The 144,179-nt window shown below is 39.8% G+C and overlaps 1 non-coding gene across 1 annotated transcript; it reads left to right on the top strand.

The window, feature by feature from the left end:
* The first annotated feature begins 123,444 nt into the window (after window positions 1-123,444).
* Window positions 123,445-123,551, top strand: LOC127133507 (small nucleolar RNA R71). Its single transcript, XR_007807475.1, has one exon. It is a non-coding gene; the product is annotated as a small nucleolar RNA R71 (small nucleolar RNA).
* The last annotated feature ends 20,628 nt before the right edge of the window (window positions 123,552-144,179 follow it).

Here is a 144,179-nt window from a genome sequence, read left to right as displayed (position 1 = left end):
TAGACTTTAAAGCTCTACCCACACCTGTCGTCGGAGTAACTCTCAAGAACACATGATCTCCCTCTTGGAACTCAAGTGCCTTTCTCCTGTTATCATGATAACTCTTCTGACGACTCTGAGAAATCTTCATTTTCTCCTGAATCATCTTAACCCTTTCAGTCGTCTGCTGCACAATCTCAGGTCCGAGTACAACACTCTCACCTGATTCATACCAACACAATGGAGTTCTACACCTCCTACCATACAATGCTTCATATGGAGCCATACCGATACTAGCATGAAAACTATTATTATAAGTAAACTCCACCAACGGCAAATAACTATCCCAAGAACCACTCTGCTCCAACACACAAGCTCTCAACAAATCCTCCAAGGATTGGATAGTTCTTTCAGTCTGACCATCAGTCTGAGGATGATAAGCTGAACTCAACCTCAACTTAGTCCCCAACGCTTTCTGCAAACTTTCCCAAAATCGAGAAGTAAATCTGGGATCTCTATCAGACACAATACTGGCTGGAATACCATGCAGCCTCACTATCTCCTCAATATACAACTCTGCCAACTTCTCTAAAGAGTGATTAATCTTCATCGGCAAGAAATGCGCCGACTTAGTCAATCGATCCACAATCACCCAAATAGAATCATTACCTTTCACCGTCCTCGGCAATCCCGTCACAAAATCCATGGAAATGCTATCCCACTTCCATTCAGGAATCTTCAAAGGTTGCATCATACCTGCCGGTTTCTGATGTTCAATCTTTGACTTCTGACAAGTCAAACAGGCATACACAAACTTAGCAACATCTCTTTTCATACCAGCCCACCAAAACAACTTCTTCAAATCTTGATACATTTTAGTTGCACCTGGGTGGATACTCAATCCACTCCTATGGCCCTCTTCAAGAATACTCTTTTTCAATTCGGACACCTCAGGAACACAAACTCTACCTTTAAATCGCAGGACGCCATTCTCATCAATCTCAAAATTACCACCATTACCCTGGTTAACCATAGTAATATGATCAACTAGAGCGACATCAACTTGCTGACCATTCCGAATATCTTCTAGAATTCCACTAGTCAACTTCAGCATACCCAACTTTACACTATCAGCGGAAACTTCACAACCCAAACTCATATCACGGAACTGTTCAATTAACTCAAGCTCCCGAACCATCATCATAGACATATGTAGAGACTTTCTACTCAGCGCATCTGCAACTACATTAGCCTCACCGGGATGATAACTCAATTCAAAGTCAAAATCCTTCAGTAATTCTAACCACCTTCTCTGCCTCATATTTAACTCTTTCTGATCAAACAGATACTTCAGACTCTTGTGATCACTGAACACTTCGAATCTGGAACCATACAGATAATGCCTCCACATTTTCAACACAAATACAACAGCTGCAAGTTCTAGATCATGCGTAGGATAATTCCTCTCATGAACTTTCAACTGTCTAGAAGCATAAGCTACAACTTTACCATTCTGCATCAAAACACCACCAAGACCCATCAAAGAAGCATCACAATAAACAACGAAGGACTCACCAGGATTAGGCAAGATCAACACTGGAGCACTGGTCAACCGCCTCTTCAACTCCACAAAACTCGCTTCACAAGCTGCATCCCACACATACACTTGACCCTTCTTAGTCAACTGCGTCAACGACAATGCCAACCTAGAGAAGCCCTCAATAAATCTGCGATAATAACCAGCTAACCCCAGAAAACTGCGTATCTCAGTAGCAGACTTCGGAGTCTCCCACTGTAATACGGCAACAACTTTAGCAGGATCAACAGAAATCCCACCACTCGAAATCACATGGCCAAGGAAACTCACTTCCTTCAACCAGAACTCACATTTAGATAACTTTGCATATAATTTCTTTTCTCTTAACACCTGCAAAACAATTCTCAGATGTCCTGCATGCTCTTCTTCCGTCTTAGAATATATCAATATATCATCTATGAACACCACAACAAAATTATCAAGGTACGGATGAAATATACGATTCATATATTCCATAAACACACCTGGAGCATTAGACACACCGAACGGCATCACAGTGTATTCATAATGACCATACCTCATACGGAAAGCAGTCTTCGCAATATCATCTGACTTCACTCGGATCTGATGATAACCCGACCGCAAATCAATCTTACTGAAAACATGAGCTCCAACCAACTGGTCCATCAAATCATCAATCCTCGGCAATGGATACCGATTCTTGATAGTCACCTTATTCAACTGCCGGTAATCGACACACAACCTCATCGTACCTTCCTTCTTCTTCACTAACAATACTGGTGCACCCCAAGGAGAAACACTTGGACGCACAAACTTCTTCTCAAGCAATTCTTCAAGTTGCTTCTTCAATTCAACTAATTCAGTTGCCGACATTCTATAAGGAGACATCGACACTGGACTCGTACCTGGTACTAAGTCAATGGCAAATTCGACTTCACGTTCTGGAGGTAATTCACTTACATCCTCCGGAAACACATCCTGAAATTCACAGACAACAGGCAAATCTACACTCACCACTTTCTTATCCGCTGGCAGAGACGCAAATAAAGCGAATATCTGAGCTTCATCTTTCACAAAATCCCCCACCTGCTTAGCAGATAGAAATCTTGCCTCATCATTCTCACCAACTTCAGAAAATCGCACCGTCTTCCTATAGTAGTTGATAAACACGCCATAGAATTCTAGCCAATTCATTCCCAGAATAATATCAATTTGGTGCAAGGGTAAGCACACCAAATCAACCACGAACTCTCTCTCAAAGATCGTCAACTGACAACCTCGACAGACAACAGAAGTCTTCACAGAACCATTAGCAGGAGTATCTATCACCATACTTCCGCCTAGGGACGACATAATCACACCAATCCTGGTCGCACACTCATACGAAATAAACGAATGAGTAGCACCAGTGTCAACAATAGCAAGCAATTCAACATTATTAATCAAGCAAGTACCTTTAATCAGATTATCTTCTGTAGGAGCTTCAGCCCCACTCAGAGCAAACACCCTACCAGTAGTATGAGCTGCAGTAGCCGCCTTCTTCGGTTTCGAGCACTGCGAACTGATATGGCCTTTCTCGCCACAATTAAAACATGTCGGACCAGCATCCTTACATTCCGTAACTCTATGACCAGCCTGACCGCATCGGAAACATCTCAGCACTTTCTTGGCACAGCTATCAGCACGGTGGCCTGGCTCGCCACACTTGAAACATTTACCAGCTATGGGAGATCCTCCTCCACTTGGCTTCTTCTCATCTACCACTTTCTGCTTACCTTTACCATTCGGAGATGCATAAGGACTACCACGATCCTTATTCTTCTTCTCACTAAGACTCTTGTAGTGAGCAGTCCTAGCCTTGCTATCTTCATCAAATATCCTGCACTTGTTAACCAGTGTAGGAAACCTACGAATCTCCTGGTAACCAATGCCTTGTTTGATCTCGGGACGCAACCCGTTCTCAAACTTGACACACTTGGATTCCTCAGCATCAGCATTATTATAATGAGGACAATACTGCACCAGCTCCTCAAACTTCGAAGCGTAATCAGCAACAGACATGTTACCCTGCTGCAGTCCCAGAAATTCCATCTCCTTCTTACATCGCACATCAGCAGGAAAATATTTCTCCAGAAAGGCCGTCTTGAACCTTTCCCAAGTCATCTCAGCACCTGGTACTTCAATCCTCTGTCGAGTGTTATCCCACCAGTTTTCAGCCTCTTCAGATAACATATGCGTACCAAACTGCACCTTCTGTGCTTCAGTACACGTCATCACCCGGAAAATCTTCTCAATTTCCTTCAGCCAAATCTGAGCACCATCTGGATCACAGCGCCCCTTGAATGTAGGAGGGTTATTCTTCAGAAACCTTCCCAAATTCCTAAACTCGTCGACCGGCGGATTCTGCTGCGCCTGCATAGCCTGCGCCATAGCAGCCAAAGCCTCAGCAATCGCACGGTCATTTTCTCCAGCCATACTCTGCACGACACAACTACAACCGTTAAATATCGACAGTGTCATTTACACTAATCGACCAACAGGGAAAACATCACATTATGACTCGACTGGACTGACCATGCTCTGATACCACTAATGTAACACCCTTCTACCCAAATGACATATTTAAATAGATTATCAGAGTACAACATGTAGAAGAGTTTACATTTCTTACAACATAACAATTATCGCATCGCAACATAAAACGTATTATTTATTTTATTAAAACTTCGCAGCGGACAACAACATTAATATTATCATTCATCATATAACAATTCATAATAATGGTTCAACATTATCTCAACAAAACATCTCAACATGTTAGTCATCATAAACAACGTAAATAATAATCAATTATCTATCGAATCCCATAACCCCGGTGTCACATGACCAGAGCATTTGACTCGACTCTGTAGAATAACTCTACACTTATTCTTCAAACCTCAACAATAGCTACTCCTCTTTATCTGCACATTGCTCATCATAGATGAACATAAACACATGCAGAAGGGGTGAGAATTACATTATTAAATAATAATATAACGACAGAAATATAAACATAAATATATTTCACATATGCCAACACAACTCATCATAATCATCATAATCAACATATTCATGAACATCAACAAAACAACATATCAAATGCAATGCACACACCCATGCATGACTCAACACGACTCGGTATACCCATTTTGTGACCAACTACAGGATCACCACTCCCAGATTCATCACCATAGAATCCGAGTTCCCCGCAAGGAACCAAGCCTCTCAACAAGCCCGGAGTCAACAACATCATTGGAACTCAGTCCGTTCATCACTAGGCATCGGCCTTTCATGAATGCATGCACACCAAGCATGCATCATAATCAACATAGCAACAACAGCATCATATATTCATGTTATCATCATCATTAACACATTCTATCACAAAAGCATATCACATCATGCCACATAATCAAACACAGTATTATCACACTCTACTAATATCTATACCACTCAAAGCAACGGGAAATGATCCCTCGTATACCATGCATCAGCTAAGTTACCTCGCTCAGCCTAACCAACCAAAACTGCACAACAACAGCCCAGGAAAGACCACAAGTCTGCCCATACGCGTATTGCCTATGCCCATACGCGTATTGCCCACGCCTGACCAAATCCATACGCGTATTGCCATGTCCATACGCGTATGCTACGCGTATCACATTCCCATACGCGTACCAACAGAGACCAAAACACGTTCAAAACATCATCTCCCTCATCCATACGCGTATTGCCTAGTGCCATACGCGTACCAGCAATCTCATACGCGTATTGCCTAGTGCCATACGCGTATGACCAGAAACCAGATTTCCAGATCTGCAATGGCTTTTTCTGCTACGAGATCTATCCAAATTCATCCTTCCACAGTCCAAATTTCACACAAAATCACTCATATCATCTAATACAAATAATCCCCTATTCGATTTCACAAATCCTAACATCATTGCATATAATTTCTACGAATTCCTTCGATTAAAATCCCAATTTCGTTCATCCAATATTTCACCATTTTCAGCATATTATTGTTTAATAAGGTTCAGACCCCTTACCTCTTTGGATTGAAGGAAGCTCTGAGCAATCTTTGGCCTTTTCCTCTTCCTTCTCTTTCTCTTCAGCGTTCCTCCCCCCTTTCTCTGACTCTGAGGCAAAACACGTGAAAACAACCTGAGTCCTCACTTTGGCCTCTTTTATCCAATTTCCACTTTTACCCTTCCACTCTTCATATTCCATTTATTTTATTTATTTAATTATTATTAAAATAAATAACATCTATAGTAATAATAAAAATAATCCAATAACTCAACTTTATTTAATTAAATTAATAAAATAATATTAACTCAATTAAATAATTCTCTTATTTTAATCGGGGTGTTACAGTCCCCATGTACTCAAGATGCTTGGGTATATGGAGAACCTTGAGAGGTTGGGATTTCGCTTGGAAAAGAGCTTGCTATTGATTTGAGCCTACAATTGTTGCCAGAGAGCTTAAACCAGTTTGTCCTTAATTTTAATATGAATGATATGAAAAAGAAAGTCTTCCAGAGCTATTAGGAATGTTGAAAATTGTTGAGCAGAATTTGAAGTCAAAAGGGAAGGCCATTTTGTTGGTCAATAATTGAAAGAAGCAGAACAAAAGGCCCACCAAGCAGGATAGTAAAGGGAAAGTCAAAGAAGTTGCCAGACCTAAACCTACTACTCATGCTTTGAAGCTTAGCGGAAATATAACTGTTGGAACAAATTGGTTGATACCATATCCCTTAGGTTTTGATGATAACAAAGTATTTAAAGAACAATTGAGTATTCTAATATATGTTCAAGTATGCAGGATTATATCATTAAGAACATATGAAGAAATGCTTGAGGAATCTGAATCTGAAGATCAGACTCTGGCTCTGAAGATCACTTATGAAGACTCTGACTCTGACGAAGATCCAAACTCTAAAGAAAGTCAGCCTCTGGTGACCCAGAATCTGAAGCTTCAGAAGCCAAGAAGTGGACTCTAATGTGATCATCCTCTAAAGAGTGAAGTTTGAAGGAAGATAACATATGATGAATGAAGTATGAAAGAAACTTAGCCTATGAAACATAAGCTCTTCTACCAAGCAACTCTGACAGACTCATAACCTTTTTGATCACGTGAAGACTTAAGGAAATATCTCTCTCTTGGTTGTCTGAGTTTCAATGAATCATTCCTCTTGTAGAAAGGTGTTTGCTTGATCTGTCTAATCAAATACAAAGCTTAACCAACCTTTTGGTGAAAATTTCCAAGTCTTTTTTTTCTCTTCTCTATATAAGGAGTTTTAGATTTGAAGAAGAAGATACCACACTGCAATACACCACAAGACTCTGAACTTGACATTCAAAGAGAAACCACTCTGTCAAGTCTATTAGACTTATAACATCTTAACATTGTGTATATTTTAGAAGTTCTTAAGGCTTAAAGTCTTTATAAGCTGTATTTTGTTTACACCTTTGATTGTATATCAAGTGTAGTATTTACCCAAATCTCTTAACAATTTGTTAGAGTAAGAAGTCTCTTACTTGTATGCTTGAGAAAGGAAGTATTATACTTGTGTGTATGGGAAAGGAAGTCTTATACTTGTGTGTATAAGCAAAGTAAGTCTCTTACTCGTGTGCTTAAACATTTGTAATCAGGTTTGGTTATAGTGGAAATCCCTTGGAAGTGCAAGGGGACTGGACTACTCTCAAGTTGTGAGAGGAATTAGGATAAACTTCTTTGGTTCTAACTTTTACTTTCTTTATTCCGTACTTACATATTCCGCTGCTGTCAACTTTGATCATCCAAATCAGATTCTGGTTCAGAATCTGATAAGGTCCTTCAGAAGTCAAACTAACATTCTGAGTCAGAATCTGAACCTTGTGTTTAGACTCTAACAAAGAAACATTAGAAGAAAAAGCTTTAAAGTCTTAAAATAAGAAAAATCCAACACAATTTAACCCCCTTTCTTGTGTTCTCACCTTCAATAATAAAGAAGGGAATTTGCTTCTATTGAGGTAAGACCGGACACTGAAAGATAAACTTTCCAAAATACCTAGAAGATAAGAAGAATATAATGGAGATGCCGGCTTCTGGTATTTTTGTTATAGAAATAAATTTGTCTACTTCTGCATCATTGGTATTGGGTACTGGATGTGGTTCTCACATTTGTACTAATGTGTAGGGGATAAAAAGGAGTAGAGAATTTGCAAAAGGTAAAGTTAATCTACGAGTTGGAAATGGAGAAAATATTGTTGCTTTAGCCATATAAACTTGTGTATTAACTTTACCTAGTGGTTTAATAATTCAGTTAGAGAACTGCTATTATGTACCTACAACTAGAAAGAATATTATTTTTGTTTCCTGTTTGGACAACTTTGGGTTTTCCTTCATAATAAAGAATAATTGTTGCTCTATTTATTTGAATGATTATTCTATGCTACTACACAAATGATCAATGGATTGTATGTACTTGATATTGCATTCCGATTTATAAATTAATACTAAAAAGATGAAATTTGACGAGTTAATTCAAATTAAGTTTGACATTGTCGCTTAGGCTACATAAATGAGAAACACAATTGATTATGAATCATATGAGACATGAAAATCTTATTTAATTAGAAAGATGACAAAGTCCTCATTCACAGAAAAAGGTTAAAGGGCTAATGATATTTTGGCCCTCATGTATACTGATGTATGTGGACCATTGAACATAATATCCAAAGGAGGTTTTCAATACTTCATCACATTTACTAATGATTATAATAGATATGGTTATGTGTATTTAATGAATCATAAATCTGAATCATTTGAAAAGGTCAAGGAGTTAAAAATTGAAGTACAAAACCAAATAGGCAAGAATATTAAAACCTTTCGATCAAATCGAGGTGGTGAATATTTAAGCTTAGAGTTGGTTATAGTGCTTGAGACTTTGTAATTAGATTTAGTTATAGTGGAAATCCCTTGGAAGTGCAAGGGGACTGGACTACTCTCAAGTTGTGAGAGGAACCAGGATAAAATGCTTGAGTTCTTACTTTTACTTTCTTGCTTTTGTACTTACATATTCCGCTGGTGTCAACTCTGATCATCCAAATCAGATTTAGGTTCAGAATTTGATAAGGTCCTTCAGAAGTCAAACTAACATTCTAAGTTGACTCTAAACCTTGTGTTAAGATCCTTATAAAGAAACATCATAAGTAGAAGCTTTAAAGTCTTAAAAGAAGAAAAATCCAACACAAATCAACCCCCCATTCTTGTGTTTTTCTCACCTTCAATTGGCATCAGAGGAAGGTTTATGCTAAACACTTAATAGTGGAGCAGAAAAGATCCTGAGAAAAACAAATTATTTATTATGGCTGCTGGAGGTCCCACTAATCCTTTTGGTAGGGTTAATTATGATTATAGTATCTCTTAGAAAAATGATTATACAACTAGACTGCCTATTTTTAGTGGAGATTCCACTGAGTTTGAATGGTGGAAAAGCAAAATCTACACTCACAACATGTGTCTTGATGATGAGTTATTGGAAATTTTGGAAGATGGCATTAATATCCAAGTCAATAGTGTTGGAATGGCGTCTGACAGTAAATATCTCACACCTGAGTAGAAAAATATTTACATAAAATACCATAGAGTTAGAGGTATCTTGGTTGATTCTCTACCTCATTCCGAGTATATCAAAATCATTGATAAATCTACTACTCATACCATCTTATAATATTTATGTGCTACATATGAAGGAAACCAGCAAGTCTAGGAAGCTAAAGAAAATCTTATGGTTCATCAATATTAGTTGTTCATAATGAAAGAGGATGAGAACATTGAAACAATTTTCTCAAGGTTTCAAGTACTTGTGTCTGGAGTTTAGGTCTTGAAAAAGATCTACACTACCTATAATCATTTCAAGAAGATTCTTAGGAGTCTTCCTGTCAGATACAGACCCAAGGTAACAACAATCCAAGAGGCTAAAGACTTAAACAGATTAAGTCTTGAGAGTATTATTAGCAATCTCTAAAGCCATGAGATAGAGATGAATGAAGATGAGCCTGTAAAGAAATTTAAATTACTGGCTTGAAGTTAGTGGTAGAGAGATCTGGTGATAAAGTTGTCAGATTCTCAAAAGTCTGGAAACCACAAGAAGCTTTTGATGAAGAAGATTCTGATGGTGACACTGATGATGAGGAAATGGCCTTTATCATCAAAAGGTTCCAGCATCTGGCTAACAAGAACATGAGGTTATCTGGAAGGGGATTTGACCTTAGAGGAACAAGCTCTAGAGTTAACAAGATTGATCAGAAAGGGTGCTTCAACTATCAAAAGCCCGATCATTTCATAACTGACTGTCCAGAGCTTCAAAAGGAAAAAGTTAAAAAGGGAAACTTCCAAAATAAAAATTTCAGAAGTAAGTTCAAGAGAAGTTTCATGGAAATATGGGATGAACTTGATAATGAAGAAGAAGTTGATGAGAATAAATAAGAAGCTAGTCTTGGTTTGATGGCTTCAACAGTCTCATACTCAAAATCAGAAGTTGATCCTGACTTAAACTCAGAGGATACTGATGAGGTATTCTCTACTTACTAGATCTGATTTAATTACTTTGTGTTAAGATCATATGGACAAATGTCAGCAAAAAATCTAGACACATGAGAATATTGAAAAAGAAATATGATCTTTTGAAAGATGAACTAAAAGCTTCTCAAAAGAAAATTGAATCTCTTGAAAGAGATTATATTGCTCAAGTAAATAAAGTGTATGATAAACCCTTGAGTGAGCATGAAATGACTATTCAAGATTTTATCATAACTAGTTTTGAAAAAACCAAACTTGCTTCCATGATCTATGGAGTAAGTAAGAGAAAAGTAGAAGGTCTTGGTTATCATCAATTTTTTTTTAATCCAAGGACTGAAACATTGACTAAACCATCAGACCCTTCTTCTTCAAGCTCTACTTAAAAAGGGTTGTACTCTCCATTTGTGCCTGCTGCTAATGCTAAGGTTCTAAACCAATCTGAGTCTATAATTGTAGAATTAGAAGTTCTAAAAAAATTCAAAACCTGAGACCTCAAGGTCAAAAGGTTTGAAGAGATCAAAACCAATGATTCTCAAGTAAAAGGTTCTTAAATAATCAAAACCTAAGACCTTAAAGTCAAAGGTTTTGAAGAAGATAGAACCTAAGACATCCAGTTACAAGGTTCTGAAAGGTCCATAACCTAAGAATAAAGCTCATTCAAGACAACAAACTTTTAAATCTAAAGTCTTGAATAATCCAAAACCTTATTGTAAAGCAAATACTATAAAGAAGAGGAAGCCCTGTAAAACTAACCTTATAGGACCCATAAGAGTATGGGTACCAAAGAGTGAAATTATTTGTGCTGCAGATATGCTAAAAGGGAAAAACAAAGCAACAATCTCAGCTTCAAAACAATGGCTGCTTACAACTTATAACAAATAAAAATCCTATGTTCCAAATACCAAATCAGAATGAGGAAGAAAATGCAGAGTCTGGAAGAAAATAGTAAGAAAAGATCATTGGTATCGAGAGGATAGAAACTGATAAATCAAAAGCTGGTACTTTAGATGTTTAATTAATCTCTAAAGTTTATCTATTGATATGGGGTCTGAAAAGACTCTTATGGTTATCATAAGTGTTCTCGCTTGTATCAGACTTTCTTGTGTTTTATGGTTATGTTGACAGTGTATTTAAATACTTTCATAATATTTAAATCTTTAGCATTTTCCGAGTTTTCAACCAAGCCCAATGAACCTATGTTGATTAACTTGATCAATCATTTTCAGCAGCTTCTTCATATCCTTGAACTTCCTTTTATAGGACTAGAAAAATAGTCGTTGGATGATTATAACATATCGAGCAGGCTTATAAAAGAAGTATGCCAAGAGAGTCGTTGGAGATTAGCATTTGGTATGAAGCTTTATCCATTTAATAATAACAATGCTCTAAGTACCTTTCAAGGTACTAGATATCTACCAACAGGTAGAGAAAACTGAAGATATCACATATTCATTTCTTGAGCCTTGCAAAACGAAACCCTAGTAGACTTTGTTCATAACTCTAGGTATTTGATAAGACTAAACTTCTTTGGTGCAATGTACAGATCAGATGATTTTCAATTTCTTAGAAGTTGAGTTGTCATCAGACCCTAGATCGAGACCAGAGTTTGAAGCTTTCAGATGCTGATGAACAACTTACAGATTCTAATCAATCAGAATCAGAATCACTTCTTTGTGGAACTGAGTCTTTTGATAGGCTTTGAAACCTTTATATAATTCTGACTTCAGATCTTGCAGGCTCAGTTATGATCCTTTTGATTCATACCAACTTTGCTTCTCTTTAATGATTATTCTAAATGATTAACTTAATTTATATCAAGGTTAATGTCTTTTGATCTTCATACTAGAACAACCATTACTAAACTCTATTGTTCTTTAAATACTAAGTTATCATTAAAACATTTTAAAGGCATGAACAAATATTGTTCCAACAATCTCCGCCTTTTTGATAATGACAAACAAAAGTATTTAAGAACAATGGTTGATGATTTAATTAACACAGTCTAACATCAGAGTCTGTGTTTTGAAAGCTCCCCCTAAGTTAGACAATCCATTAAGGTGAGGTTTGTAATCTCCCCCCAAGTCTGATAGTTCATTGAAACGAGGTTTGTAAGCTCCCCTTAAATCCTTATATATGTTAATTGAATCCTATAATTTTAGTCAACAAATTCTAACATCAGGGTCTGGGGTTTGTAAGCTCCCCCTGAGTTTGACAGGCCTTAGATTGAGGTTTGTAAGCTCTTCCTTTAGTCTGTCAGTTCATTAAGGTAAGTTTTGTAAGCTTTTCTCAAATCCTTGTCTTTGTTTAATTAAAACTAGTCATTTAAGCTCAAAAAGATAAATTACTCAAAAATATAAATGACATAAAACTTATAAATCAGAAGTTGTTTTGGCAGAAACTGCTTTGTTCAAGTTCTGATACTTCAGTCTCTTCTTAAATAATCTATGCATTTTCTCCCCCTTTGTCATTATCAATTTTTTTTGAAAAGAAAGAGAAGAACAATAAAACCGAAAAAAATTAAAACAATTTAAATGCCCATAATTTTTGAAGGATTTGAAAACACTGAATTTTGACACAATTTAATAGTTTTGGCACCAACTGAAAATTTTGAAACTATGAATTTTTTTTCAAAAGAAGAAGACAATTTAAAGTTTTTAAGAAAAATATAATGAACCAAAGAAATTCTTCAACTCTTATGATAAATCACTACCGTTTCAGTTTCCAAGGAGTAATTATGATCCAATATGGCATACTTAATTAGTGATTGATCTTTAAAGTTTCAAAAATCAGAAATTTAAACTCACAAAGTGTTTGATCTTATAAAAGTTTCATAATAAAAGTACATGTTCAGGTCAAAAACACAAATCCATATTCACTTAACATCAAACAAAGGCAGCTTAGAAAGACTACTGAAGTCCGATGGTAGAAGAAGAAAGGGATGAAGTTGGACTTTCCTTAAGTCCAACATGATTTTCACCAACGACTTTCATTGATACTCTCTAGTTGGTTTCTCACACCAAGGTTTAAGATAGAGGTCATCTCAGGTTAGGGCATAAGCGAGAGATAAGATCTTTTGAAAACTAGGGCAAGATTGCACAACAATGTCAACCAGGTTTGAGAGATAGGTTATAAAAATAGAATAAAAAACTTATACTGGGAGAGGTCAGCTTAAATATGGAATGAAATGGAAAACTCGAGAGAGAAAAATATTTAAGACAACTAGATTTTGAAAATAAAATTCACAGAAAATCTTTTGGAAAACCAACAAGTAAGATAAAAAAGTACAAAGAGAAAATAAGAAATGACAAGAGAGAGAGAGGCCATGGAGAATTCAAGGAGTAAAGCATTACTACTCTATAGACTCTACCCAAATAGCTTCACAACTAGTATATCAATTTTTCAGATACATGGATTTTTATAAAAATTTACAAGTAAACCTTATTCTTTTTCTGAGTTTCAGAGATCGATGCTTTTCAGAGGCCACATGTTACCAGAGTCTGTTCAAGACTTTGATGAAGCTACTTTTGATTGACATTAGTCTTTGACACTACATATTCAGAATCAAGCTTTTAAATAAGATCATAAACCCTTTCTTATAGAAGAATTAAGTCTTTAAAAGACAAAGGGTAAGACAAGCAAAACAACTCATTAAATAATTAATTTGAGCAACATCACTTTTATGATCAAAACTTTTTAAGCTAAAAGATGATTGGTTCTGAATGAAGAATGGGAACAAGGCCATAGTTAAAAGGTTTTCCACTTGTTCTGAAAAATTCTTATACATACATATTATCTAAGATAGGTACATAGACTAAAGTAAATAATATCTCATATACAAAAGTTGTCTAGATAAAGAGAAGAAGTTTAAACATACCTTTGTGCGGCTTCTGAACATCTTTTGGTTCCAACAATGTTCCTACTTATGAGAATCAGTCTTTTAAACACTCTTGTTGTTGAACCTGGTCATCGTTCAACATAGTCTTGGAGTAGCACTAGCAACCATAATACTCTTATTATACCTATCTCCAGACTTCAACTTTCATTCCTCTTTCAGAGTTGGGATTTGGGGCATATGCTTTCCTCTTATTGAAGGAAGTAGTCATCCATTGTCCAATCATTAGGAAAAATGCACTATCTTTTCCTTTAAGTATATCAACAAACACAATTTTTGATTTTGGTACCCACAATCTTATGAGTCCTTTTTATGTTTTTTACTCTAGGCATTTTCTTAATATGTACCCTTGCCATAGAGTAATGTCTAGCCTTATTCCAGACTTTCTTTTTGTAGAAATATTGTCTTGAATAAGCTTTGACAATAGTTTTTGAATTTTTCAGAAAACTTAAATCCATAAGTCTCAGGTACATTTTTTCTCACAACCTTTGACTTGAAGGTCTTAGGCTCTGAATTCCTTTGATATGTTGACCTTTGGATCATACTTTCTGATTTATTCAAGATCACAAAGTTTGAGATCTCAGATTCTGACTTCTGCATAACTTTTGACTTCTCTGTTATTGACTCTGAAGGGTTCAAAACTTTAATCCCTTCAACATCAGACATAAATTAGTCATAAAGCCTTTTATCATCATATCTTGAAGAAGATGGTTCTTAGAGTTTCTTATATGACAAGGTTCTGGAAAGCATACTGTCGTACCCCAAATTTTGACCACTTTTTCCTTCTATTCTTTTAGCTAACACTGACATATCCAAAAAAGATAGAGAAAATAATCTAGTCAACCCCAATGACTTAAAAAGTCAAAGGGAGACCTTTTTGAATTTCCCCCTAACCCCATTATGATTAAATTACTAATTCAAGTAGATTAATCTTATCGGGAGAATTAGATTGATCTCTGATAACTTGAATGGTATAATGGTCATTTAAGTACTAGTAATAGGGTTAATTAGATTAATTATATGTGGATTAATATTAGAGATAAGATTAATTAGGTTTTATTAACTTATAAAAAATGTTGATTAATTTAAGTTATTAAATTAATTAATTTTAATTAGTTTTAATTAATTTTAATTAATTTCTAATTATTTATGATTAGAATTAAAAATTTAATTAGATTTTTTTTATCTTTGGATATGAGTAAAGTTAGGTGTTTAAGAAAATAATTGATTTGTTTAGGATTAATTTATTATTTAATTATATTTTATTTTTGGTACTTTGTTTTATTGGGTATTTTTGTTTAAGTTTGGAACTAGAGCTAGCCCAATTCGGGCCTCAGCACATTTGGGTCAAGCAGATGACCCAAAATCCAACTGGGTCAGATGAGACCCGTCTTCATCATTCAAACTGGGGTCAAACCCGTGATCCATGTTGTCGCAACGCGAAAAACAACCGGCGGAAAAAAACATGTTTACAGAGCCGCCACCGACGCTATTCATCCTATGACGGAAAGGAAGCGCAGAACTAACCTAAGAAAGGGAAAAGGAACGGTCTTACGACCAGAGATTACAAGGTACGGGAGTCGGTTACGCAAGGGGAAGGGATTAGCACCCCTCACGTCCGTCGTACTCGACGGGATCCACGCTCAAAAGAATAGGAAAAGGTTGCTAAATAACTGCTCAAAGAATGCACACACACTGGAATAACAAAACAGGTGAAAGAAGACGGAGGAAGGGGACTCGGCAGGATGTCGCATCCTGGGCCTACGTAGTTTGTCAGAAACAAACATCAGAGTCAACGTAGTTCGGGGAAATGGGAAGCATGCTCGCTAGGATATCGCATCCTATGCCTACGTATCTTCTCTATCCAGAGTAAGAATCAGAGCACTCGTAGCTCGGCTAACGCACGCCGAAACAAAAACACAAAACAGAGACGCTGAGACGTCCAAAGAAAAACTCAACAAGGAAACAGAATGCCAATAGCTGGACTTATATCCGACTCCAAACACACACACAAGGAAACAGAATGCCAAACCTGGACTTACATCCGACTCCAAACACAAGCAAACCAGGAAACAGAATGCCAATAGATGGGCTTACATCCGACTCCAAACAAGCACACGCTAACCAGCGAACACCAAAGCAAAAGGTCATCAGATCAACAAGCTAATAGGGAGTCTGGAACTCGAGCCTAATAGTCGTCACACAAAACACACACAAAAAGAAAAAAGGTTGCCCGGAGAGATCTCGCACGATCTCCTGCCTACGTATCTCATCTGGTATGAGAATCAGGGCGACGTAGTTCCCCTTAACAGGGGAGAAACTCTCCTAACCAGAGACCAAGGGAATAACGAACTAAAAGGGAGACTGACTCGAGCCTAATAGTCGTCATGCAAATTATAACCCTAGGTTGAGGTATCTAATCAAGAGTTTGACTCACACAGGAAGCGAGTCAACTCAAGTCCTAACTCTACATACGTTCAACTTCCTCGAAAGTTAAACGTACGACTCCTACAGAAAAAGAGATGAGAAGTGGAAAGCAGATAAACATCAAAAGCAATCATCACACTATATATGCAAACAAGAGGCTCATACAAAACGGTTGGGCTTTAGTCAAGGGGTCATATCAACCTCGACAAACAAGCCAAAACTGTAGGGGTGTCCTGAAGCTCTTAACCACTGACATTGACCGTCAGGATGAGTAGATGAAAGGTAATGAGGATGAGACCTCATGGCTCTTAACCCTGGCCTGGGTGAGCTTGAATCAATGAAAGCGTGGGGGTCCAGAATGAGGGACCCTATTCCACTTGACCGACTCTATACAAGGATCTTGGGTTAGGTTCAAGAGCGTCGGCACGTAGTGCAAGCATAATGAACGACTCAACGATTAACAGGGGATTGATTGCTAATCCCTTCTATCTGTCAATTGCCTCTTCACTTAGGAGGACTTAACAAGTAACATGCCTCGACAAGGAGGTCTTTAGCACAAAAGTAAACAAACACAGTCATTACCTCTTAAGGAGGACTTCAGCCAAACGCCTGCCAAAAAAGCGACAGGGCTTCCAGACTACATGGAGTTAGAAGGCTAAACTACCTCAGTGGTGTACCAACCACACTCCAAATAAAAGCAAAGCAAGCTAATAGCGACTAATGTACCTGTACAAAAGCCAAACAATCAGTATTGTATTCAGAGAAACAAACAGACAACAACAGGACTTTCCAATATGTACACAATGCAAGTCATGAATGCAATCACTCAAGTGAGTTCACCACATCAAAGGACCTACAACACAATAAGAGTTAGTTAATCAAAGCAACTTGCATCTCAAGTAATGAGATCACATCAACCATTAGAGCTAGATGCTTGAACCTGAAATACAAAGCTCAATTGGTGAGTACAAACCACTAGTGCAAAGACTAGGGTCAAAGGCAAGGTAAATGACCAAAACAGAAGTCAATATTTCATATGAAGCACATTCAATCAAACAAGAAGAAGGCCTCAAAAGGACCAAAGCCAAATCATTAAGCAAAGCCATCAATTAATCAAGATAAGGCAAAGGCAAACAATGTGATCATATTTGGACATCAAACATAGAAAATCCACATTAAAACAGAAATGAATCCAATGATCATGAAAATTTTCATACAAGCTTGTCATGTTAATAATGAACATCATACAAAAATTCAACTCCATAAGAGATCAAATGGCATGTGAATGAAAATGTACAAATGCACCATACAAATTGTGACACAAATTGTCACACAAAATGTCCATGTATCCAAAACAGTGGTAGAACAAGATAAAAATGCCAAACCAATTCTCAAAAATCCAGTCACATGTTAGGAACAAGCATGTCAAATTTCAAGCCAATTGGACAAACTATGAGCATTTCACAAGCAATTGATCTCAACATGTCAACATAACACAATGTCCAATCAACAATCAACAAATAAAATTCCAGAAGTGCAAAAATCATGAAATAAACCTCACAAAATAATAGACATTGTAACAAGAATGTGAAAAAAAAGTTGCACTCAATTTGGATTAATCTACTATTATTTATGATTTTTGGAAATTGATGAAAAATATTGGAATAAAATGAAAATAATGTGGAATAACAATTCAAAAAATGAAGTTGAAATAAAAATTGGTAAATGCAACATCCAGGAATTGAACTCATGTGCCTGAGGTTCAAAATGTGCGCTCAAAATAAATTCACAAACATACATCCAACCAGAATCGAACTCAGGAACGTGAGGTCAAGAATGAGCGCTAAAAATAAAATCTAAAAACGCAATTGGTAGGAATCGAACAGGTGCACGCATGGACTAAATGGAAATTCAACTAAAATGCACAAAATGCGCAAGCCAGGATTCGAACCCGCTCGGCCAAGGTCCAGATACAACAGGAAACGCAGCGTTTAGGTGAAACCCTAAGCCACCACACCAGACGCCGGAACAGTAGTTTCGGTCGTCTTCTCCGACCGTGTACACGGCGGAGCTGCAACTTTTTTTGTTCCAGAATTTTACAAACTATATACCGTTGGAAAGATCTTTCAGTGTAAATCACGAATATCACAATTTCTAAGCCTAATTCTCCATATATTTTACAAATCGATCAAAAGAAATTTCACCACTCAAACTTTAATTCATCATAACTTGATCAAAACTTAACCAAAATTAAATCTAAGCATATCAGAATGATCAGTGAAGCAAGCTCTACAAGATCATGGCAATAAAATGAAGAAACAAGAGATTCGAATTCCAACCTCTTTGAAGAGCAGTGAGTTGAAATCGTTGATTCAAGCTCCAAAAATGTCCAGATCTTCTCCTCCAACCTTGATATGAAGTTCGATGCACAAATTGGCAATGGAAATCCACCAGATCTAGCTTAATTTGAAGCTTCCATGTTCATCTTCAAGCTTGGTGTACGCACGATTCTTGACCAATTTCTCCAATCCAATGTTTGATTTGTACTCAATGATGCTCAATGAACACGATTATGCAAGAAAATTGATGTGTTATGTGAAGAATTTTAAAGTTTGAATTGAGGGAAAATTTGGAGGGAAGTGAAATTTCTAGATCTAGAATGGTTCTCCCCTTGAAATTCTGTTATGATTAGGCTTATATACCATGTGCTAATCACCCTGAAATTGTCATTAGGCAATGGTTAATTGAGATTAAAAAGAAATAAGGTGAATGCCCAATTTGGCAAGTGTGTGGTGCATGGAGATTCTACACGTGAACAGTGCACATGCATGGTTCAAAGTCACTTAAAATCATCCAAAGATCACAATGGCATTGGTATTTTTCATGTATGATCAATAGAATTTGAATTCTCCATTTTCTCTTCAAAATATACATGCATGGACAAATGATCATGTGTGATAATTTCATGCAATGCAATGTTTGATTTGGAAAATATTGGTCCTGATAAGCATAATGCAAAAAGAGTGGCTCAATTTGGAGTTTTGGATCAAAAGTTATGCCACTTTGAAATTCCATGTATACTTTGTGATCATTTGGCCATAACTCCTCAACCAATCATCAGATGATCATGATCTTGGACTTTTTTGAAAAGAGGAGAGAAAGATCTTCAACTTTCATGTTCACCAAAAATCCATTTGAAGCTTCTTTGATGTTGGAAAGTCAAGTTGAATGTGGACCAAAAACTTGCCATTTTTGGAAACTTTCAATTACAGGTCACTTTCCATTTTTGGAAACTTTTGCCATGACTTTAAAATCTTCAAGATAGATGTTTGAAATGAAAAATGAGCCTCTTTTGAACATGATTGAAGTGTTGAAACTCATTTCCCCACCTTAAAGCCCTCAGCTCTTGCACAGTTGACTGCATAGGTCCTCAGATGACCTTGACATGCTCTGATCAGCTTGAACCTCCACCATTTGATAAAATGGCTCAGAGATGAAACCCTAGCTCATGTAAGCTCCTTAGAATGATCATGTGATCTTCATCTCAATAAAATACCTCATCTCCTTGATAAACTCTGGCTGAAAGAATGACACTGATTTGGGTTGACCAGAGGTCAAAACCCTAATCCAGAGGAACCTGAGCATGAACAATGAAGCCCTGTATGATGACATAACCATGATGATGGTGACATATCCTTGCACACAAGATAATACTCCACCTTTGAAGGATTAGGAAACCCTTATTGAAGTGCACACCCTCAGATGGTTGATCACCAATTCATTAAGACCCTCAGGCTTGAACCATGTACCTTCTCCATCTCTGAAAAGACTTTGGAGGATGATCTTTTAATTCTGATTTTTTTTGAACCCTATAACAAATATTTTCTTTCGCGCGGATGATCCCTCATCGCCGCATTTGAACCCCGACAACTTCATATCACTCTTGTTTGCCAAACAATGAACCCCGTTCTCCATTTGAACCCCAGTCGCCTGATGATAACTCGCGATCGCCGTTGTGAACCCCGTTCTCCAGAAAACACCCCGTGTCTCCCTTTCTCCATTTGGACCCCGTTCTCCATTCTCTTGTGATAATTCCGCCGGCAACGCCGGAAATAACACCAAACACCACTCTGATGGCGACATATCAGAGGGTACACCTTCACAAAAGGAAGGTAACATGTGCATTTCTTCCTCCGAAGACACCCATAACGACTTCTCCTGGCCTCGCCAAAGTCTAAGGTGACACATGTTCAGAAGACAATCCTGAGGACCTCATCCTGGATACCATCTTCAACTCCAATCTCCATTTGAACCCCGTTCTCCAGAAAATGCCCAGCACTTTCTTTTCTCCATTTGAACCTCAATCTTCGCGCTGATTGCGTAACATTCTCTGATCTTCATTTCCATCTCCGCCCGATGGAAAATTTTCCTCCAATATCGCACTACTGGGGAACATTGTTGCTCCAACGTCATGATGCCAAACTCCTTAGAGTAACTTCTTCTAACTGGCAGAACCAATCCTCAAACGGTAACCACGGCTTGAGTAACATCTCCACCAACCAGCTAAACTAATTCTCAAACGGTAACCACGGCTGGAGTCGCGCTGATCACGTAACGTCATGATGCTAAACTCCTCGGAATAACATCTTCACCATCCGGCGAAACCAACTCTCAAACGGTAACCACGGCTTGAGTCGCGCTGATCACGTAACATTCTCTGATCTTCATTTCCATCTCCGCCCGACGGAAATTTTCCTCCAATATCGCACTACTGGGGAATATTGTTGATTCAGAATCCCGATGCCGAACTCCTCAGAGTAACATCTTCCAACTTCCAGCTAGACCAATTCTCAAACGGTAACCACGACTTGAGACTAGTTTATGCTTGCAATGCTGATGCATGAGTTTGAATTTTTTCAGCGTAATGCTCCATAACCATGGAAATGCTACGCAATGAGCTATGCAATGCACTATGCTTCTCTAAATGATGAATGCATAAAAAGTATCCCCCTCAGGGGACTCTACTAGGGAGCTCGAGGCACTCTGCTGAGGAACTCGATATTTCTCCGATCTCCACCCTGTTGGGGAATAGCACTGCCGCTGGGGAAAGAATAACCCTTCACTGGGGATAACCTCCACTGAACTCGATCCGCTCGGGGACTTCGCTGGGGAACAGCTACCGACGCACACCTCCGTTAGGGAAACAACAATCTTCAGACTTGCTGGGGAAATAACAATCCCAACCCTGCTAGGGGAAACAACAACCTTCAGGCCTGGCTGCCGAGGAAACACCGATCTCGAACCCGCTGGGGATATACGGAATATCTGGCACGGAACACCTGTCGACTCATTGAACGCTGGTATCCACCATCTAACCAAAGTGTTAACTTTCCACTTCTTCAGGCTTTGAAGAGTCTTCTTGATTCATCACCATGTATTCTCGACCTCTCTCTACTCCGAGACAAACGATCTCCTCAGATTCGGGCCAACTCTCCAGTCCTCAGACTTTGAAGAGTCTTCTTGATTAAACCTCCAGGATCGTCGCAATCCTTTCGCCGTCTTTTCACCATTCTCCAATCCCTTGTCCCTGATTGGACTTCACGGGGATCTTTTGTCAAAAAGCTTCACATCACAACCTGCAAGTGAGTGAAAATATCTAACAGCACCTGCAAAAGAGATCGTTAGATAAAAACGTGCCCCAGGCGTGCCAAAATTTCAACACCTGGGTCACTCAACCTTCCGAATAAGACTTCAAGTTCTCAATCCTATAAACATGCATTGGAAGGGACCCATATGTCTTAAAATGAAAAGATACTCATCAAAATGAACGGATGTTTTTGCAATCAAAGCGGTAATGAAAACAAAAACAAAATTATTTGACTGAATATGCATTTTATTGACTGAAAAAAAAGGTGGCTCGTAACTGAGCAGTACACAGGAAGCAATTCCTGAAAAGAGGTAATTGCACACAAAAGGAAAATCTATCCTAATGGCAATGTGAACCCGTGATCTCATCGAGTTCCAACTCGGTTACACCCCATATGTCCTCAAGACTCTCCGCGCTTTCTGCCTTCTGAACAAGACGCTTCCGACCGATCTCTGTCGAGGATTATCCATGTGTCTTAACCAAAACACAAACAATCATGCTAGACGCAGTTGTTCGTTTCAATCCCTCTTTTGCCTGGACCGCCCTTTCGGGTTTTCAGTCCACCGGGTTACCATTTTTTGCCCAAGCCGCCCTTGTGGGGTTTTCGACTTGCCGGGTGTACAGTTTTTTCTTTCTATCCCTAATTTTTGCCCGAACCTTTTTCATTTTTTCTGGTTCGTCGGGATGCCCATTTTTGCCTGGACTATTTTATTCTTTTCATCCAGCGGGTCTCTTATACGAAGTATTTTTTAACTGCGTCCGCATTCACAGGGGATGGAAAATCCTCACCATCCATGGTCGTCAACAACAAGGCTCCGCCAGAGAAAACCTTCTTGACCACGAATGGACCTTTATAATTGGGTGTCCACTTGCCCCTACGATCGCTCTGAGGAGGAAGGATCCTTTTCAACACCATATCTCCCACATGATATACACGAGGTCGCACCTTTCGGTCAAAAGCACGCTTCATCCGCTGCTGATACAACTGACCATGACAAATGGCCGCCAACCTCTTTTCCTCAATCAGGCTCAACTCTTCATACCGAGTCCTTACCCATTCAGCCTCTTCCAATTTCACGTCCATAAGGACTCTCAACGAAGGAATCTGGACCTCAACCGGTAACACGACTTCCATTCCATACACAAGCGAGAAAGGCGTTGCCCCAGTAGATGTACGCACCGAAGTTCGATACCCATGCAATCCAAACGACAACATCTCGTGCCAATCCTTATAGGTTACGACCATCTTCTGCACAATCTTCTTTATATTCTTATTGGCCGCCTCGACCGCCCCATTCATCTTCGGACGATAAGGAGAAGAATTGTGATGCTCGATCTTGAACTCCCGGCACAGTTCTGCCATCATCTTGTTATTGAGATTAGAACCATTATCAGTAATGATTCTTTCGGGAACCCCATATCTGCAAATGATATCTCTTTTCAGGAACCTGGCAACGACCTGTTTCGTCACATTTGCATAAGACGCCGCCTCCACCCACTTGGTGAAGTAGTCGATAGCCACTAATATGAACCGGTGCCCATTCGAAGCCGTAGGCTCAATCTTCCCACTCATACCAATGCCCCACATAACAAACGGCCACGGAGACGACATCAAACTCAATGGGTTTGGAGGCACGTGCACCTTGTCAGCATAAATCTGGCATTTATGACATTTCCACACGAAGTTGAAACACTGGGCCTCCATTGTCATCCAATAATATCCAACCCTTAACAACTTTTTCACCATCGCATTCCCATTGGCATGGGTACCAAACGACCCCTCGTGTACCTCTTTCATCAATTGGCTTGCTTCTTTGTCATCGACGCATCTAAGCAAAACCCAATCAAAATTCCGCTTGTACAAAACCCCATCCTTGTTCAGATAGAACACCATGGCCAACCTCCTCAGGGTCTTTCAGTCCTTCTTCGACGCTCCCTCGGGATACTCTTGGGTTTCCAGATAGCGCTTGATATCATAATACCATGGCTTTTCATCATCTGGCGCTGTATCGACAACAAACACATAAGCTGGCCTATCCAGACGTCCCACCTCAACACTGGGGAACTGATTCCACCACTGCACCTTAATCAAGGCGGCCAGAGTAGCCAAAGCATCTGCTAAAGGATTCTCTTCTCTCGGCACATGGTGCAATTCCACCTTGGTGAATAACGTCAACAACCTCCTCGTATAATCCCGGTATGGAATTAAATGAGATTGATGCGTATACCATTTCCCGTTAACCTGGTTCACGACCAAAGCTGAATCTCCATAGATAACAAGGTTCTTGATCCGCAAATCAATCGCCTCTTCGATACCCAAGATACAAGCTTCGTATTCAGCCACATTGTTGGTTCACTCAAATGTTAGCCGGGCAGCAAAAGGATTGTGGGATCCTTTCGGCGTAACCAAAACAGCACCAACTCCACTACCATTCACGTTAACGGCCCCATCAAACATCAGAATCCATTCGGACTCAGGGTCAGGCCCCTCCTCCGGGATCGGTTCCTCACAATCTTTCAATTTGAGAAACATGATGTCCTCATCAGGGAACTCAAACTTCATCGGTTGATAATCCTCAATGGGTTGCTGGGCGAGGTAATCAGACAATACACTCCCCTTGATCGCCTTCTGAGAAGTATACTGTATATCATATTCTGTCAAAATCATTTGCCATCTCGCAACCCGTCCGGTCAATGATGGCTTCTCAAATATATACTTGATCAGATCCATCTTGGAAATCAACAAAGTGGTATGAACCAGCATATACTATCTCAGTCGGCGAGCAGCCTATACCAAAGCGCAACAAGTTTTCTCGAGCAGTGAATATCTTGTTTCGCAGTCGGTAAAATTTTTACTAAGGTAGTAAATTGCATGCTCTTTTCGACCAGACTCGTCATGCTGCCCCAGTACACACCCCATAGACCCCTCGAGGACTGTCAAGTACAGAATTAACGGTCGTCCCTCCACAGGAGGCTCCTGCAAATATTCTTTTATCTTTTCAAATGCCGCTTGGCAATCATCATTCCACCTGACCGTTTGATCTTTTCTTAACAATTTGAATATGGGTTCATACGTGGCTGTTAGATGAGATATGAACCGTGAAATGCAGTTCAATCTACCTAAGAAACCACGAACCTCCTTTTCTGTTCTCGGTTCAGGCCTTTCTTGTATTGCTTTTATTTTTAGCAGGATCAACCTCGATTCCTCTTTCGCTTACAATAAACCCCAGCAATTTACCGGACCGCACTCCAAAAGTGCACTTACTCGGATTCAACCTCAGCTTGAGTTGTCTCAATCGGTCAAACAACTTGGCCAGACCTACCAGATGCCCCTCTTCTGTTTGGGACTTTGCTATCATGTCATTAACATAGCATTCGATTTCATGATGAATCATATCATGAAACAAAGTCACCATAGCCCTTTGATACGTGGCACCGGCGTTCTTGAGACCGAATGGCATCACCTTATAGCAGAAAGTGCCTCATGGTGTGATGAACGTTGTTTTCTCCATATCATCTGGCGACATTTTGATTTGATTATAGCCAAAAAGCCATCCATGAAGGAAAACACCGAGAATTGAGTTGTATTATCTACCAACACATCGATGTGAGGTAATGGGAAATCATCTTTCGGGCTAGCTCTGTTTAAATCCCGGTAGTCCACATACATTCTCACCTTTCCATCCTTCTTTGGCACCGGCGTAATATTTGCGACCCAAGGCGGATAATTAGTGACAGCTAGGAAACCAGCATCCAACTGCTTCTGTACTTCCTCTTTAATTTTCATGGCCATCTCAGGTCAAGTTCTGCGCAACTTCTGCTTCACTGGAGGACAGTCTGCTCTCAATGGCAACTTGTGCACAACAATATCGGTATCCAATCCTGGCATATCCTGATACGACCAGGCGAAGATATCAACATACTCTTTCAACAAGGCTACCATTCTGCTTTTGACATTCACCTCCAAAGCGGCCCCAATCTTCACTTCTTTCCTAACCTCCTCGGTACCCAGATTAACAAGCTCAACTCGCTCCTCGTGCGGTTGAATCACCTTCTCCTCTTGTTTCAACAACCTGGCTAATTCCTCCGGCAGTTCACAATCTTCTTCGCCTTCTTCTTCGGTATGATAGATCGGATTGTCGAAGTCATACAGGGGTGTAACAGAATTGTTATTAATGAGATCCGGAGAATGACCGCATCTGCATGAATGTTGATTCATGCATTGCTTTTGAGGTCGGAACGAGACAAATCAAAAGGAAGGAAAATGAAAACAAGCATTGCCATTTTTTTATTTTTTAAACTGCAAAAATAAATGAAAAACAGGGAACACCACTTTTAATGTGAAAAACATCCATTTATTAATGATGCAAAATGTTGCAAAATGAAACACATGAGGTGGCCCTTACAATGGACCATTACGTTTCGGGCAAAACGCATGGCTTTCATGCAAACAGAATTGAAAAAATAGAAATATTACTCTTCATGCAGAGTGACAGTGATGATCTTTTCGGCCTTCCAGTTTTGGATCTCCATCCCTGGTACGCACGGTTTTATCCACGATTCGAGCTCGCAGTCACTGTCAATCTCTTCACCCACCGCACAAACGCGATCTGGATCCAGCATTCCAGCACTGGTGAACGTGAACGGTTGACGATGTCCTTTATTCTGCCCAGACGAGCCTTGGCCCGACTGATAACCAATCCCAAACCTATCCTCTTTCACCGCCTGTTTTCCTTTTGCCCTGGCTAAAGCCTCGGCCTTATCCACCTTTTCGGCGATCGCTTGCTGCCCCAGGGTGAACCCTTGCATGATGTTGATCAACTCACTCATCTTCTCTTTCAACTCGAGAATGTCAGCGTTGGGTGGATCTATCATTCTGGGTTTGTTGAGTCTGGCAGGATATCTGAGCGGACGAGCTATGTGCAGAGGAATGACTCGGCGTGCGCGAGCACTGATTCCTAAGTCAATCAAACAGGTTAGATACTGACACCTGCAAAACAAAAGACAGGTTATTATGACTCATGCATGAATGCAATGTCTTTCCATATGAGGAACACTCTGTCCTTCGATCCTGGCTTCATCGAGACGGATAATAATTCGACAACAACATTCTGACATCAGGATGTCTCTCAACCGGAATCTCAATCGAGAATGTACCCTGAGTATGGATAGACACGAGTTAGATGCGAATGAATGCAAAATGGGAATGATGCAGATGCATGAATGCAAGTCACAGTGCCATCCTCCAAGTCATCTGAACATCCACTGTACGGAAGCCCCGGTCTCTGAACTGATCACAACCATCTGAGGGACTGAATAACCACAAATCCCACTTAGGATTCCGAAATAAACGGAACGGAGGATACATCACCACCATCACAAGAAAGTCACTGATCATCTGGACAAGCAACCCCAAATTCAACCCGGGGATCCTGAAATAAACGGAACCCGCTGATAAATACCACGGACAGAGTTCCGGCGTGTCAGAAATAAATATCCATAAATCCGACTGAACCAATGTCACCATCCGAGAGTCACCAACAGAACCTGTACTGTAGGAATCAACCCTCCCCTCACAGGTGAATTCTAATAAGGTCATCCTAAGACGGATAATGGTCTCGGCAATTGGACAAGATACTCAACGGGTTTGCCCTTTCGGGTGTGCCGTTGCAGCTCTCATAAGATCGTCTAAACCAAAGATCCGGGAAAGAGCGGTCACCGAAGTCAACAGCTCAAAAGAGATAACCCAACCAAAGTGGATACTCCACCCGAAAGAGCTTTCTCAGATGAACCTCGTCCGGTTGTGGTATGTCACGTTGCTAAAAACATGTTGACCTAACATGAGAGGCAACATGAGACCACGCTAATCCTAGGTGTATACTCGGGCCTGGGTTTTAGCCCCACTCAGAACACCCACCCCAAATCAAAGGAACCAAACCTGTCCAGAATCCAGCACAGTGATAATATGATGCATGCAAACATATATGCAAATATATACACAGTATAATAATCATAAATGCGATAAATAAAGCAGTAAAAGCAACCCAAACTATCCTAGAGAGCGCTAGGATTGACTCGCTTAGGGAAGATGGACCAGCAAGAGGTCAACTTCCGTTCCCCAGCAGAGTCGCCAGCTGTCGCAACGCGAAAAAAAACCGGCGGAAAAAAACATGTTTACAGAGCCGCCACCGACGCTATTCATCCTATGACGGAAAGGAAGCGCAGGACTAACCTAAGAAAGGGAAAAGGAACGGTCTTACGACTAGAGATTACAAGGTACGGGAGTCGGTTACGCAACGGGAAGGTATTAGCACCCCTCACGTCCGTCGTACTCGACGGGATCCACGCTCAAAAGAATAGGAAAAGGTTGCTAAATAACTGCTCAAAGAATGCACACACACTGGAATAATAAAACAGGTGAAAGAAGACGGAGGAAGGGGACTCGGCAGGATGTCGCATCCTGGGCCTACGTAGTTTGTCAGAAACAAACATCAGAGTCAACGTAGTTCGGGGAAATGGGAAGCATGCTCGCTAGGATATCGCATCCTATGCCTACGTATCTTCTCTATCCAGAGTAAGAATCAGAGCACTCGTAGCTCGGCTAACGCACGCCGAAACAAAAACACAAAACAGAGACGCTGAGACGTCCAAAGAAAAACTCAACAAGGAAACAGAATGCCAATAGCTGGACTTATATCCGACTCCAAACACACACACAAGGAAACAAAATGCCAAACCTGGACTTACATCCGACTCCAAACACAAGCAAACCAGGAAACAGAATGCCAATAGATGGGCTTACATCCGACTCCAAACAAGCACACGCTAACCAGCGAACACCAAAGCAAAAGGTCATCAGATCAACAAGCTAATAGGGAGTCTGGAACTCGAGCCTAATAGTCGTCACACAAAACACACACAAAAAGAAAAAAGGTTGCCCGGAGAGATCTCGCACGATCTCCTGCCTACGTATCTCATCTGGTATGAGAATCAGGGCGACGTAGTTCCCCTTAACAGGGGAGAAACTCTCCTAACCAGAGACCAAGGGAATAACGAACTAAAAGGGAGACTGACTCGAGCCTAATAGTCGTCATGCAAATTATAACCCTAGGTTGAGGTATCTAATCAAGAGTTTGACTCACACAGGAAGCGAGTCAACTCAAGTCCTAACTCTACATACGTTCAACTTCCTCGAAAGTTAAACGTACGACTCCTACAGAAAAAGAGATGAGAAGTGGAAAGCAGATAAACATCAAAAGCAATCATCACACTCTATATGCAAACAAGAGGCTCAGACAAAACGGTTGGGCTTTAGTCAAGGGGTCATATCAACCTCGACAAACAAGCCAAAACTGTAGGGGTGTCCTGGGCTTCTGTTGGATATATTTTGTCCTATGGGTGTTCCATAACGACAGATATTCCTTTAGAAATCGTCGACTATGGTGACCATTTCCCGAGAACTCAGTCGAGGCCTCTCCTCCGAGACGCGTTTATGTTAGCTCTGGTGGGCGCATTCTCGCTGCTCAATCCGAGGACCCCGAGACTGGGAACTTGCTTTAGGATGTCCTGTTGAGGGGAGTCAGCAGAGGTCTTTTATCCCGTAATAATGCCAAACCTTCAGTGGTAAACGTATTATTCTCGACTGAAGGGCTGAAGCTGACAAACTTCTGTTCTTAGAACCTACCAGTGAGGGGCAGGCTAAATTCAGGAAAACCTTAACCTCCAACCAACCCGGTTTTCTGGAGCAGAGTTTTGATCTTATATTATATTCTTCAGTGGGTTTTCTCTTCAGACAGTGCAACCCGACAGATGTTCAAGCAGATACAGCAGTCCTGATTTCCATGTCACTGCATTGCATCACATCATTCTGCATTCATATCATTTAACACATATTTATCTATTCTCAGGGGTTCATATCTTCTTCTTGATTCTAGTCGGGGTTTTCTTCTTACACTGTTTATCAAATGTGAGACTGGAATCAAGGGGGTAGAATGCCTTTTGGAATTGATAAACATGTCAGTGCATTTGCATATCCCATAACATGTCACAATGCTGGGGCAGTCTCTTCAACTTTACATCAGAAGATCAAGTTCCCAGTCAATGGAAGAATTATCACCGTCTGTGGTGAGGAGGACATCCTGGTCAGTAACCTGTCTACATTCAAGTATGTAGAAGTAGAGGGTGAAATTCATGAGACTCTGTGTCAGGCTTTGAGTCAGTTCAGATCAAGGACGCAGCTCCGGTGGAAGGGGTTAAAGCAGGAGCCCCTATCTCATCTTTCAAGCAGGCGCAAGCCTTGGTGGATTCAGGTGTTGCTCCCGGTTGGGGACGTCTGTTGGAGTTACCAATGAAGGACGACAAGTTCGGGATTGGGTATCAACCAGCGCTGACTTCTACAACTTCAGCATTTCAGACTCGTCAGGGGCCGATTACTTTCTCCAGTGCTGGCGTCATCCAATATGGCCAAATCTCTGCGATCAACGATGAAAATGGAGATAGTGATTGCGACGTCGACAACTGGGTGCGTCCGAGGATCCCGGGTGAAGTCATCAACAATTGGTCTTCCGAGGAAATTTTCCAAGTCACTCTTCTAGAGGAGTAATTTTTCTTTGTTTATTCATGCATGTCCAAGTCTTACGTTCCGCCTAGGGCGTAATGACTCATTGTAGGGCTCATCTATGTGAATACCTGCATTGTTTATCATAAATGAAGGACGTCTTTTGCATTCAAATGTTTTGTTCACTGTCTTTCCATTTTTTGCAGTTTTCAAAATTTCAAAAGAATAAAAATATTTGGCAATGTTTTGTTTAGTTTTCACTCACTGTTCACACTCATAAGCACATACCATCACTCATGCAGATGCACATCACCGGATCCTATTGATAACGATTCTGCTATGGCTCGCTTCGACTTCGAAAACCCAATCTTCCAAGCTGAAGAAGAGGGTGATGAAGACTGTGAACTCCCTGAAGAACTTGCCAGGCTGTTAAAATAGGAGGAAAGGGTCATTCAACCACATCAAGAGGCTACTGAAGTGATTAATCTTGGCACCGAGGAAGTCAAGAAAGAAATCAAGATAGGGGCTGCTTTGGAAGATGATGTGAAGAAGGGGTTGATTGAACTGTTGCAAGAGTATGTTGACGTCTTCGCTTGGTCTTATCAGGATATGCCAGGGCTTGACACAGACATCGTGGTACACCGCTTGCCTCTCAAAGAGGGTTGTCCTTCGGTCAAGCAGAAGCTCAGAAGAACAAGACCAGAGATGGCTGTCAAGATAAAGGAAGAAGTGCAAAAACAGTTGGATGCAGGGTTTCTAGCGGTTACTAATTATCCGCCATGGGTTGCAAACATCGTTCCAGTGCCTAAGAAGGATGGAAAGGTACGGATGTGTGTCGACTACCGGGATCTGAACAGAGCTAGCCCTAAAGATGATTTCCCATTACCTCACATCGACGTTTTGGTGGATAACACAGCTCAGTTCTCGGTATTCTCCTTCATGGATGGCTTTTCTGGCTATAACCAAATCAAGATGGCACCAGAAGACATGGAGAAGACAACTTTCATAACCCCGTGGGGCACCTTCTGCTATAAGGTGATGCCGTTTGGTCTGAAAAACGCTGGGGCAACATATCAACGAGCTATGGTGACTCTATTCCATGATATGATTCATCATGAAATCGAGGTTTATGTGGATGATATGATTGCCAAATCTCAGACAGAAGAAGAACATCTGGTAAATCTGCAGAAGCTGTTTGAGCGGTTAAGGAAATTCAAGCTGAGGCTTAATCCGAACAAGTGCACTTTCGGGGTGAGATCTGGAAAATTGTTGGGTTTTATTGTTAGCGGAAAAGGGATTGAGGTGGATCCTGACAAAGTGAAAGCAATACAGGAAATGCCTGAGCCAAGAACGGAGAAGCAAGTCCGTGGTTTCTTAGGGAGGTTGAACTACATTGCAAGGTTCATCTCTCACCTAACAGCCACGTGTGAGCCAATTTTCAAATTGCTGAGGAAAGATCAGGCTATCAGGTGGAACGATGATTGTCAAAGGGCTTTTGAAAAGATAAAAGAGTATTTGCAGAATCCCCCTATCCTCATGCCTCCAGTCCCAGGGAGACCGCTGATTATGTACTTGACAGTACTTGACAATTCTATGGGTTGTGTTCTCGGTCAACACGACGAGACAGGTAGAAAAGAGCATGCCATCTACTACTTGAGTAAGAAATTCACAGACTGCGAGTCGAGATACTCAATGCTTGAGAAGACATGTTGTGCACTTGCATGGGCTGCTAAGCGATTGAGACAATACATGCTGACTCACACAACCTTACTGATCTCCAAGATGGATCCAGTCAAGTACATATTCGAGAAGCCAGCTCTCACCGGAAGGGTTGCTCGTTGGCAAATGGTACTGACAGAGTATGATATCCAGTATACATCCCAGAAAGCCATCAAAGGGAGTATTCTGTCAGACTATCTTGCTCAGCAGCCGATTGATGATTACGAGCCGATGAAGTTTGATTTTCCAGATGAAGACATCATGTTCCTCAAGATGAAAGACTGTGAAGAGCCAGTTGTTGGGGAGGGACCTGATCCAGATGAAAAGTGGATTTTAACGTTTGATGGGGCCGTCAACGCCAAAGGAAGTGGAATTGGCGCTGTCATTACTACTCCGAAAGGTGCCCACATGCCTTTCACCGCTCGTCTGACTTTCGAGTGCACCAATAATGAAGCTGAGTACGAGGCATGTATCCTGGGTATTGAGCAAGCCATTGATTTGAGAATCAAGACTCTGGACATATTCGGAGATTCAGCTCTAGTGATCAATCAAGTGAATGGTGATTGGAACACTCTCCAGCCCACTCTGGTCCCCTACAGAGATTACACGAGAAGACTGTTGACCTTCTTCACAACAGTAAAGCTGTATCATATACCTCGTGATGAGAACCAGATGACAGATGCTCTTGCTACTCTATCCTCCATGATCAAGGTGGTTCGGTGGAATCATGCTCCCAGGATCGATGTGATGCGCCTTGACAGGGCCGCGTATGTGTTTGCTGCTGAACTGGTAGTCGATGACAAGCCCTGGTATCACGACATCAAGTGCTTTCTGAAGAATCAAGAGTACCCTGTAGGGGCATCCAACAATGACAAAAAAACTTTGAGAAGATTGGCAGGCAGTTTCTTCTTGAACAAAGACGATGTGCTGTATAAGAGGAACTTCGACATGGTTTTGCTCAGATGCATGGATAGACACGAAGCAGACATGTTAATGCAAGAAGTTCATGAAGGCTCCTTCGGTACTCACGCCGACGGACATGCGATGGCTAAGAAATTGTTGAGGGCGGGTTATTACTGGATGACCATGGAATCAGATTGTTTCAAGTATGCCCGGAAGTGTCATAAATGCTAGATTTATGCTGATAAGGTGCATGTACCGCCGAATCCTCTGAATGTGATGTCTTCGCCGTGGCCGTTTGCTATGTGGGGCATTGACATGATTGGAAAGATTGAGCCGACTGCTTCCAATGGTCATCACTTCATCCTTGTTGCCATCGACTATTTCACCAAGTGGATCGAAGCAGCGTCGTTTGCGAATGTCACCAGACATGTGGTTGCCCGTTTCATTAAGAAAGAAATCATTTGTCGCTATGGGATTCCCGAAAGAATCATTACTGATAATGGTTCTAATCTCAACAACAAAATGATGAAGGAGTTGTGTCAGAACTTCAACATTCAGCATCACAATTCTTCCCCTTACCGCCCTAAGATGAACGGCGCTGTTGAGGCGGCAAATAAGAACATAAAGAAGATTGTGCAGAAGATGGTCGTCACGTACAGAGATTGGCACGAGATGTTACCCTTCGCCTTGCATGGGTACCGCACTTCAGTACGTACATCGACCGGGGCGACCCCTTACTCCCTGGTGTATGGTATGGAAGCAGTCCTACCTGTTAAAGTGGAGATTCCTTCTCTAAGAGTCCTGTTGGATGTCAAGTTAGACGAAGCTGAATGGATTCGGGCAAGGTTCAATGAGTTGAGTCTTATCGAAGAGAAGCGAATGGCAGCCATTTGTCATGGGCAGTTGTATCAGAGTCGGATGAAGAGAGCCTTTAACCAGAAAGTGCGCCCTCGATGTTTCCAAGTCGGAGATTTGGTGTTGAAAAGGATCCTTCCTCCTCAGACGGATCACAGGGGCAAGTGGACTCCTAACTATGAGGGGCCGTATATCGTCACCAAGGTTTTTGATGGTGGGGCCTTAATGCTTGCAACGATGGATGGTGAAGACTTCACTTCCCCGGTAAACTCAGACGCAGTTAAAAAATACTTCGCATAAGATAGACCCGCTGGACGGTAAAAAGAACAGTCCAGGCTAAAATGGGCATCCTGACGAACCAAGAAAATGAAAAGGTTCGGGCAAAAATTAGGGATTTAAAAATGAAAAGATCGTACACCCGGTAAGTTGAAAACCTGAAAAGGCAACTTAGGCAAAAATGGGTATCCCGGTGGATTGAAAACCCGAAAAGGGAAATCCAGGCAAAAGTTAGGGATTAAGCGAATGACTGCGTTCTGAGGAAGTTCTGAATCTCATCTTGTGTCGATGACTGGAAACTTTCAAAAGGAAGAAAACAATCTAATCACCTTTTCAGAAGGCTGATCATCTGGAAGATCTTGAAGACGAGCGGGTCATAGCAGAATTGGAACCCAATAGAAATCCATTTCACATTGCCATTATTAGATTAATTTATATTTTATCTTTTGTGCAATTACCTCTTTCCAGGGATTGCTTCTTGATGTAAATGCCTATTCAGAGGCCATTCAATCAATAAAATCATGTGATTCAGTACATCTCTGTGTTCATTTTCATTTTACTGTTTTGTTTGCAAAAATGACGTCCGAATTTTTGATAAACATTGCATCATGAAACATAAGAGCTTTACAGGTACATGCTCGATGAACATTTAAAATTGCTGTAAATTTTAAGTACTTTGAATCATCTATTCAGAACAGGTACACTCGGGGCATTTCCTTAAGATTCCCAGCAGGTTCTCACTACGGTGCCTCCCAAGCATGTGTTTCAGACTATACACTCCCCAGCGGAGTTAACAGTGCCAGACTGTATATCCCCAGCGGAGTTAACAGTGCCAGACAGTATATCCCCAGCGGAGTTAACATATGCTTCAGACTATACACTCCCCAGTAGAGTTGACAGTGTCAGACTGTATATTCCCAGCGGAGTTGACAGTACCAGACTGTGTCTTCCCAGCAGAAGCAGCCGCTCCTCAGAGTTCGATGCCAGATCGATGATCCCGATGCCAGATCGATGATCTCTTGCCTTGAAACATAACCTCGGTACCGTATCGGTGTTTGTCCGCCCTGCTGAGTCATCTCTCGTAGATTATGGTTGCCAAAACCATTATCGCTTTCCCCAACAACAGGTTTCCAGCGCCGTTCTCTCCCCAGTCAGAGTCTCGGTATCTCGCCATTGCAAGAACACCGTGCGGCCGGTCATTTCCCCACATAGTTCATTATGCTGTGCATTTCCAACAGTAGTGCCAGGGTCCGGAAGATTATAATCATTTCCCCAACGGGATTCCTTGCTTCAGCTTGGCATTTTCCCCAGCATTTCGCATCCCTGCATGTAGAATCATATTGCATTGCATCCTCCCAAATCGCGTAGAATTTCCATTCTCATGGAGCATTACGCCATTGAAAAATTCAAACATACGCATGTAAGCATAAAACATTCCCGGCATCCCAAGTGACAAGCCAGAAGTTTGTTTCCAGTGCTCAGACTGAAGGTTGTTCATGACTTATTATCCCCAGCATGGGTCGTTGGCCCACGTGCCGCCTCAATTATCATTTTCCCTATTTCTGCCGATGCTGACAGGCATGAAGTTTTCCGGTATCCAGACCGAAGTGGCATTCAGGCCAGTTTTTCCGGTATCCAGACCGAAGTGGCATTCAGGCCAATTTTTCCGGTATTCAGACCGAAGTGGCATTCAGGCCAATTTTCCGGTATTCAGACCGAAGTGGCATTCAGGCCAGTTCCCGGTATTCAGACCGAAGTGGCATTCATGCCAATTTTCCGGTATCCAGACCGAAGCGACATTCAGGCCAGTTTCCGATATTCAGATCGAAGAAGTTTCCGACATTCAGGTCGATGCAACTTGTGGCATTCAGGCCAGTTTCCGGTATTCAGACCGAAGTGGCATTCATGCCAATTTTCCGGTATCCAGACCGAAGCGGCATTCAGGCCAGTTTCCGATTTTCAGATCGAAGAAGTTTCCGACATTCAGGTCGATGCAACTTGTGGCATTCAGGCCAGTTTCCGGTATCCAGACCGAAGTGGCATTCAGGCCAGTTTTTTCCGATATTCAGATCGAAGAAGTTTCCGACATTCAGGTCGAGGCAACTTGTGGCATTCAGGCCAGTTTCCGGTATCCAGACCGAAGTGGCATTCAGGCCAGATTTCCGGTGATCAGACCAACATTTGATACTCTCATATTCCGATGCCTAGTGTTCAGAATAATGTGCGGCGTTCAGGCCATGGGTATTCCTGTGTTACCATTTATTTTGGTATCCAGGTCAACTTTCTGTTTCGGTACTCGGGCCGATTTTCACCGTACCAGACGGATTCTTCTTTTGAGATTGCTTCTTTGCCGATTCTGACAGGCATTGTTAATCATTTCATAGGGATTCAGGATCAAAATCCGGGTCTTCTTAGTATTTAATCATCTCCCACTATGATCATATGAAGAACGTCCTGCTTCATATTCTCTAGTTGAAGACGCTTAAATAGGGGCAACTGTCATACCCCGATTTTGGTCCTGAATTTTTTATGTTTTCACTTTTGTTTAGCACGTTTGGCCTAACCTTACTCTGGTCTTATATGAGGATTGGTCTTGGTCCAAAGTCATGGTGTGGTTCATGTGATTGTTAATACTCATATGGTCTTGGTCATCCAAACAACCAAGCTTCTTGTGTTTCAAGCCACTTGCTAGTCATGTTATTGGTTCATGGATACTATGTCAAAACCCTAACCTTATGGTCTCATTTCATGGCCTTGTTCATGTACATTATCAGTCAAATTATTTTTCAAAAGTCAAACATTCAAGTCATAAGACAAAACAATTTGGAAGCCAACTTCAAACCATTTGTTAATCCATTTCAATTCATTTCACATCATTTTAAACCATTACATTTGATTCTACGTAAGAAAATACCAAATTTTGACATTTTTGACCAATTGTTGACTTTGGTCAACAATTGACCTTTTGGTCAACTTTGACTAAAGTCAACCCAAGACCTTAATACCCTAAAATTTTCCCATGATCATCAATCCATTGTCCATTTACAAAGAAAATACCAAAAAAAATAAAGTTTTGACCTATTATTGACTTTGGTCAACAATTGTCTTTTTGGTCAACTTTGACCAAAGTCAACCTCTCCATTTATTGACCATCAAAAATCTAATCTAACCCATTTGGCCTTGATGCTTCATCCAAAGGTTTTGATTTGATATACTTTTGTTTGGTTTCTTCATTTTTAAGTAATTTGGCTCATGTTCAATTTCATGTCCACCATGTTATATGTGTTGCTGCACTTCCAATCCTAACTCCATCTGGCCAAACATGTCCTGCAACCATATAAACATGGCCTGAGATACCTTGAAGTGCACAATGAAGCCTGGCTAAATCCAAAACTCAGCAAGATGGCAAAGCTCACCATGGCTGCAGGCACATGAACCTTGTCTTTCCTTGCTTGCTGTTGTTGCCAATGCAAAATCCACACATCATATTTATGCCCACAAACCAATGCCTAACCTCTTGTACAGAATCACAACACCCTGCAACCTATACAGCAGACCATAACCCCGCAGTGAATATGCACCAACACACAACGTTCTTATCGGCATCATTTCTGCCATAAATATTGTGGTTCAAAGCAAGGACCAATTGTAGAGTCCTCCTGCAGCAGTTGGAAAACCACAACATTGCATCATCAAGTAATGACCTTTTAATCATAAGCATAGCAGTCCAATTCAGCTAACATTTGCAACAGCCATCCAATGCTAATTGACCAACCACAACCTAGTAACATACCTGTGGGAACACTGCTGTGTAAAACCAGACCAAGGTTGAACTTAGGCGAGTGGAAATACATGGATAAGGTGTGCTGCAGAATTGAGCAACATTAAACCTACAATCATCAACCCCATTCCTCATTGGAAGCATATGCTGCTAACTCAAGCCATCGACCCAGCTTGCCTTGCCATACTATGACTATACCCACCTGCATCAAGCCAAATTACCATGACCATAGCTTGCTGCAATAATCCAGGTGAAACCATGTCAAACCAGTGAAGATGAAAAGAAGAACCTGCTACCAGCTGCAATCATACAGTCATCCGAGCTTACATAACTATTTAGACATGCTAGCACCTGCATTTGGCCTTAAAATTGTAATGATGAAGGGCTCATGAAAGCTGCAGCAAAAGAATCATCTCTGCATGAACTCGACCATCCAGAAACCTCAATGCATAATCCATGAATATGTGTGTCAATGACCAACTTGTTTTAAGCCTACAAACTAGTTCAGACCTGCAGCAATACCATAATCTCATGTCAGACCCAATTCTAGCCTAGTAGGGAGCTCCAACACAACCTGCACTGCAAAATCACGCAACAACTTGAGCCAACAACATCTTTCTCATCATTAAGCCAAGGCATAGCAGCTGCATTTAAGTTCTTGTTGAAAACAGTCAGCTGAAGCAAATTTCCAAACCTCCAAAGCCATTAATTCAGGCATGTGCTACAGCAAAAGAAGGCAAGTGGGACCTATGGAACATCAACCACAACCTGCATTAACAGGATATGAGCATACCAAATGAACAACAAATCAATGCAATGTAACAGGGCATGGTTTACAAGACCTACCAACTCAGTGTGCACAAGTGCTAGCCATTGAATTTCCTAACCAAGCGCATCACAGGCCATGAACAATTTGTCCCATGAAGTGGATTCAGCGGACATCAAAGTCTGCAGTGGAAAAAGAGCATGAATAATTAGTGGAGTCATGAGAATTAATCAAAGGAAAGGACGTACATGTTAAGCTTGTAATGGCTATGACCAATTCAATAGGTTGCATCTAATTCAATTGGTTTAATCCTAGCTCTAAGGTTACCTGCTACAAAACATGACAACCATGGTCCTCAATACCTACTGCAAGTCCACAAGTGCCTACTTCTATAACAGACCATTGAACCTCAACCGAAACTGCTCTTGAGTTTTCACAAAAAAAGTCACTGCAGTAAAAAGAATAAGGTAATTAGCAAAAGCAGTAATTCAAGAAAATATCCCAATTTGGCATAGAGACAAAAATGAAGAAGAAAGAGTGGGTTCAGAATACCGTTTTCGGTTTTAGCATTAAACAAGCCAATCCGATACTGAGCACAAAGAAAGTGCTTTGCAGGAACACCTCTTTTGAATCCAAGATACCAAATTGAAACCCTAAATCAGGAGGCATAAATAGAAAAAAGGTGAATCAGTGAGGGGGGATTTTTGAACAACGAAAAATTGGAGAAAACCATAAACAAAAGGAGGCGGAATCGAAACCTAAAAAAGCAAAGCAAAACCCCAAATCCCAAATCAAAAAACCGGTATTGGAAAGGAGGAGGAAGATTTAAGCTCACCTGATTCATTGTCATCGCCAAAGGTGAGATTCCTACTTGATGTTTCTTTGAAACCATGGATTTATGCTTGTCTTTTGTTTAGCATTGTTAAGCATCTGAGTTTGATTGGGAACAAGTTTGAGAGAGCGATGAGGGAGAGATTTCTTTGAGCTTGAGAGAGTTTATGAGATTGTGAGAGACGCAGTGGGAGAGACGCAGTGTGAGGTGTCTTCTGTTTTGGTTTTCTTTTTTTTCTTTTCTTTAATTTCTTTTTATGTACAGAATAAGTTTTTTGAGAAAAAAGAACATTAAAGATTTTGTTAAATTTCCTAAGTAGTTAACAAGTATTTACACATTTTCAATGCATATTCTGTCAAAGAACCCAACAGCCAGGCGGCTGGGTTTGACTACTGGTAGTCCAACAGACCCTTTTTTTTAATTTTATTTTAGTTTTTATTCTAATGTTTAATCTGGCTTAGTTTATACATTTAAAGTAGCATCAAAATAATAAATAACCATGAGTGGCCTGGTGGAGAAGGGTAGTATCATAGTCTTGAGTGGGGTGGGTTCAATACTCATGTGTAGCATTTTTTTGGCATTTTATTTCTTTTAGCTATTTTATTTTCTTTTAGCATTTTCATTTTCTTTTTATGTTTATGCCTTTATTATACTCATAGTTTCATTTGTTAATAATGCAAATTTGTTTTCTTGTAATTTCATCATTCATTCAAAACCATTTTAAAACTATAAAAGTCATATTTTTCTCGATTTAATATCGAGCCCATTTTCCACACCTTTGTAAGTCGATTGCTTTTTAAGCATCGCCATCAACCTCACATAGCTTACTCTTGGGCTTTCTTACAATGAGCCGGTTCTCTTGCACTTACACTCATATTTCGCATCATTTATTGTTTGGGTCCGATTTAATTATTTAGTGATTTTTAATCCCCATTTGACAAAATGTACCCCACTTCGCCAATGTGTATATAATGTTGTATTGTTTTATTTCTCTATTTTGTTTTAGACACTAACCAAAGAGTTAAAATCCACCATTTCTGAAAAAATACAAAAATATGACTCGATCCAACGTCGAGTATTTTCTCAATAAACAAATCAATTCATTTCGCCCTCCTATTCTATTCCTTCTCTTTCAAACTTTCATCAAATGCTTGATTCAACGTCAAGCCATTTTCTCTAATAAAAACTCAAAAAATATTAATTCATAGTCAAGACATTTTCAATAAAGATGGAAGTGGAACGTGGTGTATACCACGCACTCCTGAGACTAGGATTCGAGATGTATATCTCGCCAATCCTAGCTTTCGCCATCATCCAATTTACCCACCTTGTTTTCTCAAACACTCATTCAAATCTTTCTCAAACGCCCATCAATACTTGATCTAGGTCAAGTCATTTTCACAACAAAACTCAAAATACCTAATTCTTATTTAACACTTTTTCAATAAAGATGGAAATGGAACATGGTGTATACCATGCACTCCTGAGGTTAAGATTCGAGACGTATGCCTCGCCAATCTTAGCTCTCGCCATCGTCTAAAATTGTCAATGCGGTTTCTCCAAACCCTTTCTCAATCAAATTCAAAACACTTAATTCTCTACTAGACACTTTTTGCAAATAAAGATGGAAATGGAACATGGTGTATACCATGCACTCCTGAGGCTAGGATTCGAGATGTATATCTCGCCAATCCTAGTTCTCGCCATCACTCAAAACACATCCAACCAATCAAACTCTTTTTCTCGCCGTCGTGCGACCAATCAAAAACTTTTAAAAATGAAAGATGTATTGTCATAAGAGATACAAAACAATGTTTCGGCCACGATTGTTGAGTAGAGATAGTTGATGCTTTTCCGAGTGTAGATTTGTAAATCCAAACACCTAAATACATATTGCATGACAATTCTAGGCCAGAACTTCCCCCTTTATTTTAGACCTTTCCGAGCATCTCCGACCTTGTGGCATGTAGTCCGTTCTATTGCAAAGAGGTAACTGCCTAAGACTCGATTCAGCGAGCTGCGACACCTACTGCTAGGACGTGAATACATCGCCCACTCTCCTTTGACACAACTGGTGTCCTCCTTTGTAAGTCCATGTTCAGATGGCAAGCCCTATGTAGCCGAACTACGGCAACTCTGATTCTCATGTTCAGATGAGATACGTAGGCACAAGATGCGATGTCTTGCCGAGTTTGACTAACGACTAACAACTAATCCTTGTTTGCTTTCGTCCTTGTTGCGATCCTTTCTCTCGCCCTCGTTGCGATCGAGACCTTCCCTTTCTCTTGCCCTAGTTGCAATCGAGACCTTTGTTCCCGTAGTTAGTCGAACTACATTATGCTCTGATTCTCATTCCAGATGAGATATGTAGGCATAAGACGCGATGTCTTAGCGAGCACACATCTCTTTCACCCATAGGTACCCGAGCTACAAAGACTCTGATTCTCATATTCAGATGAGATACGTATGCAATGGATGCGATATCTGTGCGAGTCATTTTTCTCTTGACCCTTTTAGTAAATAGTACATTAGATAAACACACACCCTTTAGACAAGAAACAAACAAGAGTGGATCCCGTAGAGTACTACGGATGCGTAGGGGTGCTAATACCTTCCCTTCGCATAATCGACTCCCGAACCCAAGATTTGGTTGCGAGACCTTGTCTTTTCCTTTCCTCTCTTCAGGTTTACTTCGAGCGTTTCCTTTCCCTCCTTTGGGATAAATAACGCACGGTGGCGACTCTTCTGTCATTCTTTTCTCGCCGGTTGTTTTTTCGCACACTGTATTTTTCAGGCTGCGACAGCTGGCGACTCTGCTGGGGACCCGGTTTCCCTAAGCGAGTCCCTCCTAGCTTTTGTAGGTTTCTTGTTTGTTGGGTGTTTATTCTTTTGTACAGTTATTTATTTTCAGCATTTACCTGCTTTACCTTATTGCATTTATGTACATATGTTTTCTGTATCTGTGGGTTCTGTGGGTTGTCTATTTGTTGGGATGGGATATTTTATGAGAGATAAGCCCACTACCCAGGTTTGAGTGTGCACATAGGTGTTAGAGTGGATAGTCATGAGGCTTGCATGGCATGTTGCTACGTTAAGTCGTTCATGAGACCCACATTCCAGACGAGGTTTCTGTTGGATATATTTTGTCCTATGGGTGTTCCATAACGACAGATATTCCTTTAGAAATCGTCGACTATGGTGACCATTTCCCGAGAACTCAGTCGAGGCCTCTCCTCCGAGACGCGTTTATGTTAGCTCTGGTGGGCGCATTCTCGCTGCTCAATCCGAGGACCCCGAGACTGGGAACTTGCTTTAGGATGTCCTGTTGAGGGGAGTCAGCAGAGGTCTTTTATCCCGTAATAATGCCAAACCTTCAGTGGTAAACGTATTATTCTCGACTGAAGGGCTGAAGCTGACAAACTTCTGTTCTTAGAACCTACCAGTGAGGGGCGGGCTAAATTCAGGAAAACCTTAACCTCCAACCAACCCGGTTTTCTGGAGCAGAGTTTTGATCTTATATTATATTCTTCAGTGGGTTTTCTCTTCAGACAGTGCAACCCGACAGATGTTCAAGCAGATACAGCAGTCCTGATTTCCATGTCACTGCATTGCATCACATCATTCTGCATTCATATCATTTAACACATATTTATCTATTCTCAGGGGTTCATATCTTCTTCTTGATTCTAGTCGGGGTTTTCTTCTTACACTGTTTATCAAATGTGAGACTGGAATCAAGGGGGTAGAATGCCTTTTGGAATTGATAAACATGTCAGTGCATTTGCATATCCCATAACATGTCACAATGCTGGGGCAGTCTCTTCAACTTTACATCAGAAGATCAAGTTCCCAGTCAATGGAAGAATTATCACCGTCTGTGGTGAGGAGGACATCCTGGTCAGTAACTTATCTACATTCAAGTATGTAGAAGTAGAGGGTGAAATTCATGAGACTCTGTGTCAGGCTTTGAGTCAGTTCAGATCAAGGACGCAGCTCCGGTGGAAGGGGTTAAAGCAGGAGCCCCTATCTCATCTTTCAAGCAGGCGCAAGCCTTGGTGGATTCAGGTGTTGCTCCCGGTTGGGGACGTCTGTTGGAGTTACCAATGAAGGACGACAAGTTCGGGATTGGGTATCAACCAGCGCTGACTTCTACAACTTCAGCATTTCAGACTCGTCAGGGGCCGATTACTTTCTCCAGTGCTGGCGTCATCCAATATGGCCAAATCTCTGCGATCAACGATGAAAATGGAGATAGTGATTGCGACGTCGACAACTGGGTGCGTCCGAGGATCCCGGGTGAAGTCATCAATAATTGGTCTTCCGAGGAAATTGTCCAAGTCACTCTTCTAGAGGAGTAATTTTTCTTTGTTTATTCATGCATGTCCAAGTCTTACGTTCCGCCTAGGGCGTAATGACTCATTGTAGGGCTCATCTATGTGAATACCTGCATTGTTTATCATAAATGAAGGACGTCTTTTGCATTCAAATGTTTTGTTCACTGTCTTTCCATTTTTTGCAGTTTTCAAAATTTCAAAAGAATAAAAATATTTGGCAATGTTTTGTTTAGTTTTCACTCACTGTTCACACTCATAAGCACATACCATCACTCATGCAGATGCACATCACCGGATCCTATTGATAACGATTCTGCTATGGCTCGCTTCGACTTCGAAAACCCAATCTTCCAAGCTGAAGAAGAGGGTGATGAAGACTGTGAACTCCCTGAAGAACTTGCCAGGCTGTTAAAATAGGAGGAAAGGGTCATTCAACCACATCAAGAGGCTACTGAAGTGATTAATCTTGGCACCGAGGAAGTCAAGAAAGAAATCAAGATAGGGGCTGCTTTGGAAGATGATGTGAAGAAGGGGTTGATTGAACTGTTGCAAGAGTATGTTGACGTCTTCGCTTGGTCTTATCAGGATATGCCAGGGCTTGACACAGACGTCGTGGTACACCGCTTGCTTCTCAAAGAGGGTTGTCCTCCGGTCAAGCAGAAGCTCAGAAGAACAAGACCAGAGATGGCTGTCAAGATAAAGGAAGAAGTGCAAAAACAGTTGGATGCAGGGTTTCTAGCGGTTACTAATTATCCTCCATGGGTTGCAAACATCGTTCCAGTGCCTAAGAAGGATGGAAAGGTACGGATGTGTGTCGACTACCGGGATCTGAACAGAGCTAGCCCTAAAGATGATTTCCCATTACCTCACATCGACGTTTTGGTGGATAACACAGCTCAGTTCTCGGTATTCTCCTTCATGGATGGCTTTTCTGGCTATAACCAAATCAAGATGGCACCAGAAGACATGGAGAAGACAACTTTCATAACCCCGTGGGGCACCTTCTGCTATAAGGTGATGCCGTTTGGTCTGAAAAACGCTGGGGCAACATATCAACGAGCTATGGTGACTCTATTCCATGATATGATTCATCATGAAATCGAGGTTTATGTGGATGATATGATTGCCAAATCTCAGACAGAAGAAGAACATCTGGTAAATCTGCAGAAGCTGTTTGAGCGGTTAAGGAAATTCAAGCTGAGGCTTAATCCGAACAAGTGCACTTTCGGGGTGAGATCTGGAAAATTGTTGGGTTTTATTGTTAGCGGAAAAGGGATTGAGGTGGATCCTGACAAAGTGAAAGCAATACAGGAAATGCCTGAGCCAAGAACGGAGAAGCAAGTCCGTGGTTTCTTAGGGAGGTTGAACTACATTGCAAGGTTCATCTCTCACCTAACAGCCACGTGTGAGCCAATTTTCAAATTGCTGAGGAAAGATCAGGCTATCAGGTGGAACGATGATTGTCAAAGGGCTTTTGAAAAGATAAAAGAGTATTTGCAGAATCCCCCTATCCTCATGCCTCCAGTCCCAGGGAGACCGCTGATTATGTACTTGACAGTACTTGACAATTCTATGGGTTGTGTTCTCGGTCAACACGACGAGACAGGTAGAAAAGAGCATGCCATCTACTACTTGAGTAAGAAATTCACAGACTGCGAGTCGAGATACTCAATGCTTGAGAAGACATGTTGTGCACTTGCATGGGCTGCTAAGCGATTGAGACAATACATGCTGACTCACACAACCTTACTGATCTCCAAGATGGATCCAGTCAAGTACATATTCGAGAAGCCAGCTCTCACCGGAAGGGTTGCTCGTTGGCAAATGGTACTGACAGAGTATGATATCCAGTATACATCCCAGAAAGCCATCAAAGGGAGTATTCTGTCAGACTATCTTGCTCAGCAGCCGATTGATGATTACGAGCCGATGAAGTTTGATTTTCCAGATGAAGACATCATGTTCCTCAAGATGAAAGACTGTGAAGAGCCAGTTGTTGGGGAGGGACCTGATCCAGATGAAAAGTGGATTTTAACGTTTGATGGGGCCGTCAACGCCAAAGGAAGTGGAATTGGCGCTGTCATTACTACTCCGAAAGGTGCCCACATGCCTTTCACCGCTCGTCTGACTTTCGAGTGCACCAATAATGAAGCTGAGTACGAGGCATGTATCTTGGGTATTGAGAAAGCCATTGATTTGAGAATCAAGACTCTGGACATATTCGGAGATTCAGCTCTAGTGATCAATCAAGTGAATGGTGATTGGAACATTCTCCAGCCCACTCTGGTCCCCTACAGAGATTACACGAGAAGACTGTTGACCTTCTTCACAACAGTAAAGCTGTATCATATACCTCGTGATGAGAACCAGATGGCAGATGCTCTTGCTACTCTATCCTCCATGATCAAGGTGGTTCGGTGGAATCATGCTCCCAGGATCGATGTGATGCGCCTTGACAGGGCCACGTATGTGTTTGCTGCTGAACTGGTAGTCGATGACAAGCCCTGGTATCACGACATCAAGTGCTTTCTGAAGAATCAAGAGTACCCTGTAGGGGCATCCAACAATGACAAAAAAACTTTGAGAAGATTGGCAGGCAGTTTCTTCTTGAACAAAGACGATGTGCTGTATAAGAGGAACTTCGACATGGTTTTGCTCAGATGCGTGGATAGACACGAAGCAGACATGTTAATGCAAGAAGTTCATGAAGGCTCCTTCGGTACTCACGCCGACGGACATGCGATGGCTAAGAAATTGTTGAGGGCGGGTTATTACTGGATGACCATGGAATCAGATTGTTTCAAGTATGCCCGGAAGTGTCATAAATGCCAGATTTATGCTGATAAGGTGCATGTACCGCCGAATCCTCTGAATGTGATGTCTTCGCCGTGGCCGTTTGCTATGTGGGGCATTGACATGATTGGAAAGATTGAGCCGACTGCTTCCAATGGGCATCACTTCATCCTTGTTGCCATCGACTATTTCACCAAGTGGATCGAAGCAGCGTCGTTTGCGAATGTCACCAGACATGTGGTTGCCCATTTCATTAAGAAAGAAATCATTTGTCGCTATGGGATTCCCGAAAGAATCATTACTGATAATGGTTCTAATCTCAACAACAAAATGATGAAGGAGTTGTGTCAGAACTTCAACATTCAGCATCACAATTCTTCCCCTTACCGCCCTAAGATGAACGACGCTGTTGAGGCGGCAAATAAGAACATAAAGAAGATTGTGCAGAAGATGGTCGTCACGTACAGAGATTGGCACGAGATGTTACCCTTCGCCTTGCATGGGTACCGCACTTCAGTACGTACATCGACCGGGGCGACCCCTTACTCCCTGGTGTATGGTATGGAAGCAGTCCTACCTGTTAAAGTGGAGATTCCTTCTCTAAGAGTCCTGTTGGATGTCAAGTTAGACGAAGCTGAATGGATTCGGGCAAGGTTCAATGAGTTGAGTCTTATCGAAGAGAAGCGAATGGCAGCCATTTGTCATGGGCAGTTGTATCAGAGTCGGATGAAGAGAGCCTTTAACCAGAAAGTGCGCCCTCGATGTTTCCAAGTCGGAGATTTGGTGTTGAAAAGGATCCTTCCTCCTCAGACGGATCACAGGGGCAAGTGGACTCCTAACTATGAGGGGCCGTATATCGTCACCAAGGTTTTTGATGGTGGGGCCTTAATGCTTGCAACGATGGATGGTGAAGACTTCACTTCCCCGGTAAACTCAGACGCAGTTAAAAAATACTTCGCATAAGATAGACCCGCTGGACGGTAAAAAGAACAGTCCAGGCAAAAATGGGCATCCTGACGAACCAAGAAAATGAAAAGGTTCGGGCAAAAATTAGGGATTTAAAAATGAAAAGATCGTACACCCGGTAAGTTGAAAACCTGAAAAGGCAACTTAGGCAAAAATGGGTATCCCGGTGGATTGAAAACCCGAAAAGGGAAATCCAGGCAAAAGTTAGGGATTAAGCGAATGACTGCGTTCTGAGGAAGTTCTGAATCTCATCTTGTGTCGATGACTGGAAACTTTCAAAAGGAAGAAAACAATCTAATCACCTTTTCAGAAGGCTGATCATCTGGAAGATCTTGAAGACGAGCGGGTCATAGCAGAATTGGAACCCAATAGAAATCCATTTCACATTGCCATTATTAGATTAATTTATATTTTATCTTTTGTGCAATTACCTCTTTCCAGGGATTGCTTCCTGATGTAAATGCCTATTCAGAGGCCATTCAATCAATAAAATCATGTGATTCAGTACATCTCTGTGTTCATTTTCATTTTACTGTTTTGTTTGCAAAAATGACGTCCGAATTTTTGATAAACATTGCATCATGAAACATAAGAGCTTTACAGATACATGCTCGATGAACATTTAAAATTGCTGTAAATTTTAAGTACTTTGAATCATCTATTCAGAACAGGTACACTCGGGGCATTTCCTTAAGATTCCCAGCAGGTTCTCACTACGGTGCCTCCCAAGCATGTGTTTCAGACTATACACTCCCCAACGGAGTTAACAGTGCCAGACTGTATATCCCCAGCGGAGTTAACAGTGCCAGACTGTATATCCCCAGCGGAGTTAACATGTGCTTCAGACTATACACTCCCCAGTAGAGTTGACAGTGTCAGACTGTATATTCCCAGCGGAGTTGACAGTACCAGACTGTATCTTCCCAGCAGAAGCAGCCGCTCCTCAGAGTTCGATGCCAGATCGATGATCCCGATGCCAGATCGATGATCTCTTGCCTTGAAACATAACCTCGGTACCGTATCGGTGTTTGTCCGCCCTGCTGAGTCATCTCTCGTAGATTATGGTTGCCAAAACCATTATCGCTTTCCCCAACAACAGGTTTCCAGCGCCGTTCTCTCCCCAGTCAGAGTCTCGGTATCTCGCCATTGCCAGAACACCGCACGGCCGATCATTTCCCCACATAGTTCATTATGCTGTGCATTTCCAACAGTAGTGCCAGGGTCCGAAAGATTATAATCATTTCCCCAACGGGATTCCTTGCTTCAGCTTGGCATTTTCCCCAGCATTTCACATCCCTGCATGTAGAATCATATTGCATTGCATCCTCCCAAATCGCGTAGCATTTCCATTCTCATGGAGCATTACGCCATTGAAAAATTCAAACATACGCATGTAAGCATAAAAAATTCCCGGCATCCCAAGTGACAAGCCAGAAGTTTGTTTCCAGTGCTCAGACTGAAGGTTGTTCATGACTTATTATCCCCAGCATGGGTCGTTGGCCCACGTGCCGCCTCAATTATCATTTTCCCTATTTCTGCCGATGCTGACAGGCATGAAGTTTTCCGGTATCCAGACCGAAGTGGCATTCAGGCCAGTTTTTCCGGTATCCAGATCGAAGTGGCATTCAGGCCAATTTTTCCGGTATTCAGACCGAAGTGGCATTCAGGCCAATTTTCCGGTATTCAGACCGAAGTGGCATTCAGGCCAGTTCCCGGTATTCAGACCGAAGTGGCATTCAGGCCAATTTTCCGGTATCCAGACCGAAGCGACATTCAGGCCAGTTTCCGATATTCAGATCGAAGAAGTTTCCGACATTCAGGTCGATGCAACTTGTGGCATTCAGGCCAGTTTCCGGTATTCAGACCGAAGTGGCATTCAGGCCAATTTTCCGGTATCCAGACCGAAGCGGCATTCAGGCCAGTTTCCGATTTTCAGATCGAAGAAGTTTCCGACATTCAGGTCGATGCAACTTGTGGCATTCAGGCCAGTTTCCGGTATCCAGACCGAAGTGGCATTCAGGCCAGTTTTTTCCGATATTCAGATCGAAGAAGTTTCCGACATTCAGGTCGAGGCAACTTGTGGCATTCAGGCCAGTTTCCGGTATCCAGACCGAAGTGGCATTCAGGCCAGATTTCCGGTGATCAGACCAACATTTGATACTCTCATATTCCGATGCCTAGTGTTCAGAATAATGTGCGGCGTTCAGGCCATGGGTATTCCTGTGTTACCATTTATTTTGGTATCCAGGTCAACTTTCTGTTTCGGTACTCGGGCCGATTTTCACCGTACCAGACGGATTCTTCTTTTGAGATTGCTTCTTTGCCGATTCTGACAGGCATTGTTAATCATTTCATAGGGATTCAGGATCAAAATCTGGGTCTTCTTAGTATTTAATCATCTCCCACTATGATCATATGAAGAACGTCCTGCTTCATATTCTCTAGTTGAAGACGCTTAAATAGGGGCAACTGTCATACCCCGATTTTGGTCCTGAATTTTTTATGTTTTCACTTTTGTTTAGCACGTTTGGCCTAACCTTACTCTGGTCTTATATGAGGATTGGTCTTGGTCCAAAGTCATGGTGTGGTTCATGTGATTGTTAATACTCATATGGTCTTGGTCATCCAAACAACCAAGCTTCTTGTGTTTCAAGCCACTTGCTAGTCATGTTATTGGTTCATGGATACTATGTCAAAACCCTAACCTTATGGTCTCATTTCATGGCCTTGTTCATGTACATTATCAGTCAAATTATTTTTCAAAAGTCAAACATTCAAGTCATAAGACAAAACAATTTGGAAGCCAACTTCAAACCATTTGTTAATCCATTTCAATTCATTTCACATCATTTTAAACCATTACATTTGATTCTACGTAAGAAAATACCAAATTTTGACATTTTTGACCAATTGTTGACTTTGGTCAACAATTGACCTTTTGGTCAACTTTGACTAAAGTCAACCCAAGACCTTAATACCCTAAAATTTTCCCATGATCATCAATCCATTGTCCATTTACAAAGAAAATACCAAAAAAAATAAAGTTTTGACCTATTATTGACTTTGGTCAACAATTGTCTTTTTGGTCAACTTTGACCAAAGTCAACCTCTCCATTTGTTGACCATCAAAAATCTAATCTAACCCATTTGGCCTTGATGCTTCATCCAAAGGTTTTGATTTGATATACTTTTGTTTGGTTTCTTCATTTTTAAGTAATTTGGCTCATGTTCAATTTCATGTCCACCATGTTATATGTGTTGCTGCACTTCCAATCCTAACTCCATCTGGCCAAACATGTCCTGCAACCATATAAACATGGCCTGAGATACCTTGAAGTGCACAATGAAGCCTGGCTAAATCCAAAACTCAGCAAGATGGCAAAGCTCACCATGGCTGCAGGCACATGAACCTTGTCTTTCCTTGCTTGCTGTTGTTGCCAATGCAAAATCCACACATCATATTTATGCCCACAAACCAATGCCTAACCTCTTGTACAGAATCACAACACCCTGCAACCTATACAGCAGACCATAACCCCGCAGTGAATATGCACCAACACACAACGTTCTTATCGGCATCATTTCTGCCATAAATATTGTGGTTCAAAGCAAGGACCAATTGTAGAGTCCTCCTGCAGCAGTTGGAAAACCACAACATTGCATCATCAAGTAATGACCTTTTAATCATAAGCATAGCAGTCCAATTCAGCTAACATTTGCAACAGCCATCCAATGCTAATTGACCAACCACAACCTAGTAACATACCTGTGGGAACACTGCTGTGTAAAACCAGACCAAGGTTGAACTTAGGCGAGTGGAAATACATGGATAAGGTGTGCTGCAGAATTGAGCAACATTAAACCTACAATCATCAACCCCATTCCTCATTGGAAGCATATGCTGCTAACTCAAGCCATCGACCCAGCTTGCCTTGCCATACTATGACTATACCCACCTGCATCAAGCCAAATTACCATGACCATAGCTTGCTGCAATAATCCAGGTGAAACCATGTCAAACCAGTGAAGATGAAAAGAAGAACCTGCTACCAGCTGCAATCATACAGTCATCCGAGCTTACATAACTATTTAGACATGCTAGCACCTGCATTTGGCCTTAAAATTGTAATGATGAAGGGCTCATGAAAGCTGCAGCAAAAGAATCATCTCTGCATGAACTCGACCATCCAGAAACCTCAATGCATAATCCATGAATATGTGTGTCAATGACCAACTTGTTTTAAGCCTACAAACTAGTTCAGACCTGCAGCAATACCATAATCTCATGTCAGACCCAATTCTAGCCTAGTAGGGAGCTCCAACACAACCTGCACTGCAAAATCACGCAACAACTTGAGCCAACAACATCTTTCTCATCATTAAGCCAAGGCATAGCAGCTGCATTTAAGTTCTTGTTGAAAACAGTCAGCTGAAGCAAATTTCCAAACCTCCAAAGCCATTAATTCAGGCATGTGCTACAGCAAAAGAAGGCAAGTGGGACCTATGGAACATCAACCACAACCTGCATTAACAGGATATGAGCATACCAAATGAACAACAAATCAATGCAATGTAACAGGGCATGGTTTACAAGACCTACCAACTCAGTGTGCACAAGTGCTAGCCATTGAATTTCCTAACCAAGCGCATCACAGGCCATGAACAATTTGTCCCATGAAGTGGATTCAGCGGACATCAAAGTCTGCAGTGGAAAAAGAGCATGAATAATTAGTGGAGTCATGAGAATTAATCAAAGGAAAGGACGTACATGTTAAGCTTGTAATGGCTATGACCAATTCAATAGGTTGCATCTAATTCAATTGGTTTAATCCTAGCTCTAAGGTTACCTGCTACAAAACATGACAACCATGGTCCTCAATACCTACTGCAAGTCCACAAGTGCCTACTTCTATAACAGACCATTGAACCTCAACCGAAACTGCTCTTGAGTTTTCACAAAAAAAGTCACTGCAGTAAAAAGAATAAGGTAATTAGCAAAAGCAGTAATTCAAGAAAATATCCCAATTTGGCATAGAGACAAAAATGAAGAAGAAAGAGTGGGTTCAGAATACCGTTTTCGGTTTTAGCATTAAACAAGCCAATCCGATACTGAGCACAAAGAAAGTGCTTTGCAGGAACACCTCTTTTGAATCCAAGATACCAAATTGAAACCCTAAATCAGGAGGCATAAATAGAAAAAAGGTGAATCAGTGAGGGGGGATTTTTGAACAACGAAAAATTGGAGAAAACCATAAACAAAAGGAGGCGGAATCGAAACCTAAAAAAGCAAAGCAAAACCCCAAATCCCAAATCAAAAAACCGGTATTGGAAAGAAGGAGGAAGATTTAAGCTCACCTGATTCATTGTCATCGCCAAAGGTGAGATTCCTACTTGATGTTTCTTTGAAACCGTGGATTTATGCTTGTCTTTTGTTTAGCATTGTTAAGCATCTGAGTTTGATTGGGAACAAGTTTGAGAGAGCGATGAGGGAGAGATTTCTTTGAGCTTGAGAGAGTTTATGAGATTGTGAGAGACGCAGTGGGAGAGACGCAGTGTGAGGTGTCTTCTGTTTTGGTTTTCTTTTTTTTCTTTTCTTTAATTTCTTTTTATGTACAGAATAAGTTTTTTGAGAAAAAAGAACATTAAAGATTTTGTTAAATTTCCTAAGTAGTTAACAAGTATTTACACATTTTCAATGCATATTCTGTCAAAGAACCCAACAGCCAGGCGGCTGGGTTTGACTACTGGTAGTCCAACAGACCCTTTTTTTTAATTTTATTTTAGTTTTTATTCTAATGTTTAATCTGGCTTAGTTTATACATTTAAAGTAGCATCAAAATAATAAATAACCATGAGTGGCCTGGTGGAGAAGGGTAGTATCATAGTCTTGAGTGGGGTGGGTTCAATACTCATGTGTAGCATTTTTTTTGGCATTTTATTTCTTTTAGCTATTTTATTTTCTTTTAGCATTTTCATTTTCTTTTTATGTTTATGCCTTTATTATACTCATAGTTTCATTTGTTAATAATGCAAATTTGTTTTCTTGTAATTTCATCATTCATTCAAAACCATTTTAAAACTATAAAAGTCATATTTTTCTCGATTTAATATCGAGCCCATTTTCCACACCTTTGTAAGTCGATTGCTTTTTAAGCATCGCCATCAACCTCACATAGCTTACTCTTGGGCTTTCTTACAATGAGCCGGTTCTCTTGCACTTACACTCATATTTCGCATCATTTATTGTTTGGGTCCGATTTAATTATTTAGTGATTTTTAATCCCCATTTGACAAAATGTACCCCACTTCGCCAATGTGTATATAATGTTGTATTGTTTTATTTCTCTATTTTGTTTTAGACACTAACCAAAGAGTTAAAATCCACCATTTCTGAAAAAATACAAAAATATGACTCGATCCAACGTCGAGTATTTTCTCAATAAACAAATCAATTCATTTCGCCCTCCTATTCTATTCCTTCTCTTTCAAACTTTCATCAAATGCTTGATTCAACGTCAAGCCATTTTCTCTAATAAAAACTCAAAAAATATTAATTCATAGTCAAGACATTTTCAATAAAGATGGAAGTGGAACGTGGTGTATACCACGCACTCCTGAGACTAGGATTCGAGATGTATATCTCGCCAATCCTAGCTTTCGCCATCATCCAATTTACCCACCTTGTTTTCTCAAACACTCATTCAAATCTTTCTCAAACGCCCATCAATACTTGATCTAGGTCAAGTCATTTTCACAACAAAACTCAAAATACCTAATTCTTATTTAACACTTTTTCAATAAAGATGGAAATGGAACATGGTGTATACCATGCACTCCTGAGGTTAAGATTCGAGACGTATGCCTCGCCAATCTTAGCTCTCGCCATCGTCTAAAATTGTCAATGCGGTTTCTCCAAACCCTTTCTCAATCAAATTCAAAACACTTAATTCTCTACTAGACACTTTTTGCAAATAAAGATGGAAATGGAACATGGTGTATACCATGCACTCCTGAGGCTAGGATTCGAGATGTATATCTCGCCAATCCTAGTTCTCGCCATCACTCAAAACACATCCAACCAATCAAACTCTTTTTCTCGCCGTCGTGCGACCAATCAAAAACTTTTAAAAATGAAAGATGTATTGTCATAAGAGATACAAAACAATGTTTCGGCCACGATTGTTGAGTAGAGATAGTTGATGCTTTTCCGAGTGTAGATTTGTAAATCCAAACACCTAAATACATATTGCATGACAATTCTAGGCCAGAACTTCCCCCTTTCTTTTAGACCTTTCCGAGCATCTCCGACCTTGTGGCATGTAGTCCGTTCTATTGCAAAGAGGTAACTGCCTAAGACTCGATTCAGCGAGCTGCGACACCTACTGCTAGGACGTGAATACATCGCCCACTCTCCTTTGACACAACTGGTGTCCTCCTTTGTAAGTCCATGTTCAGATGGCAAGCCCTATGTAGCCGAACTACGGCAACTCTGATTCTCATGTTCAGATGAGATACGTAGGCACAAGATGCGATGTCTTGCCGAGTTTGACTAACGACTAACAACTAATCCTTGTTTGCTTTCGTCCTTGTTGCGATCCTTTCTCTCGCCCTCGTTGCGATCGAGACCTTCTCTTTCTCTTGCCCTAGTTGCAATCGAGACCTTTGTTCCCGTAGTTAGTCGAACTACATTATGCTCTGATTCTCATTCCAGATGAGATATGTAGGCATAAGACGCGATGTCTTAGCGAGCACACATCTCTTTCACCCATAGGTACCCGAGCTACAAAGACTCTGATTCTCATATTCAGATGAGATACGTATGCAATGGATGCGATATCTGTGCGAGTCATTTTTCTCTTGACCCTTTTAGTAAATAGTACATTAGATAAACACACACCCTTTAGACAAGAAACAAACAAGAGTGGATCCCGTAGAGTACTACGGATGCGTAGGGGTGCTAATACCTTCCCTTCGCATAATCGACTCCCGAACCCAAGATTTGGTTGCGAGACCTTGTCTTTTCCTTTCCTCTCTTCAGGTTTACTTCGAGCGTTTCCTTTCCCTCCTTTGGGATAAATAACGCACGGTGGCGACTCTTCTGTCATTCTTTTCTCGCCGGTTGTTTTTTCGCACACTGTATTTTTCAGGCTGCGACAGCTGGCGACTCTGCTGGGGACCCGGTTTCCCTAAGCGAGTCCCTCCTAGCTTTTGTAGGTTTCTTGTTTGTTGGGTGTTTATTCTTTTGTACAGTTATTTATTTTCAGCATTTACCTGCTTTACCTTATTGCATTTATGTACATATGTTTTCTGTATCTGTGGGTTCTGTGGGTTGTCTATTTGTTGGGATGGGATATTTTATGAGAGATAAGCCCACTACCCAGGTTTGAGTGTGCACATAGGTGTTAGAGTGGATAGTCATGAGGCTTGCGTGGCATGTTGCTACGTTAAGTCGTTCATGAGACCCACATTCCAGACGAGGTTTCTGTTGGATATATTTTGTCCTATGGGTGTTCCATAACGACAGATATTCCTTTAGAAATCGTCGACTATGGTGACCATTTCCCGAGAACTCAGTCGAGGCCTCTCCTCCGAGACGCGTTTATGTTAGCTCTGGTGGGCGCATTCTCGCTGCTCAATCCGAGGACCCCGAGACTGGGAACTTGCTTTAGGATGTCCTGTTGAGGGGAGTCAGCAGAGGTCTTTTATCCCGTAATAATGCCAAACCTTCAGTGGTAAACGTATTATTCTCGACTGAAGGGTTGAAGCTGACAAACTTCTGTTCTTAGAACCTACCAGTGAGGGGCGGGCTAAATTCAGGAAAACCTTAACCTCCAACCAACCCGGTTTTCTGGAGCAGAGTTTTGATCTTATATTATATTCTTCAGTGGGTTTTCTCTTCAGACAGTGCAACCCGACAGATGTTCAAGCAGATACAGCAGTCCTGATTTCCATGTCACTGCATTGCATCACATCATTCTGCATTCATATCATTTAACACATATTTATCTATTCTCAGGGGTTCATATCTTCTTCTTGATTCTAGTCGGGGTTTTCTTCTTACACTGTTTATCAAATGTGAGACTGGAATCAAGGGGGTAGAATGCCTTTTGGAATTGATAAACATGTCAGTGCATTTGCATATCCCATAACATGTCACAATGCTGGGGCAGTCTCTTCAACTTTACATCAGAAGATCAAGTTCCCAGTCAATGGAAGAATTATCACCGTCTGTGGTGAGGAGGACATCCTGGTCAGTAACTTATCTACATTCAAGTATGTAGAAGTAGAGGGTGAAATTCATGAGACTCTGTGTCAGGCTTTGAGTCAGTTCAGATCAAGGACGCAGCTCCGGTGGAAGGGGTTAAAGCAGGAGCCCCTATCTCATCTTTCAAGCAGGCGCAAGCCTTGGTGGATTCAGGTGTTGCTCCCGGTTGGGGACGTCTGTTGGAGTTACCAATGAAGGACGACAAGTTCGGGATTGGGTATCAACCAGCGCTGACTTCTACAACTTCAGCATTTCAGACTCGTCAGGGGCCGATTACTTTCTCCAGTGCTGGCGTCATCCAATATGGCCAAATCTCTGCGATCAACGATGAAAATGGAGATAGTGATTGCGACGTCGACAACTGGGTGCGTCCGAGGATCCCGGGTGAAGTCATCAATAATTGGTCTTCCGAGGAAATTGTCCAAGTCACTCTTCTAGAGGAGTAATTTTTCTTTGTTTATTCATGCATGTCCAAGTCTTACGTTCCGCCTAGGGCGTAATGACTCATTGTAGGGCTCATCTATGTGAATACCTGCATTGTTTATCATAAATGAAGGACGTCTTTTGCATTCAAATGTTTTGTTCACTGTCTTTCCATTTTTTGCAGTTTTCAAAATTTCAAAAGAATAAAAATATTTGGCAATGTTTTGTTTAGTTTTCACTCACTGTTCACACTCATAAGCACATACCATCACTCATGCAGATGCACATCACCGGATCCTATTGATAACGATTCTGCTATGCACACCATCACTGTTCACACTCATAAGCACATACCATCACTCATGAAATAAACCTCACAAAATAATAGACATTGTAACAAGAATGTGAAAAAAAAGTTGCACTCAATTTGGATTAATCTACTATTATTTATGATTTTTGGAAGTTGATGAAAAATATTGGAATAAAATGAAAATAATGTGGAATAACAATTCAAAAAATGAAGTTGAAATAAAAATTGGTAAATGCAACATCCAGGAATTGAACTCATGTGCCTGAGGTTCAAAATGTGCGCTCAAAATAAATTCACAAACATACATCCAACCAGAATCGAACTCAGGAACGTGAGGTCAAGAATGAGCGCTAAAAATAAAATCTAAAAACGCAATTGGTAGGAATCGAACAGGTGCACGCATGGACTAAATGGAAATTCAACTAAAATGCACAAAATGCGCAAGCCAGGATTCGAACCCGCTCGGCCAAGGTCCAGATACAACAGGAAACACAGCGTTTAGGTGAAACCCTAAGCCACCACACCAGACGCCGGAACAGTAGTTTCGGTTGTCTTCTCCGACCGTGTACACGACGGAGCTGCAACTTTTTTTGTTCCAGAATTTTACAAACTATATACCGTTGGAAAGGTCTTTCAGTGTAAATCACGAATATCACAATTTCTAAGCCTAATTCTCCATATATTTAACAAATCGATCAAAAGAAGTTTCACCACTCAAACTTTAATTCATCATAACTTGATCAAAACTTAACCAAAATTAAATCTAAGCATATCAGAATGATCAGTGAAGCAAGCTCTACAAGATCATGGCAATAAAATGAAGAAACAAGAGATTCGAATTCCAACCTCTTTGAAGAGCAGTGAGTTGAAATCGTTGATTCAAGCTCCAAAAATGTCCAGATCTTCTCCTCCAACCTTGATATGAAGTTTGATGCACAAATTGGCAATGGAAATCCACCAGATCTAGCTTAATTTGAAGCTTCCATGTTCATCTTCAAGCTTGGTGTATGCACGATTCTTGACCAATTTCTCCAATCCAATGTTTGATTTGTACTCAATATGCTCAATGAACACGATTATGCAAGAAAATTGACGTGTTATGTGAAGAATTTTAAAGTTTGAATTGAGAGAAAATTTGGAGGGAAGTGAAATTTCTAGATCTAGAATGGTTCTCCCCTTGAAATTCTGTTATGATTAGGCTTATATACCATGTGCTAATCACCCTGAAATTGTCATTAGGCAATGGTTAATTGAGATTAAAAAGAAATAAGGTGAATGCCCAATTTGGCAAGTGTGTGGTGCATGGAGATTTTACACGTGAACAGTGCACATGCATGGTTCAAAGTCACTTAAAATCATCCAAAGATCACAATGGCATTGGTATTTTTCATGTATGATCAATAGAATTTGAATTCTCCATTTTCCCTCCAAACTATGATCATGTGAGTTAATTTCATGCAATGCAATGTTTGATTTGGAAAATATTGGTCCTGATAAGCATAATGCAAAAAGAGTGGCTCAATTTGGAGTTTTGGATCAAAAGTTATGCCACTTTGAAATTCCATGTATACTTTGTGATCATTTGGCCATAACTCCTCAACCAATCATCATATGATCATGATCTTGGAATTTTTTGAAAAGAGGAGAGAAAGATCTTCAACTTTCATGTTCACCAAAAATCCATTTGAAGCTTCTTTGATGTTCAAAAACTTGCCATTTTTGGAAACTTTCAATTACATGTCACTTTCCATTTTTGGAAACTTTTGCCATGACTTTAAAATCTTCAAGATAGATGTTTGAAATGACAAATGAGCCTCTTTTGAACATGATTAAAGTGTTAAAACTCATTTCCCCACCTCAAAGCCCTCAGCTCTTGCACAGTTGACTGCATAGGTCCTCAGACGACCTTGACATGCTCTGATCAGCTTGAACCTCCACCATTTGATAAAATGGCTCAGAGATGAAACCCTAGCTCATGTAAGCTCCTTAGAATGATCATGTGATCTTCATCCCAATAAAATACCTCATCTCCTTGATAAACTCTGGCTGAAAGAATGGCACTGATTTGGGTTGACCAGAGGTCAAAACCCTAATCCAGAGGAACCTGAGCATGAACAATGAAGCCCTGTATGATGACATAACCATGATGATGGTGACATATCCTTGCACACAAGATAATACTCCACCTTTGAAGGATCAGGAAACCCTTATTGAAGTGCACACCCTCAGATGGTTGATCACCAATTCATTAAGACCCTCAGGCTTGAACCATGTACCTTCTCCATCTCTGAAAAGACTTTGGAGGATGATCTTTTATTTCCATATGACATGCAATATGCAAATGCCTAATGTCCTAAAACATGACATGCAATATGCTAAACTAGTCCCAAGAAGAGGAGGGCAAATTTTGAGGTTCTTCCCCAGGAAAAAACCCTAACTTTGCACAAAGACAATTCAAGTGGATCAAAAGTTGCAGACTTTAAATTTAATCAAACATTGCCATTTATGGATTCAGATACATTATCATTACAAATTACAACTAAAAATGGACCAAATACATCATTAAATTTGAAAACCCTAAAATCTACTTTCAGATAGAATCAAAAACTGATCAATTTACAATCAATCTAATTACAATCAAATCCTAAAATTCCTTAAACTAATCAATCTGACTAAAGACCTAAAACCTAAAATGATATATAAAAGGGCCTAATTCTAAAATTAAAGGGGAACCCGAATTCACTATTACTGCATCCATAACCCTTATCAAAGCTCCCATTGAAATAAAGGTTAAGGTTTCACATCTCCGATGGTTGTGTAATATTAACCTACGATACTTTAGACTTGTGGGGGTTAATACGAAAGCTCCAATCAGATGAGGTTCCTTGGACGTATTATTACCTTACAATAATATTTCCAACCTCGATCTATGACTCTGAGAACCTTGTTAGAATCTTGGACTCGACGGTTGTGTAGTAGAGGTCCACAAGGAGTCTTCTCTGTTGGGACGGTACAAAGACCTTACCTAGACGAGATCATCTTAAGGGTATTACTGTCCGATGAGCCTTCGTCATGACAGTGACATTCTCAAGAAGGATCCATGACTATGGGAACTTACCAACTGTAGAGCCTACATGTGGGGTTCCATTAATCAGAGATACTAGTTATTTATCCGTTGTTCTGACCAACCTGTGAACTTACTTATTCCCATGATCTTGAACATTGCATTACATTTCATGCATTCACATTCCATCAACATGCATGCATATCACTTTCCAATACCAAAAAAACTCATCCTATCGTTTTGCCCATTACCAACAGGCTGATTTCCTGACACTCATATTGAATCCTTGAGAGCTACTAAAAGACAAGGGAGCGCTTGGAACATAATCAAGTTGAGCTGAGAAAGGATATGAACAACATGAAAGGCAAGATAAACCATATGTTAGAAGTTATGCTCCAGTATGTCGTCATAGAGAATGTTGGTTCCTCATTAGGCTTTACTATAATACCAACCCAATGTATGAGCCTCTACCTGACTATGATCCTCCACAAGTGAACATCCCTACTCAACCCCAGTTGATGCCATTGACCAATCCCGATGACGAAAGGCTTCGTGCTCTTGAGGAGAGCGCCTGAGCAATGTGTGTGAATGACAATTTTAGACTCGATATATGCTTAGTGCCAGGCCTAGTGATCCCTCTGAAATTCAAATTACCCAACTTCGAGAAGTACAAAGGGGATATCTATCCAAGTCACCATTTGATGATGTTCTTCCGAAAAATGGCATCACATACTCACGATGACAAGCTAATAATTCACTGTTTTCAAAATAGTTTTATTGGAGCATCGTTGAGCTGGTATATGAAGTTGAAAAGAAGCCATATCCAGTCATGGGAAGACTTAGCCAATGCCTTTTTGAAGCAGTACAACTACAACTTGGACATGGCTCCAGACCAAGGGCAGCTGCAAAGCTTATCTCAAAAGAGCAATGAATCTTTCGAATGATATGCATAACGATGGAGAGAATTGGAAGGCCAAGTGCAATCGCCACTCTTGGACAAGGATTTTGTTGACTTGTTTATGGATACCCTGCAGAACCCGTACTTCGAAAGGTTGGTAGGTAGTGCGTTATCAGACTTTGCCCGCTTAGTAATAATTGGAGAAGGCATCGAGAGTGCCTTCAAAAGCGGAAGAATCTAAGGCACCTCAAGCAGCCAAGCTAGTGAGACAGATTCCCTTAGCAATTCCCAAAAGGAAGAGGAAGATAGAACCAATGCAGTCATGGAAAATGTTGGGTATTCTCATGGTGCACCAGTAAGACCTTATGATCCCTCATATTTTTAGAAGTCACCATTTCCAGCACCACATTATCCTTATGGACAGTCACCAACGCGTAGAGTGCCATACCAACAACCATGGACTGCTCCTCATACAAATCAAAGGTCTCGTGGTCAAGGATACCAAAATCAACATCTGAATCAGCATAGGCCTCGAAACAATCTGGAAAGAAGGAATGCTCCCCTCGATCCAATTCCTATGTCATACAGTCAACTTCTGGCATATTTGATTCAAAGCTCACCGGTGGAGCCTAAGTCTCTCAGGCCGTTGCCAGAACCATACCCACCTGGGTATGATCCCGATGTGCAATATGGATATCATGCTGAATTAATAGGACACTCAACCAAGGATTGCAACGCTTTCAAAGCCAAGGTTCAATAGTTAATCGATAAGAAGTACATATCATTTTCAGAAGGAAGCCTCTTGGTGCACGTCAACCTCTCGTCTGAATGAGTTCGAAGACTTCAATAGAGCATCTCCTAATGCCAATGGTTCAGACATGAAGACATCCTTGACATTGGCAATCATTGGACTGATTTTTTTTCATTTGATTTGTAATTTTTTTGTTGATTAAATGCTACTTGTTTTTAAAGATTGTTGTTTTTAATGGTAATATTAATGAAGTAATAATGCATGTTTTGAATCAGTTATCTCACATTCGCTCATTTTTCTTCTCTTATATAAAAAAAATATATCCTTGTTTCTCCCATTCACTTTTCTTTATCAAAATTTTATTTGATCAAAGATTGAAGGGAGGATGACAAAAACAAAATACCCATAACTGCTACGGTGTACTTTCAGATAAAATCCTACTGATTATGTATAAGCATTGTTTCAAATCCCCAAACACTAGAGAGATAAGAAGTTAATCCCTAGTCAACCACTTTGAGCCTAGAAATAGGTGTTTATTTCGGATCTACAAACCCTTATGTTTAACCTGGGGCAGGGTAGTCTTCAGTTAATCTGACAACACATTCAAATTACAAGAGAATACATCCCATCTGGGGATCAACCACATGCCAGTCTTTGCACACATCCTAAAGTGTTAAAGGAGCCATGCAAAAATCCTAATTTATATAAGTTGTTCTTCAATGACCAATGACTTGGCAGTCACATCATAAAAAAAGCCCGCTAAGTCGAACACTCAAAGAGGTGACTTAGGAAAAAATTAGGGCAATCCCACTGGACTAAAAGCTTCAAAAAGTGGTCCAGGAAAAAGTTAGGGATCAAAACAAAAATCAAAATAGGCCATGAAAATCCTCAGCAAAAAACCCAACAAGATTCGATGACCACCATACCAAAATCAAGGGGTCACCAACATCCAAAAAAACAAAATAAGGTGACTACCATTTCCGGATACCTTGAATCATCATCTTTACCTTTACACTATATGACTCTCTTGAAAGACGAATGTGTATGTTGAATTAACTGAGTGTAGGATTGAAGTTCTTCTCGAAGTAAGGGTGGGTTGGAAACAAACTTGAGCCTTATATCTTTTGTTTCAATAACCATGAATCAGACCATGTTATAACCCTTAAAAGACCTAATTGAAGTAGGGTTTATTCTGAAAGCATACTACAACAAGGTTGCGTAAACTGACTCCTAAAGATTTGCTAATCTTCTACATCGATGTCATTATTCTCGATGTATCTTTCTCACTTTGAATTCCTAAATCAACACTACATTTGGACTAATGGTCCATTCGCCACATACTATCACATCATTCCAATAATTTTTGATAATCTTCTACATCGATGCCATTTTTGCCTTGTGTAATCGGTTAGCCAAATCATGCTAACCTACTACACCTGCGCAGAAAGCAATAATAATTTTATTTTTTTACACAAAGTGATTATTTTTCACTCACCTACCAACTTGTTTCCCCTATAAATAGGACACTATTTCTCCCTCATAAACACCATGCTTGCAGACCCAAAAGTTTTGTCCACACATCAATCAAATCCTCTTCCTTAAACCTAAGTCAAAATAAAAAAATCATCACCTCCCACCAACTTTTTTTCTACTCCACTTTTTTTTCTTTCTCAAAACCTTCCATTCTCTAACACTCACAACTTCGTTCCTTCACTAAGTTTCCACCATAAACACCTCCATCCAAAACCTCTTGCTTCATATTCAAGCTCAACATCAACCTAGCCTTTTTTTCACATATTTGGATAATGATTGCAGCTTAAACTTTTTAATATTTTTGGTTCTGTTTTTGTGTTGGAAATGTTTGGTTTTTCTTGAGTTGTTTTTTGAGAGAGTTTAGAGTCAAGTTTGTAAAAATGATTAAGCTTGGTTTACACATTTTTTCTTGAGATTTTTTGCTCTTACTAGCCTTTTGTTCACCATTTTTAGTCTAACTTTGTTATTGTTATCATTTACTTTTCACTGTTGACTCATTGTTATACTTATTTGGTTCATGAAATCTATTAGGTCATGACTATGATTGTTCAGAGTTGATAAAATCTTCAATGTTTCAAACCTATTAATGACTGATCAATGGATCATTCATGATACTTTGAGGTATTGATAGGTTGCCTCTATTTCAACCATACTTGGGCCATTTGATGCATAGATGAAACCATATTTTTTATACTAACTTGCTAATCCATTTGCTTATTGTTATTCCACTAACCACTAACTACTAACTTCTAACATTTATATTATTGCACTTTATTTTCTTTGCTATTTATTCGCTCACATTTTATTTTTATTGTTCATTTTATTTCAAGCACTTTATACTTATGTCCATTATTGTCTAACCATATATCATTTATATTATGCTAATTCATCTATTCTCTTACTATCTTACTAAATAAAAGGAGTAAAAATAAAAGAAAGAAAATAAATCATAATTATTTGAGTGGTATAATCTTCTATTTGTCAAAAGATTGATAGGTGGATTTGGGATTGTATAACTTTCTTTATTACAAATCTATTATTAGATGATGATTAATCATCTTCAATACTTTACATCAATGATAAGTTATCCCTTGATGGACCATATTTTGAGTTTTTTGACCTATGGATAGATAATCCTCAAAATGTTCATTTTGCACATAATACTAACCACTAACTATATCTCACTAACTTAGCTTACTATTAACCTTTGTTATTGTGATTTTGTTACTATTGACTTGTGGTTTATTTTATGTCATTCATATTTACTAACCATTGTTAATGTGATATTATTATTATTATCTTGTGATTTACTTGTATGTCATTACCTTGTAATTCACATTCAAGTACTCATTATCATCATCATTGTATAAAGCTCATCATGTATGTTTATTTATTGTCATTAATTTTATTGTCATTATACATTAAGAACAACAAAAACATGATAAAATTATAAGACAAAAAAACAAATTTTTCCTCTTTATCAATTTAGACTTAGAGGATCTCATCCTAGGACCTTTTGCTTGGAGGCATTTTTCCATTATCTTTTTGATACTTTGTGAACATTGAATTTTCATCCGCAACTTACATTCATGTAGTAAGAATGGCATCATGTCACCACCTTAGAGAGACGTGTTTGTAAGATCATTATCCTTTGTTTAGCTTAGGTCACTTTTGCACACACAAGACTTTCTCTTCGGCTACCTTACAATGAGACCCTTTTATTTCCTTGTTGGCTACTTTGCATGCATGTTGCATTACCCAAATTTCATAATCGAATAAATAAACCCTTGATTCAATGTCAAGTGGAATTTTCATAATCAAATTCAAAAATACAATAAAATTACAATTATTATTATGCACCACGAGCCTTAAGTGGTGGAGAATGAGTAAGAATGGAGCATTCCTATCCTTACTCTGATTATTTTGGATGCAAGACGCTTGGCTTATTGTCTAGAATAATCACCTCTTCCCATAGACTTTAGTGCAATATTGTGAGCAAATTCTTTACTTTGAATAAATTTTGAATGATAGCAAATTGTGTGATCATCATCCAAATGTTGGCTGTGCATTACCTTACATGATTCATTTGTGTTTTTATCCCATTCTATTGTTGCATGACTGTACATAAAGACCCACATTGATACATCTCTTAAAAGAACTCATAAAATCTATTTTGTATCAGTATGTATCAACACATAATCCCATGCATCGATCCATACAGTATGTTGTAAACCACAAAATTGTTTTGTTCAGTATGTATCGATCCATACGAGTCATGTATCGATACATGGACAAGCAAAATGCTCTATGGATCGATCCATACGAGCCTTGCATCGATCCATGTTAGTTGAAATGTCCTATGTATCAATACATACGAATTATGCATCGATCCATGTTAGTTGAAATGTCATATGTATCAATACATACGAATTATGCATCGATTCATGCTTACTTAAATTCCCCAAAAACTAATTAATCTTACAGCATGTATCGATGCATACCCTCATGTATCAATACATAAGTCTGTTTTATGTTCTAACAGCTTTTGTTTTGCATATATAAGAAATGTTGTGACAACAGTGAAAATGAACGAATTCTGAGAGGGAAAAACAGTTGAGACACCAATCAAAGGAGTGTGTAGCAACAATTGTTTTGAGCAGTTAGAAACCTGAAAGAGACTTCATCTTCTTCATCTTCTCAATCACTTTTCTTCAAGAACATCAACACATAATCATTCTTGTTCTTTGGATTAAAGGATCAACGAGATAACGTTCAGTGGTACGATCAAGGATCTAGCTGAGGTGTTCAGTGGAACGATCGAGGATCTAGCTGAGTTGAAGATTGAAGGGGGTTTCGAGGAAAAACCAATTGGTTTGTCCTTCAAGAACTGGAGTATTCTTGCGGGTTTGTCAGTCACGTTTGCAGAACAGATTCAGCCGCAGCGTTGCGTTTGGAGATCGGGGGATTTCGCAAACAGGTCGTGGAACCGGTGAATTGTTTGCAATTTCGTGCAGGAAATTCTTGATCGTGCTCAGATCAAGTGGAGGTTTCATACAAGAAGAAGTTCTTGGGATTTAGAATTCTGTCTTTGTATCGTAACCTTGTATCAACGAATTCGGCATTATTGATAATCAAAGTTCTCAATTTCATTTGAATTTGAGAGGGAGACGTACCCACACGTGAGGACGACGTGGGGAACTTCCTTACCAAATCTCTGCGTATCGTATTCTTTCCTTACTTCTCTTTACGTTTCCAACAGTTTCGCAATTTCAGTTAGTGTGTTGTGGTTGTACCTTTTGCGATACAGCAGTGGCAAGAAAACTTCTTTAACTAAACTCCATTGTTGTTCATCATTGATCACATACACACCAACTGTTTGACAAAACTGTTAGCTGAGTTTTATTCATTGGAATTAGGATTTAGTGATAAGTGCATTCAATTTGATAAGATTCTAGTGTTAATAATTTCTGTCACTCTAATTCAAATCCACCAATAAATTCGCGTGTCCGGTTTTCTAGTAGCGGTTCAGAATAGACGGAAGTCGATTCGGGACTGAAATTTTCCGCCAAGTTTAAAAACTCTGATAAAATTTTAAATCCGTTTATTTTTAAAAGAGGTGATCTATTCACCCCCCCTCTCGATCACTAGCCACACCGTCTAACAAGTGGTATCAGAGCGCCGGTTCGCTGGTGCTCTGTGGCTGCCTGTAACAGTATGGATTCTGAACCAAAGGGGGCGTATAATAGAGCGCCTATTTTCAACGGTGAAAATTACAGCTACTGGAAAGACTGCATGCGAGTTCATATAAATTCTGTGGATAGGCTAGTATGGGTTGCCATTGAAAATGGTCCGTTTCAAATTACTATGACAAATGCGGCTGGCGCCATAGTTCCTAAACCAGAAGCTGATTGGAATGAGAAAGATGAGAAAAAGTGGTCGTGTGATTGGAAAGCTCGAAATATGCTAATTTCAGCACTTGGTGTTGATGAGTATTATCGAGTATCCCATTGCACGACAGCTAAAGAAATGTGGGATGCTTTAGAAGTTGCCCATGAGGGTACTACTGAAGTAAAACAGTCCCGCATTAACACACTAAATCAAGAGTTTGAGCTCTTTCGCATGAAACAAGGAGAATCTATCTCCGACATGCAAAAGAGATTCACTCATCTCACAAATAGGTTGAATGCACTTGGAAAACCTGTTTCCAATGAAATTGCTACTAATAAAATTCTCAGGTGTCTTAGCAGGGAATGGCAACCTAAAGTAACAGCAATTAAGGAAGCCAACGATCTAACGAGACTTACGATTACAACTCTGTTTGGAAAGCTGGAAGAACATCAGCAAGCATTGGAAAGTCTTGAAAAATATGAGAACAAAAGTAAGAAGGAAAAGGAGAAGAAAAGAGACAAAGAGGGAGAGAAGAAGCCAATAGCTCTTGTGGCCTCTAGCTCTAAGTCCTCATGAAAAGAGCAAAGTGACAATGATTCTAGTAGTGACAAAGATTCGGATGATGAGGAAATGGGACTGTTTGTAAGGAGATATAATAGATTCATTCGAAAGAATGGAGTCAAGCATTCCGACAAAAACCTCATGAAGTTTCGAAGACAATCTACAGATGCGAAACAGGAAGAGAATAAGAAGAGTAGAGGAAGAGGATCTTGTTTTAATTGTGGTAAATCTGGACATTATAAAACAAACTGTCCTATGAAATATAAGGATCAAAGAAAAGCTTCACCAAAAGGGTACAGCAAACAAAGAAGAGCTTACATTGCATGGGAAAGTGATAGTGACTCATCAAGCACACAAAGCTCAGGTGATAGTGATGAAACCGCAAATCTGTGCCTTATGGCTCACACCAAAAATCTGTCCTACCACAAGAAGAAAATCAATGACAAAAAGGTAAAACAAGCCTATTATAATAATTTCTCTTCTATGTCTTTTTCTGAACTGAAAATAGCTTTTGAAAAACTGCATAACGAAGCTGTAGATGCTTTTAAAAGATTATCTTCCGATAAACAAATTTTTTCATTTCTGGAAGGTAAAGTATACAAAGCTGAAAATGCTTTAGAATCATTAAAAGCTAGTATTGCAGAAAATTCAAAATATATTGAAATTGATGGATGTAGTAAAGTTAGGTATTGTGACGCTTGTCATATTTGGCAAAAAGAGGTAAACACTCTCAAGGTCAAATTAGAAAAAGCGTTACAACCTAAGGTTACTTATGCCGTTGACTCTAGGTTGTTTAAGAAGTCATTAAATCCTCCATATGCAAAATACTCTTTTATTCCAAAGGATTTAATGAACAAGAATAAACAAACGCATCATCATGGTTTATGTCATTATTGTTGTCGTGCTGGCCATACCATTGAGAAATGCAAGTTTAGGATATTTCTTGTTCCTAAAGGTATTTATCAATGGAAGCCAAAAGGCAACCATGTTAGCACTTACCCACTTGGACCCAATGAAAATTGGGTACCAACTTCTCTCTTTTGATATTGTAGGATGAGTGCCTTGCTTCCGTATATAGAAGATGGTTTCTTGACATTGGCTGCTCAAGGCACATGACCGGTGACATATCGCTTTTCATAGACTTCAAAGCAAAGAAGAAGGGATATGTTACTTATGGAGACAATAACAAAGGAGCTATACTCGGCAAAGGTAGTGTAGGTAATCCCTCTACCACTACTATTTCTAATGTCCATTTAGTAGAGGGGCTTAAACACAATTTGTTAAGCATAAGTCAATTGTGTGACAAGGGGTATAAAGTTTCTTTCACAAAAACTTGCTGCATAATTGAACATGCTGAACAGAACGTTGTGTTTAAGGGAGTAAGAGTAAACAATATCTATATGCTTGACCTTTTTGATGTATCTTTAACAAGCACTAAATGTCTAGTTACCTTGAATGATGATTCTTGGCTTTGGCATAGACGTTTAGCGCATGTTAATTTTGATTTGCTTAATAAGGTTGTATCTAAGGATCTAGTAGTCGGTCTTCCAAAAATAAAATTTTCAAAAGACCACTTATGTGACGCGTGCCAAATGGGAAAACAAACAAGGGTCTCTTTCAAATCTAAAAATGCAATTTCAACTTCACGACCCCTTGAGCTTCTCCATATGGATCTCTTTGGACCTTCTAGGACAAAGAGCTTAGGTGGAAATTATTATGGTTTTGTAATTGTTGACGACTATTCTAGATTTACTTGGACTATATTCCTTCATAGCAAAGATGAAACTTTTTCTGCTTTTAAGAATTTTGCAAATCTGTCCCAAAACAAAATGAATTCTAAAATAGTTACAATCCGTAGCGATCATGGTGGTGAATTTCAAAACTATCACTTTGATAAGTACTGTGACAAGTATGGTATTGAGCATAACTTTTCAGCTCCTCGAACTCCACAACAAAATGGCGTTGTGGAGCGTAAAAATCGTGTTTTAGAGGAGTTGGCAAGAACAATGCTAAATGAGGGTGGATTACGAAAATACTTTTGGGCTGATGCAGTTAGCACAACTTGTTATGTTTTAAACTGGATCTTAATCCGTCCTATTTTAAATAAAACCCCTTATGAGCTTTTAAAAGGAAGAAAGCCAAACTTGTCACATCTTCACGTGTTCGGATGTAAATGTTTTGTTTTGAATAACGGTAAGGAAAACATTGGGAAGTTTGATGCAAAAGCGGATGAAGGTATCTTTCTTGGATACGCACAATCAAGTAAAGCATATAGAGTGTACAATAAGCGTTTACTTACTGTTGAAGAATCTGTCCATGTTTCTTTTGATGAGTCTTATCCGAAAAGCGTCGGAAAAGGTATTTCTTTTGATGACGCATATGTATCTACAGAAGACATACTCAAGGAAGCTGTTTCGGAAACTGATCAGTCCAGAACAGCTGCCCATGAGAAGGAGGAAGATACTAGTCATGAAGAAGATGAGGAAGAAAGGACAGCTGAAGTGAATGACCTTCCACCAGCTTGGAAATCTTCAAAAGACCATCCTATCGACAACATCTTGGGAGATATTTCAAAGGGAGTAATGACTCGTTCTAAGATAAGTAATTTTTGTTCTCACTTCGCGTTTGTTTCACAAGTAGAACCTAAAAATGCCAAAGAGGCCTTGATTGATGAATTTTGGCTAATGGCCATGCAAGAAGAGCTTAATCAATTTAAAAGAAATGACGTTTGGGAACTTGTCCCTCGTCCGCGAGATCATCATATCATAGGTACTAAATGGGTTTTTAGAAATAAACTTGATGAAAACGGAGTGATAACTAGGAACAAGGCACGTCTAGTAGCACAAGGGTATAACCAAGAGGAGGGCATAGACTATGAGGAAACTTATGCTCCAGTTGCTCGCCTTGAAGCTATACGTCTCTTGCTTGCCTATGCGTGTTCTAACGATTTTAAGCTTTACCAAATGGACGTAAAGAGTGCTTTTCTTAATGGTGTCATAAATGAAGAAGTATATGTCTCACAACCTCCTGGTTTTGAGAATGCTGAAAATCCAGATTATGTTTACAAATTAAAACGAGCTTTGTATGGTCTTAAACAAGCCCCTCGGGTTTGGTATGAAAGACTTAGCAAATTTCTAATTGATCATGGATATTCAAGAGGTAAAGTGGATAATACTCTCTTTATTAAACACAAGGGAAATCACATCCTTTTAGTTCAAGTTTATGTAGACGATATAATTTTTGGTTCAACTAACATACACTTGGTCGAAGAATTTTCTAAGGTTATGCAGGGTGAATTTGAGATGAGTCTCATGGGGGAGCTGAATTACTTCCTAGGACTGCAAATAAAGCAACTTGATGAGGGTACAACAGTATGTCAAACAAAATACTGCAGAGAACTACTCAAGCGCTTTGGAATGAATGACTCAAAATCAATTGACACCCCTATGCCTACCAACGGAAATCTAGATAAGGATGAGCATGGTAAGTGTGTAGATGTCAAAAAGTTCAGAGGTATGATTGGATCTCTTCTGTATCTTTCTGCTTCTAGACCTGACATCATGTTTAGTGTTTGTATGTGTGCATGATATCAATCAAATCCTAAGGAATCACATCTAAAAGTTGTTAAGCGCATATTTAGATATCTTCATGGAACACCTAAATATGGGCTTTGGTATTCCAAAGGAAGTGATTGTAGTTTAGAAGGTTACTCCGATTCTGATTTTGCTGGCTGCAAATCAGATAGGAAAAGCACGAGTGGTACATGTCACTTGTTTTCTAACTCCTTGGTAAGTTGGCATAGCAAAAAGCAGGTATCTGTGGCTTTGTCAACTGCAGAGGCTGAATACGTTGCAGCCGGTAGTTGTTGCGCTCAGATTTTGTGGCTAAAGCAACAACTACAAGACTTTAACATTCAACTCAAACGTATTCCAATAAAATGTGACAACACAAGTGCCATAAACCTTACTAAAAATCCTGTTTTACACTCACGCACTAAACACATAGAGATTAGACATCACTTTCTTCGCGACCATGTTGAAAAAGAAGACGTTGTATTTGAGCATGTTGACTCCAAAAATCAGCTTGCTGATATATTCACTAAACCTTTGGCAACGGAACCGTTCTTCAACATTCGTCGTGAATTAGGGATCTTAGATCTTTCTCAATTGATGTCTTAAGCATGTTGGTTCTCATTTATATTATGCCTCACCTTGGTTGATGAGATTTGTTTTAGCTATCATGTATACGTCACAAGATTACACTAACAGAGGTAATATCACTCCTTTCTATAATTCTTTTACAACTAAGTGATTGTGTATGTTAGAACAAAAATTCCTTACTCTCGTTTATGTAAATTTCTTTGCATATATTGTTTGAACATTAAGAATCTGATTTATGAATCATACTTGGGCATAACTATCATGACATACTTCATAATGCATATCCATACTGCATAAAAATTCATTAAAATCTGATTTGGCATCAGTATGTATCGATCCAAACATGTATGCATCGATTCATATCTTCTGCATTTCAAAATTTTCAAAACTGGTTCAGGATACATCGATCCATCCGTCGCATGTATCGATACATAGACCTGTTAAAAACAAAAATGAATGATATGGATCGATCCATGGCCATATGCATCGACACATACTGATGCTATTTGAATTAAATGCATTTTTTTTCTCTCTCATGGATCGACACATCAGCCACTCTTATCACATCCTATCTCAAGACTTCATATCAGCATTACCCATACCTCCCAAAACCAGCGGCTAACCCTAATCTCCCTCATCATCACTCAATCTAAAACCCTAAACTCATTCCACTTTTCCTCAACCATTCATCACAATGCCTCCACGAACCATTCCAGCTAGAGCAAAGGGAAAAGGCAAAGGAAAGGAACCAGTTGGTACTTCTCAGCAGCCACCAGACATTCCTCCAAATGCCTTAGACTTGCTTCATCCTGCAATTGCAAATGATTTTGAGGACTCCTTCAAGACAAGGTTAGTTATGAAACCCCATGTCTTTGATAAAACTGATGCTATTCATCTGCATCTAAATGATGTGGTTGAACTCCTACATGCATAAAGACTTGGGTCATTTTTGTCTACAAAGGATGATTACCATGAGGATTTCATCCGGGCTTTTTATGCTGGCCTACAATCTGGTAGAGGCTATATGTTTAGGTGTTCTATCGGTGTCAGAACATATACTTTTGAAGCTACTGATTGGGAAACAGTGTTTCAAATTCCGTCTCCGTCGCTTAATTTCAAGTCCTGGCATGACCTGCATTTTGATACTGAATTTAACATGAAGGAGTTTACTCCATCTATCTTAAAACTAGACAGACCGCTGAGTGAGGATGAACACGTCACGTCGGGTATGATTAAGAAAACTCCGCGTCTTCTTCATTGGATAATCTCACACATTCTGCGTCCGGCAAACAGTGGACATTCTCGGTTGGACAGGGCAAGCATACATCTCCTCTACATTCTGCAAAATAAGGTTCCCTTGAATTGGGAAAATTACTTTGTAAAACATCTATTTTTCGTGCGCAACAGCTCCAAGAATGTTGCTCTAGGTTATGCTTCTCAAATAATGAAAATTCTAAAGTTTTGGAATGTTGCAATCCCTCTAGTTCCTCTCCTATCTCCATCTGCTGCTCAAGAGTTTGACTCTTCCACTTTATCGCATATGGGATATCGGTGGGACAAGGACCATAAATGCTTCTACTTATTTGAAAGAAAATCCAAAACAAGGATCTATAATTTTGATGTGCCTTCTGAACGAATCCATGTTGTTGAAGACCAGCCTGATGAAGAAATGCAGGATGCGTATGAAGCAGATGTGCCTCTAGCTGAGGACAATGCTGGTTGGGGTGATTGGGTGCCACGAAGGTGGTCTCCAACCAACTATGTGCCTGAACCTACGACTCCTCCGTTCTCCGGTGGTACTTCATCTTCAACACCTACTGCGGACATCACTCATATGCTTCAACAAATGGAACTTGCCAACAAAGAACGTGATGAAGAGGCACGGCATTGGCATGTACAACAGAATGAGTGGCATAAGGAGCATCGTGACTGGCATGATGAGCATACACGGATGTATCAGAATCAACAGTCTTGGCACCTAGACTTGGTTAAGTGGCACTAAGTTTTCTACAATGAAATGTCTGGCTTTATGGACGACTGCCGTGAAAATCCTGGTATTATGGACAGATTTAGAAGTATTGAAGTTCAGGACCGGTTTAGGCACTACTCCTTCATGGGCCAAAATCCAGACACAATGCCTCCTCCTCCGCCTCCGCCAAGCTTCAGAAATCCTGATAGAGATGATGAGGAGTCCTGTGGTGGCCACAATCCCCATTAACCCATCATCATTTCATTTCACTGCATTTCATCTCATATTGCTCAAGCTTTATTTGAATTGTTGCACAATATATGGTTTAGCTTATGTAATTCTTAAAACTCGTTCTAATCCTTAAATGCTTTTCACTTTCTGTTTACCTCTATTGTTATTGCCCTTATTTGTCATTCTTTGTGAGTGATTCTTTACTTTGAAGCTTCCTTCTTTGTGATTGCTAGCTTTTTTATCAATTTTTTTGCCATGTCCTGCTACAACATGTTGCCTTGATAAACCTGTTTCTTCCTCTTTTTGATGTTGACAAAGGGGGAGAAATGCAGATATGCACAAACTCAGGGGGAGTATCACACATCTTGCCAAAAATTTGCCATCATCACAAAGGGGGAGTTTGTGAGCAAATTCTTTACTTTGAATAAATTTTGAATGATAGCAAATTGTGTGGTCATCATCCAAATGTTGGCTGTGCATTACCTTACATGATTCATTTGTGTTTTTATCCCATTCTATTGTTGCATGACTGTACATAAAGACCCACATTGATACATCTCTTAAAAGAACTCATGAAATCTATTTTGTGTCAGTATGTATCAACACATAATCCCATGCATCGATCCATACAGTATGTTGTAAACCACAAAATTGTTTTGTTCAGTATGTATCGATCCATACGAGTCATGTATCGATACATGGACAGGCAAAATGCTCTATGGATCGATCCATACGAGCCTTGCATCGATCCATGTTAGTGGAAATGTCCTATGTATCAATACATACGAATTATGCATCGATCCATGTTAGTTGAAATGTCATATGTATCAATACATACGAATTATGCATCGATTCATGCTTACTTAAATTCCACAAAAACTCATTAATCTTACAGCATGTATCGATGCATACCCTCATGTATCAATACATAAGTCTGTTTTATGTTCTAACAGCTTCTGTTTTGCATATATAAGAAATGTTGTGACAGCAGTGAAAATGAACGAATTCTGAGAGGGAAAAACAGTTGAGACACCAATCAAAGGAGTGTGTAGCAGCAATTGTTTTGAGCAGTTAGAAACCTGAAAGAGACTTCATCTTCTTCATCTTCTCAATCACTTTTCTTCAAGAACATCAACACATAATCATTCTTGTTCTTTGGATTAAAGGATCAACGAGATAACGTTCAGTGGTACGATCAAGGATCTAGCTGAGGTGTTCAGTGGAACGATCGAGGATCTAGCTGAGTTGAAGATTGAAGGGGGTTTTGAGGAAAAACCAATTGGTTTGTCCTTCAAGAACTGAAGTGTTCTTGCGGGTTTGTCAGTCACGTTTGCAGAACAGATTCAGCCGCAGCGTTGCGTTTGGAGATCGGGGGATTTCGCAAACAGGTCGTGGAACCGGTGAATTGTTTGCAATTTCGTGCAGGAAATTCTTGATCGTGCTCAGATCAAGTGGAGGTTTCATACAAGAAGAAGTTCTTGGGATTTAGAATTCTGTCTTTGTATCGTAACCTTGTATCAACGAATTCGGCATTATTGATAATCAAAGTTCTCAATTTCATTTGAATTTGAGAGGGAGACGTACCCACACGTGAGGACGACGTGGGGAACTTCCTTACCAAATCTCTGCGTATCGTATTCTTTCCTTACTTCTCTTTATGTTTCCAACAGTTTCGCAATTTCAGTTAGTGTGTTGTGGCTGTACCTTTTGCGATACAGCAGTGGCAAGAAAACTTCTTTAACTAAACTCCACTGTTGTTCATCATTGATCACATACACACCAACTGTTTGACAAAACTGTTAGCTGAGTTTTATTCATTGGAATTAGGATTTAGTGATAAGTGCATTCAAATTGATAAGATTCTAGTGTTAATAATTTCTGTCACTCTAATTCAAATCCAGCAATAAATTCGCGTGTCCGGTTTTCTAGTAGCGGTTCAGATTAGATGGAAGTCGATTCGGGACTGAAATTTTCCGCCAAGTTTAAAAACTCTGATAAAATTTTAAATCCGTTTATTTTTAAAAGAGGTGATCTATTCACCCCCCTCTCGATCACTAGCCACACCGTCTAACAAATATAATCACAAACATTCTTTTCATAAAATCCTTATCCAAGATAAAAATAATACACCTCATCAAACTAATTTTTTTCCGCCTTAGGCATCATCCTGAAAACCCTTTCCTCAAAGGTAAAATCAACCAACACACAAATATTTTCTACTCCGAACTACGGAGCTCTGATTACTCATCCCCGAATGAGTGATACGTAGGCACAAGGGCCCCAATCCTTGACGATCACTATAATAACAAGAAAACCCCCTCTTTCAAACATTCTTCTTTTGAAAAATAAAACTTAATGATAGATAAATTCCAAGGTATGTAAAAAACAACCCAAATGGTTCATATGGAGTGTCGCATTACGCGAAAAACCGGCGGGAAACCGAAACAACAGAGCCGCCACCGTGCGTTATTTATCCCAAAGAGGGAAAGGAAACGCTCGAAGTAAACCTGGAAAAGACATGGTCTCGCGACCAAAGAGATGGGATCGGGAGTCGGTTATGCGAAGGGAAGGTATTAGCACCCCTACGCATCCGTCGTACTCGACGGGATCCACGCACAAAAGGAAGGATAAAGGTTGCTAAACACTGCTCAAACATCAAACACTGGCTGAAAAGAGACACAAGAAAGACAAAAGAAACTAACTCGGCAGGATATCGCATCCTGGGCCTACGTAGTCTGTCAGGCACAGACATCAGAGTCGACGTAGTTCGGGACAGGGGAAAACGTGCTCACTAGGATGTCGCATCCTATGCATACGTATCTTCTCGGACTAAAGAAGAATCAGAGCACTCGTAGCTCGGCTGACGCACGCCAAACAAAACCACACAGGAAACCGACTGCCAATCGCTGGACTTATGTCAGACTCCACACAAACAGGCAAACATGGAAACCGAATGCCAATCGATGGACTTACATCGGACTCCAAGCACACAACAAAAGGATAAGGAATGCCAATCGCTGGTCTTACATCCATCTCCTAACACACACAAGAGACAAAACAAAAAGGGCGCCCGGAGAGATCAACTCATCTCCTGCCTACGTACCTCATCTGGTATGAGGATCAGGGCGACGTAGTTCCCCTACGCAGGGAAAGAACTTCTAACCTAACCAGAGACTGGGAAATGACAAACTAGAAGGGAGACTAACTCGAGCCTAATAGTTATCATGTAAATTCACCATGGTCCTAGGTTAAAGTTCTATCTAACTTGCACAGGGAGCAAGCTATCCTAAACAGCACAGGCAAATCAAGCATTCACACAATTAGCACACACTATATACAAACAAAGTGGGCTCACACAAGGTTAGGCTTTAGTCAAGGGGTCATGTCAACCTCGACAAACAAGCCACTGTAACAGGGTGATGTTAGCTCTTAACCCTAACATTGAGAGTTAGGGTGAAGCAGATGAAATGGGAAGTGAGGGTAAGACCTCACAGCTTTTATCCCTGGCCTGGGAGAGCTTCAGACAAATGAAAGTGTGGGAGTTCAGAAAGTTGGAACTCTTCTCCACAGATGACTGACACAACAAAGATCTTGGGTTAATATTCACAATGCATCAACACAAGGTGTGTGAGCAAAGTGAATGACACACTGAATAGCAGGAGATGGATTACACATCTCTTTTATCTGCCAATTGCCTCATAGAGGTCTTTTCCTGCTTGGCACAAAAGTAAACAAACACAAGCATTGCCTCTTAAGGAGGGCTTCAGACAGGTGCCTGCCCAAGTAACAGGACAGGTCTTCCAGACTACATGAAGTCAGTGAATTATACCTCTAATGGTTAGGCAACCAAGCAAAGCAAAATCAAGTTCACAATGAACTTAAGCAACTAATGTACCTAAAAACAATCCAACTCAATCAGTACACAAGTCAAATGAACTAAACAGACAGTTAATAGTCCACAGTCAACAGTACACAGTCAAACAAGCAATGCAACAATGTGCAATGCACAAGCTCAAATCAAATGAGCTACACATCAACCTACAAAACAAGTCAAGATTAGTCAATATCAACCAAATAATCCAACTCAAGAAAATGAATCAATCCTCTTATGGCCATGTGCTTCTCATCCTGAAAACAAAGCTCAAACATAAGCACAAACCACTAGGACAAGGCCTAGGGTCAAAGATGGAGAAATAATTCAAAACAGAACATGAAAATTTACATGAATCAAGTTAAACCAATTAAGAATATAATCCAAAAGGTCTCATGTCTATAGCATCAACCAAATTCATTTCACAAATCCATCATGGCAAGGCATGCAAGTTGGAACCACATTGAGATGACAGAATGAACAAATGCACAATAATTCCAAATGGTTCAATTAATCTCAAGAAAAATCATGGCTAAACAGAACACATAACATGATCAACACACCAAAGATCAAGGCATTTGGACAAGTTTAAGCTTGGTAAAGAAATTACATAAGGCAAGGTAGGCACAAACAAGCTCAAATAGGACACAATTTGATACATCAACTTAGCACAAGCCTAAAACAGAATTGGTACATGATAAAGACCTCAAACCAAAGCCACAATAAACTTCAATATGTCTAGAAACAAAGTGCAAAATTTCACATTCATAGGATACACAACCAGCATTTCACAAATCATTGAAGTTCAAGATTATTCAAAAGCTCACAAATGGCAATCCAGAAAGAAAAATCTCAAACAAATCAGAAATGATTCCAAAAATTCCACAAACCATCATGATCAATCCTAACATCCAGAAGTAGCACCATACAAAAAATCACATCAATCGGAATTTATTTGGCATGGCAAAGAAAATCATCAAATTGAGCAAGCAAAGGTGTGACACACATTGTCACACCCACATTCAAAGGATCATAACTCAACAACCACAAATTCTAAAAATGCAAACTCAACACCAAAATGACCAGCAAGATGTCTAGTTTAAGCATACCAAATTTCAAAAGCATTGGATGAAAACTCATCATTTCACAAAGCATATGGAAAGGTAGGTCAAGAAAACACACATGTGAACAATCCCTAGCACCAATTTAATTCCAGCCAGGCACAAATTCTGGAAAAATGCTCATAAAAAGCTACACACAATGAGGAGCATGATGCAAAAATCCACACATGATTTGGATCAATATTAATTGAGTTATGAATTTTGGAAGTGAATGAAAAATTTAAAAAAATCATGAAGAAGCAAGCATAAATGGCATATGGATGAAATGGAGAAAATGAAAGGCAATTTGGAAAAATGCATCAGCTGGGAATCGAATGGAGGTAGGATTTGAATGCTGAGCGCGCTTCAGTGAAACGCGCCGTTTCACTAAAAGACGTGGCAATGGCAAGCGCTATCGTCCAATCATCGTGCCACGCATGCTACACGCTGGACCAATGCATGATCATTAACATCCAAACACATGCAGAACACGCTACCAAGGATCAAATAGACTTCTGGACCCGAAAACCTAACAATCTTCATACGCATTCATCATGTTCTTGAGGCTCAAGAACAAAAGTGTCCAGAAATACAAAACAATTACACCATTGCGTTCATCTTTCATCATAAATCACAAATCAATGCTTAGTTTAACCTAATTCAACCTATATCCAAAGAATCGAAGCCATACATTTTCACACATGAAACTTAAATCTAGCATAACTAACTCATTTCTTCATGAAAATTTATGATCCAAAGCTCAGTGTACTCAGTGATGAAGGATCTACAGCATGCATATAACAATTTCATGAATTATGAGAGTCGAATTCTGACCTTAATGAAGATGCAGAAGTGAAATTGCTCAATTCAGGCCATGAACAGCTCAAACAGATGCTCCAATGCTCTTGTATAATTGAATAGATGAAGGTTTGTGACTTATACAAGCTTGATCTGGCCAGAATCTCCAACTGCCATGGATGAGTGTATGCTTTGATCTGCTTCGAATCTTGATGAATTCCTCTAGATCTTGCTCCAACAATGCTCTAATATGCTTCTATGTCATGAATCAAGCAAGCACAAGGCAATGTATTTGAAGAATTTTGCAGAAAAAAGTGAGAGCAAGATTTGTGAAAATGGATCTAGATCTGAAATGTGATGTTGTTAATCCCATTTTCTGTTATGATTTCACTTATATATGATCTGTTAATGATGCTCTTAATCCCAATTAAGCCAATGCAATTGGAATTAGTGAAAACAAAGGTGTAATGCAAATTTGCCAATTCACCTCATGCATGAGAAAGCAATGTAACAGTGCACGTTTTTGGCTTGGAATCAATTCAAAAATCTGTTTAGAAGCTAATGCAAGTGGTGGGAAGTGAAAACAATGCATAATTTTCAAATTTGGATTTTCCCTCCAAAATTCAAATGAAAAGTCAAATAGTTTTGTGATGGAAATGCATGGCATATGATGCATGAATTGGATAGTTCATGTCAAGAAAGAAATGTTGCAAAAAGAACCACTCCACTTGGCCTTATGGTTCAAAAGTTATGCATGTTTGAAGTTCAAATTCATTTGGCCATGATTGATCCATATCTTTTCAACCATACATGAGAAATTCATGTTATTGGACTTTTTGGAAAGGGGAGAGAAAGATCTTCAACTTTCATGTTGGACAAAAATTCATTTGAAGCTTTCTTGATGATGTAATCTTGAGGAGAAAACCTTTCCATTTTTGGCAATTTCAAATTACAGGTCACTTACTATTTTTGGAAACTTTTCATCTGACCTCAAATTCTTCAATGTTGATGTTTGCAATGTCAAATGAGACTTGTATGGACATGAATGAGGCCTCTCTAACCATCTCCCACCTTCAAATCCATGATTGAATTGACAGTTGACTTTGGTTGACTTTCTAGGGTTTCAGATGAATTGCATCTTGACTGATGATCTCTGAACATCCAATCTTTGGCCAAACCACTTCATAATGATTCTTGGGTCACATGAACTCATTAAACCAACCCTAGGGATTTGCTTCCATGGAAAATGCACTTGCTTGCTTGCACAACTGAACCTCCTGACCAGTCTTGACTGATGACTGATGAACTATGCAATGGGCAATGCAAATGTTAATGACCTAAAATGAAAATGTATATGCAAAATGGGAGGTGCAAATTTGAGGTGCTACAGCTGCCCCTATTCAATCAACTGGGAACCCGAACGGATGAGAGCAACGGCTGTCAGACCTCCAGGGTAAACATGGATTGAATACCAAAGAACCGTAGAAATTTGCACAACTGCGGGGATCCAAGAAAGGAAAGTTCACCAACGGAAGCTTCCACTAGGATCTGATATTTATTACTGGGGATTTTGATTTTTTTTCAAGGGTACAGCCACATCCAGACATCAAAAGATGATGAATGGGAACAGAAATCACAACTATACGTCAACGGACGACCAGGAAAAACTCGACGTTTATCGAAACCAACGGAGAGGTAACCAGACATCAACGGATGACTGGGAAAGACTCGACCAGACGTCAACGGACGAACGGGAGAAGCTCGACGTTTATCGACACCAACGGAGAAGGAGACCAGACATCAACGGAAGCTGGGAAGACTCGACCAGACGCCAACGGACGAAAGGGAAGCTCGACGTTTATCGACACCAACGGAGAGGTGAACGGACATCCATGGACGATCTGTGGGGAATACGCAACTATACGTCGACGGACGAATAGGAAAAACTCAACGTTTATCGAAACCAACGGAGAGGTAACACAAACATCAACGGATGACCTGTGGGGAGGATACAACTATACGTCAACGGACGAATAGGAAAAACTCAACGTTTATCGAGACCAATGGAGAGGTAGCTCACTGGGGATCATGGTCACGACAGGGAGCAGACATGAAGGAACACCAAGGATACCGGATTGTTGGCATGAAACAGGTGACCGACCAAAGCGTGAATTAGTTTGTGTTCCAAAACACTCAACATCCTGAAGAGAGCGAAGGCAAACTTGTTAGAGGATGGACATTCGATTCCACAAGGAATACGAATCTTACTCAGTTGGGGAAACAAACAAAGGGTTCAGCCAAAGAGCGCATGAGATATATTATCTATAGTCGTCAAAACGTAGATAATTCACTCGCATGGAAGATTATCCATAACCGGGTTGTAGGTTGTTAAATGGATAAATCGACCGAAAACGTGAATTGGTTTGTATTCCAAAACACTCATCATCCTGAAGAGGGCTAGAAAAGCAATCTTGTTAAAGGATGGACATTCGATTCCACAAGGAACACGAATCTTACTCAGTTGGGGAACAAACAAAGGGTTCAGCCAAAGAGCGCATGAGATATATTATCTATAGCCGTCAAAACGTAGATAATACACTCGCATGGAAGATTATCCATAACCGGTTTATAGGTTGTTAAATGGATAAATCGACCGACATCATCCTGAAGAGAGCGAAGGCAAACTTGTTAAAGGATGGACATTCGATTCCACAAGGAATACGAATCTTACTCGACTGGGAAGGACAAAACTTCGACCAAAGAGCGCATGAGATATATTATCTATAGCCGTCAAAACGTAGGTAATATACTCGCATGGAAGATTATCCATAACCGGGTTGTAGGTTGACACAGGATAGATCGACCGAAATCGTGAATTGGTGTGTGTTCCAAAACACTCATCATCCTGAAGAGAGCGAAAGCAAACTTGTTAAAGGATGGACATTCGATTCCACAAGGAATACGAATCTTACTTGACTGGGAAGGACAAGACTTCGACCAAAGAGCGCATGAGATATATTATCTATAGCCGTCAAAACGTAGATAATATACTCGCATGGAAGATTATCCATAACCGGGTTGTAGGTTGTCAAAGGATAAATCGACCGAAAAGAAAGGCATCGGGACACCGAGACTAGGTATGTAAAGATGACCAATCAAAAGGGGAAACCACAAACGTTACCGGCAAACGGTGAATGAAAGAGGACCCACTGAGGATAAAATGGCTTACTCGGAGCAATTACCCAAAAGGAAGGGGAAGACCCGCTGGGGAATAAGATTGCTTAATCAAAGCAAATATCCAAAAGGGAAAAGGACTATCAATACCGAAAACTGGATAATGATAACCGCAAAGAGGGGATTACATCTACCGGTTCGTAGGTAGAAAACCACGGAAAAGTAACCGTCATCACTAGGATGAGCACAAGGGTTGACTCCACAAAGGGGAGAACAGAGGATTCACATCTACCGGTTATTAGGTAGAAGACCACAAAGATAGGACTTACAACTACCGGTTCGTAGGTAGAAGCTAACAAACAATCTGCGGAGGGACAAAGTGAGAAAAAAGGATTTACAACTACCGGGTAGTAGGTAGAAGACCGCAAAATCCGCCAACAACCAGAATGAACCACAAAGGTTACCTCTGCTAGGGGATGAAAGTGAGATTTATAACTACCGGTTAGTAGGTAGAAAAACCGCAAAGATAGGACTTACAACTACCGGGTAGGTAGAAGCCAACAAACAGTCACAAGGAAGCCAGTTTAGGATCGATCCAAAAAGGCATACTGAATCAAGACTCGTCCTAATGAGGAAAGAACTCAATAGGGAAAACCCATCCCATTATGTGTGGGGAGGGAACGGAAACAACCGTCATCCACGAGGATATAACTCAGTGGGGAGCGCAGAAGGAAATGACAAACATTTTCTGCTTAAAGGGGTCGACTCTATATGGGGAGATCAGACACACCCACATCTGCTAGGGGAGGATCTACTGGGGAGATCTGTATCACCAATATTAGGAGACAACCATCAACAGATACATGGCAACAGATGCAACATGAGTACCTGAATGTTATGATTATGCATGTATGCATTATGCATGAGGAATGTATGATGAATGCTGACAAACAAACATGCTCAACACACATAGGTCCAGGAATCAACCATCCGGTACTACCCTTCCAGAGGGAAAACCAAAATCACCAGAGAACACAGAAAGTCTGCTGGAGACTGGGACACCAGGGAACAAAAACATCCTGCCGGGGAGGAAAGCCACAATAGGCTTCCGGAGGGATCGTCAGTCACAACCGGAGAAAAGAGTTCAATGTACAGGCAGACACGCCACAACAACAACTCATGCTGGAGATCAGAAATACCAAGAAGCAACCAGATCTCCGATGAGGATAGATAGGCATTGATAACGCTCATCATGCCAACAACTCCGCTGAGGAATCTATCCGAGGGAATGCCGGATTACTGGGATGTCAATCCATCAAATACCGAATCTTCCAAAGACAAGCACCCATGCCGGGGGGAAGGAGAAGACCGCTCTGCTGGAGAGACGAAAGATGAAGTCTTCAGTAAACACTCTGCTTGGGAACTGGCCCACAAAAAGGCTCGAACAACAACTTGCTGGGAATGCCCCACGGTAGGGCTCAAACAACACTCTACTGGGGATACACCACAATAGGGCTAACATGGACTTGGAGAAAGAATGTTGCACTGTCGGGGACATGAAGATGAACATCTTCAACCAACACTTCCCTGAGCTACCTCGCTGAGGAGAAACCATAAGAGGTTCTACAGGAAAAAAGATACAGTTATGCTCGAGATACGAACAAATGTCTTACCTATTGGTAATCATACCACCCTTGGGAGAGCATTGCGGATCTCCTAAGTATCCTTCCATCATTGTGAATGTTCACTTTGTTTAAGAACAATTTGTGAAAAATTTGTTTATTTTGAAAACAATGATACTTTATCAATTAGAACATGCAAAACATTTGTTGAATTGAAACAAATAAGAGTGCAAATAATTGGATAAAAGCTCAAACTGATGTGATGGAATGGTAGTCGGCAAATGGCAAGACTCCATAGATCTGTACAAGTTTGAAATCGGTGATATATATTGGAAGAGGGCTACATTGAACATAATGACCTTTTCTCTACCATTCCGAATTTCGATGTATTCAGAGCTTCAGTCGACGACGAATCGAGAATTCCTGGCGGATGACAGATGTAGAGCACAGTCTTGTCAGGATGCAGTTACTTGCCAAATCCCGAATTTTTGCCTAGATTGCCCCAGTGTGAGGTGATCAATCTAGCGGGATGCAAATTCTTTTTTTTTCAATGTCTCTATCTTTTGCCTGGATTGCCCTTTCGGGTTTTCAATCCACCGAGACGCTCCTTTTTGCCTAAGTCGCCCTTTGGGGTGTTCGACTTAGCGAGCTATTTTGTTCTTTTTTTTTTGCGAAGTATTTCTTGACTGCATCTGGAATTCACAGGACGAGTGAACTTCTTCATCCATTGTTGTAAGTGTCAAAGCACCGCCTGAAAAGGCTCTCTTGACAACATATGGACATTCATAGCTTGGGGTTCACTTGCCCCTGGAATCGGGCGCGAGAGACAAGACTTTCTTGAGCACCAGGTCACCTTCTCGGAACACACGAGGCTTGACCTTCTTATCGAATGCTTTTTTCACTCTCTGCTGATATAACTGACCATGACACATGGCATTTAATCTCTTCTTCTCGATCAGATTCAGTTGGTCGTAACGACTCTGAATCCATTCAGCATCAGTCAACTTGGGACTTTGAGGGTGCTTTTTTCTTTTGTTTCTTTCTTTCTTTTTCTTTCTTTTTCTTTCTTTTGATTTCTTTTGATTTCTTTTGATTTTGCACCCTCCTCTTTCTTTTTTTTTGTTTCTTTTTTGTTTTTTGTAATGCCCCAGTTGGCTGTTCTGCTGATTCTCGAGATGCAGCTGAGTGATCTTCTTTTCTTGCTCAAGAAGTCGGGAATCTCGTAAGGAATCCCTTCAACATCATCTTCTTCCGCTTCGAATACAGGGAATTCAAAATTGGGAGATGACGTCGGATCATTATGTTCAATGGGTTTAAGAAACAACCTGCATAATGATTTTGAGTATGAAAGCTTTTTGAAAATCAAACAAGACAATCGTTATGCAGATGAAAAGATTGCTTTTATTCTTGTTTTTAGGGTTTTTTGTGATCACCAATTTCATGCAAAAAGCGAAAAGGGAAAACAAATGGAAAAAACAAATGTTTTACATGCTTTTATTTGAATGAAAATATCATTGCACAAAATGTTGCCAACAATGTCATCACTTCTCCTTTTGGCATGGGAGAAGGGTTTTTAAACAAAGTGATTATTACTCTGACTTATGAACAACTGTAGGAACGCCCACAGTGACCCAATTGTGATAGATCCCTCCAGGGATGACAAATGTCAGAATCCTTTGCATCAGCAGCTTCTGCTCTTGAACAACCCTCTTCGTTGAAGACCTCAGAAGAAAAGCCAACGCCAGCCCGGGGCTTGTTGTCTTCAAGCTTGATTAACTCTGGGACCTAAGTCCTCGAAGCTCAGAATCCCTGATCTGACAAGGTCCTGCACCTTATTCTTCAGCTGAAAGCAGCTTTCCACATCATGACCAGGAGCACCCGAATGATACACACAATGCTGATCAGGCCTATACCACCACCGAGGGTTGACAGGTATAGCCGGCGGGTCCCTGGGAGTAATCAAGTTCCGCTCTATCAAAGAGGGATACAGTTCTGCATACGACATAGGGATCAGATCAAAAATGATCTTTTTCCTCTCATTACTCGTACTGGCTTGATTACCATTGTGAGGCTGGGAAGCCTGCTGCTGAGGACGAGGTTGTTGATGCTGATATTGCTGAGCTGGCCTTCTCTGCTGTTGTTGAGGTGCTGGAATAGTCACAGCGGCAGCCTGACGATATTGTCCTCTGTTCACACTCCTCCGACGGTGCACAACATTTGTTTCACTCTCTCCCCTTTGGGTGCCCCAGAGTATGTCTTTTTAGAACTCGAAGAACTTGAAGAGCCAGGATCTTGTATCTTTCCTGCTTTAATGAGACTCTCAGTCCTCTCCCCACAGACAACAACATCAGAAAAGCTACTGAATGGGCAACTCCCCATGCGGTCCATGAACACACCCTGCAAGGTCCCGATGAACATGTCAGTCAGCTCTCTCTCCAACATCGGAGGTTGCACTCTTGCGGCTAGCTCACGCCACCTCTGGGCGTACTCTTTGAAGCTTTCCCCGATCTTCTGACACAAGCTCTGCAGTTGGGTTCGGCTCGGAGCCATATCCATGTTGTGCTTATACTGCCTCAGAAAGGCTTCACCCAGATCTTTCCAGCTTCTGACTGATTCTTTCTTCAGATCCATGTACCAGTCCAAAGACGCTCCAGACAAACTGTCTTGGAAAAAGTACATCCACATCTTCTCATCGTCAGTGTATGCGGAGATCTTTCTGTAATAAGCTTGTACATGAGTGCGAGGACAGGAAGTGCCATTATATTTGTCAAAGGAAGGCGCTTTGAACTTATAAGGGATCCTCAATCCATCAACCAAACCCATATCAGTTACATCGAACCCCAGAGAGTTCTGACACTCCATGGCACGGATCTTCTCAGCAAGGGCATCCACTTTTCTATTCCTCTCTTCAGTTCTCACAACTTCATCATCCTCACTGAGGAGAGTGAACATGTCCTCCTGCCGGTCAACCAACGGAGCAGGATGGCGAATAGGAGCACGGGTTGCTCTGACATTAGCAATCTCTGGAGCAAGAGGCTGTCCATTGATTCTTATACCCCTCAATTCATCACCCACAACATAGTTGTTGACGGGGATGTTAGCAGCAACTTGTTCATGAACCGGGACACCCACTGGTGAAGCACGATTGGACGGCGGAATCACGGTCTCTTGTCTTTGGGCTAAGGCACGCAGCTCCTCCTGCCCTTGCACAACACCTTGCATCATAGTCATAAACTGGGCCATGTTCGCCCTCATCTCAGCTAGTTCTGCCTGAACCTGGTCCATACTTCTCTGATGATTGAGTCTGGTAGCAATGCGGTCTCTGATCAGCTATCCTGTCTCAGTCAGAAACCAGAGTGAGAATTCTCTCCCAAGCATGTCTGTAATGCAAGGATGATATGTGCATGATATGCATGATATGGGTACTATATTTTATCATGAATGATCCTGAGAAAGGATATGCACATGCAAGTTAACTTTTTTCTTTTTTTTTTCATGCATTATTATTTTTTTGAAAATAAACATGCTATGATGCAAATGATGGAGCCATGACTGGTCGGCTGAGCATCTTCAAGGCATAGGATCAAAGCTTCGGCTTGAATTCGGCATCTGAAACCACAGATCAAAGTCACCTGGGACCCAAGATCATCTGAAACCCAAAGTCATCTGAGCAAGTACCCTCAAATTCAGCCCAGGGATCCGAAATAAATGGAACCCTCTGATCAATACCAGGGTCAAACCTCCGGCGTCCAGAAATAAAGATCCATAAATCCGGCTTAAGGTCACCAACACAGCATCACTGGCAGAACCCTGTACTTGCAAGAATCAAACCCTCCCCTCACAGGTGAATTCTAACAAGGTCATCCTAAGGCGGACAATGGTCTCGACAATCGGGCAAAGATACTCAACGGGTTTACCCTTTCGGGTGTGCCGTTGCAGCTCTCTTAAGATCATCTAAACCAAAGATCCGGGAAAGAACGGTCACCGAAGTCAATAGCCCAAAAGAGATAATCCGACCTAAGCGGAATAACTCCACCCGGAAGGACTCTCTCAAATGAACCTCGTCCGGCTGTGGTGACACGTCTCCTCATCATGTCGTACAACATGTGAAGAAACATGAGACCACGCTAATCCTAGGTGTATGCTCAGGCCTGGGTATTGGGCCTCACTCAGAACACCCACCCCAAATCAGAGGAACCAACATGTACAGAAGACAACATGATGGCAGTATGATGTATGCAAACAGATATGCACATATATACAACATAATAATCATAAATGCAATAAATAGAGCAACACAAGCAACCTAAACCCTATCCTAGAGAGCGCTAGGAGAGACTCGCTTAGGGAAGATGGACCAGCAAGAGGTCAACTTCTCTATGTCCCCAGCAGAGTCTCCAGCTGTCGCATTACGCGAAAAACCGGCGGGAAACCGAAACAACAGAGCCGCCACCGTGCGTTATTTATCCCAAAGAGGGAAAGGAAACGCTCGAAGTAAACCTGGAAAAGACATGGTCTCGCGACCAAAGAGATGGGATCGGGAGTCGGTTATGCGAAGGGAAGGTATTAGCACCCCTACGCATCCGTCGTACTCGACGGGATCCACGCACAAAAGGAAGGATAAAGGTTGCTAAACACTGCTCAAACATCAAACACTGGCTGAAAAGAGACACAGGAAAGACAAAAGAAACTAACTCGGCAGGATATCGCATCCTGGGCCTACGTAGTCTGTCAGGCACAGACATCAGAGTCGACGTAGTTCGGGACAGGGGAAAACGTGCTCACTAGGATGTCGCATCCTATGCATACGTATCTTCTCGGACTAAAGAAGAATCAGAGCACTCGTAGCTCGGCTGACGCACGCCAAACAAAACCACACAGGAAACCGACTGCCAATCGCTGGACTTATGTCAGACTCCACACAAACAGGAAAACATGGAAACCGAATGCCAATCGATGGACTTACATCGGACTCCAAGCACACAACAAAAGGATAAGGAATGCCAATCGCTGGTCTTACATCCATCTCCTAACACACACAAGAGACAAAACAAAAAGGGCGCCCGGAGAGATCAACTCATCTCCTGCCTACGTACCTCATCTGGTATGAGGATCAGGGCGACGTAGTTCCCCCACGCAGGGAAAGAACTTCTAACCTAACCAGAGACTGGGAAATGACAAACTAGAAGGGAGACTAACTCGAGCCTAATAGTTATCATGTAAATTCACCAAGGTCCTAGGTTAAAGTTCTATCTAACTTGCACAGGGAGCAAGCTATCCTAAACAGCACAGGCAAATCAAGCATTCACACAATTAGCACACACTATATACAAAAAAAGTGGGCTCACACAAGGTTAGGCTTTAGTCAAGGGGTCATGTCAACCTCGACAAACAAGCCACTGTAACAGGGTGATGTTAGCTCTTAACCCTAACATTGAGAGTTAGGCTGAAGCAGATGAAATGGGAAGTGAGGGTAAGACCTCACAACTCTTATCCCTGGCCTGGGAGAGCTTCAGACAAATGAAAGTGTGGGAGTTCAGAAAGTTGGAACTCTTCTCCACAGATGACTGACACAACAAAGATCTTGGGTTAATATTCACAATGCATCAACACAAGGTGTGTGAGCAAAGTGAATGACACACTGAATAGCAGGAGGTGGATTACACATCTCTTTTATCTGCCAATTGCCTCATAGAGGTCTTTTCCTGCTTGGCACAAAAGTAAACAAACACAAGCATTGCCTCTTAAGGAGGGCTTCAGACAGGTGCCTGCCCAAGTAACAGGACAGGTCTTCCAGACTACATGAAGTCAGTGAATTATACCTCTAATGGTTAAGCAACCAAGCACAGCAAAAGCAAGTTCACAATGAACTTAAGCAACTAATGTACCTGAAAACAATCCAACTCAATCAGTACACAAGTCAAATGAACTAAACAGACAGTTAATAGTCCACAGTCAACAGTACACAGTCAAACAAGCAATGCAACAATGTGCAATGCACAAGCTCAACTCAAATGAGCTACACATCAACCTACAAAACAAGTCAAGATTAGTCAATATCAACCAAATAATCCAACTCAAGCAAATGAATCAATCCTCTTATGGCCATGTGCTTCTCATCCTGAAAACAAAGCTCAAACATAAGCACAAACCACTAGGACAAGGCCTAGGGTCAAAGATGGAGAAATAATTCAAAACAGAACATGAAAATTGACATGAATCAAGTTAAACCAATTAAGAATATAATCCAAAAGGTCTCATGTCTATAGCATCAACCAAATTCATTTCACAAATCCATCATGGCAAGGCATGCAAGTTGGAACCACATTGAGATGACAGAATGAACAAATGCACAATAATTCCAAAATGGTTCAATTAATCTCAAGAAAAATCATGGCTAAACAGAACACATAACATGATCAACACACCAAAGATCAAGGCATTTGGACAAGTTTAAGCTTGGTAAAGAAATTACATAAGGCAAGGTAGGCACAAACAAGCTCAAATAGGACACAATTTGATACATCAACTTAGCACAAGCCTAAAACAGAATTGGTACATGATAAAGACCTCAAACCAAAGCCACAATAAACTTCAATATGTCTAGAAACAAAGTGCAAAATTTCACATTCATAGGATACACAACCAGCATTTCACAAATCATTGAAGTTCAAGATTATTCAAAAGCTCACAAATGGCAATCCAGAAAGAAAAATCTCAAACAAATCAGAAATGATTCCAAAAATTCCACAAAACATCATGATCAATCCTAACATCCAGAAGTAGCACCATACAAAAAAATCACATCAATCGGAATTTATTTGGCATGGCAAAGAAAATCATCAAATTGAGCAAGCAAAGGTGTGACACACATTGTTACACCCACATTCAAAGGATCATAACTCAACAACCACAAATTCTAAAAATGCAAACTCAACACCAAAATGACCAGCAAGATGTCTAGTTTAAGCATACCAAATTTCAAAAGCATTGGATGAAAACTCATCATTTCACAAAGCATATGGAAAGGTAGGTCAAGAAAACACACATGTGAACAATCCCTAGCACCAATTTAATTCCAGCCAGGCACAAATTCTGGAAAAATGCTCATAAAAAGCTACACACAATGAGGAGCATGATGCAAAAATCCACACATGATTTGGATCAATATTAATTGAGTTATGAATTTTGGAAGTGAATGAAAAATTTAAAAAAATCATGAAGAAGCAAGCATAAATGGCATATGGATGAAATGGAGAAAATGAAAGGCAATTTGGAAAAATGCATCAGCTGGGAATCGAATGGAGGTAGGATTTGAATGCTGAGCGCGCTTCAGTGAAACGCGCCGTTTCACTAAAAGACGTGGCAATGGCAAGCGCTATCGTCCAATCATCGTGCCACGCATGCTACACGCTGGACCAATGCATGATCATTAACATCCAAACACATGCAGAACGCGCTACCAAGGATCAAATAGACTTCTGGACCCGAAAACCTAACAATCTTCATACGCATTCATCATGTTCTTGAGGCTCAAGAACAAAAGTGTCCAGAAATACAAAACAATTACACCATTGCGTTCATCTTTCATCATAAATCACAAATCAATGCTTAGTTTAACCTAATTCAACCTATATCCAAAGAATCGAAGCCATACATTTTCACACATGAAACTTAAATCTAGCATAACTAACTCATTTCTTCATGAAAATTTATGATCCAAAGCTCAGTGTACTCAGTGATGAAGGATCTACAGCATGCATATAACAATTTCATGAATTATGAGAGTCAAATTCTGACCTTAATGAAGATGCAGAAGTGAAATTGCTCAATTCAGGCCATGAACAGCTCAAACAGATGCTCCAATGCTCTTGTATAATTGAATAGATGAAGGTTTGTGACTTATACAAGCTTGATCTGGCCAGAATCTCCAACTGCCATGGATGAGTGTATGCTTTGATCTGCTTCGAATCTTGATGAATTCCTCTAGATCTTGCTCCAACAATGCTCTAATATGCTTCTATGTCATGAATCAAGCAAGCACAAGGCAATGTATTTGAAGAATTTTGCAGAAAAAAGTGAGAGCAAGATTTGTGAAAATGGATCTAGATCTGAAATGTGATGTTGTTAATCCCATTTTCTGTTATGATTTCACTTATATATGATCTGTTAATGATGCTCTTAATCCCAATTAAGCCAATGCAATTGGAATTAGTGAAAACAAAGGTGTAATGCAAATTTGCCAATTCACCTCATGCATGAGAAAGCAATGTAACAGTGCACGTTTTTGGCTTGGAATCAATTCAAAAATTTGTTTAGAAGCTAATGCAAGTGGTGGGAAGTGAAAACAATGCATAATTTTCAAATTTGGATTTTCCCTCCAAAATTCAAATGAAAAGTCAAATATTTTTGTGATGGAAATGCATGGCATATGATGCATGAATTGGATAGTGCATGTCAAGAAAGAAATGTTGCAAAAAGAACCACTCCACTTGGCCTTATGGTTCAAAAGTTATGCATGTTTGAAGTTTAAATTCATTTGGCCATGATTGATCCATATCTTTTCAACCATACATGAGAAATTCATGTTCTTGGACTTTTTGGAAAGGGGAGAGAAAGATATTCAACTTTCATGTTGGACAAAAATTAATTTGAAGCTTGCTTGATGATGTAATCTTGAGGAGAAAACCTTTCCATTTTTGGCAATTTCAAATTACAGGTCACTTACTATTTTTGGAAACTTTTCATCTGACCTCAAATTCTTCAATGTTGATGTTTGCAATGTCAAATGAGACTTGTATGGACATGAATGAGGCCTCTCTAACCATCTCCCACCTTCAAATCCATGATTGAATTGACAGTTGACTTTGGTTGACTTTCTAGGGTTTTAGATGAATTGCATCTTGACTGATGATCTCTGAACATCCAATCTTTGGCCAAACCACTTCATAATGATTCTTGGGTCACATGAACTCATTAAACCAACCCTAGGGCTTTGCTTCCATGGAAAATGCACTTGCTTGCTTGCACAACTGAACCTCCTGACCAGTCTTGACTGATGACTGATGAACTATGCAATGGGCAATGCAAATGTTAATGACCTAAAATGAAAATGTATATGCAAAATGGGAGGTGCAAATTTGAGGTGCTACATGGAGTACCGTGGATGTGATAAGTGTTAATACCTTCCCCTTGCATAGTCAACTTTCAAACCTAAATCTCGGTTACGAGACTGATTCCTTATCCCCTTTTAACGCTTCCGGTGCGCATATCTTTTTGAGGGTTGTGTCGATGATTTTCCCTCGCCTCTCCGATGGAGGCAGACAAATAAAATTTGATGGCGACTCTTCTGATTTTGCCTCTCTTTGGCATTTCCTTAGTCCCAGTTTCGTTATCGTGAAATCCAGGTAGCGACAGTTGGCGACTCTGCTGGGGACCCGATTTTCTCTAAGCGAGTCTATCCTAGTTTGGGTTGTTTCTCTTTTACGTACGTGGAGATTTATCTGTTATTTATTTTTTCTGTATATATTGTTTTTGTTGCTAACCTGTATATATTTTCTTTGTTTGTTTCTTGATCCAAATCCCTGGTCCTGTGACAAAGAAATTATGGAAATCAATAATGATTGCAAAGAAAACCCTGTGTGAAAGACTCTCCACCCGAGTCTGAGAGCTTTCTTGAGATAGGAGAGGTTAAGTAGTATTGGTCCGCGAGTTGCCTTCCTCATTAAGGTTGTACGGGAACCTCACTTAATGGTAGATTTTCTTAAGGGGATTGATCACAGTCGTGCTTTCGGCGTAAGCATCCTTTCCTTTACTAGATTCAGTGACCCTAAGACCCCTTTTGTAAAACCTTTAACCATGGCCAGCCTAGACCGATGGTCACGTAGTATAGGCCACTGAGGTGCCTTCCTCGTAAGGGTCGATACAAAGATCTCACTTAGAGTAGATGACCTTGATGGAGCAGTCTCTTGGCAAGTAATTTGACATAAGCGGATGACAATCAAGGAAGTCCATGACTCTAGGGGCAGTGTCTTACACCCAATTTCTCAAAAGCCTTAGATCATACAAAGTGAGGACCTTGGTTTTCTAAAGTATTCATTATTAAACTTCATGCTTCATCACAATGGTCCGAAACCTTGAACCCATGCCTGAGACCCGTGGAAATAAAAATAAAATAATCATTCATTCATTCATACATTCATCGTCAAAATAATAAACAAAGCTCTTAAAGATTTTCGTTTGTTCAAATGCAGAATTACAAGACTTTTTACAAACATAATTATGGATACTTCAACAAGGAAAAACACCTCTACTTTCCGCTTTAAGAGTCCTGACATCAATTTATTGAAGGTCCTCGGTTCAAAGGTGACAACCCTCAAGGACAACAAGTTCAGAGCCAACTTTGGGAACATCATAGATCTTCTGACTAAGAAGGTTGATTATGGTGCTATCACTACAATGGCCCAGTACTATAACATCCCCTTAAAATGCTTCACTTTTCCCTACTTCCAAATCTCTCTAACCTTGGAAGACCTCGAAAGGCTTCTCAAGTGATCAATCAAAGAATACAACCCCTTTCCCAAACTGGAAGAAGGTTTCTGTTTGATCGAGTCTCGCTCACCTTGGGTATCAATGCCAACAAGCTAGTGGCCAACTGGGGCGTTAAAGGATCCGTTAAAGGATTGACCTAAAAATTACATGAAGCCCATGCTTGATAAATGTTAAAGGAAGAAAGACCTGAATTCTGCAGTGCAACCTTGGCGCTCCTGATTCATGGAATTGTTCTCTTCCCAAATATGGATAAGTTTATGGATCACCTCACATTTGAAGTCTTTCTGACGAAGTATCATATGCCTTTCCTACTTGTCGACTTCTATCATACCTTTCATACAAGGCATGAGAAGAAGGGAGGTATTTTCCTCTGATGTGCTCCTCTATTACATCTATGGATGAGGGACCACATGCCCCAACATGGACCTTTTACTTAAAGCAATCTGATATGGCCTCATAAGTTCACATCTCTCTTCGCCAGCTCAATTCTATGGTATATGAGAGAATAGGATACAAAAGACGTTATTGTAAGATGCAGAGGGTTCCCAAACATACCCTTAATCGGAACGCAAGGCTGCATCAACTACAATCCTGCTATACTCAAAAGACAACTGGGGTACGCCATGTTGAGTCTTCTAGAGGAAAGAGACTTCATCCCGTTTGTTATTAATACCATGGACCCGCTCGATTCAAATGTGAAGAGAGTGTGGAAAGCATGGACAAACATAGTCCGTATTGACCAAGAATGGGGTAAGGAAAATATCCTAGCCAAGGAACCCTACTATGTGTGGGTAAAAGAGATGGCTAGGGTTGTTAGGATGCCGTTTATGTTTGATCCTTCTTCATTCCTGCTGATGTGTGAGCTCGAGCCTGTCCTACAAGAGGACATGGACAAGCTTACCAACCAAATCAAAGAGCTTCAGTTGGAGAACAGTCAATTATGAGTCTAACTCAATCGTGCCAAGGAACAAAATAAAGTCTTGGAAGATAAGGGTAAGTAAGTTGGTGAAAAATTTGAGGATATAAAGAAGAGGCGCCGTATAGCCGAGGGACAAAGAGTTTGGGTTGGTGGAGCTCTACAAGGAGCTAATTTTGAGTTATACTTCTGTAACGACAGGTTAGATCAAGCGCACTGAGTCATCAGGGACCTTGAGAAAACTGTCGAGAGGTCGAATGTAATGAAGAAAAAAGCGGGGGAAGACTATGAAGCCCATCTTCTCGAGCTGAGAACCATGCTCAAGGACTGCAAGGACCTCCTAGCTAAGGAACACATGGATAGATAGATAGATAGATATATAGATAGATAGATACATCGATAGAGAGAGCAAATTCACCGAGGGAATCCAGCAGGCATAATAGGAATGGATTGGCTGGAAGCAACAACTGGAACAATTGAAGAAGCAATCTTAGAAATGACGAACCTCTGAGGAGGAGGAGTTGCAAGAGATGGTGATGACTGATTCTGGGAAGCAATGACAGACTCTATTAGTGTTGTAAGTCTGGCAATCTCATCTTTCAGCTCTCTGTTCTCTTGCTCTAAGTCTGGCAATCTCCGTCTTGCTCTAAGTCAGGGAAACAATGACATACTTCGTTATTGCCGTAAGTCTGGCAATCTCATCTCATCTGGCGGAAGAAACCTGCTATGCAAATGATGCATGTAACGCAAATGTTTTGATTGTTTTCAATTTCAAGGAACATATGAAGTCTTAATTGATGATTATATATATATATATATATATATATATATATATATATATATATATATATATATATATATATATATATATATATATATATATATATATATATATATATATATATATATATATATATATATATATTAATCAACAATTAACAATTCGTTTGACCATAAAATCTCTTTTTATTCATAAAAATTGGAAGGATTACACTGAGTACAATTTCAGAAACCAAAATACAAATACAATAAAAAAGGAAATTATCACCCTAAGGATCCCTAGCAACTGCATCAGATGATCTGACTATGGGTGCATACTTCCTTCGGATGCGTCGAATCTAGGACACAAAGGATGTCTTCATCTGAGTCTTCTCAAGAACTAGCTGATTAATAATCTTCTTCCAAGTTTAGCGGTAAATTCATGACCATTAAGCTATGGATAAACTTGACGTCAATAAAACCAGAGTCGCCACTACGCTTTTATTGTTTCCAAAGGTAAAGGGAAAAGTACGAACAAAAACACAAAGATAAGAAGTTTTCAAATCAAAACTAATAAAATGATAGAGATTACAGGTAAGGGGGTTGGTTACACAAAGGGAATGTGTTAGCACCCAAAGTGTCATAGGTACTCCCAGGGAGCCCTTTTTATGTGTGTATGCGTTTTTGGTATAAATGATGTTTGGTAAAAAAAAATAGAGTGTGGGGATGAGAAAAGAATTCCTTGATTATATTTTTGTGTTTAACAAGACCTTCGGTCTTATGCCTACGTACCAACATAAAAATGAGGGATAAAAACCTCGTAGTTCGTGGTAAAAATTTCAAAGTTGGTGAATTGCTTTTAATAAAAGTTTAAATGAAAAGGTCACAAAGGGCCAAAAGTTTGAATGAAGTTGTTAGTTCTTTTTGTCTTTTGAAATTTTAAGTCAATATGATTAAGTTTATTTACAAATTTTATTAAGAAAAAGATTTAAAAATTCATTGATATAAGGTCAAAGTTTTTAGTCATTAAAACAAAGTCTAAGTTTAAAAATCACAAGCAAAGAAAGTTTTTTAAAAGAGGGAGAGATTTGGAAATTTAAGAAGTGTGAGGAGATGAAGAAACTATCCTAAGCACAAAATTAAAGTGAAGAGTTGAAAAGATCTTACAAATGGGATGCAATCCAACAAACAAGAATGTCATATAGAAACCCATTTTCCCTTGAACTTTAATCAAGCAATAATTAGTAAGCAATGAACACTATCCAAACATCATGAAGATCAATGCATCAAATAAAGATAGCCACATCCAAGCAAGCAATTCCCATAGCTAGCAGTCTTATTTGTCTTCTCATGTACCAGATGAAATACTCCTTGATCAACTCAAAGCAAAGCACCAGACACAAGGTCAAAATAACAATGAGCACAAAGATAGAGTAGCAGATGAATTCAAACAAATCCCAAGGCTTGTATCAGATGAAAGCACAGTTCTCAATAGCTCAGTCTCAGAATGTTGGCATTGGCTAAGTCCTTTTTGCACAGGGAATGTTGCCTAATCCTAAGTCCAAAAGTTCAGATAAAGTTCAATAGTCCACCAAATGTTTTTTTAGGGTTTTTCTTGTTATTATGTGTTTTAAGGTCCTAAGACCACAAACAAAACCAAAACACACAAACAATATATATAATCACAAGATATGGCTCAAATGAGAAAAGTGAAAATAACAAAAATATAAACAAGTTATATGAAATGTAAATGGCAATAAATGATAAATGACTGAAATTTAAATTGCATAAAGTAAATGACTTGAAAGTAAAGAAATATTAACAAGAGTTAGTCAAATAGTAGTTAAAAGTTAGTCAAGTGTTAGTGGAGATTTTTTTTTAAAATTTATTAAGTCATTCTTTGGAGAACACTCAACTATTCATTCACAAGTATGAATCCTTAAACCAATACATCTTCCATGAGAAGGGATCCAACTTGTATAATTCAACAAGTATGCCCCTAGCTCTCATGAAAGGAAAAAAGGTCAAGTCTCCACACAATGCCATGAAGAATGGGAGACTTACAGTCTCACTTACTAGAATGCTATGCCTTGAGGGGAAAATTTAGCTCTATTTTAAGCAATCGTAATTGGGCTTATGTAGAAGTCACAACTATTTGAGGCCGGACAATAAAAATTTAGGTGTTAATGCATGTTAGAAATTTGGTATGAAAAACCAAACTCCTAAACCATACTGAAAGACCCTAATTTTGACCATAAGACCCCTCATGCCATCTCATCATATGCATTAGCATTGGGATCACACCTTGACACCCTCCTTACCCCTCATCCATTGGGTTTGCATTGGGAGAGATCACCAAGCACATTTAATTGTATCATACTTCATTTTTTCTTTTTTACTAACCAAAATACCAAAAATATGTCAATGTATAGTTTGTTGCTTTTGTAGGTAGTATGTATGCTCACCTATGCTCCATCAAGCTCATATCTAGCGTTTAAGACCCTTAATGCAAGGAGCTCAATCAAGAATTGGTTTACATTGGCTCTAAGTATCATATATGGATCCCCATGATCTTAAAATTTTATTTTGATCAAGAAATCATCAAAAGTTTGGAGTTGGTTCGCCTTGGAAACCCTAATTCATCTGGGTATCTTATGTGAATTCTTCAATAAGTTTCTTCAACAATTGACCAAATATTTAAAGGGATACTTCACATTACATCATATTATGCATATATGATCCTCCATGAGTCCCAAAAGTCAAGAGAATGCCAAGCTAGCAAGTTGGTTCATGGTGGTTGACCAGAGAAAGTCAACTGGTCAAAATTGGGGTTCCCTAGACCCTATCTCCTATAATATTTATCATATGAAAATTATTCCAAGATAAAAGTTACTCTAAATGACATTCCAAACAACTTTCATGTTTAGGTAAAGAGCCAAGTTTTCTTGGAAAGTCATTTTGTATATGGAAAGATTATAGGTCATTTTGTCTAAACCTTAATTTGGAGGTCAACTTCCCAAGACCGTAACTTGCTCAATTTTTATGAGATGAAATCCATTAAAATTTCATGATCAAATTCAAGATGTCTACTTCAACTTTTATGTTTGTAGGAAGTGAAAATTCAACTTGAAAATGCATGTGCCAAGAGGAAACATTATAGGTCATTTTGGGCCAATACCATTGAACACGTGATTTTCCTCAACTTCTAAAATGCATAACTCCTTCATGCCAAATCCAAATGAGGTCAAATTTGTTACCAAATTGAAGAGGTTTGAAAGAGCTACATATTTGATGAAGGAACATTTCTCATTTGAAGTCCATAGAAAAATTTATTCAAGGTGAAAGAAGTGAACATTTGACTTGGGACTTAGAAAATTTTCAAATATGTTTGATTTCCCAAACTTCCACCTCAAAATTCATCACGATCCAAGCTTAAAATGAAAAAGTGTTCAACATGAAAGTTGTTACCCTTGATCTCAACTTTACAAAACATCCAAGATCATCTAATTGGGATTAAATTTGAGGGACTTGCGCATGGCTTCATTATGGGAAGTGTTTTGGCAAGATTGAACTTCACATGATCATTTCCTTTTGCATGCTTCCACATGATGATTTCAACATACTTTGTACATGAATTGGAAGTGGATTGCATCATCCTCAAGGCCCAAACCATTTCCCATGCATCCATGCAAATAGGTTTCTAATTTTATCCAAATTTCAAGTGGTGCAAATATCAAGTGCATTGCCTATTTAAACAAGCTTAAGGCTTCAGATTCATCATCAACACCTTGCCCAAGATTTTCTAGACCATTGCAAACCCTCACTAACATAGAATTTTCTGAGATTTCTCTTGAAATCGAGCTTGAACTTCACCTTCTGTTTGGAAGTTCAAACCCTAGAAATTCACCTCCCTTTTCATTCCATTTGGTTTCTGCAAGCAAGAGAAGGAGAAAGCAATCAAATCCAGATCAAGATCAAGTGAAATTGGATCAACTCGAAGGTGATTTTTCAAAAACTTCTCCTATTTCATTCTCTCTCAATTCTCCACTATTCTTGTTGATTTTTGGTTGTCTGAAGTCCTACCAATGTAGGCAACAAGATTGAGTTGCTATGAGGTCAAATCGAAGCAACACAGTTCACGGTCCTCAAAATTCAACTCCCTGTATCTTTTCATATACTTGGAATTAGACAAAATTGAGGCCATATTCGAGCTCATGAGCATTTTTTTTAAATCCATGTCTTGCTTTTTTAAATGCATAAAATAACCTAATTGAACTAAAATCTCAAATAAATCTCAAATTAATTAATAAATTGATGAGAATATTTTTCATAGATCTATCATCATTCAAAGAGGTTGAGAAAATATTTTTGTATTTTTTGAATATCAAAAACTATTTAAAATGAATTAAAAATAACCAGAAAAGAGAAAATTACTAAAAAATAGCAAATGACAAAATAAAAAATACTAAAAATCATTTTTAGAAACTAGAAATTAAAAGAGAAATAATGCAATTGGTCCCATAATTTTTGGACCAATAATGAAAGAGATATGGATTTTAGAAAAAGAAATGGAATTAAAAAATAAAATAGAAATTAAAATCAGAATTTGAAAATATGGAAAATCCACACGCGTTGGATTGTATCTTATTAAATAACGTGGAGAATCCAATGGCAATGAGCTGCGCACGCACCATGGTCCAAAGTCAATGAGTAACATAATGAATTAAATAAAGTCATGACATCCAATGGATCTGATTAGATCTGGAAGCATGATCCAACGGTCACGACTTAATCTGGCAAACGGACGGTGGCCAGCGCCACCGTCTTCTCCGACTAGTTCCGGTGAGAGTTCAAAATTGCAGAGGAAAAAATGTGCATGAAAAGCCACGATCCAGGTACCATTCGAAAGGTGGAGTGATGTACATCACTCCTATGCCACTCAATTCCACTCTAGATCCCTATTAAGAGAGAAATCAGAGACGGAACTTTGATGGTGTTCAACTGAACTTACTCGATTTCAACAATTAAGAACACAATGATGATGCCTCTATGTAGAGGACTTAAGACAACACAAAATCAAGGCAAATGGAGCAATATATGAGGAGATTCGAAGCAAAACGCAGTTGAGCAAAACCTTTGGATTATGAAGAATTGAGTCACCATCTTTGATTCCTTTTGCAAACAGAAGCTTCAATGGATCAAGGTGAAGAGGTCTAGGAACTTTAGATCTGAAATTTCAATCAAGGAAATCAAAATTCAGATGTAAAATTTTTAGAGAAAAATGAGATTTGTTCCTTTAGTAGGGGTGTGGATTCAATTCAGCAGAGGTTTAGGCCCCATTAGGTTGAAGAATTGTGAAGCTATGGCATGGTATTTATAGATGGAGAGAGCTGTAAGCAATGCTGAATGTGTGACTTCAAATTTGCATGAATGGAAAGGGCCTCCATGCATGGGCCTGTACAGGCGCATGGAGGGCCCAATTCCTCATGGCTTGGAAAACTGGGATTATAATTGAATGAAATGGACGTGCAACATAGATGTAATCAGCTAATGCATGGCAATTGAATCAAGTTTTCAAAAATGCACCTAATTCTTCATGTCTTCGAAAATGATGCTTCCAAACTCCAAATGCAACCTTATGAGTAATGGTTAGAAAGCTTGTTCCATAAGGAACAAATGCTATGTTGATCAAAACTCCAATTGGGCCTTGTAAATAAATGAAATTTGAGCTTGAAGTGTAGGGTGCAAAACATGCATATGTGAAGTTTCCAAATTTGGCCAATGTTCAAGCCCCTCTGTCTCAATGATGAAAGCTCCATATGATAAAATCTTCAACATGAAAGTTGTAGATCTTTTCAAGAAAATCAATTTGGACTTATGTTTTGCATCCTTTGGAAATTTTATAAAGAAGTTATAGGCACTTGAAGTTGGACTTTTTCACATTTCAATGCATTTGGTCCAAAGTGACCTATAGTGTTTTGCATTATCACATGTATTTCTTTTGAGATTTTGCAATTTTTCTCAACATAACATTTGAAGTAGACACAATAAAATTTCCAATTCATTAAGTCTCATCCCAAAATCATGAAAAATGAATGAGTTATGTCCTTGGGAAGTTGACCCAAAATTAGGGTTTTAGTCAAAATGACCTATAATGTCTTGGAATGGATGATGACCTTCCAAGCTTCAAATAAAATTTTGATGAACATGAAAGTTATTCATATTGTCCTTAAGAACATTTTTTATCTTGGGATCATCTCCATTTTACCAACACATAGTTAGGTCTCAGTGTATTTCAAAATAGTCAGATGAATTGACTGATCAACTTCTCAAGTCCACAACTCATATCTTGATGGATTGATGATTGAGGATACTCAAATAAGTTCAAATATGCATGAAATGATGAATTTAAGAAATTCTATTGATTGTATTTGATCATGGGTTGAGGTTGCTTCATGAGCAAGGCACAGTTGATGAATAGATGAATTAGGGTTTCCTTGGGAAACAAGCCTCAAACCTCTTGACTTGCTTTGATCAAAATGAAGAATTGCGATACTTGGGAGGCATATTTGATGGATGAGAGCTATGGGAACCATTGCCATGCTTGCTTTCATCTTCTCTTGACCCTATCATTGCACAAAGGATCTCTTAGAAGCCTTAGATCTTGTGACTACTCAAGCTACAAACAAGAGACGTTAGTGACATATTTTTGTGCTTTTGGTTAGTAAATAAAAATGAGAAAAGCAATAATATACAATTCAAGCATGCTTGGTGATCTCAAACCAACTCTCAAAAGATCCCACCCAAAGGTAAGGAGCCAAGGTGCTTATGATCCTTGAGGCTATGCAAATGAAATGTTATGATGCCATGAGGGATCTTAGGGTCAAAATTAGGATCTTACAGATGCCCCTATTTAAGGTCATTCTAGCCGGAGAAGTGAAGGTTAAAATCTTCGTCTCGACGAGGTAGAATGGGCTTAAATAATGACAAAGAGACGAATTTTGGTCCCTAAGAGACCTCATGATGCAAATGTATGTATGCAAAAGGGTAATACTTTGTGGGGATATATGTCCACAAAGAAGAAAAGAAATCTGGAGAAACCGATAATCCATATGAGTAATTCACTCCATGGGACAGAGACTCTGGGACTCTTATGGGGGTAAGAAAGGATATAAATTGCGTGAGCAGGTCACAGCTTGGAACTTGCTGAGACACGAGAGGGATTCCATGAAAATAAATTAATGGAAAGACCCGAGCTGACTCAAAGAGGCATGTATTGGTGAATATTCCAATACAACGGAACTATCCGCACAGGATACCTCGGATGAAAATCCGGACTCAAATGGGAAAAATCCACTAAGAGACTTCACTGGGGAAACAACAGGACGAGGTATTACCGGCTACTGGGTAATAAGCTCAAGGAAACATGTGATCAAAACACCGGTATAAGGGTGAGAGAACAACATGCTCAGGGAGAATGAATATCTAAGACCGGTATAAGGGTGAGAGATATCAAACATCCGAAATCATCTGAGGAAACCTGAAAAGGTATATATCAACTCAGGAAAATCTGGCTCCACATGGGATAAAAAGTCATAATAGGGAGCAGAGAGGAAGGAACACCAGGGATACCGGTTACTGGGCATATAATAGGTGACTGACCAAGCGTGAATTGGGGAATATTTCCAAGACACTCATCATCCAAAAGGAGGGCTGAGAAGCAAACTCGACTTTACCGGATGGACATTCGACTCCGCAAAAAAGGAATACGAATCTTACTTGACTGGGGAAGAATAAAAAGACTTCGACCAAAGAGCGCATGAGATATATTATCTATTACCGTCAGAACGTAGATAACATACTCGCATGGAAGATTATCCACAACCGGTTACTGGGTTAATAAAGGATAAATCGACCGAAAGGAAAGGGCATCGGGATACCAAATACTAGGTATAAAATGATGACCAATCACAAAGGGAGAAACAATCATTATCGACAAACGGCAAATGAAGGATGACTCGCTGGGGATACATTGGCAAAGGCAATGATCCGGGAGACATGCTCAAAAAGGGTGAAGGAATATCAATACCGAATATTGGATAAAGATAACCGTCAAAGAGGGGATTACATCTACCAGATACTGGGTAGAAAACAACAAAAGAGTAACCGTCATCGGTTAGGATGAACAAAAAGGTTAACTCTGCGAGGGGGTAAAATAGGGTTCACGACTACCGGTATAAGGGTAGAGAACTAAAGAAATAGGGCTTATAACTACCAGTATGAGGGTATAAGGCCAAAGACTCCGCCGGGGAAAAGATGGACAATTACTGGTTACTAAGCAATCATTCATCTAAACTACGGGGAAGTGCAAGGAAAAACACAAGAAACTAATCTAGGAATAAACTAGATAGGCACGACGAAACAAAACTCATCCCTGTGAGGATATAACTCAGGGGGAACTCCATCCCAATATATGTGTTGGGAGGAAACAGAAACAACCATCATCCACGAGGACATAACTCAGTGGGGAATATGGAAGGAATGATAAACACTTTCTGCTTATGGGGCTGACTCTACATGGGGAGATCAGACACAAACATTTGCTTGGGGAAATATATTATCAACTAGCAGGAGATAACAAACAAAGATATATGGCAAAGAATGCAACCTGAATATCGGAATGTTTCACATATGCATATATGTGTGGTTTATGTATGATGAATGCTGACAAAACAGACATATCTAACACAAACAAGTCCACTGATTGATGAACAAACATCCGATACTACATCTCGAGAGAGAAGGCCAGGCCCACTGGAGAACATCCAATCTGATGGGGGCAAGAGATACCAGGAAACAAAGACCTCTGCAGAGGAATGAATATCAGCCATTCCAACTGGGAACAGGATCATTGCACATATAAAATCCGCCGTAGAAGCAACTCTACTAGGGAAATTATCAGAGGGAAAAATAGAACTCTGTGGGGAACAACCACCAATCAGAAGCTTCCAAGGTCATCACTAAATACTGCACTACCAAAGAGATCATGTCTGCTGAGGAGGAATGATCACTACTCTGCTGAAGGAAGGAGAGATGAATATCTTTACCAAACACTCTGCTCGGGAGAAAAACCACAAAAGGCTCCGGAGGAAGAGGACATAAGCATGCCAGGAATATGAACAAATGTCTTACCCTGTTGAGAATCATACCATCTTTGGGAGAGCACTGAAGACGTCCCCGATCTCCTTTATCATTGTGAATGTTCACTTTGTTTAAAAACAAGTTATGAAAAATTTAATTATTTAAAACAATGATATTTCTCAATTAAAACATGCAAAATATTTGTTGAATGAAAAACAAATAAGAGTGCAAATAATTGGATAAAGGCTCAAATTTATTTGATGGAATGGTAGTCTGCAAATGGCAAGACTCCATAGATCTTTTCAAATTTGAAATTGGTGATATATATTGGAAAAGGGCTACATTGAACATAATGACCATTTCTCCGACAACTCTGAATTCAATGTTTTTGAAGCTTTAGTTGACGATGACTGAGCGAGAATCTCTGACAGATGACAGTTTGTAGAACAAAGTCTTGTCAGGATGCAGTTACTTGCCAAATCCCTAATTTTTGCCTAGATTGCCCCAGGGTGAGGTACTCAATCTAGCGGGATACATATTCATTTTTTTATGTCTCTAACTTTTGCCTGGATCGCCCTTTCGGGTTTTCAATCCACCGAGACGCTCATTTTTGCCTAAGCCGCCCTTTCGGGTTTTCAACCTAGCGAGCTATTCTGTTTTTATTTTTAGGCGAAGTATTTCTTAACTGCATCTGAATTCACAGGACGAGTGAAATCCTCCCCATCCATAGTTGTAAGTACCAAAGCACCGTCTGAAAAGGCTCTCTTGACAACATATGGACCTTCATAATTTGGAGTCCACTTGCCCCTGGAATCGGGCGCGAAAGACAAGACTTTCTTGAGCACAAGGTCACCCTCTCGGAACACACGAGGCTTGACCTTCTTATCAAAGGCTTTCTTCATTCTTTGTTGATATAATTGACCATGGCACATGGCAGTCAATCTCTTCTCTTCAATCAAATTCAAATGGTCATAACGACTCTGAACCCATTCAGCATCAGTCAACTTGGCTTCCATCAAGACTCTCATTGATGGGGTCTCCACCTCTACTGGGAGCACAACCTCCATTGAGGTAGAAACTGCCTGATAATTTTCTCAAAGTCTTTCTGTCTTTCACAGATGCCCCATGCGGGTAAATCTGGCTCTGAAGAAAGCACTTGATATCATAATACCATGGCTTGTCATCTTGTACCTCCTATACTGTAAATACATGAGCTGGTCTGTCCAAGCGCATCACAGTGATATTGGGAACTTCATTCCAAAGTCTAACCACAATCATCGAAGCAAGTGTAGCAAGAGCGTTTGCCATCCGATTCTCATCTCTAGGAATATGATGGAAGCCAACCTCAGTAAAGAATGTTGAAATCCTCCTCGCATAATCTCTATATGGGATGAGGCCAGGCTGATTCGTTTCCCTTTCACCCTTAACCTGATTAACAACGAGGGCCGAATCACCATAAACATCGAGATGCTTGATCCTAAGATCAATACATTCTTCCAATCCCATAATACAAGCTTCATATTCTGCCATATTATTCGTGCATTTGAAAGTTAGCCTTGCTGTAAAAGGAAAATGTGTGCCCTGAGGAGTAATAATCACTGCCCTAATACCATTTCCATACTGATTTACAGCGCCATCAAACACCATGCTCCAACGGGAACCAGGCTCTGGCCCTTCATCGAGCGTAGGCTCATCACAATCTTTCATTTTCAAATACAGAATCTCCTTATCTGGGAAGTCGTACTGAATTGACTGATAATCCTCGATTGGTTGATGTGCCAAGTGGTCAGCCAAAATACTACCTTTTATCGCCTTCTGAGCTCGATACTCAAGATCATACTCAGATAACAACATCTGCCAACGGGGAATCCTCCCGGTTAAAGCAGGCTTCTCAAAGATATACTTAATTGGATCCATTTTGGATATCAACCAAGTCGTATGATTCAACATATACTGGCGTAAGCGCTTAGCAGCCCAAGCCAAAGCACAACATGTCTTCTCCAGCATTGAGTATCGAGACTCACAGTCGGTGAACTTCTTACTCAGGTAGTAGATGTCATATTCTTTCTTTCCTGATTCGTCTTGCTGACCAAGGACACAACCCATAGAGTCTTCAAGAACTGTCAGATACATAATCAACGGTCTCCCTTCCACAGGCGGGGATAGAATCGGAGGCTCAGACAAATACTCTTTGATACTGTCAAAGGCCTTTTGGCAATCCTCGGTCCAATCATGAGACTGATCTTTCTGGAGGAGCCTGAATATTGGCGCACATGTGGCAGTCATGTGGGATATGAATCTGGAGATATAGTTCAAGCGACCAAGAAAACCTCGGACTTGCTTTTCAGTTTTGGGCGCAGGCATCTCTTGTATTGCTTTGACCTTTGCAAGATCAACCTCAATACCTCTTTCACTGACAATAAAGCTCAATAACTTGCCGGAACGGACTCCAAATGTACACTTGTTGGGATTCAGACGAAGTTTATATTTCCTCAGACGCTGAAAAAGCTTAAACAAGTGCTCTACATGTTCAACTTCCGTTCTTGACTTTACAATCATATCATCAACATACACCTCGATCTCCTTGTGCATCATATCATGAAACAAGGTAGTCATAGCTCGTTGATACGTGGCTCCGACGTTCTTCAAACCGAAGGGCATCACTCGATAACAGAATGTTCCCCAAGGTGTGATGAATCTTGTCTTCTTCATATCCTCGGGTGCCATTTTGATCTGATTATATCCGGAAAATCCGTCCATAAATGAGAAGACATTGAATTTAGCTGTATTATCTACCAACATATCAATATGTGATAGAGGGAAATCATCTTTCGGACTAGCTTTATTCAAGTCTCTATAATCCACACACATTCAGACTTTTCCATCTTTCTTAGGCACTGGCACAATATTGGCCACGCATTGAGGATATGTAGAAGTCACCAGAAACCCCGCATCAATTTGCTTCTGAACTTCCTATTTGATCTTCACTGCCATATCAGGATGAGTTCTTCTGAGCTTCTGCTTCACAGGCACGCACTCAGGCTTCAAAGGCAGGAAATGTTGCACGATATCAGTATCTAGACCAGGCATATCTTCATAAGATCAGGCAAAGACGTCGACGTATTCTCGTAGCTACTCAATCAACCCCTTCTTAACAGATTCTTCCAGGAGTGCCCCAATCTTCACTTCTCGCACACAGTCTTCAGACCCCAAGTTGACTGTTTCCAGATTCTCAAGATGCGGCTGAATGACCTTCTCTTCATGCTCAAGTAGACGGGTAATCTCGTCAGGAATCTCTTCAACATCATCTTCTTCTGCCTCAAATACAGGGAATTCGAAGTTGGGAGTGGTGTTGGATCATTATGTTCAATGGGTTTGATCAACCTGCATAATGATTTTGGATAAAAAAAAGTTTTTAGAATTCAAATAAGGCAAATCATTATGCAGATACAAAGATTGATTTTATTCTTATTTTTTTAGGGTTTTATGTGATCACCAATTTCATGCAAAAGCGAAAAAGGAAAATAACTGGAAAAACAAACATTTAACATGGATTTATTGAATGAAAATATCATTGTACTTATGCGCCAACAATGTCATCACTTCTCCTTTTGGCATGGGAGAAGGGTTTTCAAACACAATGAACATTACTTTGACTTATGGATAACTGTCGGAATATCAACAGCGACCCAATTATTGCAGATCCCTCCAGGGTTGATGAAGTTGCTAGAATCCTCTTCATCCTCTTCCAGAATAGCAGCAGCCTCTTCCTCTTGACCGGTGTGGATAAATCCACCACTCTTGATCAGTCCTTGTTTGTTGAAGACACCAGAAGAATAGCCTATGCCAGCCCGGGATTTGTTGCCTTCCAGCTCAATCATTTTCCCCAAACCAGCAGTTGCACCATGCTCAATGGCCAACTTTGCATCTTTATAGGAAGCAAATGAAGAAGTTCCCTTCTTAACAGGTTCAACAATAGATAAAGCTTGGAACGGCGTTCCAACTTCATCCTCAGCATCTATATAAGAGAAGGAAGACAAATGGCTAACCAGGAGAGCCTTTTCTCCTCCTACCACTGATGCGGTGTTTCGCAAGTATACGAACGCGTCAGTGTAATATAAAAGATTGTCGAATCCACAGAGACCAAGTGTCAATCTATCGTTATCTATTGTTATGGTGTTTATCAAAGGCAATCAAAATAAGTGTTTTTAGGGTGTGCAAGGAAAAGTAAAGTATTGAATAAAGTTCAATTAATAAAGACAGGGTCGAATGTAATTTACGTAATCAATTAATAATTCAAGTACTTGCTAATAGAGCTACTTATGGGCAATGTTTTCTACTTTGAAAAGAACTAATTTAACAGGAACTGTCACTTTCGCGTATTCAGAACCGAGTTGTACTCACTAATCAAACCCTCTTATTGTCACTTATAAAAAGGCGCGCATTGCGTTAGAGTAGTAAACCTATTTTTAAGAAATATAGTATCTTGACTAAGTTGAAAAGTATTATAACCTGGATTTCTTAACCAAAAGAGGTTCTCACGAACCAGACTCTAAACTTATAAATGGTCTGAAAGTAGTTTTAAAATCTCTTTTCTTCTTAAGTTAAAAACTCCTAATGAACTAAACAAAGCGCTTTCGCTGTTTTTGAAATAGTTAAAAACAATTAAGTTTAGATGGAGGTTGGACGGCTTTTGATCTTACACAACGGAGTTGAAGTGCGGGAAAACTTAATTTGAAAGTTAAAATAGCCCTTAAGTGTTTCTATGAACAATTGTACGAATTTTCGGTTCAATTACGATCCTTACATTCTAACCTTATAAATTTAGTTAGACATGGTAAAGTAAAAGTGCATTAATTTAAATAAAAGTAGTGTGAGTGCAGAAAGTAAATAAAGTAGTGCGAGTGCGAGGAAATAAATAATTTAAAGCGAGTGCGAGGAAATAAATAATTTAAAGCGAGTGCGAGGAAATAAATAATTTAAAGCGAGTGCGAGGAAATAAATAATTTAAAGCTAGTGCGAGGAAATAAACAAAGTAAAGCGAGTGCGAGAAAATAAATAAAGTAAAGCGAGTGCGAGGAAATAAATGAAAGTAAAGCGAGTGCGAGAAAATAAATAAGATAAAGACAAGTAATAAAAACCTGCTCCAATCGGAGGGTTGAATAAATTGCAAAGCGGAAATGAAAATGGCGGCAAGATTAACTTCCTTCCAAAGTGCTCCAAACTCGATTACAGACTCTATCACAGACTTGATTACACAATTGTGGTAACACTCCAATGCGAAGCGATTTCCACTTTAAAATACTGAATATATGCCTAAGTGAAACAAAGTTGCTCTGAGTTTGCCTCTGTTCTAAGTTTGGATGATTGTAAAAGTGATTTCGAGTTTCTATTTATAAGCAAGTAAAAAGATGGAAATGACAAGGATGCCCTTCAACTTGAAAATGGGAGGAACAAATTTTCCTCTTGTGGTGCCCGCCACAAGGCCATGGCGCCCGCCACAAGGCTAATCTGAGGCGCCTTAATGGAAGTACTGGGGAACGTGGCAGTTGAGGGAAGTTGAGCTTGGACACGTCATGTCAGGGTCTATGGCGCCAGCCATGGGGTAGGCCACAAGTACAAAATGCTGAATTTTAGGGTTTTTAGCTCTTTTTCACTCCTTTTCTCGATCGGCTCTCCGATTAAAGTAAAAACAAGAAAACAAAGGAAAACATAGCAATAACACAACAAAATAACAATAAAACAACTAGAATGCATGTGAAATCGGAGTCGAAAATACGGTAAATTTCAGTGTTATCAAACTCTCCCACACTTAAACCTTTGCTTGTCCTCAAGCAAAACATTAAAAAGCTCATAAAAGAAAATTTGTGAAAACGAGTGCTTCAGGTAAAAATTCTAAGTTCAAGTCGGGATGCAGTGATAGGTACTAACTGAGTGAACTAAGGGTATCATGATGACACTAATCCGCAAATACGGACATAAACTTCATTCCTATATTAACCAACCCATATTATCCCACAATACCTAGGCCTGCCTCTTCATCTCTTTTTATGTCCTTTTCATTCAGGCGCAATCACATTAAGCCCGTCATCCGTACATGCTTCATAGTAGAGTGGCCTGTTAGTGATTATGATCTGAGCATGGGGTTTCTGGCACATAAATATGTGTAAACCCTTTTATTGGACCCAACTGTAGTTGTGGGGGATCGGATCGTAATCCGCCCTACCGAGTTCAGTGCCAGATACCTCTGAACCAACTAACAGTGGGTAAGTTTTTCTTTTTCTTTTTGTAGAAAATTTTTACAATTCTTTGGTTTAAATGACTTTGTGAGGGTCACCTATACCGGAGTTGCCTTTTTTATTTCTTTTGTTTTTTTTGTTTTTCTGGATCATTCACTTATTTGCATCGGTCCCCTATGTAGAGGATGCGTAGGCCGGAGCTGACTGCTGAGATAAACTACTGAGGACTTATACGGAAATGATGATTAAGGCCATGGTATATGGGGTTTCGGGAGTGGTTCATATATTTACGAAGTCTATGGTGCTAAAATAATACTGATGTTTCATAAAGTTCTCCCAAGTCACCGCATCCTTACTCAAAACATGTCCTTAAAACCTGAAAACTTTCGGAATAACACTATTTTCTTTTGCAAAAAAATTTCGGTGTGGCTAAAGGTACGGGGAGGTAGGATTGTACTAAAGATATACTATATTTGGTGACTCGTCAGACTCATGCATTATACTAAAAAGCAAAATAAACAACTAAAAGGAAATAAACTATCTAAAAACAGCAAAGAAAAAGCGATAAAGGAAAAAACGAGAAAGGTAATAAAGAAAAGACGATAGAGTCTCCTCCCACACTTAAATCGAACATTGTCCCCAATGTTTCGAAATAAGATAAGGGAAGAGTTACCTGACAACCTATTGCTGACCACTAGTGCCCTCTGTTGGTGTAAGCCCTAGAGGCCAATACTTTTGGTACTTGTATCGAATTATTTATTAATAATAAAAGACATTTTCTTTATTATGGTTGATTAATAAAGTCCCTAGAATAGATAGTCCGTTTAATGTATTAAGTGTGACTTAATCATGAGAACACATTAAACATAAGGACACTATTCTTAAAGTATCCGTAGTCGAGCTTTAATATGAAGTGGGATAACATTAAAGCATTAAGACTATTATGTTTGTAGACTGATGATCACATCTCATGGATCATGGATAAAGAGTTATCAAGTCTTAAACATAGGTATGAATATTAGGAGTAATATTTATACCGGATTGACCCGTTATGAGAATACTATATAGAAAGTTATGCAAAGTGTCATAAGTTATTCTCATGGTGATAATAGTGTATACCACTCTTCGACCTGAAACCACTATGGATCCTAGATGTAGAGTTGAGTGCTTTATTACTGATCCAACGTTATCCGTAACTGGATGACCATAAAGACAGTTGATGGGTACTCCACGAAGCATGCTGAGGGACATGAGTGTCCTAGATGGAATTTGCCAATCCTGCGTAACAGGATAAATGTCTATGGGCCCAATATTGAACTGGACAAGGGTGACACGGTCTATACCTTGTGTTCAATATAGACATAAGGGCAAAGGGGTAATTATACACATAATTATTATCACAGGAGGTTTTGTCAGATCACATGACATTTTCGTGACTTGGGTAGCAGTGATGTGTTGCTAGATACCGCTCACTGTTTATTATGTTAAATGCGTGATTTAATATAATTGCCAACGCCGCGAAAACCTATAGAGTCACACACAAAGGACGGATTGATGAGAGATAGAATAATTAAGGAACATCGTAAGGTACGGTGTACTTAAGCAGAATACGAAATATGGTAAGGAACCAAATACTTAAGTGATTTTGGCATATTATGAGATATAGGCCAAAATGCACTTAAGTGGGCTTTTTGGCTTGAAGCCCACACAAGTGGTTCTATAAATAGAGCTCTTGTGCAGAAGCTTTGTATGGGAATACAACACAACTGAAGAGTTGGAATTTCGTATCTCTCTCTCACTCAAAGCCTTCATTCATAACAGCTAGCACTGCGATTGAAGGAATCCGTTCGTGTGGACTGAGTAGAGACGTTGTCATCGTTCAACGTTCGTGATCGCCCCGTGGATCTGTATCAAAGGTTTGATCATTATCAGAGATCTGCACCAAAGGTTTGAATCGCCACAAGAGGTAACGATTCTATCACTGATCATGCCCATTCGTAAGGATCACTAAATGGAGAAATTTTTAAATTCCGCTGCGCCTTGGATGGCTATTCTCCAACACCCTCGCCATCCTGAGGTGGACGACGGGATCGGGTACGACGACGGTCTCTCTGATCCATCCTCACCTGCAGGGCATCCTGAGCGGTCCTCACCTCCCGAAGGTTACCCATAATGGAACCTTGAGTGGCTTCAATGAGTGCTATGTATTTCTGGTGGTAGTGTTGCTGACGGGCTTGTGTATCTGTGATCGTTTGTAGGGACTGTAAAACAGTGTCGTAGGACCTGTCTGTCCTCCGCTGCGACTCTTGCATGAAGCTCATGTTATTCGCCAGCTGTTGTTGGATGGTAGAGAGTAGGTCGTCACGCCTTTGCTCTCTAGCCATGTGGTCACGCCACATCTCCTCCGTAATATAAAAGCCAGGAGTGGTACCTACAGAAGAAGAAGATGGTGCGGTGTGTGATGGTGAAGGATGATGGGGGGACACATGGGGTACGGGAGATCTCTCTCTCCGATCGTATTCATCATCAGTGTCATGTCCCGCCTCATCAGGAATGTTAGGAGGAAGAGGACCCAAAACAGGTGGAGCATCTAAAGCTTAGGTCCAATTCCTTTCATCTCGTACATTTGTACGTCTAGTGCACGGTAAAACAACAGATGGGATGGCTGCACCATAAACCATAAGCATATAGCCTCCTTCTCTCCTCAAACGACACAATTTCATGTCTCTCAAAAATTTTAGGTTAATTGTGCGAGGAGGTAAGGGGTCTAGGGTAGCCATCTCATTGTTCAGGTTAAGTGCCCGAGCAATAGATGTAATCAATCCACCAAAATAAATCGATCTCGCTTTATTCAAAGTTAAAGTCATATGAGCAAGCATGAACAGGACCGAATTAATTCGTCTATTTGTGAGGCTTCCTTGTAAAAATAGAAGCTCTCTAGCATTAACCTTATTTGGATTCTCCCGGCCAAAAATAGTGCATGCCAACAGATATCTAAAGACTCTGATGGTCGGGTTGTGGATAGTTGAGGCAAGAACTCCTTCAAAAGAGTTTATGGAAGTGTTTGATAAACGCTCCCAGAAGGAAAATACCTCAATTGACCATTCTGAATCCAAAGGGGCCTCACAAATAGCACCGTCCCCATGAGGGATTCCTAACAAGCTGGCTAGTTCGTCGGTACTGAATTCATATTCAACAGCAAACATTCTAAATCTGACAGTACCAACTGTGCTAGCAGTGTTAGGGTTGACAATATAAATTAAGGAACTCAAGAATTCAATTGTCAACCGCTCATAGGTAGGTTCTTTGTTGGAAAAGAAATTATGCAAACCTAAATTATCTAATAAATGAAATATGCTATGATAGATACCTAAAGTGTAGAGACAGTTTTCGTCAACATACCTTGTCGGGAGGATTTCCCGATTTTGCAACCGTTCGATAATTTTTCTTTGTCTATCCCCCGGTTTCCCTCCTCGAAGAATGAATCCGTTAAACTCCATTTGGAAGCTCTTGAAAAGTGATGAAGAAGATGAAGTGGAATGTGAAAAGGTTGGATTTTTACGAAATCCGACGGATGAAAATGAAAATGGAAATCGGAAAAATGATTTGTACGGTGTGGTGGTTAGAAAAGTATGAGCTTTTTGTGGGTTCAAGGATGTTTTTCCAAGGTGAAAAAATGGGTTTTGAAGGTTGTAAGGTGTGAAAATGGTGAAGAAAGGGGTTCTGCCCCGACCTTTTACAGACGCTGTGGCGGGCGCCACAGGGTCTTTGGCGGGCGCCACAAGGCAAAATCTGGCTGGGCCGGATTTTGGTCCTTTGGCTTGGGCTTCTCTTGTCTTTTGGCTTTGAGGGGTCCGCATAGCATTTGTATTGTGATTTTCCTAGTATCCTTGGCTTGCATAATTTTTTTTATAAAAGTAAAAATAAAATAAAACAAAAATATTAGACCAATAAATAAATAAATAATTGAAAAATTAAAATGCAAATAAAACAAACATAAGACATATATAGATAAAAATAGAAATATCGATGTATAGATGTAGTTTATATAATATTCCAAATGCGATAATATAAGATGGGTTATGTAAATACGAGAAATATAAAAAAGAGATAAAATAAGATGAAATGGTGAGAGGATCCACGGAGCATGGCTACCTCCTGCTTGAGCTCTGCGATTTTCTGATATAGACAGTCGGCTTCAGTAGCATGGGTGAGATCAGACACTCCCATCTGTAAAGTGAGGTCAGCCACCTCCTGTCTAAGCTCTACGATCTCTCTACGACACTCAGCAATCTGAGTGCGGATGTCGGGGGTCTGCAATGAAAGATTATTAGAGAAAACAGTGATCCTGGGAGATGGTGGTGTAGGCGTGTATTCAATAATGGGTGGTGATCTCGGTTCCTCGATGGTCTCTCCCTAGCCCTCTAGAGCATAACTCCAATTCGCTGGATCATGCACACTGGTCATCATAGGATCTGGCAGTGTGAAATAATGGACAGCCTCGCTGTCGACCAGCAATCAGAACTGACATGGGTGGAAAGAGGCTCTCCTCATCAACCCTCTGGTCAAACAGAAGTCTACGTCCATAATAGTGTACCCACAGTAGGTCCGAAGATGTAACAGCTTGCGAGACAGACCTAAAGCGACAACAATCTGTGTGATGATTCCGCCCACATGGATGACTCCTTCGGTAGATCTGGAGATACCGCTGAGACTGTATAATAAAAAGTTCCCACATGCTACTGGGCGAGATTGAGATGCACAAAATAATAGGAAGATCTCCTCTTCACTCAGTAGTGTCTCTGCATCCGGTCTTCCCAGGAAGGAATATGCTAATATCATCTGAAATTATCTAAAGGCGGGGTTATGTATAACATGAGACAGTTGCGTAGATGGATCTTGGCTTCCGCCACCTGATATATCACTCCAAAACTTCTCAACCTCCTTACCCAGAAAATATCCCATAGGTGTCTCCGGGATAGCATCAGGAGTGGTTTGGAAACCCAGTAAGTTGCCGAACTCTTTCTAGCTGAAGGAGTACTCAACTCCAAAAAGCCTGAAAGCAGCATACCCATCTGGTCCAGAGTATGGGTCATAGTCGAATGAGCTCAGGAACTCCAATGTCAGGTTCCTGTAGGTGTTACTCAAGTCATCAGCAAACTCGTACCAGTGAAGTTGGTGGCTAAGGAATCGGATACTCGGCTCGATACCCAGTGCCTCCATACAGTGTTGATCAGGATAACGTGTGGGTGCCATAGGGCGCTGATACAGAAGATGTAGAACTCTCTCTGAGCATTATCGCTATAGGCCACGTGCATGTCATCGAAATCCTGCATCCTGTAAAAGTTAAGAAAGTGATCCTGAAAGTGCAAACCATTCAAATATTAGTCTCAATGCAAAATATGATAAAATAAAATAAAAATAAAATTAAATAAATGCGAAAAAGTAAAATGAAAGAAAAACCATGGGTTGCCTCCCATGCAGCGCTTGTTTAACGTCATTAGCTTGACGATTAGAATTTATACACCTGTAGTAGTAGGGGTTGGTGGATCAATCAGGGTGTGGCTTGAGTAGTATGCTGGAATGTCTCCTCCTTCGTAAAGCTTCAGTCTTTGTCCATTTACAATGAATGGACTACAGGTTTCGTTCTTGATTTCTACGGCTCCGGATCTCAGAATCTTGGATACTTCAAAAGGACCAGTCCATCTTGAACGTAGCTTTCCAGGGAAGAGTCGTAACCTAGAGTTGAAAAGGAGAACATGATCGCATATATTGAAGTTTTTCTTTACTATTCTTTTGTCGTGATAGGCTTTTGTTCTTTCTTTGTATATTTTTGCATTCTCGTAGGCAGATTGCCTAAGTTCTTCTAATTTATGAATATATAGGGTACGCTTTTCTCCAGCGGCTAGGTAGTCTAAATTCAAAGTTTTAATGGCCCAATAGGCCTTATGCTCTAATTCGAACGGTAAGTGACAGGATTTTCCATAAACTAGTTGATAAGGAGTAGTTCCTATAGGGGTTTTGAAAGCGGTTCTGTAGGCCCATAATGCTTCTAGAAGCTTCTGAGACCAGTCTCTCCTAGAAATAGAAACGGTTTTCTCTAGGATTTGTTTTATCTCCCTATTAGATACTTCTACTTGGCCACTAGTTTGTGGATGGTATGGTGTTGCTACTCTATGCCTAACTCCATATTTTCCTAAAAGTTTGTCAAATATTCTCGATATAAAGTGTGATCCTCCATCCCTTATGACTAAACGTGGTGTTCCAAATCTAGAGAATATATAGTTTTTAAATAGTTTGATTACTACCCTAGTGTCGTTTGTGGGTGCAGCTATAGCTTCGATCCACTTAGACACATAATCTACAACTACTAAGATATACCTGTTTCCTAAGGATGGTGGGAAAGGTCCCATGAAATCTATACCCCATACGTCAAAGAGTTCTACTTCCTGAATGTTTCTTAGAGGCATTTCATCACGCCTTGAAATGTTTCCAGTGCGTTGGCATCTATCACATTTGACAATGCAAGCATAAACATCACGCCACATGGTAGGCCAGAATAGGCCAGCTTGAAGAATCTTGGCGTATGTTTAGAGGTGCTCGCATGTCCACCATAGGGTGCAGAATGACAATGCTCGATAATACTATTTACCTCTTCTTCTGGAACGCAACGGCGAAAAATGCCATCTTTACCCCTTTTGAAAAGGAGCGGTTCGTCCCAATAGAAGTTTCTCACATCGTGGAAGAATTTCTTCTTGCGGTGGTAGTCAAGATCAGGGGGTACTATATCAGCAGCTAGGTAATTAACGAAGTCTGCATACCAGGGTACGTTACTTATTGCTAAGGAGTTTTGGCGGTGCTCATAAGGATCTAGGTTATTATCTTCAATGGTTTCTACTCTAGCTATCAGTCTATCATAGGCAAAATCATCATTTATGGGTACTAGTTCTGGTTTTAGATGTTCTAGCCTAGAAAGGTGATCGGCTACTACATTTTTAGTGCCTTTTTTATCTCTTATGTCTAAATCAAACTCTTGTAGTAATAGAATCCATCGGAGTAACCTAGGCTTGGCATCTTTTTTACTTAATAGTAACGAATGGCAGCATGATCGGTGTAAACTATAATTTTTGCTCCTACTAGATAAGATCTAAATTTGTCTATAGCGAAAACTACAGCGAGTAATTCTTTTTCAGTTGTCGCGTAGTTAAGTTGGGCAGCATCTAGGGTTCTACTGGCATAATAAATGGCATGTAATTTTTTATCTTTCCTTTGTCCTAGAACGGATCCAACTGCATAATCACTAGCATCGCACATTATCTCAAAAGGTTCTGACCAATCTAGTGGTTTCATAATAGGTTCCGATACTAACACTTGCTTTAAAAGATTAAATGCGTCATTACATTTTTCATCGAAAATGAATTCAGCATCTTTCATTAAAAGTCCAGTTAAATGTTTGGTTATGTTGGAGAAGTCCTTAATGAAACGCCGGTAGAATCCAGCGTGTCCAAGAAAGCTTCAGACTTCTCTGATGGTTTTTGGTGGTTTTAGGTTTTCTATAACTTCTATTTTAGCTTTATCTACCTCTATACCTTTTTCGGAAACTATATGTCCTAAAACTATTCCTTCCGTCACCATGAAATGACACTTTTCCCAGTTTAGCACGAGGTTCACCTCCACGCATCTCTCCAGGATTTTCTCAAGGTTAGCAAGACAATTGTGGAAATCAAATTCGCAAACCAAGAAATCATCCATAAACACTTCCATGATACCATCTAGGTAATCTGCGAAGATGGACATCATGCAGCGTTGGAAAGTAGTTGGGGCATTACAGAGGCCAAACAACATTCGTCTGTAGGCAAAAGTTCCATAAGGGCATGTAAAGGTAGTTTTTTCTTGATCTTCGGGGTGGATAGGTATTTGGAAGAATCCAGAGTATCCATCTAGATAGCAGAAGTAAGAGTGTCTGGCTAGACGCTCCAACATTTGGTCTATAAATGGTAAAGGGAAATGATCCTTCCTAGTTGCTTTATTTAATTTTCTATAATCTATACACATCCGCCATCCTCCTTCTAAATGTTTTGCTACATGTTCGCCTTTATCGTTTTGCACGACTGTGATGCCTCCCTTTTTAGGTACTACATGCACAGGGCTCACCCACTTACTATCCGAGATCTGGTAGATTATACCTGCCTCAAGTAACTTAAGAACTTCCTTTTTGACAACATCACTCATTATAGGGTTTATTCTTCTCTGATGTTCTCTGGAGGGTTTTGAATCTTCTTCGAGCGAAATCCGATGCATGCATACGGATGGGCTTATACCTTTCAGGTCAAAGATATTATATCCTAAGGCTGAGGGATATCTTCGTAAAACGTCTAAAAGTTGGTTCGTTTCCTCTTGGCTCAAGGTAGCAATGACTATAATTGGACGGTTCATCTTTTCATCGAGGAACTCATATCTCAGGTTCTTAGGCAGTTCCTTAAGTTCTAAGGTTGGTTTCTTAGGGCATGGCATAGGATCTGGAGTAAGGGATAAACATTCGTAAAGGTTATCATCGATGTAGGGTTTCTTAAAGTCATCATCTTCCCTTATGAGAGTTGATGGTAACTTAATTGTTTTTATAATTTCTTCTTGTTCTAATTCTCTAACACATTCATCAATGATATCTAAGGCATAACACGCGTCTCCCATCACAGGTGCCATAAGAAATTTCGAAAGTATAAATTCTATTTTCTCGTCACCTACCTCAAATGTCAACTTTCCTTTCTTGACATCTATTATGGCTCCTGCAGTTGATAAGAATGGTCTACCTAGAAGGATTGGTATATCATTGTCCTCTTTGATGTCCATGACAACAAAATCAGTAGGGATAAATAACTGACCTATCCTAACAGGAACATCTTCTAAAATGCCTATCGGATATTTAACAGATCTATCGGCTAACTGAAGTGACATCTTAGTGGGTTGTAATTCTCCTAAGTTTAACCTCTCACAAACTGCTAAAGGCATTAGGCTCATACTAGCTCCTAAGTCTAGAAAAGCTTTTTCGATGACATGATTACCCAAAAGGCAAGGAATGGAGAAATTTCCAGGATCTTTATCTTTCTTCGCTAATTTATCCTCGGAAATAGCATTACATTCCAAAGGCTTTGGATCGTCAAGTCTACGTTTGTTGGTAAGGATGTCTTTAAGAAACTTTGCATAAGAAGGTATTTGGGTGATGGCTTCTGTGAAAGGGATTTCTATATGAAGTTTTTCTATAACTTTAATAAATTTTTGATACTGTTTATTGATCTGGGTTTGTTTGAGTCTTTGCGGATATGGTATAGGTGGTTTATATGGCGGGGGTGGTACGTAAGTTTTATCTTTAGGTTCTTCTCCTTTTTCTCGACCTTCCTGGTTTTCAGATTCCTCTGGTTCCTTTACTTCGTCCGTGGGTTTGGTACATTCTTTAGAAGTTTCGGGTTCACTCAATCTTGGGTTTGGTGGCTCATCATAAGCGTTCCCACTTCGTAGGGTAATGGCATTGGCTTGTCCTCTCGGATTTTGTTGAGGTTGTCCAGGGAATTATCCTCCAGGTGTAGTCTGAGGGGCTTGGTTTAAAGCTACCCGAGAGATCTGGGTTTCAAGCATCTTTGTATGAGTAACTATTTGGTCAACCCTGGTTCCTAACTGAGTAATCAATTCGTTAACATGAATGTTCTGGTTCATGAACTCCTTATTTTGTTGGGTTTGAGCGGTGATAAAATTTTCCATAATTTTCTCAAGGCTCGGCTTTGGTGGTACATGTTGCATAGGTTGATTTGATTTAGGGGCTTGATAACTAGGTCTTGGAGGTGCATTATTTTGAATAGGGTTATCGTTTTTATAGGAGAAGTTCGGGTGATTCCTCCATCCAGGGTTATAGGTATTCGAATATGGGTTCCCTTGGGTGTAGTTCACTTGCTCGGAGTGGGTTTCGTTTAATAGACTGCATTCTGCAGATTGGTGTCCTTTGGTTCCACATATCTCACAATCCGACGAAACTGCGGCTACAGTATTCAGGTTTATGCACATATGCTCGACCTTAAGGGCTAATGCGTCCATTTTAGCTTGCATCATGTCTATAGAGCTTAGTTCATGCACTCCTCCTTGGGCTTCCTTCTTCTCTACTGTCGCTCGTTCGACTCCCCATGATTGATGGTTTTGAGCCATATCTTCGATGAGGGCACTAGCTTCAGGATAAGGTTTGTTCATCAGAGCACCGCCCGCGGCAACGTCGATGGTCATCTTCGTGTTGTAGTGAAGTCCATTATAGAAGGTTTGAATGATTAACCAATTTTCTAAACCATGATGTGGGCATGCTCGTAACAACTCTTTATATCTTTCCCAAGCTTCGAACAACGATTCTCCTTGGTTTTGGGTAAATCTAGTTATATGGTTTCGAAGAACGGCGGTCTTACTCGATGGAAAATATCTAGCAAGAAATACTCTTCTAAGGTTATCCCAAGTCGTAATGGAATTAGGTGGAAGAGAATCTAACCATGATAGGGCTTTATCTCCGAGGGAGAAAGGAAATAATCTTAAACGTATTGCCTCAGGAGAAGCTCCATTGGTTTTAAAAGTGTCTGCTAATTGAAGAAATATTTTTAAATGTTGGTTTGGGTTCTCAGTAGCGAGACCCACGAATTGTCTCTGTTGCACTAGTTGCAACAGGGATGGTTTAAGTTCAAAATTATTAGCTTGGATGGTTGGGTTTACTATACTATAACTAGGTTCTTCATTTGATGGTTGAGCGAAGTCCTTAAGAGGTCTTTGCTTTTGATCTTCGGCAATAGCTCTCTTAATTCTATGAAAGAATAAACGTGCGCGAGCGTAATGTTCAGGTTCCGCTAGAGGGTATACTAAGTTTAAACTTCCGGTGCTGCGAGTTCTTCGCATTGACCGGCGGGAAATAGCCTAAGTCTAAACGATATAACAACAGGAAAATGAAATTTGACGAAATTGGTCCCCGGCAACGGCGCCAAAAACTTGATGCGGTGTTTCGCAAGTATACGAACGCGTCAGAGTAATATAAAAGATTGTCGAATCCACAGAGACCAAGTGTCAATCTATCGTTATCTATTGTTATGGTGTTTATCAAAGGCAATCAAAATAAGTGTTTTTAGGGTGTGCAAGGAAAAGTAAAGTATTGAATAAAGTTCAATTAATAAAGACAGGGTCGAATGTAATTCACGTAATCAATTAATAATCCAAGTACTTGCTAATAGAGCTACTTATGGGAAATGTTTGCTACTTTGAAAAGAACTAATTTAACAGGAACTGTCGCTTTCGTGTATTCAGAACCGAGTTGTACTCCCTAATCAAACCCTCTTATTGTCACTTATAAAAAGGCGCGCATTGCGTTAGAGTAGTAAACCTATTTTTAAGAAATATAGTATCTTGACTAAGTCGAAAAGTATTATAACCTGGATTTCTTAACCAAAAGAGGTTCTCATGAACCAGACTCTAAACTTATAAACGCGTCCGAAAGTAGTTTTAAAATCTCTTTTCTTCTTAAGTTAAAAACTCCTAATGAACTAAACAAAGCGCTTTCACTGTTTTTGAAATAGTTAAAAACAATTAAGTTTAGATGGACGTTGGCCGGCTTTCGATCTTACCCAACGGAGTTGAAGTGCGGGAAAACTTAATTTGAAAGTTAAAATAGCCCTTAAGTGTTTCTACGAACAATTGTGCGGATTATCGGTTCAATTACGATCCTTACATTCTAACCTTATAAATTTAGTTAGACATGGTAAAGTAAAAGTGCATTAATTTAAATAAAAGTAGTGCGAGTGCGGAAAGTAAATAAAGTAGTGTGAGTGCGAGGAAATAAATAATTTAAAGCGAGTGAGAGAGAAATAAATAATTTAAAGCGAGTGCGAGGAAATAAATAATTTAAAGCGAGTGCGAGGAAATAAATAATTTAAAGCGAGTGCGAGGAAATAAACAAAGTAAAGCGAGTGCGAGAAAATAAATAAAGTAAAGCGAGTGCGAGGAAATAAATGAAAGTAAAGCGAGTGCGAGAAAATAAATAAGATAAAGACAAGTAATAAAAACCTGCTCCAATCGGAGGTTTGAATAAATTGCAAAGCGGAAATGAAAATGGCGGCAGGATTAACTTCCTTCCAAAGTCCTCTAAACTCGATTACAGACTCTATCACAGACTTGATTACACAATTGTGGTAACACTCCAATGCGAAGCGATTACCACTTTAAAATACTGAATATATGCCTAAGTGAAACAAAGTTGCTCTAAGTTTACCTCTGTTCTAAGTTTGGATGATTGTAAAAGTGATTTCGAGTTTCTATTTATAAGCAAGTAAAAAGATGGAAATGACAAGGATGCCATTCAACTTGAAAATGGGAGGGAAAACTTTTCCTCTTGTGGCGCCCGCCACAAGGCCATGGCGCCCGCCACAAGGCCAATCTGAGGCGCCTTAATGGAAGTACTGGGGAACGTGGCAGTTGAGGGAAGTTGAGCTTGGACACGTCATGACAAGGTCTATGGCGCCAGCCATGGGGTAGGCCACAAGTACAAAATGCTGAATTTTAGGGTTTTTAGCTCTTTTTCACTCCTTTTCTCGATCGGGGCTCCGATTAAAGTAAAAACCTGAAAACAAAGGAAAACATAGAAATAACACAACAAAATAACAATAAAACAACTAGAATGCATGTGAAATCGGAGTCGAAAATACGGTAAATTTCAGTGTTATCAACCACCACCAGCTTCTTATTTTTCACAAACTTCAGTTTCTGGTGTAAAGTGGATGTCACGGCGCCTGCCTCGTGAATCCATGGTCTGCCTAAGAGACAACTATACGATGGGTGAATGTCCATAACCTGGAAATCACTTAGTCCAATTTTGACTGGGAGATCAAGCTCTCCAATCACAGTTTTGTGAGACCCATCGAAAGCCTTCACAACTACTCCACTCTGCCTCATAGGAGGTCCCTGATATGACAACTTTACAAGAGTGGATTTAGGCAACACATTCAATGATGACCTAGTGTCCACCAACACATTGGACATGGCATCATCTTTGCAACTCATAGATATGTGTAATGCCAAGTTGTGGTCTCTTCCCTCCTCGGGGAGATCAGCATCACAAAAACTTAAATTGTTACAAGCGGTGATGTTTGCAACAATATTGTCAAATTGTTCTATTGTAACGTCATGATCCACATACGCCACATCCAACACCTTCTGCAGAGCTTCTCGGTGTGGTTCTGAATTCATTAGCAAGAATAATACAAAGATTTTGGATGGCGTCTGTAGAAGCTGATCTACCACGTTGTACTCACTTCTCTTGATGAGTCTCAGCATCTCATCACAGTCTTCTTTTGCAATGCCACTCGGGCCAATAGAGACAGAAGTTTTCAACATAGAGGTAGGTTTAGCAACAAGTGTCGGATTCAGAGCGTTCACAGCATTCCCAATCGGGCGTTTAACATAATCAACAGTATCATTCCTTCGAGCATCAGCTTGTGGCTTTGGCGGAGCCGAGAAAACACGACCGCTGCGGGTCAGGCCGCTGACGTCGACAATATTAACAACAGATGAAGAGGGCAGGGGCACCTCTTTCCCATTCTCCAATGCTACAGCATTGTAGCGATAGGGGACCGCCTTCTCAGAAAAATACGGTACATGGCCGGCTGGCATAATGGTCAAAGCAGGAGAAACCTTCTGCTTGCTACCATCATACTTGATGATAACAGGCTCGGGGATCCGGAATACTGGAGAAATTACGTTGACTTCATCAGCATCTTCGTCAACATTTCTGTTTTGAAGGATCTCAATGACTCCATCATCCAGCATTTCTTGAACATCTTTACGCACCTGGCGACAACCTCTTTGATTAACAAAATAGACTTGGCATCTATCGTGGTCATGCTCGTAATGGCTGTAATCACACAACAAACTATGCATCTCGACCAGAGATTGTCGAATATGACTGGCATATTTGACCTTGTACTTGCCAGGGCAACCCTGGACCATGTTGACAGATTTCGCATGCTCGGGCAATGGGTTCTTCTTCACATTAGGACCTACGTCCTCGAAACACAGAATACCACACCTCACAAGGTCTTGAACCTTGGTCTTCAAAGGGTAGCAATTTTCCACGTCGTGTCCGGGAGCACCGGAATGATAAACACAATGTAATTCGGGCTTATACCACCACTAGGGGTTAGTAGGTATAGCCGGCGGGTCTCGTAGCGTAATCAACTTCCTTTATATCAAAGAGGGATATAATTCTGCATATGTCATCGGAATAGGGTCGAACGTGACCATCTTCCTCTCGTAACTTATACTGGCTTGATTACTGTTTCGAGGCTGGTAGGCCTGCTGTTGCGGACGGTGCTGCTGTTGTTGATATTGCGGATTTTGTTGTTGCTGATTATTGTTGTGATGTTGATACTGTTGATTATCTCTGAAAACAGGTGCTATATGAGCCACCTGGTGTTGGTTACCGGAAGGACGCACGATCTTCCTCCTCACAGAGGGTCTTATTGGTTTCATATGGGAGGTCACAGCATGTGCCTCACCATCTTTCTTCTTCACAAACGCCCCATACCCTTTGGTAGAAGAGCCTTCTTCTCTGGTCAGGCGCCCTTCCCTGACCCCTTCTTCCAGTCGCATCCCCATGTTCACCATCTCAGTGAAGTCAAAAGGAGCGTTGGCAATCATCCGCTCATAATAAAAAGAACTCAAGGTCTTCAGAAAGATCTTGGTCATCTCTTACTCTTCCAGCGGGGGCACGATCTATGTTGCTACCTCTCGCCACCTCTGGGCGTACTCTTTGAATGTTTCCTTGTCCTTCTAGGACATGGCCCTTAATTGATCCCTATCGGGAGCCATATCCACGTTGTATTTATATTGCTTGACAAAGGCCTCACCTAGGTCGTTGAAGGATCAAATGTCCGTACTATCTAAACCCATATACCAACGTAGGGCAACACCGGACAAACTGTCCTGAAAGTAGTGGATGAGCAACTGGTCATTGTCGGTCTGAGTCGACATTTTCCTGGCATACATGACCAGGTGGCTGAGAGGACAAGTATCTCCCTTGTATTTTTCAAAGTCAGGGACCTTGAACTTCACAGGGATTTTCACATTAGGAACCAAGCAGAGTTCGGCAGCAGACTTGCCAAAAAGATCCTTTCCTCTGAGAGTTTTCAATTCCTTGCGGAGCTCAAGAAATTGATCGTTCATAGCATCCATCTTCTCATAGACATCTGGGCCTTCAGACGGCTCAGAATGATAAATGGTATCGTCTACTCTGGGCATAGTATGCACGGCAGGAGGAGGAACAGCAAGGACCGAGCTAGATGTCGGCAGAGAAGCAAAAGTGGGTGCAGGACCCTAAGGCATGAAATTAGGAGGCATCCCCCACGGGAATCCGACTGGCATGGCCGTTGGAGCAAAGTGTGCGTTGGTCACAGACACAATTGAAGAGACCATCTCAGAGATGACTGTCCTCTGTGGAGGAGTTGAAGGTGTCGGAGAAGACTGACTCTGGGAAGCCATGAATGACTCCATCAGGGCAGTCAATCTGGCCACTTCCTCCTTCAGCTCGAGGTTTTCTTGTTCCAAATGATCCATCAATCTTGAAATATTGGCTCTGGTGTAGTACCGGTGAGTCAGCTTGTCTTCAAAATAAATGAAGAACACAGAGTTAGACCATAGAACAAGAAGCTTGGAGCAAAACCTGCTTATGCACATGATGCATGCAATGCTTGTGCACATGATTTGTTTTTATTTATCAGAGGAACTTTTAGAGTTCTATTTGCAAATATTGGAAATATTAAATATTTATCACATATGGAAATATAATATTAATAACATCTGGAAAATATTTTTACACCAAAGAAGTACAGCATTGGTAACCAAGCATAATACAAGAGAGAAGGGAAATGATCATCCTATGGATCCCTAGAAGCAATCGTCTAAAGCTCGGGAGACCGGAAGATAAGATGCACGAAGCCTCTTCACCTCCTCCTCGTATGCTGCCTCCATGTCTGCCTTCTCTTTAGCGAGTCGATCGTACTTCCTTTTCCAAAACTTGGAAGACTGAGGAAGTAGAGAAGTCCATGCATCATCAGGATCATCAATAACCTGGTGCTCGAGGAACTCTATCAAAGCATCATTCTCCTTGATCTGCTGAAGCAACTCCTCTCGTTCACGGATCCAAGCACGTGAGCGGTCTTCGTCTCTCAACTCCTCTACTCCTTGGTCAGGGAGGATTGAAGGCCCAACCATAACCAACGGTGTAGGTCTCGGATATTCGTACGGCATGAGGTATTCGGAAGCTCTCCTCATAACCCAAGAAGTATAAGGCTCCAAAGCGATACAATTCTTCGGACCTAGATCCTTCCTTCCTTTCCTATGGATCTTGCGCCAAGCGCGGACCATACTTCCCTTCAAGCCTTGGGGATCTTTACCCTCCTGAAAGAACACACCCTCTAACAGAATGTTATTGGGTTTATCCTTTAGGGGGAACCCAAGCTGACGGCGGGCCAAAATAGGGTTGTAGTTAATCCCATCACATGTACCAAGAAGAGGCACATTGGAGAATTCACCACAAGAGTCGATAATCCGCACACCATCATACACATGGTTGTACCAAAAGATATCATCATTTGTGAGAGACATAAGTCTCGTGGACCACCGTAGACATCCTTTGTTCTCCTTGAAGGCGGCCGTCTGAGGCAAGTGCGAAATAAACCACTTGTACAATAGAGGCAAACAACACACAATGGTACCACCACCCTTTGCATTCCTCATATGCAAAGAAAAGTAAGTGTCACCCAACAGAGTCGGAACGGGATTAAAAGTAGAGAAAATCCTAATAACGTTCACATCCACAAACTTGTCAATGTTGGGGAATAACACTAGCACATAGATGAGAAGCACAAATATGGCCTCAAAGGCATCCTCACTCATGACCTTCCCATACATAGTAGCTTGAGCAATGAGGAACTCAAAAGGGAGACCTTGAATTCCACCTTTGGTAGTCATATGAGCACCAACCAGAGATTCATCTATATGCAACATGTCAGCTATCTCTTGAGAAGTAGGAACACTCCCTAAGCCACTGAACGGAAACTGGTCTAGAATAGGTATACCCACAAGGTAGGCATACTCCTCAAGCGTGGGCAAAAGCTGAAAATCCGGAAATGTGAAGCAACGATACAAGGGATCATAAAACTGCACCAATACGCTCATCAATCCTTCGTCCACTTGAGTAGTCAGAATAGATAGAAGCTTCCTAAAATGAGCCTTGAAACCCAAGGGATCTAATACATAGGATTCCAAATTCCCTAGCTCTTTCAAGTCGGGTTGTCTAAAACTGTACTTCTTCGTATTCCTTCTTTGTCTTTCCATGTCTGAAAATTTGCAAATAGACCTCTTAAGTTCCTTGAAAATTTTCTTATTATTGATGATATGGATGTGAATGGGTGCATGAATGCATGAATGCAACAATCAAACTCAAGGATAAAGCAAAGCACACCAAACAAAGGTCATGGGATGGATCATGTCATCCTTAATATCAATCATCCATTTTGGTGGATTATGGTTTACACCTTATCAACACCCAAGTTCCATTGATATTAAGGACACATGAACGGATCAACCATGAATCAAGGGTTTGTTGCAAGTCACGAGCATGGAATCTCGGTTAAGAACCACCCAAAGGGAGTGTACTAGGGTTTAAACTTGCCAAACATGTTCTACAAGAGGTTCCCATAGTCATCATCCCATCTTTCGGATATTATCGGATAAACGACTACTCGTATTCCAAAAATATTCTCAAGAGAGACTCTTATGAGCGTAGTATCGCGTAACAATCGTATCAAATCTTACACTTGAACGACTTTCGCACTACATCCTAAGAAATAGGCCAAGATGGGCTTGGTAAACTAAGGTCCTTGGCTTCTAAGGTCTATATTGGAAAGAGTAATGCCTAAGCACAACTACTTGTGTGACATTATTGATCCCAACATGACCTCCACCAAGTGAATGGGCTTGCAAGTCAACTTGCTATGGAATAACTCCACACAAGTCAACAAGACTATGCCATTCTCCTATCCTAAGTGCACTCGAGTTCGGGTATAGAACTCATCTTACAAAGATCACCAAGCACACAAAGAGTTAATATTCAAGCAATTCAATCATTACATACAATACAGTAATCCCAAATTGCACAAAAATATGTCACAAAATGACATACACAACAATACAACAAATATGAAAAGTAGGCAAAACCCACTAGGCAAATAAAGATCCCCAGCAGAGTCGCCAATTTTCTGTAGCGGGGTATTCGTTACCATTAGAGATATTGACTAAATCTAAGGTAAACCGTACAAGTCGAGTCGCCACCGCACTTCTATTTATCCAAAGGAATGGTTAGAAAGCGAACAAAAACCTAAAAGTTTTATCGAATCAAAAACTAGTAAAAATGTCAGAGATAGGGTTAAGGGGGTTGGTTATGCAATGGGAAGGTTTTAAGCACCCAAAACATCCTAGGTACTCCTAGGGAGCCCTTTTCACATTTGTTGTAAGGTTGGTATTTTGTGAAAATTTGTTTGTGCAAATATGATTGAAGAGATGAGAAGAGAATATACAAGTTATTTACATTTTGTGTTTGGATGGATAAACCCATTGCCTACGTACCATCTTAAAAAGATTAGGATCAAAACCTCGTAGTTCGGGGTAAAAATCTCAAAATGAGTTGGTGAATTGATTGGTCCAAAAGCCTTAAGGTCTTTTGTTATCCAAGGGAGAAAACTCAACCTAAAACCACAAATCCACCATGTGAGGATAGCTTCAGCATGCTAGTGAGGGGTTAACCCTATAATAAGCATGGAAGACTCATTGTCCATCACTAAGGATATAGGTGAGTATTACATCTACCTCAAGGATAACTCAAACCTAATAGCTAAAGGTTATGGAAAATTTTGATTAAGGAAGTGGCCATTGAAACCGCAAAAAGACATTTGAATGGGTTATATTTACCAATGAAAGGTATGTACAAAATATGGTCAAAGTTGATTTAAAAGTTCAATTCAAAATAGGTGTTATGAAAAAGTTTGAAAATCAAAAGCATAAGGCTTAGGTTTCTAATGTTGGAAAACAAGTGTTAAATGTTTGCACAAAAGTTTTGGCTTGGGTTAGAGTGGAGGGAAGAAGAAGAATGGCTAAAGTCCTAATCATACAAGAGATAAGGGATAAGAAACAAGACCACAAATGGAGTTCCTCTCTTGAGATCATATTGATGATCCAAGTAGCTCCCATCCTTTGGAATATGCAAGCAAAATAATAGTAAGCTCAAGCAATCAACAAAATCAAACAAGCTTCTTAGAAGATCCTCAATGTATCTTGTGTCTTTCACTTTGGATGAACATGGCAATGGTTCTTCAATTTAAGCTCTCATAGGATTCCCTAGCACAAAAGCACACACATCAAAAGTTCCATGAAGTAAAACAAGAATGGACAAGAGTGAGTTTAGAGGTTTGGTCCTTCTAGTCCATCTTCAACATTAGAGTCCTTTTACTCCAATTTGCATAGGGAAAATCCTAGAAACTAAGTCCATTTGTCCATTTCTTTGCATTTGGTCCACAATAATCAAAACAAAACACAAGCACAATAGTATATACACAATTATATGCTCAAGTGAGCAAAAGGCAAATTGCATTAGCATAAACATGTGCTCAAGTGAGCAAAAGGCAAATTGCATTAGCATAAACATGTGCTCAAGTGAGCAAAGAGCAAAAGCAAATGAATAGTATGTACAAGAATAGTAAATTGCATAAATGTAAAGAGCAAGAAGTAAATGTTAATGGTTAATGGTTAGTGTTAGTAGTTAGTGTGCCATAAGGCAAATTTAGCGCTATATTAAGCAATCGTAATTGGACTTATGTAGAAGTCACAACTATCTGAGGCCGGTCAATAATAATATAGGCAATAACACAAGTTAGAGGTCTTGATTAGTGAGTCAAACTCCAACAACTTGCCATGCCAAAAAGAAGATGAGAAATGATCTTGTATTGATTTAGGTCCTTTGCATGATTTAGAAAGCAATATATCCTTAATGCAAAGCCATTCACTTGATCATTGATCAAGATGAATTAGATTTGAATCAAGGAAGATTAAACCTCCCTAATCAATGCTAACCATCAACCTTTAACTCATTGATCAAAAAGAAAAGAAGAAGAAGAAGAAGAATAGAAATGAAAAATTAAAGTGCATTAAATGAAATGGAATGTACCAATCAACAAATATTGACCAAAGATATGGAAGATCAAGGTCAAACAATAGAAAATAGAAGCAAGATGAAGATTGGAAGTCAAGAAATAAACAAAATATTTTTGGCATTTTTAATATTTGAAAATAAACCTGAATAAAAATATTAAAGAAAGGTCAAACTTCAAATTCACTTCAAATCAACTTTGAAATGTCCAAGTGAATTATCCCAAGTTCAACAAGGTCAAACAAAGTTTGACAAAACATTTCAGCATTTTTAAAAGTCAGAAACTATTTTTAATCAATTAAAAATGCATAAAAATAACCTAATTGAACTAAAATCTCAAATAAATCTTAAATCAATTAATAAATTGATGAGAATATTTTTCATAGATCTATCATCACTCAAAGAGGTTGAAAAAATATTTTTGTATTTTTTGAATATCAAAAACTATTTAAAGTGAATTAAAAATAACCAGAAAAGAGAAAATTACTAAAAAATAGAAAATGACAAAATAAAAAATATTAAAAATCATTTTTAGAAACTAGAAATTAAAAGAGAAATAATGCAATTGGTCCCATAATTTTTGGACCAATAATGAAAGAGATATGGATTTTAGAAAATGAAATGGAATTAAAAAATAAAATAGAAATTAAAATCAGAATTTGAAAATATGGAAAATCCACACGCGTTGGTTTGTATCTCATTAAATGACGTGGAGAATCCAATGGCAATGAGCTGCGCGCGCACCATGGTCCAAAGTCAATGAGTAACATAATGAATTAAATAAAGTCATAACATTCAATGGATCTGATTAGATCTGGAAGCATGATCCAACGATCACGATTTAATCAGGCAAACGGACGGTGGCCAGCACCACCGTCTTCCCCGGCTAGCTCCGGTGAGAGTTCAAAATTGCAGAGGAAAAAATATGCATGAAAAGCCACGATCCAGGTACCATTCGAAAGGTGGAGTGATATACATCACTCCTATGCCACTCAATTCCACTCTAGATCCCTATTAAGAGAGAAATCAGAGATGGAACTTTGGTGGTGTTCAACTGAACTTGCTCGATTTCAACAATTAAGAACATAATGATGATGCCTCTATGTAGAGGACTTCAGACAACACAAAATCAAGGCAAATGGAGCAATATATGAGGAGATTCGAAGCAAAATGCAGTTGAGCAAAACCTTTGGATTATGAAGAATTGAGTCACGATCTTTGATTCCTTTTGCAAACAGAAGCTTCAATGGATCAAGGTGAAGAGGTCTAGGAACTTTATATCTGAAATTTCAATCAAGGAAATCAAAATTCAGATCTAAAATTTTTAGAGAAAAATGAGATTTGTTCCTTTGGTAGGGGTGTGGATTCAATTCAGCAGAGGTTTAGGCCCCATTAGGTTGAAGAATTGTGAAGCTATGGCATGGTATTTATAGATGGAGAGAGCTGTAAGCAATGCTGAATTTGTGACTTCAAATTTGCATGAATGGAAAGGGCCTCTATGCATGGGCCTGTACAGGCGCATGGAGGGCCCAATTCCTCATGGCTTGGCAAACTAGGATCATAATTGAATGAAATGGACGTACAACATAGATGTAATAAGCTCATGCATGGCAATTGAATCAAGTTTTCAAAAATGCACCTAATTCTTCATGTCTTCGAAAATGATGCTTCCAAACTCCAAATGCAACCTTATGAGTAATGGTTAGAAAGCTTGTTGCATAAGGAAAAAATGCTATATTGATCAAAACTCCAATTGGGCCTTGGAAATTAATGAAATTTGAGCTTGAAGTGTAGGGTGCAAAACATGCATATGTGAAGTTTCCAAATTTGGTCAATGTTCAAGCCCCTCTGTCTCAATGATGCAAGCTCCAAATGATAAAATCTTCAACATGACAGTTGTATATATTTTCAAGACAATCAATTTGGACTTATATTTTGCATCCTTTGGATTTTTTATGAAGAAGTTATGGGCACTTGAAGTTGGACTTTTTCACATTTCAATGCATTTGGTCCAAAGTGAACTATAATGTTTTGCATTACCACATGTATTTCTTTTGAGATTTTGCAATTTTACTCAACATAACATTTGAAGTAGACACAATAAGCTTTCCAATTCATTAAGTCTCATCCCAAAATCATGAAAAATGAATGAGTTATGTCCTTGGGAAGTTGACCCAAAATTAGGGTTTCAGTCAAAATGACCTATAATGTCTTGGAACGGATGATGACCTTCCAAGCTTCAAATCAAATTTTAATGAACATGAAAGTTGTTCATATTGTCCTTATGAACATTGTTTCTCTTGGGATAATCTCCATTTGACGAACACATAAAAAGTTAGGTCTCAGTGTATTTCAAAATAGTGAGATGAATTGACTGATCAACTTCTCAAGTCCACAACTCATATCTTGATGGATTGATGATTGAGGATACTCAAATAAGTTCAAATATGCATGAAATTATGAACTAAAGAACTTCCCTTTATTGTATTTGATCATGGGTTGAGGTTGCTTCATGAGCAAGGCACAGTTGATGAACAAATGAATTAGGGTTTCCTTGGGAAACAAGCCTCAAACCTCTTGACTTGATTTGATCAAAATGATGAATTGGGATACTTGGGAGGCATATTTGATGGATGAGATCTTTGGGAACCATTTCCATGCTTGCTTTCATCTTCTCTTGACCATATCATTGCACAAAGGATCTCTTAGAAGCCTTAGATCTTGTGACTGCTCAAGCTACAAACAAGAGACGTTAGTGACATATTTTTTTGCTTTTGGTTAGTAAATAAAAATGAGAAAAGCAATGATATACAATTCAAGCATGCTTGGTGATCTCAAACCAACTCTCAAAAGATCCCACCCAAAGGTAAGGAGCCAAGGTGCTTATGATCCTTGAGGCTATGCAAATGAAATGTTATGATGCCATGAGGGATCTTAGGGTCAAAATTAGGATCTTACACCTATGAGTACCTAGGAAACTTTGGGTGCTAACACCTTCCCTCTATGTAACAACCCCCTTACCTGTAATCTACGACATTTTATTAGTTTTGATTTGAAAACTTCTTATCTTTGGATTTTGTTCGTACTTTTCCCTTTTCCTTTGGAAATAATAAAAGCGTGGTGGCGACTCTGGTTTTATTGATGTTAAGTTTATTCATAGCTTAAGGGTCACGAATTTACCGCTACACATACCATACATTAAAAGAAAAGATCAAGAGGGAGGGACCTATCTCAGTCATACTTGTATTGATTCATCTGACACAAGGTCATTGATGAACCAATTAGCCTTTAGAGATTAGAGATTTTATTGGTCAAATGAGGGAATGGGGAAGAATAGGGATGAAGATGAAGAAGGAGGGGAATATAGAAACACAAATTGACCAAGGGAGGATTTTCATCAAATCAAAACCATCCATTCATTTTGGGAGATGAAATGTACATTTTATCAATCCCCTAAATCCAATGATTTTGATCCAACAAAAGTCAAATCAACCTTGATCAAGGCCCAAGCAGAAAGTCAAACATCACAAGACCATAAAAATGGCTCAACAATATTTTTAAACATTTAATCAATTAATAATCAATTTAAAAGTGAATAAAAATACATTTTAATTTTGTCAAAACCTAAAATCCCTTCTAAACACTAAATAAATGGCCAAGGGATTTATCCTAGGTCAAATAAGGTCAAAGGACCTTAGACAAAAAATTTCACTATTTTTAAAAAGTCAGAAGTATTTTTAAACAGTTAAAAATATGCACAAAAACATTTAATTCATGAAAAATGTCAAAATTAATCCAAAAAATAATTTTAATTCAGAATATGGAAGAGAAAAATATTTAAAGATTTTTGGTTAAAGTCCCACATTTTTTGGATTAAAAATGAAATTTCTATGAATTAAACAACATAAATGGATTAAATAAAAAAAATCAGAAATAAAAAAGAAAATAGAAAAAACAAGGGCCACCAGATCTGCCTCATTAATTGAGGTGGCAGACATGATGGCTACGCGCGTGCTATCCTTGGTGGACTCAAGTCAATGCAATGCATGCATGGTAATTAAAAGGAATGACTCAGATTAAAACATTTAAACATGATCAGATGGTCAGGAGGCGTGCCAACACGTCACCGGAGCTAGGGCTCTGGTCTTCTTCTCCTGTGGTCCTCACCGGAATGGTCCACCATCAACCACCACAAAAATGAAAAACAAGGACATGGATCCCAAGGAAAAATGCTCAGGAGCTCGAATCTGGCCTCAATTTCTCTAATTCCAAATATATTGAAAGATACAAGGATTTGAATTTTGAGGATCATGAACCGAGTTGCTTCGATTTGACCTCAAAGCAACTCAATCTTGTTGCCTACATTGGTAGGACTTCAACCAACCAAAAATCAAAGAGAATGGTGAAGAATTGAGAGAGAATATCAAAGAGATGAAATTTATGAAAAATTACCTTCGAGGAGCTTGAATCTTGCTTGATCTTGCTTCCAATTGGCCTTGGCTTGACTTCAAAAGCTTCATGAAGTGAATTAGATCAAAGAATGGCTTGGATTCTTGGAGTTTCAACTTCAAAACAGAAGTGAAATTGAAACTCGATTTTCAATTGAAAACCTTCAAGTTTATCCTCTAATGGGGAAGGGTAGGGTTGCAAGATCAAAGGTTGGTCAAGGTGTCCCTAATTCTGAGCAGAAAGGGTTCTATTTATAGGCTAAGCAATTGAATTCCACACACTTCCATCAAAATGCAAAAAATAGTAATTCTCACTTGCATGGATGCATGGGCGTGTGATAGGCCCATGAAGTGATGTCAGAAGGTCCAAAATTTATCATGATGAATGTTGAAAGTGTGTCATGAAGTCCTGCAATTAGAATTGGGAAATGATCATGAGATTCATCCAAATGGAACCTTGAAGAAAAGCCACGCGCAAGTAATTCAATCCTTAGCTAAATGAAGTGATTTTGGATGTTTTGGAAAGGTGAGATCAAGGGGAACAACTTTCATGTTGAACACTTTTCCATTTGAAGCTTGGATCATGATGAATTTTGAGGTGGAAGTTTGGAAAATTAAACATATTTGAAATTTTTTGAAGTACCAAGTCAAATGTTCACTTCTTCCACCTTGAATAACTTTTGCTATGGGCTTCAAATGGAAAACATTCCTTCATCAAAGTTGTATCTATTTGAAACCTATTCAATTTTGCCACAACTTTGACCTCATTTGGATTTGGCATGAAAGAGTTATGCATTTTAGAAGTTGAAGAAAATTGCTTGTTCAATGGTAATGGCAAAAAATGACCTATAATGTTTCCTATTGGAACATGCCCTTGCAAGTAGAATTTGAAGTTTCGCAAAGAATAAAAGTTGTATAGGACATATTGAAATTGATCATGAAACTTGTATGGCCTTCATATCATAAACGCTGAGCAAGTTATGGTCTTCGGAAATTGACCTCCTAACTAAGGTTCAGACAAAATGACCTATAATCTTTCACCATAAAAAATGACTTTACAAGAAAATATAGCTCTTGACCTCAACATGAAAGTTGTTTGGAATGTAAAAAGGAGTAACCTTTCTCTTGGAATCATTTTCATATGACAAAAAGTGTAGGAGATAGGGTCTAGGGAACCCCAATTTTGACTAGTTGACTTTCTCTGGTCAACCACCATGAACCAACTTGAAAAATTGAAGTTCTCTTGATCTCTTGGACTAATGGAGGATCATATATGTATAAGATGATGTATAATGAAGTACCCCTTGAAATATTTGATCAAATGTTGAAGAAATTTGCTGAGGAAGTCACACAAGATACCTAGATGAATTAGGGCTTCCAAGGCAAACAAGCTTCAAACTCTTGATGAATTCTTGATCAAAATGATAAATGAAGATCATGGGGATCCAAATATGATGTCTATAATCAATGTGAACATCTCTTTATTGATCTCCTTGCATTGAGGGTCTCAAACCCTAGATGTGAGCTTGATAAGGCATTGGTGGATGTACACACTACCTACAAAAGAAACAAAACTAAACATAGCCATATTTTGGTATTTTGGTTAGTAAATAATGAAAAAAAAGTATGATATGTGCTTGGTGATCTCTCCCAATGCAAACCCAATGAATTATGGGTAATAAGGATGCCAAGGTGTGATCCCAAAGCCAATGCATATGATGAGATGGCATGAGGGGTCTTAGGGTCAAAATAGGGGTCTTACAACTGCCCATATTTAAGGATATTCTAATTGAGGATGTGAAGGTTAAGATCTTCGTATCAACTCAGTAGAATAAACTTAAATAACAACATCTAGAAACAAATTTTAGTCCCTAAGAGACCTCACGATGCATATGATATGAATGCTAGAATAGTCTTTGTGGGAATATATTGCCACAAAGGAAAAGAATCCGGAGAGACTGAAAGTCCACAGGAGCATAATGCATTCCATAAAGAAAGCCCAATGAGGAGACAGAGAGTCTAGGGGATAAAAGGCTATACGTAGGCCAGGCTACGACTTAAAAACTACTGGAGACAAGAGGGGATTTCCATGAAAATAAATCAATGGAAGGACTCAGTTTTGGGATAAGGGAAATCTGCAGGGGAAACAGGTAGATCATAACAAAGCTGAAATACTCGAACCAAACAGAGAGGTGGCAATTCCACTAAGGAAATACACACTCAAACTCAACTGAGGAAGAATAAACTTCAACATAGGAGTACCCGAGATATACTATCTACTACCGGTTACTGGGTAGGAAGATAATACACTATGACAGAGGGAAATCCGTTACCGGTTAGGGTAAACATATCAAGGATGAATCACTAAGGGGAAAGAGGTATATTCGTTACCTGTTACTGGGTCAGAATAACCTACTGGGGAGAGAACTCAAATAGGATTTACAATCACCGGTTACTGGGCAGAAGACCAAAGAGAGAGTATCCGTCACTGGTTAAAGTGAACATATCAAGGATAAAATCAAAGGAAGAATATCCGTCATCGGTTAGGATGAACATATCAAGGACAAACTGTCAGGGAGAAATAGGAATTATATTTATTAGTTACTGGATAAAACACCAAAGAGAGAATATTCATCATTGGTTAGGATGACCATATCAAGGATAGACTCAGAGGGGAAACATAAAATAGGAATTACAACTACCGGTTACTGGGTAGAATACCGAAGAGGGAGAGAAAATCTGTCATTGGTTAAAATGAACATATCAAGGATAGACTCTCTGGGGAATAAAATAGGGATTATAACTACCTTTTTACTGGGTATAAAACCATAAAAGGAAGAATATTCGTCACCGGTTAAAGTGAACATATCAATGATAGACTACTTGAGGAAACGTGAAAACGAATCCGATGGGGAAAGCAAAGGAAGCAAATTACATTTTACTGGGTATTAGGTAAAAGTAAAGTACTCAAGAATCGAGAAGAGTATTACCTGTTACTGAGTCATAGACTCTCAGGGGACCAAAAATTCTATCTAGGTAATAACTAGAAAGAAACGGTCAAACAAAGACTCAACCCAATGAGGATATAACTCAAGGGGAGTGGTTCCATCCAGATAATTAACTGGGGAGGAAACTGAAATAATCATCCACGAGGAAATAACTCAGTGGGTAATGAGAAAGGTTAAACTCTTTCTGCTTATGGGGATGACACTCTATAATTGAAGGAGGGCATATGCACCAAATCTGCATAGGTAAATGATATCACCGAAGCAGGGGATCAAAATAAAGAAATCAAATGCGATAAAATGCATAATGAGATATCTGATGCTATCTTTTATGCATGAATATGTATATGATTTATGATTATGCTGACAAACAACGAAAAGGATACGAACAACAAAGATTTGAATCGTTGCTGCAACACTCGACTAATCTCAACAAGATGGAAACACCAACTGGAGAAAATGCTAGGGATGAAAATAAATCATCCGGCTATGGATAAATCAAATATGGCTAAGAAAGTTATGGAGAAAATGCTTTCAATCAATCACGACAAACTCTACGGGGAGAGAGAGTACTGCTGAAGGATAATCAACCAAACATGATGAGGATAGAGAAAAGATATGTTGAGGATCAAATTGTCAACACTGCGGGGAATTTTAGGTCAACACCATATTTAATGGGAGACAACCTTGTAGGGGACCAAAAATCAAACTCTGCTCAAAATCCAATACTGCTGGGAACAAGGATCTTCATATCAGAAGATATACTCCGCTAGGGGACACAAGAGGTAAAACTCTGCCTGAGGATCTAAGCAAATTGCTAGGGATGTTAAGACCAAGATCGTCACATTCCTCAATAACCAAAAAAATCTTCTTGGAAATCGCAAAATAAACCAATTCCAAGGCAAAGATAATCGGATCTGATAGGAGAAACTGCCGAAGTTATGCAACACAATTATGCAAATGGAAACCAAATAAAGGTTTCAGATCTCTATGGTATAATCATAAGACTGGGGGATACCGAACATGAACACCTTAGGTGGGTAACATGAGTTCGCAAAAGGGATCAATCATCAACTCAACTGGAGATAAGACCCACTGGCTTTATCAGGGATGAAATATTCGGGGAGAAACTCATCAACTAAGCCGGGGATAGATGACGAACTATTGGGGAGAAAAATAGTTACCAAACCAACTTCTTGGGGAAGACCAACAATGATTCACACTTCAAGACTTACTTGTTCTCCGATTGTTGTTGACATTCCTTGCCAAAATCGATTATTCTTAAAGTGATTTGTTTTTATTACTTTAAGAAAAACAATTATTATCCATTAATTTATTTCAAAATTATCATCATAAATATTCAATTTTATTTAGCATAAGTAAATAAGAATAGAATCAATTGGTTAAAAGCTCAACTTTATTTAATAGAATTGTAGTCCTTAAATGACGAGACTCCATAGATCTTTACAAAGTTTAAAAAATGGTAATTTACATGGAAAAGGGCTACATTGAATACAATGATCACTACTCTCCCTACCAACTTCAATATCCATTACGCTTGTCTTCAGTTGAGAATGATGAATCAGAACCAAATGACTTACTCAAACCGATTTCCATGATTAGGAATAACCGAATGCAGTTACTTGCCATAATCCCTAATTTTTGCCTAGATTTCCCCGAGGTGGGGTACTCAATCTATTGGGATAAAGTTTCTGTTTTATGTCTCTAACTTTTGCCTGGATCTCTCTTCCGGGTTTTCAATCCATCGAGACTCTCATTTTTGCCTAAATCGCCCTTTCGGTTTTCAACTTAGCGAGCTGTTATTTTCTTTTTTAGGTGAAGTATTTCTTGACTGCATCGGCGTTCACAGGTCGAGTGAACTCTTCACCATCCATAGTTATAAGAATCAAAGAACCGCCTAAAAAGGCTCTCTTAACAACATATGAGCCTTCATAATTAGGAGTCCGTTTGCCCCTGGAATCAGGTTTGAAAGATAAAATTTTCTTGACTACGAGGTCACCTTTTCTAAACACACGAGGCCTGACCTTCTTATCAAATGCTTTCTTCATTCTTTGTGATATAACTGACCATGACACATGACAGTCAATCTTTTCTCTTTAATCAAATTCAGCTGGTCATATCTGGTCTGACACCATTCAACTTCTGTCAACTTGACTTCCATTAGCACACGTAGTGAAGGGATCTTAACCTCTATTGGGAGCACAACTTCCATTCCATAAACAAGAGAAAAAGGGGTTTCCCCTGTAGAAGTGCAAATGGATGTATGGTACCCATGCAAAGCAAATGGGAGCATTTCATGCCAATCTTTATATGTCACAACCATCTTCTGAATGATCTTCTTGATGTTCTTGTTCGCAACTTCAACAACCCCATTCATCTTGGGTCTATAGGGAGAAGAATTATGATGTGCAATCTTGAAGTCTTTGCAAAGAGCTTCCACCATATTATTGTTTAAGTTAGATCCATTATCAGTAATGATCTTACTTGGCACACCATAACATAATATAATCTAATTCTTGATGAACCTTACAATAACTTGCTTGGTTACATTTACATATGATGCCGCTTCAACCCACTTTATGAAGTAATCAATAGCCACCAAAATGAAACGATGTTTGTTTGAAGCTTTGGGCTCAATCATACCAATCATATCAATTCCCCATATGGAGAAGGGCGATGGAGAGGAAATGGAATTCAATAGTGTCAGAGGTACATGAATCTTATCTGCATAGATTTGACACTTGTGGCATTTCTTCACAAACTTGCAACAGTCAGATTCCATTGTCAACTAATAGTAACTTGCTCTCAACATCTTCTTCGCCATAACATGTCCATTGGAATGAGTACCCAAAGAACCTTCATGGACTTCTATCATCAATAGGTTTGCTTTGTGTCTATCCACGCATCTGAGGAAAACCATATCGAAGTTTCTCTTATACAACACATCACCATTCAGGTAGAAGCTGCCAGCTAATCTTCTCAAAGTCTTCTTATCTTTCAAAGATGCCCCAAGCGGGTAACTCTGACTTTTGGAGGAAATATTTGATATCAAAATACCATGGATTTTCATTTTTGACTTCTTTAACCATAAACACATGAGCTGGCCTATTAAGACGCATCACAATCAAATTGCGAACTTCATTCCAAAATTTCACCATAATCATTGGAGCCAATGTTGCAAGAGAATCTTCCATCTGGTTTTCATCTCGAGGGATATGATGAAACTCAACCTTTGTAAAGAAAGTTGAAATCCTCCTCGCATAGTCTCTATATGGTATCAAACTGGGTTGATTCGTCTCCCATTCACCTTTGATCT

The sequence above is a fragment of the Lathyrus oleraceus genome, chromosome 3 (genome assembly GCF_024323335.1).
Source record: "Lathyrus oleraceus cultivar Zhongwan6 chromosome 3, CAAS_Psat_ZW6_1.0, whole genome shotgun sequence".
In the NCBI taxonomy this organism is placed as follows: domain Eukaryota; kingdom Viridiplantae; phylum Streptophyta; class Magnoliopsida; order Fabales; family Fabaceae; genus Lathyrus; species Lathyrus oleraceus.
This window is presented reverse-complemented; position numbering and strand designations above follow the sequence as displayed.